Raw genomic sequence first — 141,400 nt, forward strand, 5'->3', positions numbered from 1 at the left:
GTTGTAAACATTAAAATAATAATAAAATAAATATTTTGACATTGGATTTTTGGTCTCAAAACCATTGTTCCGACTTAACCGAAAATGGGCTTTTACAACCACTAACTGGAAAGTGATCAAACCCTTCATTAACTTGTGCTTCATCTTCTTCAAATTGCAAGTCCAATTCAAGCTCACTTTGCTTGAGCATTTTTCTTCAATTGCATCTCATCTCCATGTATTACTTTCATTAAAATTCACATCTCTACTTACAATGACCTTGCTTGTAAAAGGATCAAAGACCTTATAACCTTTTCTATTGTTGTTGTATCCAAAAAAGATATCTGACTTTAATCTTCTTTCTAGTTTTCTCTTCTTCACTAATGGTACGTGAGCAAAGTAGATACAACAAAATATTTTCAAATGAAAAAAAAAAGGTTTGTGTCCAAACCAAGCTTCAAATGGAGTCTTTCCCCTCACTATCTCAGCTTCTTTCATCTTCAAATTTTTAAAATCTCTCCTAAGATTTATGAGTTGTTCCTGCCTTATCTTCCTAAGCCTTGAAACTCTTCCTTCAATCTATCCTAAGCTTGTTTGGGAGTTTCATAGGCATGATTCTGGTAAAGATTACATTTAAAACACTATTTTGGATGCATGACATTCCTTTATGTTTTTTGGAACACTCCTCATTATGCTGCCTTAATTGAGCTAATGTGTCCCGAAACCAACTAAAAATTTGACTAAGGCAAGTGCACCTATCAATTAATAATATAGGTACGGTGAGCACAAATATCAATCCCATAAAGACTAAAAGCACTAGTAATTACCATCTTTCTATAATTGAACCGATAAATTTGAGTGATTGATTAAAAATAAAATTAACTAATTTCATTAACTAATGAACATGACAAAGAACAAAACAAGCAAATAAAGAATTAACAACCAAGAAGCGAAACAATACCCAAGAAAGATTTCACCTAGATTTCATCTATCGTTATCAATCTAAATTATGCAATTTCTTTACTTAGTATCTTGATCTGTAGAAATCCCTAAATTATACTAATATCACTTTTGAGAGTAAGAGCAACTGACTCTAAGTTGATTAATTGAAATTTCTTTCTAATTAAAACCCCTATTATTGCATTAACTCGATTTATAGATTCCCTATTAGATTTGACTCTAATCTGGTAGATCTATGTTGTCCTATTTCTAAGATCGCATGCAACTCCAGTCAATTACACAAGATCTACTCTTAAACAGGGTCTATTCCTCCTCTGATTTAAGCACATCAAACATGGATCAATAATCCAGAAATATCAAACCAAGAATTAAGCATACATAATTGAGAATCAGATCTAAGTATTTATTGCATAAAATAAAATTCAAATGACAGAATCCATCATAGGGTTCATCTCCCCTAGGTATTTAGAATTTTAGTTCATGCTTGAAAATAAAAATATTTAAGACACAATATAACCGAAGGAAATAAAGAAACTTATGATAACCTCTTGAGAAATCAACTGAGAATCTTCATTCTTGACAGAAATCTGATTTAGAATCGACTTCAATGGTGTTTTCCGAGTTATTTCTTAAATATTCTATGATGACTCCCTCTTATCTTTTTATATTTGTCATATATACATCTTAGAATGCCCGAAAAACCTAAAAATGTGTTTCCCCACAATTTAAAGTGCCAATTTGCTAAATTGATATGGCTTGCCACTTAGCCGTGTGTGTAACATCCCCTAACCCTATACCATCACCGAAACAAGGTTACGAGACATTACCAGTCAGTACAGTCCAATTCCGGTCATTAATTAAAATAAATATTCACACACATCCTAGTTTTAAGATGTAGTCCCTTTAATGGGCTCTTGCGATCCAATATGAACAGTAAATTCAATTCGGAACTAATTTAGAATCATTACGAATTTTTAGTAAATTTCAAAATTCATACAATATATCGTTGCCAACCATAATTTACTTATTTCATCAATACTTTTACAACCTAAATGACTCTCATTAAACATCCTGGGTACATGCCATTATCAATACTCAACATACTTTACCTTAATGAATTCGGGATTGTCCTGGGATACTGATTCAACGTACTATCTTTACTTAACCTGCGCACGGAAACAAACCATACGCTTAGGATGGTATACTCAGTGGTATTTCTATAATCCGAACATTTAATAATATAACAAATACTTAAGATCATAATAACAATTACAATTATGCAATTATTTATTCATAGATAAATTTCAACTACTTACCATATAAATTTTATACAGTTCATATAATAAACACAATAACATAATTGTTCAATTCCTAAATAAATCCATTACTATTTACTCCGTTCTTTCACTTACTATTCGGTATAGCTTTCCTCAATTTATTCACAATTCAATATCATTAAACTATATTCAACTATACACTTATCAATCATATTCCATTTTAATTCATTTCAATAACGATCAATTTCATTTATATCATATCAACTTACTATCACGATAGCTTTCAAGTATATACATACGATTCATATATCTCAAATCACATTTCAATTCATCAAGTGGCATCATATATCATCAATTCGAACTCCAATCATTTCATGAACCTTTGGTTCATATTTTCAATTCATATCTAAATTTTCAATTCTCAATTCAATTTCTCGTTTCATTTCAATAGCTTGATCAATCAAATTTATTCGATTTATCTTTCACTTATTTACCCTATTAACAAACCCGGACTTTGACGGATACACGGATTCCAACCCAAACACACCAATACGGCACATTGTGCCTAAAAGCGGTACATAGTACTGATCGATATCGACACATAAAGTGCCTAAAACGACACACGAGGTGCCCGATACGACACACGAGGTGCCCGATACGACACACGAGGTGCCGAAATACGACACATAAAGTGCCCGATCGGTAAAGTCGACAAATCCGTACACTTCCATATCCTATGGCATGCCAACTATATCCGACTCATTAACTAGTTAATAGGGTATTTCATTCACTTTCTTAATTTAATAATTCTTTCATCAATATCTCATTCCGATAATTACACATATTTACCCATTTTACAATTCATACAATTTCATTCAATTCAACAAATATATTTCAATTATGCACATTAATTCATAATTCAATACAATTCAATTCACTTTTCAATACCAAATATTCAAATATCACAATCTCATATATTCATATCAATTTCCTCATATTTCCAATCAATATATTTTTCAATATAATATTCATTCAATATTCAAATTTCTACATAAGTCATATATATTATATAATTCAATCAATATAATTTCAATCAAAATAATTTCAATCAATATAAATTCAATAAATTCATCGCATACTAAAATCAATCTATATCAATTGTAAAACATCATAATTCAATCACTAACAATTTCCATATGTATATAAATATAATAAATAATGACTAAGATCGGATTATAGAAATACAAACCGTAATTTTTGAGCTAACTCCCGTTGACTTTGTCTTGTCCTTTCTTAGCCGAGATTTCCGGTACCACATTGACTACGAAATTAAATCAATTCATAATCATTAATACATTACTAATTCATATATTAAGTTACAGAATTCTAAATTAAGATCCGCTAATTTTTCCTGAAACTAGACTCACAAATCTTCTTACAATAAAATTTCCAGAATTTTTGGTTTAGCCATTAAGTACAGTTTATTCTTTAAATTTACCCCTATTCTGCTGTCTGACAGTTTCGTCCCTTCTTCACTAAAAATTAATTATCTCACAGTGCAGAACTTGGATAATATTCCCATTGATTTCTCTTGAAAATAGACTCATTAGGAATTCTAAATATATAAATTTAAACCTATAATTATTTTTCTTCAATTTTTGGTGATTTTCCAAAGTCAGAACAGGGAAACCCGAATTCATTCTGACCTTGTCTCACAAAATTCATTATATATCATAATTTACAATTCAATTGCTTACACCGTTTCTTCTATAAGAAACTAGACTTAATAAGCTTTAATTCCATTTTTTATTCATTCTCTAATTCAATTTCTACAATTTTTGGCTATTTTTCAAACTTAGACTACTGCTGCTGTCCAAAATAGTCTTAATACAAAATGTTGATTTACTTTAATTTCAATTTAATCTTAACTAATTTTCACTTACGTTTCTAATTCAATTCACATTCTATTTCTATTCAAATTTCATCCATACTTTCATTTAAATATTAAATTTCCAGCATACTTTCCTAATTTCAAAATTTCATCAATTTAGTCCCTACAACATAAAACTTATAACTTACTTTACAATTTGATCCTATTATCAATTCTAGCTTGAAATTTACTCAATTAAACCCTTAATTCACTATTTTATTCAACATGAACTATACTTGAAAATCTATAAACTCTCAAAATATCAACTTAATTTCATCAAAACTTTGTTCTAAAACTTCTAAAACATCAAAATTAAGTAAAAAGGGCTTGATTGACTTACCTATTAAAGCTTAAAGCTTCAAACCTTAAATTTTCTCTTTTCTCCCTTTCTTTCTTTCTTTTTCTCCTCTGCTCTCTGTTTCGTTTCATTCTGTTTCTATTTCCTTTCTTTTGTTTCTTTAGTTTATATAATATAATATAATATAATTAAAACATAAAATATCTTTATTATATAATAATATAATAATATACTAAACATAAAAAAATCTTAGATTTTCTTCACAGTAAACCGCCTCAATTTATATTTTTGTATAATTTCATTTTAGTCCTTTTATTTTCTTTTAATCTATAATTCAACTTTTACTCCTTATTCAATTTAGTCCTTTTTCTTAATTACTCTTAATTAAATTAAATTCACTTAATTAAACTCTAATTAACCACTCATTTTACTTAAAATATTTTTAATAAATATTTACGAATCGTTTTCCAGAAACGGAGACCCGAAAATACACTTTTTCAGTAACGGTAAAATTCAGGTCGTTACAGTGTGGCAGCCCATGTGGCTCCTGCAACTTGCTCTAATTTTCTAGGTTTTGCTCGTTTTTCATTCCTTTTGCTCCCAAATGATCTCCTAAGTATAAAAACATGAATTTAAAATATTCGAAGCATAAAATTCATCATTAACATCGAATAATCACCCAAAAATGAATTAAGAATAAAATTAAAGCATGTTACTTTTAACACTTATCATGGGCAATAGTTGAATTTGCACAACTTCCCACAAATCAAAAGCTTGAAGATAAGTCTTCATCTTGACTACCTAAATGTGGTAGTTCTCACCAGTAAAGAAAAGAGGTGGATGTGGTGAAAAGCTTGTTGAAGACATACAAGTAACAATAAAGTAGAAACAAGATAGCATGTATCTTTCTCAACAACAAACTCAAAAATAAAAAACAATGACCCTCAAAGATGGTAGGCTCTAGGTACTGATTATTGGTGTTTTAAGCCAAGAAGAACAAAGAACAAAGAACAAAAACAGAAAAGTGCAGCAAAAAAGAATGAAAAGTATCAGCTACTTCATTCAATTAGAAAAGTAATGCATTTTAGTGATAAAGCACTACCAAATACACAACTACTCTCACTAATAACATGAAAACAAGAAAAACTTAACTTGCACTCATGCTGATTATGTTAATCATCACCTATTTACATAAGAAAAATTAACAACCAAATTCATTTTCAACAAAATAACATAACAAGGAAACTAAACAAAAACTGAACCAAGTCAACATGCTATCGAGGAGACTTAGAATGCAACAAAAAAGTAACAGCTACATGGTTGGCCAGCTTTCGACAGAAACATTTCTTTTCTCAAAATTATCATTGTAATCGATTACACACTGTTACGAAGATTGGTAGGTGTAAGTTAATTAAACCATTGGCAGTGTTGGAAACTTAAATTTTTGCTGTGAAAAGTGATTAATGCAATTTATAACATACATAAATAGTCAAAACATATCGTTTTGAAACTCTCTCATGGAGTTGGAGTGGTTTTCATCTTCATTAACACAACAGTTACTAGAAGATAAGCATTAAACAACTCTGTACCAAAACATATGAAATCCATCAACAATTAGCCACGAAATTAAATGGGCTAGTGACTAATGACGCATTATCAAAAATTCAAGCTCCCAAGAACTTCTTAGCAATCTTGAGAAGGGAAATTCAATTTATGTCTGGAAATTGGAAAGTCTATTGACCTGATTTGTCAACTATTAATATCCCATTCCTATTGGAAGTGGATTGTGGAAATTTGTTATTTTGCAGGCCATTAACGTCATTCTTCTTCAGTTAAGGCTCTGTTTATTTTAAGGTAAAAGTTTTTACAGAAAATATTTTTAACTTTTTCCGATGTTTGTTTTATGTAAAATAGGATAGTCAACATAAAAAGCTTTCCAGTCAACGTAGAATTACTTCCTTATTCCCGTAAAATGTTTTACCAACTTTTTTTTTTCCATAAGATATTTTTCAAACTGATAAGACTCTGTTCACTATAACACCCCCATACCCAACCCAAGCATCAGGTCAAAACATTGAGATGTTACATTCTCTACTAAATTCACTTATCAAATATTTTCTTATAAACTTTCATAACTTTTCAATTTAGTCCCTTTTTGTCATAAAAGTTCAATATTTACTAATTAATCATATTAAATCAATTTTCTTTCTTGCTACACTTTAATCATATAATTTATCTCAATATTTTGTTTCACATATCAAATTTTATGTATTTCACTTCTATTATTTCATCCACGTATTTTTCAAGTTTAACAATTTAGTCCTTGTCATAATAAAAATTTATGTTTTTCCACAATTTCACTTTTACAATACTTTATGCATATTTCATCATCTCATAACACATTCATTAAACTTTTATCATAATTTTCTTATTCACATATTAAATTGTTTCACACTTAAACTTTTTACAATTTTCAATTTAGTCCCATTGCCATGTAATTTATTTTTCATCATATAAGCACTTTAATCAAATAATTCATTATAATATCTTATTTCATATAACAAATTTTCATGCATATCACTTCTCTTATTTCAATTATAAATTTCACAAAGTTTACAATTTAATCATTAACATCATGGAGACTCATTATTTACTATAATTTCACCTTAACATCACTTTGTAATCAATTCACTACTTCATTTAAACTCTTTATAATAAATCTCAAATGTATGTTTGTTTCATTGAAAACAACTTGTTTCATTGAAAACAACTTTTAAGAAATATTTTCAAGAAATCTGCCAAACAATAAAAAATATTTTACACAGATTCATCCAAACACCAAAAAATATTAGTTTTTCCAGATAAGTAAGTCATTTTTCAGAAATCATTTTCCGAAAGCCATTTTCAATAAGACAAACGGAGCTTAAGTTCATAATAAAAATTCTTCTATTAATCGGTGTGCTCTAATTGAGTTAATTTGAATTTCTATAATTTTAAATTTTTCGTTTAAGTTAGTGAACTATTCAAAAGTTTTTACTTAAGTCATTGAGTTGTTAGTTTTTTTTTTTTTAAGTTCCATCAGTGAGCTCCAAGTGATGATTTAATGATTGGTACGGTGGATCACTACCCATTGACAAGTAGAAGAACATACCTTAGATCCAAGCCGATCTGACGGTCAAAGTTGTTTCATGAAAAAAATGAATTGTAAAAGGGAAGGGGAAAAAGAGCTTTTAATTAGTGCAGACAGTGCAAACTAGAAAATTTCGTATAATATCGATTTTAACAATCCAATGACTTAAATGAAAGCTTTTGAATAGTTCAGTGACCAAATTATAACTTTTTTTTTAGTTAAGTGACTAAAATGAAAACTCACCCATAGTTTAGTGACTAATAGTGTAGTTTACCCTTTTGAAATTTATGTCTCAACCTAAATGGTAGTACTTAAATCCGTTAAAGTTAAATTGTATAATTAATCTCGTACTATGTGTAAGTTGTGAATTTAGTTCTTATTTTTTAATATGATCATTTTAGTTTATTATACTTTTCAAATTTTAAAATTTTAATTATAACTGAAATAGTAGCCGTTAAATTCACGAACTAAAATGACATGATTTTTTTCTAAATATTTTGTGAAAAAACAAGAAGACGTGATATTACAAATGTGATAATATATTTATTGTATGAAAATTTGAAAATAAAATAATTTAACTTAATGAATTTAACAATTATCTTTTGAATTAAGACTAAAATTTTAAATTTTAAAAATATAAAAATTAAAACTAACCAAATTAGAAGATAAAGATTTAATTTATAACTTATTCGTAATATAGGGGTTAATAGAAGAATTTAACTTCAAAATATAAGTTATGGGATAATATTATGTCAAACAACTATGGGATTTTTTCTTTACATGTTATTCAAGATTTAGTAAATTAATTAATCTTTCACATTTTGTAAGACTATTAAGGGGGTAGATACTAGCCACAAGCTTTAAAACTGCTCCATATTCAAGACGAGGATTGAACCCTCGATCACTAGTTAAGATAGGAGAGACCCTTATCGTTTCACCTAACTCCCATGGTTATACTAATATTTTAATGTTGAAGTGTTTTTTATTCAAAAATAAAATTTTTATTTCATGTAATTAATATGAAATTAATATTATTATACTTAATTAAAATATATTAATTATTTTGATAATTAAAATATTACAACAATAAACAAACTTCAAACTGTAATTAAATTTTGAATTGAAATAATAATGAAAATTTAAAAAAGAATTTTGTGATTTTCTAACAACAAATTAAATACATTTTTATGGTAAATTTGAGTTTGAAATATTGAGGTAGAGAAGCTCAACATTAAACAATTTAAAATCAGAATGGACGTGTAATTTAATAGTAAAAATAAAGATATGAAGTATTCATTATTGCAAACCAAGAACATAGAATGTCTTAACAAGTGTCACTTTATTACACAATTGTTATAACTACTTCATTAATATAGATAGACTTCACCACTCTTAACTTCATCAATTAACAGCTTAATAAGAGCAATATGTTACTAAAATTAAACTTTCTTATATATGTAAAAATAAAATGGAGAGAATTTTCCTTTTCATGTTCATCCAAATAAGTGACCTTTGTCATGTCAATCTCCGTCGACTAAAAATGCAAAGTGATTTAAATTTTAAAAATATTATTACTTCAGGCCATGTAGTTTAAACATTAAAAATATTACTTTAATTAATATAATAGAATATTGCTAACAAGTGCGATTAAGAAGGAGAAGGGGTGGATTGTATGGTGGTTGGTCTCTGAGTGGGGTGGAGAACCACTAGAAAGGGAGTTGATCTTTGGTGGGAAAGTTTAGGAGGAAGAAGTTTCCGATATGGAAAGGAACTTAATCTTCTTCAACTATTGTTGTGGGCTTTTATACTGGAAGACAAGGTTACATATATACTTAGAGATGGTTGGTAGTGAGATTATATCTTGTTTCCTTACAGTGACAATGAATATAATGTTTTTTTTTTTACATTAATATCAAGTGAATATTTTTGTATCGATAAATTTAATTGAAAAAAATGTAACAATAAATGAACCTAAATTTTTAAATTCAAAAAATAGAGAGAGATTAAATTTCAAATATACGAAATGTACAAAAATTTAAGCATATGGTAACAAATAATATTTTACTCTATATTTTACTAAAAAATAAATAATTAACCCAAGTTGGTGAAACCATACTCGCACAGCCTAAAAGTGGCAGGAACCACACAAAAGTCTTACAGATTTTTAAACAACTACACATTATTTGTTTCCTTCCTCCCCTATAGAACTCTAATTAAATACCTAGAATTGAACATATCTTTCTTCATGTCGACTTTTTAGCATCAAGGTCACCTCTCTCGGTTGACAATTTGGTCAAACTCACTATCATGGACCACATAGTATGACTATTGAGTAATGGAAAAGTAATTGCCATTTCACAGTGAACTTGATGAAGCAAAACCTTCGAAGTTTTTACCTGGTTTCTTGGTTCTTTTCAATCACTTGTACTCTTCCTACTTCCTGCAAAAAAAAAAAATGGCCGTTTCGGATTATAAATTAAAATAAATATAAGACATTTTGCTACTTTGACGAAGAATGTGTTTTCTGAGATCATGAATGAGTGTGGAGAAATAGAAGAGTTGTTTTACCGTTCATCATATTGAATATTAATTCCAGCTACAATAAGTTTTATAGTAGAGCAAACCAAAAATTTTTGTTTTGATATATTATAGAAGTCAGATATTCTATTGAATATTTCTCATCTCAATTCATTTTAATTCGTAGAGTGAAAAATAATTAATCATAAGAGAAGAATGAGCTTTCCTCACCGGAGCTACATTCAGCTATAAATTGAAGAGCTGCTTTTTGCACACGGAGAGCAATTCTAGTTTTCTCAATAATCTTCATCTCGGTCTTCTTCTCCTGCATCATTTTCCTCGTAAAGCGAGCACAATCGAAGTCCAACCACTTCTGGTAATCGAACAATTCTACAAGCAAGGTGGATGGTGGGTTTAAAGCTTTAAGTACCTCTTCTTTCTTTATATTCAGGGAGCAGATCCATATATCTGTTCTCTTGAGATGTATTTTATTGTGAAGCTTGGCTCTATTAGCTTCAGCCCAATTTAGTTCATCTCCTATCAACTCAACACAAAGGTTTCCACCCAGCAGGTCTAAATTTTCTAGATCTCCAATACTGAATTCATTACCATCACTTTGATCTACTCTCACCTTGATACCACTTAATCTCGTGAGAGAGGTTAAATGACGTATCCCTTTAGGGTAGTAACTCAGAAGAGGACATTCCTTAATACAAAGATACCTCAAGTTAATCAGTTTCCCCATTCCAACTGCCAGTTTCCTAAGATCCCAGCAATCTCGAAGATTCAAAGATTGTAAATTAATCAATTCACAAACTGATTCAGGTAGATTTTCTAACCCCGAGCAAGATATCAAGCTAAGGTACCTCAAGTGAATCAAATTTTTCATGCCATCAGCAACTTGTTCAGGGCGTAGATGAAGCGAATCAAACTCCAAGAACCTTAGAAGCTTGGATCGGCTGAGCAAATCTTGTAAGACATCACCGGATGTTTCATTATCGGAGACTACTACAAGGCTTCGCAATTTCTCTATGCGACAAATGGACAAAGGAGAAGAGTCCCAACTTTGAATTACCAACCTCAGATGGCGAACTCTTTTGGACGATATGTCCAATGTAGAATTTCTAGGCACCTCTTCTGTCACAAATCTATGTTCAGTCAAAAACTGAACAAATTCATGTACCATGTCATGCATCTTACAAGAAATTATGCTGCCAGAAGTATCTTTTTCAAAATCTTGGAAAAAAGAACGTGTGGCTAAGTACTTAAAGTAATCTTCCCCTATCAATTCTCTTCTTCCGTTGTCATCAGAGTTCAGATAACCTTGTGCCATCCAACATTGGACCAATTCATCTTTATAAATTGTAAAGCTATTAGGAAAGATTGCACAATATGATAAACATTGTCTTATGGGTGAGGGCAAATCATAATAACTCAATAATAGAGGTGAAAAAATTTCATGTGCAAAACTTGATTTCCATATCACATTATTTAAAACATTTTGCCACTCTTCTCTTCCTTGTTTATCTTGTAGTAAACCTCCTATAGTTTTTGCTGCAAGCGGTAAACCTTGACACTTGTTTGCAATTTCCCTTCCAATGTCTTCCAGAATTTCACGGCTCGCTTGGCTCCTTCCGGAAAATGCTTTTTGAGAAAGTATCAACCAACACATTTCCTCAGATAAAAGTTGTAGAGGAACAACATGAGGTGATTTCATTCGCCTAGCAACTGATTCCTTACGAGTAGTCACTAAAATACAACTCCCAGGCATGCCGTATTTAAAAGCCACTTTTAGTGGTTCCCAATCTTGATCACGTTCCGTCCACACATCATCAAAAACAAAGAGGAATTTCTCCGTTGTAAGCTTTTCGCTTATTTTACTTAAAGCACTTTGCAGTGTTGTTTTTTTGAGGGATATTAGTGAATCAGGGTCAAGATCACCCAGAATTGCACTTGCAATTTGGGTTTGATCAAAGGGATCCGACGCACAAACCCAGATTGTTTTGCTGAAATGAGTCTGAATTCTATGATCGTTATAAATCAATTGGGCTAGAGCGGTTTTCCCTATCCCTCCCATCCCTATTAAAGTGATAGTGGGAACATTTCTACACTTATCATCACATAGCAAAATGCTGATTATCTCTTCTTTCATTGCATCTCGACCAATTAATTCTGAAACATCCACAAAAGAAGTAGTTTCTGGACGTCTGGGTTGCTTGATTTTTCTTTTTATCAACTCAAATCTAACTTTGTCTCTAACTATCCCATCTACTTCTTCATTGATTTCCTTTATTTTGGTAGCAATATTATAACGCCTGACAACTTGAGAACCGGAAGAAAAGCATGAAACAAAGGGGCATACCTTCCACTTACGAACAGATGCAGAGCCAGAAGGATCTGTTTGCAACTGCTGAACTGCAGTTTCCCACTCATCTAATACATCTTCCATGTCATAAGAAACATCTCTGAACTTGTCTAACCAATGTTTAACCCGTTTGTCCTCGTATTCTTTCTCCTCTGCATCTTCAAGCTCCAACCGGAGTGCTTTAAAATTGGTTTCAAGCCTTTTCACCTCTTTCTCAGAACCTTGCACCAGACTCCAGGCTTCGATTGCTTTATCAATGGTGATTGCAGTCATCTGCTCCAAGATAGCCGAAACAATCTCTTCCGCCATATCTTCAAACACAGATCAATATATAGGAAGTACAAAGTAGAGAGTTGCAGTTGAAGTTCAGTGGGTAACTGAAACACTGCGTAGAATTGATTTTGAGATATGGATACTGCAAAAGCAGTGAGAATCACTGGATCCGAGTGATGGAGTGTACTGTGCGAAGTCAACCCCCCGCCCCCCTCCTCCCCCCCCTCTTTTTTTAAAAAGCACTAACTTTTTTTTTTCACTTAATTTTTCTCAAAAAAAACAATTACACCTCGATTTCACTTCTTTTACGGTACTTATACTTTTAAAATATATTAAAAATATCTTCAATTTTTTAAAAGATAATTAAACTTCTAATTTTTATTTTATACTTAATTAGATATTTAAACTGTTAAATACATCAAAAAGGCCTTTTGAGCATTAAAATTAACTATTCCTAATTTTTTAGTTAAAGCCATCCCATGTCACGATTATAACGTGACATGTGGTAAAAATATAAAATTATAAAATAATAAAAATTATAAAAATATTAAATTTTAATTAAAAAATATAAATATCGTAAAAAATGTATAAAATATTTTAATTTTATAAAAATCATAAAAAGTCATGAAAAATTATAAAATGCATCAGAATATCCTTTAACAACCCCTAATTTTTTCCAGTTAAAGATGGAATGTAATAAATGGGTAATCGAATAATCGAGAAACTGTCTCCGCCATGCCCTGGTAACCCCCCAGTCAAGCCTTTTTCAAATGTTTGTTTCTGCAAATTTACCTCTTTCTCAAGTGAACCATTTCTCAGAAAAACCCAAATCACTAAGGTCATAATCGGACAAAGCAGAACGAAAAGCTTTCATATGTTTCTCTGCTTCAATACGACCACCACTTTTTTCAAAAGAAAAAGCTATTTCGTTGAACTCACCAACTACTAACCATAGTAAACTTTGGATTTGACTCAATTGACGAAGAAGATCTCAAGTTAAACCTCTTAAACGTTCCTCTAGGTGTCCATAAAACCCGGTAAATTGCTAGCGAAACCCATCGTGCTCTTCATGTATCTCTGCATTAATATTGTGATTGGAAAATCTTCGTAAAATTATCACATCATGTTGTCTCCATCTTAAGCATAATCCCCCCTTCGAACCATAAACTCCAACTTCTATACCATTTTGAAATACACATTTTCTTCGAATACCTTCCATCTTTTTCACTGTGATTTTTGTCTCTATAAAAAACAAAATCTGGGGACGAACATCTATCAGTTTATTCCTAAAACGGTGAATTGCCCGTGGGTTCCTGTAACACCTCTAACATGTATCCGTCGCCGGACTAGGGTTGCATTACTGGACATATCGGAACATTTTATAATCAATTCACAAATAACATCCACACATCATAGCATCATAGTCAAACATCATTTCAAAGTCCCTTTCTTAAGTCAACGAGACCTAAAACATGTTTTAGGAAAGGGTTGGGACTAAACCGAACACATACAAAATTTCTTAAAAACTTAACAAATTTTCAAAGTTATAGAGGTCACACACCCATGTGATCAGCCCATGTGCCTCACACGACATTAGACACGCCCATGTGTCTAAGCAGTGTCTAAGCAGTGTCAAAACAGGGCATACATACTGACTTATCCGCACGACCGGAGACATGCCCGTGTGGCTTGGTCCTGGTCAAAACTGACTTGGGTCAAACGGCTAACCACACGTCCGTGTGCATAGCCCGTATACCCTACGAATTGGCCACACAGGCCTATGAGAAGCTGTGTGCCTCACACAGCCACCAGACACGCCCGTGTGTCAAGGCCTTGCTCGAGACTGACTTTAAATTGTAGGACTACCCCAGGGGACACACAGCCGTGTAACATGACCATGTGTCGCACACGGCTGAGACACACGCCCGTGTCTCTACCCGTGTGGACAAAAATAGGCTATTTGAAAAGCCAATTTGCCACCCTTAATGGTCATCTCTACAAGTCCAAAATCAAAGCACAATTGCACCATGGTTTCAACCAATTTCAATCACAAAACATACATCCTTCGTGTCATATAATCACCAAACAATATCATCCTTATCATCCAAATCAAAACATACCAAAATCACACACCAAACTCATTCACTCATACATGACATTATCCCAATTTTTCACATCCTTTCTTCATATCAAAATCATGCCATTTCCATAACTAATTCAAATAACTAACTTACCAAATTGACCATTTCTCACTAGGCCAATTATGCACTTCAAAACATACCATTTCTTAACACAACTTATATACCAAAAACCCAACCAAACAGCAACTTTCATTTAGCCATATCACATGGCATGACATACACTTCACCAATCCTATTTCATTTCTTCTAGCCTATACATGCCATACTTTAAAATTCACATTTTCAAAAGGTACCAAAATAGAATTCAATAGTGTAGTGATGATCCTCGAGCTTCCAGTAGCTTCGATAATCTATAAAAAAATTAAAAAAATTGAAAACACACACAAAGTAAGCTTTCAAAAGCTTAGTAAGCCATATACAAATAAACTTATCACATAACACCATTCTAAATCTATTCTTTCATATAATTCATGGCAAAATACAATCACATATTCATATGTCTCATATAACTCATTTGATCATAATTCACTACATGTAACACATCTCTTTTTCATAATAATTCATATATATATCATATGTCCACAAATGTACATATACTTACCTTTCATTCTCAAACATGATATACATTTCAAACATACCAGAATTGGATACACATTCACATAGTGATTCATTTCTTGGAATGCCCGTTGAACCGTACGGAATCAAATTGGATACGCGGATAGCTCAGAAAGCTCGTACAATGCCAACATCCCAGACGTGGTCTTACATGTAATCAAATATCGATGCCACTGTCCCAGACAGAGTCTTACACGAAATCAAATACGATGTCGATGGCCTAATCATGGTCTTACACGTAAATCTCAAATCGATGCTAACGTCCCAAATGTGGTCTTACACGAAATCACGTATCGAAATCCTATGTCATGACATATATATCCTAACTATTCATATAGTTCATATAGGACTTTTCGAACGTCGTCACATTATCAAAATTTTCTCAGATTCACATATTCAGCTTCTATAGCCATTCATCACAATTCAATATCATATAAGCATGAATAAATCAATTCAAACACATTTATTTGTATATAGACTTACCTCGTACGGGAATGAACGGAAACGAATGGCTATTCAACTACTTTCGAATTTTCCCGATCTAATTTTGTTTTCTTTGGTTCTTGATCTAAACACATTCAAATTTAACTCTTTTATTCACCAAATCATTCAATTAAATCCATATACACAAATTTAGGGTATTTTACAAATTATCCCTCATATTTTCACATTTTAACACTTTAGTCCTTAATCACAAAAATTACAAAATATACAAATTTTCTATATACTCATGCTTAGCTGAATATTCATGTAGTTCATATAAGCCCATATATTTCACTTATTTCACATTTTAGTCCCTCAAAATCTCATTTTCACAATTTAGCCCAAATTACTCAAATTCATCAAAAGTTCAAATACAAAACATATTAATCTAACACATATCTTTCATTTTTCATTAATTATCATCACAAAGCTCACAAAAGCATCAATGGCGTAATTTAAAATCATCATCAAATTCTAAAATTTAAGCATGGGCTTGATAAAACACAAAGCAACAATATCAAAAACGTAAAAATTATCAAAAATCGAACAAAAACGAACCTTGAATCAAGCTTGGACCATGGTCGAATATTCAAAGCTTAAGAACCCTATTTATTTTCTAATTTTCGGTGAGAAGATGGTGAATAATGGCTTTCATTTCTTTTGTTTTAATTAATAATAACATATTAATCAATTTCTAATTTTACCCTTAATGTTAATTCCTGAAAACTCATTAATACATGCCCATAATGGTCCACTCAAGCTTAAAATGGTCTATTCACAACATAAGGACCTCACAACTAAAAAGCCATAGCAAATAGGCACTTTTAACAAATAGCAAGTCACTTTTTCACTTTACGCGATTAGGTCCTTTTTCTAAATTAGGCACACAAATAATCAAATTTTTATACGAAACTTTCACACATTTTAATTCACATATTATAAGTACGAAAAATAATATTAAAATATTTTTTTGACACAGATTTGTGGTCCCAAAACCACTGTTCTAATTAGGGTGTAAACCTGGCTGTTACAACTCTCCCTCTTAAGGATTTTCGTCCCCAAAAATCTTACTATCAAATAGGTTCGAATATTGCTGTCTTATACCATCTTCGGGCTTCTACGTAGCCTTTTCAACACCGTGTCGATGTCACATTACTTTTTCTAACAGAATTTTCTTATTTCACAGTTCTTTAACCTCGCGAGCTAAAACACAGATCGGTTCCTTTTCATAAGTCATATCAGACTGAATTTCTATTTCGGATGGAGAAATCACATGCGAGGGATCGGATCTATATCGTCGAAGCATCAATACATGAAATACATTATGAATCTTTTCTAACTCAGGTGGTAATAACAATCTATAAGCTACCGGTCCAATACGCTCGATAATCTCATACAGTCCGATAAACCTCAGACTCAATTTGCCTTTTCTATCGAACCGAAGTACTTTCTTCCACTGAGATACTTTTAGAATCACTTTGTCGCCAATCTCAAATTCAATATATTTTCGTTTCAAATCTGCATATGATTTCTGACAATCAAAAGCTGATTTCAGACTATCTCGAGTGGTTTTTACTTTCTGTTTAGTCTCTTTAATCAAATCAACCCTATGAATCTTATTTGCACTAAGCTCAGTCCAATACAAAGGTGTACGACATTTTCTACCATATAAGACTTCGTGTGGTGCCGTTTTATTGCTCGATTGAAATCTATTATTATAAGCAAATTCAATCAATGGTAAATACTATTCCCACGTACCTTCAAACTCAAGAATACAACATCTCAACATATCCTCGAGAATCTGAATAATCCGCTTGGATTGACCATCCGTCTGCGGGTGAAAAGCAGTATTGAAGAGCAATTTCGTACCTAAAGCCTCTTACAATTTCTTTCAAAACCGCGAAGTGAATCTCGAATCTCTATCTAACACAATAGATAATGGCACCCCATGCAATCTCAAAATATTGGAAATGTATAACTCAGCTAATTTATCAAGCGAGTAGTTAGATTGTACCAGAATAAAATGAGCTGATTTTGTCAATCAGTCAACCACAACCAAAATCGCATCTTTCTTCCTCGAAGATAGGGGCAAACCCGAAACAAAATCCTTCGTTATTCTATCCCATTTCCATTCTAGAATCATAATCAATTGTAACAAACCAAATGGTACCTGATGTTCAGTTTTTAACTTGCTGACAAATCAAACATTTCGAAACAAAATCAAAAATATCTCTTTTCATTCCAGACCACCAGTAATGATGTTTCAAATCATTATACATTTTCGTACTACCCAGATGTACTGATAGATAACTATGATGCGCTTCTTTCAGAATCAGCTGTATCAACTCTGGTTTTCTCGGAACACAAATCCGCTCTTGGAATCTCAAATAATCATCATTATCTATTTGATATTTAGAATCAAAATCCAAATCACACTGAGCTCGTTTTGCTATAATCTCATTGTCAACTTTCTAAGCTTCGTAAATCTACTGAATAAATAACAGTCTCACTTTCAATTCGGCTAATACCAAATCATCATCGAACAGAACCAAATGAGTATTCATTGCACGCAATGCAAGCAATGATCTCTCACTCAAAGCATCAGCAACAACATTTGCTTTTCCCTGATGATAATCAACAACAAGCTCGTAGTCTTTTAGCAATTCTAGCCACCTCCGTTATCGCAGATTCAAATCTTTCTGAGTCATCAGATATTTCAGGCTTTTATGATCTGAAAACACGTGACATTTCTCACCAAACAGATAGTGACATCAAATCTTCAAAGCGAACACAATAGCAGCTAATTCAAAGTCGTGAGTCAGATAATTCTTTTCATGTGGCTTTGATTGTCTCGAGGCATAGGCTACAACCTTACCTTCTTGCATCAAAACACAACTAGGTCATTTAACGAAGTATCATTGTAAATCACGAATTCTTTACCCGATTCTGGTTGCACTAATACCAAAGCTTCAATCAATAAGGTTTTCAACTGATCAAAGCTTTTCTGACACTTTTCAGACCATTCAAATTTCACATCTTTCTGAAGCAATTTCGTCAACAGAACCGCAATCATAGAAAAGCCTTTTACGAACCGTCTGTAATAACCAGCAAGTCCTAGAAAACTGCGGACTTCAGAAACATTTCTCGAAGGCTTCCAATCTAAGATAGCTAAAATTCTATTCAAATCAACTTGGATACCAGATGCTGACACAACATGTCCTAGAAAACTGACTTCTCGTAATCAGAATTCACATTTTTAAACTTCACATACAGCTACTTATCACGCAAAGTCTGTAGCACTATTCTTAGATGTTTGGCATGCTCGGATTCATTACGAAAATAAATCAAAATGTCATCAATAAATATGAAAACAAATCGATCTAAATACGGTCTGAAAATTCTATTCATGAAATCTATAAAAATAGCAGGAGTATTCGTTAATCCAAAAGGCATAACTAAAAACTCATAATACCCGTACCTCATTCGGAAAGCAGTTTTCGAAATTTCTGAATCCTTTACTCTCAACTGATAATAGCCCGATCTCAGATCTATCTTTGAAAACACAGTAGCTCCTTTCAACTGATCAAACAAATCATCAATTCACTGTAGAGGATACTTATTTTTGATAGTCAATTCATTTAACTGACGATAATCAAAGCACATTTTCATCGTGCTATCTTTCTTTTTTACAAACAGAATAGGAGCACCCCAAGGTGAGAAACTCAATCTTACGAATCCTCTATCGGTCAACTCTTGCAATTAAGACTTTAAATCTTTTAACTCGGTCGGAGCCATTCTATATGGAGCTATTGAAATCGGAGTAGTTCCTGGCATTAATTCAATACCAAACTCAACTTCACGTATCGGAGGTAATCTCGGTAATTCTTCAAGAAACATATCAGAAAACTCACAAACAACAGGCAATGATTCTATTTTCTTTTCTGTCACTTTCGAATCGATCGCATAGGCAAAGTAGGCTTCATAACCCTTTTTCATATAATTCAAAGATTTCATCAAAGATATCACAGTCGGTATCCCATTCAAATCACTGGATTCAATTCAGACTATCTCATCATTCTGACTTTTCAATTCAATAGTTTTCCATTTGCAATTCACAATAGCATCATGAAAAGTTAACCAATCCATACCCAGAATTATATCAAATTTATCAAAAAGTAATAGCATCAGATCAGCCGAAAAATAATTATCTCGAATCATCAACGGACAATTATTGCATACTTTATCAACCAGTACACATCTGCCTAAGGGGTTTGATACTCTAATCACAAATTCAGTAGACTCTATAGGCAAAGTCTTACTGTATACTAAAGTTTCACAAACATATGAATGTGTTGATCCTAGATCTATCAATGCAATCACAGAAGTATCATAAAAAGTAAAAGTAGTAGCAATAACATCTAGAGACGAAGCTTCTTCGCAAGTGCGAATAACATAAGCTCTGGCAGGTACTCGAGCCTTAGATCTAAAAGCAGTGTTTTTAGTCATTCTCTGACTGCCACTCACATTACCCGTGTTTCTGGGTGGTCTCCCCCTAGCTGTATTGCCACTTAGCCTCGGATTTTGCATAATCTCTTGCTCAACAGACTCAGGACAATCACAGATAAAATTATCTAAAGATCCATATTTGAAACAAGCCCGATCGTACAGTCTACAATTTTTCAGATGTCGTTTACCAAAATGCTTGCACTTAGATTGATTAGGCCTGATATTCCCAACACTAGCTACTGAGATAGCTTTCGAACTCACAAGGGGTCTATCTCAATCACGTCTAGAATAACCCGCAGTAGCCTTTGACCAGCTAAAATCATCTTGAAATTTCTTTGATGCTGACTGATGACTTATTCGATGATCTTTTTCATACCTCTTTAACTTCTGAGTCGGCTTTTATTTTCTCTTTCCTGAGTTCTTCAGCTTTATATGCTCTTTCAACAAGTACAACGAACTCTTTTATCTCCAAAATTCCAACTAACAAATGGATGCCATCATTTAAGCCATCTTCAAACTTTTTACACATTATTACTTTAGTCGAGACACATTTTTGTGCATACTGGCTCAATCTCACGAATTCTCACTCGTATTCCGTAACAGACATACGGCCCTATTTCAGCTCAAGAAACTCTTTGCGTTTCTGATCGATGAATCTCTCACTGATGTATTTCTTTCGAAATTCAGTTTGAAAGAAATCTTAGGTGATTCGTTCTCTCGAAACCACTGATATCAAAGTTTTCCACCACTGATACGCAGTATCCCTCAAAAGTGAAAAAGCACATTTAACACATTCTTCGAGAGTACAGGATTATTCATCGAACACCCGAATTGTATTCTCGAGCCAGAACTCAGTTCTCTCAGGATCATCATCAGTAGTAGCACGAAACTCTTGGGCCCCATATTTTTTTAATTTTATCAATTAGAGGCTTATTCAACTGAATTGGATTTACAACTTGTGGCATGACAGGGACTTGTGGAGGATTAGGCGAGGGTGAAGTTTGTAGCACAGCCGGATTGGTTCTAATATACTAAGTCAACCAATCATTCATCATTTGGTAAAAAGCTTGCTTAGCCTCTCCCTCGTGGCTACTCGAAACAAGTCTAGAATCAGACGGCGCTATCCCTTGGGCGGGAGAAGGCCCATTACTTTAGACATCGTCAGCTACGGCTCGTTCAGGATCCATTACTATACAAAAAACATATTTTGTTTGTCAAGATTCATCACACTATTACAGTTTGTTTATATGGCATGTATAGTTAGACTCACATACGCTACGTTAGTCCTAGAATCGACTAAACCGTAGCTCTGATACCAATAAAATATAATATCTCTAACCTGTATCCGTCGCCGGACTAAGGTTATGAGGGATTACCGGACATATCGAAACATTTTATAATCAATTCACAAATAACATCCACACATCATAGTCAAACATCCACACAAATAACAAATTTTCAAAGTTATAGAGGTCAAACACCCATGTGATCAGGCCGTGTTCCTCACACGGCATTAGACACGTCTGTGTGTCTAAGCAGTGTCAAAACAGAGCATACATACTGACTTATCCACACAACCGGAGACATGCCCATGTGGCTTAGCCGTGGTTAAAACTGGCTTGGGTCACACGGCTAACCACACGCTCGTGTGTATAGTCCATGTACCCTTCGAAATGGCCACACAAGCCCATATGCCAAGGCTGTATGCCTCACACGGCCACCAGACACGCTCATGTGTCAAGGCCATGCTCAAAAATGACTTTAAATTGTAGGACTACCATAGGGGACACATGGCCGTGTAACATGACCGTGTGTCGCACACGACTGAGACACACGCCCGTGTCTCTGCCCGTGTGGACAAAAATAGGCCATTTGAAAAGCCAATTTGCCACCCTTAATAGTCATCTCTACAAGTCCAAAATCAAAGTACAATTGCACCATAATTTCAACCAATTTCAATCACAAAACATACATCTTTCGTGTCATATAATCACCAAACAATATCATCCTTATCCTCCAAATCAAAACATACCAAAATCACACACCAAACTCATTTACTCAGACATGACATTATCCCAATTTTTCACATCCTTTTTTCATATCAAAATCATACCATTTCCATAACTAATTCAAATAACTAACTTACCAAATTGACCATTTCTCACTAGGCCAATTATGTACTTCAAAACATATCATTTCTTAACACAACATATATACCAAAAACCCAACCAAATAGTAACTTTAATTTAGCTATATCACATGGCATGACATACACTTCACCAATCCTATTTCATTTCTTCTAGCCTATACATGCCATACTTTAAAATTCACATTTTCAAAAGGTACCAAAATAAAATTCGGTAGTGTAGTGATGATCCTCGAGTTTCCAGTAGCTTCGATAATCTATAAAACAATTGAAAACACAAATAAAGTAAGCTTTCAAAAGCTTAGTAAGCCATATACAAATAAACTTATCACATAACACAATTCTAAATCAATTCTTTCATGTAATTCATAGCAAAATACAATCACATATCCACATGTCTCATATAACTCATTTGATCATAATTCACTTACATGTAACACATCTCTTTTTCATAATAATTCATACATATATCATATGTCCACAAATGTATATATACTTACTTTTCATTCTCAAACATGATATACATTTCAAACATACCTGAATTAAATACATATTCACATAGTTATTCGTTTCTTGGAATGCTCATTGAACCGTACGGAATCAAATATAATACGCAGATAGCTCAAAGAGCTCGTACAATGCCAACGTCCCAGACATGGTCTTACATGTAATCAAATATCGATGCCATTGTCTCAAACAGGGTCTTATACGAAATCAAATACGATGTCGATGTCTCAGACATGGTCTTACACATAAATCTCAAACCGATGCCAACTTCCCAGGGGTGGTCTTACACGAAATCACATATCGAAATCCTATGTTATGACATATGTATCCTAACCATTCATATGGTTTGTACCGGACTTTTCGGACGTCGTCACATTATCGAAACTTTCTCAGATTCACATATTCAGCTTCTATAACCATTCATCACAATTCAATATCATATGAGCATGAATAAATCAATTCAAACACATTTATTTGTATATAGACTTACCTCGTACAGGAATAAACGGAAACGAACGGCTATTCAACTACTTTCGACTTTCCCCGATCTAATTTTGTTTTCTTTGGTTCTTAATCTAAACACATTCAAATTTAACTCTTTTATTCACCAAATCATTCAATTAAATCCATATACACATATTTAGGGTATTTTGCAAATTATCCCTCATATTTTCACATTTTAACACTTTAGTCCTTAATAAAAAAATCACAAAATATACAAAATTTCTATATACTCATGCTTAGCTGAATATTCATGTAGTTCATATAAGCCTATATATTTCACTTATTTCAAATTTTAGTCCCTCAAAATCTCATTTTCAAAATTTAGCCCAAATTACTCAAATTCGTCAAAAATTCAAATACAAAACATATTAATCTAACACATATCTTTCATTTTTCATTAATTATCATCACAAAGCTCACAAAATCATCAATGGAATAATTCAAAATCATCATCAAATTCTGAAATTTAAGCATGGGCTTGATAAAACACAAAGTAACGATCTCAAAAACGTAAAAATTATCAAAAATCGAACAAAAACAAACCTTGAATCAAGCTTGGATCATTGCGAATATTCAAAGCTCAAGATTTTTGGCGAGAAGATGATGAATAATGGCTTTCATTTCTTTTGTTTTAATTAATAATAATATATTAATCAATTTCCAATTTTACCCTTAATGTTAATTCATGAAAACTCATTAATACATGCCCATAATGGTCCACTCAAGCTTAAAATGGTCTATTCACAACATAAGGATATCACAATTAAAAATCCATAGAAAATAGGAACTTTTAACAAATAGCAAGTCACTTTTGCACTTTACGCGATTAGGTCCTTTTTCTAAATTAGGCATACAAACGATCAAATTTTTATACGAAACTTTTACACATTTTAATTCACATATTATAAGTACGGAAAACAATATTAAAATATTTTTCTAACTCAGATTTGTGGTCTCAAAACCATTGTTCTGACTAGGGTCTAAATCGGGCTGTTACAGTTCCCTAATCCACGAACGTTCCTGTGACAGCCTAATTTTCAGTGGTGTCGAAAATAGTGATTTGAGATCACTAAATCCGATGCGTAAGTTTGAAAATTTGATAAATTAATATTTATGAGTTAAGTGTGATTTTAGAAGAATTTTTGAATTGGTGAAATTTGTGACTTAAAAAGGAATTATTAGGTAAATTGGGCTGAAAACGAGATATCGAGACTTCAAATTCATAAATCGAGCCATAAATATTTTTAGAAATACTTATGGAGTGTTATTGAGATAGTATTAAAATTTTGTTAGAAAATTTTAGTGTTTGGATAGTTAATTAATTAAAAAGGACTAAACTGAGAAATGTGCAAATTTTGTTTAATTGTGATGAAATAGCATAAGTGTTAAATAAAGAAGGATTTAAAGTGCAATTAGCCCTAATGTGAATGGCTAAAATGGTGGAGGTAGGAAAAAAACAAAGAAATTAAGTGATTAGGGGGTAAATGGGAAATAAAAGAAAAATTAATAAGATAAAGTTTGGACTAAAAAGAAATCTAGACATTTCTTCATCTTTCTCCAGCCAAAAACAGCCATTAAAGGGTCTCTTTAAACTGGTTTTTCATAATCTTGCTACAAGTAAGTTCAATTCATGTTTATTTCTTGTAATTTTTGTAATTTTGATACTTTTACAACTAGGTCCAACTATTGAACTCATTAGTTTTTGATTCTATGGACAAAATTTAAAGTTACCATTGATAAGTGTTGGTTATTTATGATAAATTTACATGGATTTGAAACTTTAAATTTTGTTATATGATGATTTTATTAAGTAATTTCAATAGAAATTGATTTTATGACCTAATTGTGAAAAAGTTAGGAATTAGGGTTTGATGCTAAAATTCTAAACATCAAAGGTTGTGAAGTAGCTTAAAATGATGGAATACAGTTTTAATTGAGAAAAATTAGCTAAATTGATGGGTGAATTGTACAGGGATTAAATTGTAAAAATTGTAAATTTTGGGGTAAATGTGTAAATTTGAAAATTTAAGGGTATAAAGTGTGAAGTGAATTAGAATAGAAATGAATGCGAATGAATAGAAAATTTTATATTATAGATCGAGAATCCAAAGATAAACGCGGAAAAGAGAAAATTACCGACTAGTCCTTAAAATTTTACAACTTCTACAAATTGGCCCAGGTAAGTTCATATAGTTGAACTTGCGTGATTATTTGTTAATTTATAAATTTCATAATGAATTATTTCATATGTATAAATGTCATAATGAATTATTTCATATGTATGCTATGGTATTATGATTATTGCACCAATATAAAATCAATTCAAAGTTCAAATTAAGGGATACGCAGGATTGAGTACTTATGTTTAGTGACAAGTGATGAATTGACGGATAAGTCCATGGTTGGTCCATGGCAATGTGTGGAATGTAAGACCATAGCTAAGCTATGGCATTTTACTGAAAAGACCATAACTGAGTTATGGCATTGTGAAAGTGAACGTAAGTCCATGGTTAAACTATGGCATCTATATGTGTATAAGTGTAAGACCATAGCTGAGCTATGGCAAAGTGATAAGTGTGCAAAACATGGCAAGGCCATGGCAAATTGTGTGCAAAACTAAATTGATGTGTGGCATCAAACAAACAACGTACTCAAATCCGTAAAACGTTCTCTAATTTGATAAGTAATGGTAAGTGTTAATTGAATTAAAGCAAGGGAATCTAACCAATACTTGATATTGAGCTCAATCGAGTGAACTCATCTTCTGGAGTTGGAATTGGCAGGCAATGTTAGTGAAATACTAAGATTAATGATGATTTATTATTGTATGTTCGATAAGATTTACATTTTAAGTCAATAAACTTATACATTTTAAGTCAATGAACTTACTAGGCTTCTATAAGCTTATTTTTGTGTGTTTAATGTTCCTTGTAGATTTAACATGAAATCGGAAGATCGGATCAACGCATCGGCTCACACTATCCAAATTACTATGGTAGATTTTGTTATGCATTCAAGGTTTATATGGCATGTATAGGGCTGAATTGAAAAGAAGTGAACTTATAATATGGTTATGGGTGACATATGTACAAGTATGTATGTTTGTATGCTTGAATTTAGTAGTGGTTTATAGTAACCAATGAATGAAGTTTATGTAGTAAGTTTATGCAAATGAGTTGTGAGATAATATATTAGGTTTAAAACTTGATTATGGTTGATTGATTTGGATTATATTGGCATAGTTGAGAGTGGTGTGCAGGTTAATTGTGTAAAGGGTGAGAAAAGTGGTTTTAAAATGGCCTATTTTCGTCTACACGGGTAGACATACGGGCGTGTGTCTTGACCGTGTGTGACACACGGCCTGATACATAGGTATGTGGTCTAGCTGTGTGTCCCCTTCATCTTTAAATTGAGAAACAGAATGCTCAGAATTGAGCACACATGCAGAGACACGGGCGTGTGTCTCAGCCGTGTGAGTAACACAGCCTAAGACATGGCCATTTGATTTGGCAGTGCGAAAACTGCACCTATTTTAAATTAATTGCACGACCTGGCATACGGGCGTGTGACTTGGCCGTGTAAAAACTGCTTCGTCATGTTTTGCAAGTCAGAAAGTTACATGGTTAGGGACACGGCCGTGTGTCCTGTGTCACTTGGCCGTGTGAGCCACACTGCCTACCTACACGGGCGTGTGACCCCAATACCTAGGAAAAATTTTTAAATTTAGCGAAAAATTCTCTGGGTTCTCGATTTAGTCCCGAATTGATTCTATTGTCTATTTTGGGCATCGAGAGCCAACTAAGGGACGTTATTAATAATTTCGGAAAATGAATAGTATTTGTTGTGAATTATGTTTAAATGTTTGGTAAATTTTATTAACGCCTCGTAATCCTATTCCAACGACAGATAAGGGTTAAAGGTGTTACAGTTCCAACTGAAGATTTTCATAATGTCTGGTTGCCTTGCCTAGCAGAGCCAGCTGATAAATCATCATTATCACCTGACACTTCTGGTTCTTTCAAAGTCCTTTGTCATTTTTTCTATCATCTAATTGAATGGGGCTATTTTTACCATTAGATCCTAACTCCATAAGCCCATTTACAATGGCCTGAAACCCACTCAGCCCAACACCCGCTTTATAGAATCCATTAAATCATGACATAATCTCCTCATTAACAACTTGGAATCTAGGATTGATATTAGCACCCAAATTAAGCATGAGATCCCCTGAATTACGTGAACTCAATCCCCTTTTCATATCCAGAATCCGACAATTTGTACCATCTAATTGACGCAACTAGAAGCTAACTCTTGTTGGCCCTCCCCTCTTTGAGGCTCACAAAGTGATATCCAACCAAATATGATCTGAGATAGATCGACTCGAACCCTTATTGGGCAAAAACTTTCTCCATGTCCAAGCTTACCACCAATAAAGCAAAAAATGTTGAGTTTTCATTGGAACCGAGCATATAATACGTTCTATCTCCCAATTGAACCTTCTTTTTCCGTTTCAGGGCAAAGTGCGCATCCAAACGCACTTTTGTCCTCATATACCGCTACAATCGCAAAGATGGGATCCTGGTATCATACTCCAGGAACTCACCCAAAATCGATCCAAATCACCTTGCCATTGTTTCCAACATAAGTCCCGAGGGCAAGTCATGGATTTGAATCAAAACACAGCATAATTCATCGTGATGGTAAGCGGATCTTCTTTCAATTGCAATTTATGCAGTAATAACAAGTGATTATTGAAAAACCACGGCATTCCTGGATTTGAAATAATATTTTTTTTAGGTTTTTTTTAAATATCTTACAAGAATTATATCAGTGAGTGTGGTGAACATAAGTGTTAATACAAATATCTTAGACAACATGAAAATTCTAGCAACATAGGTCAGCGTCGTATAATGCAAAAGGCTTCGAAACTTGGAAAGAAAAAGCATACATTTATAGGTGTATGGAACCTTCAGCTACTGAGGTTTTTAGACCGCTCAGGTTGGATTCAAGCATTATGTTAGTTATTTAGTATGCTTGTCATGATTTTGATTAAATTAGTTGGATTGGTCCTTTATCCATACTTATAAATTTCCAAACTAAAAGCAGCTTGAGATTCCAAACCAAAAATAATGACAAAATTTAAACTTAAAATCCAAGCAACTTCTTCCCAATCTTGTAAGCAGCATAAGCATCAGTTGCTACATATTCAATCTGGTTTTTTGTCAGATTTTCTGGTTCCCTAACATTAAGGTTGCCCCAGCTTAAAAATAAAGGCCTTGGCTTGAATGGCACCTTCAGCACCTCAGTTGCCAGTCTTCTAACACCTACTCCACGAAGTGGTTGGTGAAGTACATCTGCAGCCAATTCACCAACATCCACTGCGTTACTAATTTCAACATAACTTTCGGTTCTCATCTTTTTGACATTCTCTTTCACATGAACTCCAACAAATGTTATGTCCTTGTTGCTCAACAGCTTTTTAATGCACTCTAAACGTCCATCAGACGTTATTAGTACACAACCAATCAGACTAAAGATTGCTAGTAACGCGCAACCTAAAAGGCCAGTTCTTCATTGCTTTTGAAAAGTGCTTTTGAAAAGTGTTGTAAAAAAGTACTTTTAAGAAGTACTTTTGAGAAGTGCTTTAGAAAAATTTAAGTATTTGATATTGCTGTCAAAAAGTACTTTTGAAAAGTAAAATGTCCATTTTAGACATGATATTATAAAGTAACAAATATGTATTTAAATAATGTTCAAATTAGTTAATATTATGATATTTTAGTAAAAATATAAAAAATAATTTACTATAACTTATTGTTAATATTTTAATATATAATATTAATTTTAAATATTTCTAAGTAATTAATATTAATTATTTATTAAATTTAATTAGAATATATAAACTATATTTAAATATTTAAATATAATAATTAAATATTTGTAATTAGATATTGACACAATTGTATTATTTTAAAAATATTTTTATTTTTAATTAATACTTTTAACATATTTGTAAAACTCATATTAAATAACCAAGAAAGAGAACACATTTTAAGTCAAAAAGTAAGGTTAAAAAGATAAAATAATAGCCAAAAGTGCTTTTTGGCTGAAAAAACTAAAATTTACTACTTTTTCATCTCTAAAAAAGCTCATCCAAAAAGTTAAAAAAGTTGTCCTAATGATATGCGTTCTTCATTACTTTTAAGAGAAAAGCACTTTTTTTTAGCAAAAGTTTATCCCAAAAGCAATGGAGAACAAGTATCCCAGGTTATGTCTAAACCAGCAACCATGTCATCATGCAATATCATATGTACCAAAATGCTAAGAACGCAACTCCGCATCCTTCCTTCATCTCTACAGCTAAGCACTTCAGATGGAAACGAACCTCTATCCACCATTACAAACTCATCTCCCATAAGTTGTTTTACTGAACCCATTCTTGATATGAAAGATAACGAGAGAAATTGGTTTTTCACTGGACGCATACAATGGCTGAGGCATCAATGTCCTCACCTATTTATAACAGTGGGTATTGGAAACAAATCTCCTCTTGAAACTCTCAATTTAAGTTCATTGAATCTTTGGCAGTGTTTGAAACTTGAATTTTGATGTGGAACGTGATTAATTGCTGCAGGAAACTGAAAGGATATTTAGTTTCTTCACCAATTATACAAGGAGCTAGTAACCTTTGGGATTCTTTTGAGGGATAAATCCAAGTGTCTGGAATCTGGAAAGTCCTTATTGAGATATTTAAGATGATTGGTGAAACATTATTATCCAAACTCTATTGCAAAATTTTCTATTTCGCATGTCATTAATGCAGTTTTTCTCAACTAAGTTCCTACTTAAAAATAAGGATAAGCTTTTCAATGAGTATTGGATAATATTGTGTCAGTCTACTATTATACCGACATGAAACGGGCCAAAATCCATAGTAACGCCTGTATCTAAGGCTATATATGGACATCTACTTAAAAATGAGGATAAGCTTTTCAATGAGTATTTAGGCTACTGGTTAATCAGCTCTTGTTTGGTTAATAAAGCATCTATAATTTTTTTAGGGATGTTAGCAACTCACACACTTTGTGTTCATGAGATGTATAGAAGCTTTCCCGTTTTAAGAGAGGTGATTACTCAAAGCCCTGCGTAACATTGTTCTACTTTTGGTTTAGTGTTCCATCGAATTAAATAAAATTAAATTTGATTCATAAAATTATTTGAATTAAATTAAAAATTATATATATTAAATTAAAATCTTGTTATATTATAAGACATAAATTTAAAACTATTAATATTTAAACACTGAAAGTAAAATAAAAATATATATAGATAATAATTTAAAATTAACTAATGACTTTCTTTTGTCCTGAAAATACATTTCAGAAACGAAAAAAAAACCAGAAGAGAAGCAACGATGAGGAAGAAAAATAGGGGTAAAAAAGTGTCAAGGTCTGAAGGACGAAGAAATGATTTATCTGGAGTGTGATGTTCCTAGTCATGCTTGTCGGCGATCGGAGATGGAGAGGCCAAGGGAACCGGACTGATAAGCTGTTGAGGAAAGTAACAGAGAATGGAGATGAGAGGTGCCAAAGTTTGAACTAATTTTGTCTCAGTAACTGGAACCCACTGCTCTGAATTGATGATGATGGTGGAATGGTGCCAATACATAAATGACAGATTAGGGATATTTTGTTTTGTTGGTTTGTTTAAATTGTCTCTGGATTTTTCTTTTCCACGAGCCTGGTCATTACTTCGGCCTGCTTTTTTTTTTTTTTTTTTGTTTGGTCTGTTTAAACTGTTTTAGATTTCTATTGTTATATTTTTTATATGAATAAATGAAAATCCAGTTTGAATTTAAAATATATATATATATAATATTTGTCTAGTTAATGTAATTTTTTTTTAAAATATTAAAAATATTGTTTTTTATCGTATTTTGCCGTATTCGTATCCATATCCTCATCTTCATTTTTTTAAAAATTATTGTGTCATCATGTTCATATCGTGTTGTACATGTATTGCGTGTACGTGCCTATGCTTCATAGGTGTTCTTGGATCTTTCTGATAACCAGATATCAGGAGAGATACTAATAGAGTTAGCAGAGTTAAAGGATTTGCAGTTATTCAATTTGATGACAAATTAGTTAAATGGTTCAGTTCCTGATAAACTTGAAAAATTGACCAAACTAAAAGTACTTGAGCTATGGAAAATTTCATTCACAGATTCTTTACCGTTGACTCTCAAATTATGAAGTACCGACATAGGGAAAACCCCTTGTACCAATATCGTATTGGTATCCGACACGTACACGCTGCGGACACGGCTGGATATGTACCAGACACACCTCGACACATTAGCCATTCTTGACTTGTCGAATAATTCTCTAGTTGGCTCAATACCGCTAGATCTCGATCTCGACACCTCACCAGCCTTGGGCAGAACCTATCATACAACAAGCTTGAAGATTCGGTCCTTGCTAATGGTTTGTTGATAACCATAAATCCTGAGGACCTTGTAGGCAATGCTGGTCTTTGTGGTGGCATACTCCCACCATGCTCTTCGAGTCCGATAAAAGCACCAGAGAAACCAACGAAAATGCACATTGAGCATTGGTTATATTATCTGTTGGCATAACATTTTTTGCTGGAAGATGGGCAAATCATAAATTTGATGTTGTTGCTTCTGGTATCCGAATTTTCAATAATTTTATCTTTAGATGTTTACACAATTAGTTATTGTTTAAAGTATTTTTTATTTATTAATTTTATTTTTTTATTTAAGAATACCAATTATGAAATTAAAATTAATTAATTTTTAAAAAATATAGAGAGAATACAATCATGCATCACGAATAATTCAAGTACTACTTTTAATTAATATTTATTATTTTTATTATTTTCAATCATCATGATTTAAACAATTTAATTAATATTTAATGGTTTGAAAGAAATAATTTTTTTAGATTTTTTTAAAAATATCTTACAAGAATCATAGCTAAATGGGTGAGTTTGGTGTACACAAGTGTAAATACAAATAACTTAGACAACATGAGCAGCATAGGTCAACCTCGTATAATATGAAAGGCTTCGAAACTTGGAAAGAAAAGCACATACATTAACAGGATATTAACAATCTGTGGAACCTTCAGCTGATGACGTTTTTAAGAGTATTATATTAGTTAGTTTAATGCTTGTCATGATTTTAATTAAATTAGTTGGATTGATCTTTTATCCATATTTACATAAATTTCCAGTAGTAAAGTGAAGTTATGATGCAATTATTTCTTCTAACTTAAAACAAGTTGGGATTCCAAACTGAAAATGATTGCAAAACTTAAACTTAAAATCCAAGCAACTTCTTCCCGATCTTATAAGCAGCATAAGCATCAGTTGCTACACATTCAATCTGGTTTGCTGTCAGATGTTCTGGTTCCATACTAAAAAAGATCGAGCTTAAAGCAAAAGGCCTAGACTTGAGTTGAAACACCAGCACCTCAGATGCCAATCTCCTCACGCCTACTCGACGAAGGCGTGGATTGTGAAGCAAATCCGCAGCCAATTCACCAACATCCACTGCGTTACTAATTTCCACTCTACTTAGTAATCTTCTCATCTTGCTGACATTCTCTTTCATATGAACTCCAACAACTGTTATGTCCTTGTTGCTCAACAGCTTTGTAACGTAACCTGAACCGCTATTAAGCGGTATTAGTACACAACCTATCCACGTACAGATTGCTACTAACGCGTCATCTGAAGTAAACCAGGTTATGTCTAAACCAGCAACCATGTCATCATGCTTTATCATACGTTTCAAAATGATAAAAACGCAATTGTTCATCCTTCTACAAACTCTACGGCTAAGCACTTCAGTCACCAACGCAGTACCATCCACCATTACAAACTCATCTCCCATAAGTCGTTCTACTGAACCCATTCTTGATATGAAGGATAAAGAGAGAAATTGGTTTTTCACTGGACGCATACAATGGCTGAGGCATCGATGTCCTCACCTATTTATAACAGGGGGTATTGGAAACAAATCTCCCCTTGAAACTCTCATTTTAAGTTCATTGAATCCTTGGCAGTGTTTGAAACTTGAATATTGATGTGGAACGTGATTAATATTGCTGCGGGAAACTGAAAGGATATTGAGTTTCTTCACCAATTATACAAGGAGGGAGTAGTAACCATTGGGATTCTTTCGAGGGATGAATCAACAGTCTGTTTTTGAAACTAACACCTGCATTAATTTACAACACTTGATATCAGTGTCCAAGTATCGAAGGGTCTGGAAACTGGAAGTCCTTATTGAGAAATTTAGGATGATCTGTTTTTGAAACTAACACCTGCATTAATTTACAACACTTGATATCAATATCCAAGTGTCTGGAAACTGGAAAGCTCTTATTGAGAAATTTAGGATGATTGGTGAAACATTATGATTTGCATGTCATTAATGCAGGTTTTCTCAACAAAGTTCCTACTGAAAAACGAGGATAAGCTTTTGAATATTGAGTATTGGAAAGTATGTTGAAGCTAAAACTCCAGTACCTTTTAATTGGTGTTGTATGTAAGAATGAGGCTCTAGAGAGAACTTATTGTAATTGAGTATTTATAGCGTACTTTTTAAACTACTTCTTAGCTTCTTAGATCTAAAAATCAGCTCTTGTTTAGTTAACAATTTTTATGAGTAAAAATCATAAAATATGGATTTAACTATATATATAGATACAGATATATGTACGGGATTGTTTAAAACACGTGTAATAGTTTGAAATTCCTTTTAGTAATACTAATATGTTTATTTTGTTTAGATAGATAAATTTAATAAAATAAATGAATATTTACGATATTTGTTTGATTAAATTGTGGAAAGTAAAGAAAATATTTGATTATAATATTTTTTAATTATTTCGTTTTTTATAAAATAATGTATATAAAATTTAATAGGATAAAATGTAATTTTGCATTTTAAAAAAACTTTATTTTTAAGGATAACAATAAAGCACGATAGGGTGGATATTGTCAAATCCATTATTGCTCCACAATTGGCATACTCTACCACATCATTCATTATGGATGTGTTATATTGGAAAAAACACTACCTTCTAATCCACCTCCATGAATAGTAAATGCGTCCATCTTTACTCCACACCATTATGTTTTAATTTAATTTTATTAATTATTTTAATATTTTAAAATTTTAAAAGTAAGTAAATGTTTAAATATAATTAATCATGAATTTTCAATAACACATTTTTTACGTTTTTATCTTTTTAATGGAACAAACCTTTTCCACAACCATTCTATATTCTTTGTCGAAAAGAAAATCCACCCCACTCCGACTTAAATCTTATGTTAAAAAAAAAAATATTCCACTTCAAACGGTTCAAAACCCAAAACCCATGAAGCGGTTAAGATATTTCCATCTTACTTTCCTTTCCCTTGCTTTACATTAGAATAGAGGTAAATAAAAATAATGTAATTCAATAGAATTTCAATTGATTTTACATTCCTTCAAATAAAAAGATATCCAGTACATTACTTTTCTTTAGTCTGAGTAATTAATACTTCAGATTTATAAATTCATTAAATCTAAATGTTAATCATAAATTTTAAAGTTACTTTATAGCCGAGTAATGATCTAATCCTCGATCACTGGTTAAAATAAGACACTTAACTCCCATAATTATTTTATATTGACATAATATATAGAATTACCATATTTATATTTCAATGTGCTGAGGAAACCATAAAAATATTTTAGCAACATAGCTCATCAACAAAGTGAAACTATTAGAATTACTGGATGTAAACAATGTATTGAATCCTCAATTGATTTTTGACAGTTGGATTAAGTAATAAAGCAGGTTCTAAATTCTATTTGTTTATGCAATTATATTTAACTTTAATAAAAGTTGTGATTAAAAACCGAAAAACGATGACAAACTTTTTTTCAATAAGCACGTTCAACATGACATAGAAGCAAACCATGCACCCTTAATACCATGAGCTACTCAAAAAACACAACAAAAAAAGACTTTGAACCTACAGAATTCTAACTTAAAATCCAAGCAATTTTTTCCCAAGCTTGTATGCAGCATAAGCATCAGTTGTTAGACTTTCAATCTCGTTCATTTCCAGCCATGGGAATCCCGTATAATAAAATTGGGCCATTCTTGAAGACCTTGACCTTAATGGAAACTCCAGCACCACAGTTGCTAATCTTCCCAGACCTAATCCACGAAAATGGGGTTGGTGAAGCACATCCGCAGCCAACTCACCCACATCCACTGCGTTTCTTATTTCCAGTGGCAAATTATTTCTAATAGAACGGTTGACATCCTCTTTTATATGAACACCTACAAATGATATGTTCTTGTTATTTAAGAAACGTTGAAGGGACTGAGGAAGATGGCCAAAAATAAAACCACCAAACCTTATTAGTACACAACCAATCCGAGTGCAGATTACGAGGAGCGGAATATAATCTGATGAATAATATTGGTACCATGTTACGTCTAAACCAGCAACCATGTCTTCATGCTCAATCATATCTTCCCAAATAAGATCCAGGCACGGAGCCAGCCTAGTTGTATCTAGAATCTCTTCACTCACCAACACAGTACCATCCGGCATCACAAACTCGGCTCCCACAAGTTGAGTTACTGAACCCATTCTTGAAATGAAATAAAAAGAGGGTACTTAGATTTTCACTGGACTGACTAAGAGACAGACACAGGCAATGTCACCACCTATTTATATGGAGTTTCTAGAACTTGCGTATTTGAAACATTTCTTTTCTTGAAACTATCATTTTGGGTATTTGAAACATTTCTTTTCTTGAAACTATCATTTTAATTGATTACACACAGTAGGTGTAAGTTAATTAAACCATTGGCAGTGTTGGAAACTTGGATTTTTGCTGTGAAAAGTGATCAATGCAATTTATAACAGAGACATAAATAGTCAAAACATATCGTTTTCAAACTCTCTCATGGAGTTGGAGTGCTCTTCATCTTCATGAGAGGTTAATTAACGCAGCAGTCCATCAACTATGAGCCATGAAATTAAATGGGCTAGTGACTAATGACACATTATCTGAGACTCAACTTCTTGGAAATCTTGAGAAAGAAAATTCAATTTGTGTCTGGAAACTGGAAAGTCTGTTGACCTGATTGGTCAACTATTAATATCCCATTCCTATTGGAAGTGGATTCTCAAAATTTTCTATTTTGCGGGCCATTAACGCGATTCTTGCTCAACTAAGTTCGTATTAAAAATTCTGCTATGCACGATTAGTAATTAAATTATGGATAAATTTTTATTTTGGTCACTTAATTAAAAAAATTATAATTTAGTCATTGAATTATTCGAAAGTTTTCGTTTAAGTCATTGAACTATTCAAAAGTACGCTCTTACTTAAGTCACCCGGCTATTAAGTATTTTTTTTTTAAGTTCCATCAGTGAGCTCTGAATGATGATTTGATGATCGACACGATGGATCACTATCCATCGATAAGTAAAAGAACACACCTTAAATCCAAGTCAATCTGACGGTCAAAGTTGTTTCTTAAAAAAAAATTGAACTGTAGAAAAAAATGAGAAATAGAGCTTTTGATTGATATAGAGAGTGTGAACAGAGAAAGCCATATAGCATCGATTTTAACAACCTAGTAACTTGAATGAAAACTTTTAAATAGTTCAGTGACCAATTTGTAACTTTTTTTAATTAAGTAACCAAAATGAAAACTCACCCATAGTTTAGTAATTAACGATGTAGTTTATCCTTTTTAAAATTTATGTCTCAACCTAAATGGTAGTACTTAAATCTGATGAAGTTAAATTGTATGTAAGTTGTGAATTTAGTCCTTATCTTCCAATATGTTCATGTTTAGTTTTGAGATTTTAATTATAACTGTAATAGTAGTTGTTAAATTCACGAACTAAAATGACATGACTTTTCTAAATGTTTTGTGGAAAAATTAAGAAGACATGATATTATAAATGTGATAATATATTTATTGTATGAAATTTTGAAAATAATATAATTTAACAGCTATCTTTTGTGTTAAGACGAAAATTTCAAATTTAAAAAGTATAAAGATTAAAATTGACTAAATTAGAGCATAAAGATTTAATTTACAACTTATTCATAATACAAGGGACTAATACAAGAATTTAACCTTAAAAATAAGTTTTTCTGCTGTCACGGGATAACATTATGTCAAACAACTATAGGATTTTTTTTTTTTACATGTTATTCAAGTTTAATAAATTAATTTTTTATATTTAAAATTCAAAAACAAAATAGAATACTAATGCTTATTTAGTAATTATTTTCCATATACTAGTATATTTTAATGTTAAGTGTCTTTTATTCAACAAATAAAATATTTTTATTTCATGTAATTAATATGAAATTAATATTATTAAACTTAATTAATATATTAATAATTTTGATAATTAAAATATTACAACAATAAACAAACTGTAATTAAAGTTTGGATGGAAATAATAATGAAAATTTTTAAAAATAATCTTGTGATTTCCTAACTACAAATCAAATGAAAATATCTTAATGTTGAATATTAATACGTTTTTTATGGTAAATTTGAGTTTGAAATATTGACAGTGCAACTCAACATTAAATAATAATTTATATTATAATGGACGTGTAGTTTAACATGGATATATATTTCTTTAACAAATATTGATATAAAATTTAATAGTAAAAAATAAAGATTAAGAGTTGAAAATGTGTTATACATCTATTCATTATTACAAACTAAGAACGTAGATTATCTCGACAAATGTCACTTTATAACTTCCTTTCGTTTGAGAGGAGGAGCAATTGTTACAAGTACCTTACATGTAACTTCACCACCCTTATGTCTCTGTAACACAATTTTGCCACTTTGCCAAGAGTAACACATTAGTGAGATTGAAATTTGTGAACATACATATGCATAAACGTGGAACTCTTATGATTCATCTCGTCAAAGATAGGTGTTGGGTCCTTCTTTACATCACTCACATGTGGGACCTTACCTAGTTATCTTCATCACATCGTTGGTTATCTAGAAGACTATAGTGTTCCTCAAGTGATTGATCAAGATAGAACTTACATCATACATATTTCATGACCCAAAGCTAAAAAGAGGATCACATTCACTTATAAATACTTGTCATTATCCCTAAAAAGGATTCATGTTTTTTTATTACGTCTCCACTTACAACTCTTTGTATGTCTTTTATCATGTGAGCTTTCATCTCTCTTCCTTCTCTTATTTATCTTTAATAAAAATAAATAAATAGTTGGATAATAAAATAAATATAATTATAAATAAAATCAAAATATAAAAATAAAAAAATAATCATGAATGAAATAAACAAATGAATGTAATAATTAAAAATAAAAATGTTTGAAGTTTCATTGATGACTTACATTGGGCTCTTTTTAAGCTTCATTTTCACCATTGTTATTTTTAAATTTTTTTTCTTCTCTTATTTTGATTGAAGTATTGGAAAATATGTCGAAGTTAAAACTCTAATACCTTTTAATTATCTTTGATCTAACACATTATTATCTAAACTCACCGAAAAGAGTCATCAACAATTGGTGTTACATGTAAGGATGAGGCTCTAGAGAGAACTTATTGTAATTGAGCATTTATAGTGTACTTTTTAGACTATTAGCTGCTTAGATCTAAAAATCAGGTTTTGATTAATTAATAAGACATCTACTTAGGGAGGTTATTAGCTCACACTTTGTGAATGGTTTATGAGATATAATTTAGAAAATATAGACATCATATATATAATAAGAATAATTACATGTTATTATTTACTATTATAAAATGTTAGTCCAAATTAAACGTGATTTAATTTTATTAAGGTTTATTGGATTTTAGTTATTAAATAAAGTATAGGTCAAATATGTCTAAATACCTAGTAACTAATTTCTAATTAATGATGGGCTGATTAGAAATTAGAGTTAAAATGCAAAAGTTATATATTAGGGTTATGGTCACCAAATTGCACATACGTAACTTTTCTGTTATCCCATCTTCATAAACGAGAGAGCCACCCTTCTCTAAAATACTTGTATGTTAATTTGAAAAATCAAAACCACAAGTCTTGAAGATTTCAAGATATCAATGGATTCAAGTACCTTTTCACATCTAATTTTGGTTTTGATTTATTATTAATAATTTGATATGACATATCCTAGTTTACAATTTTAAATTTATATTAGATCTTGCTTTACAATTCTAACAAGTTGTATCAAAGTCTCATCATATTAAATCATTAAGAACAAATTGATTCTCTATTAATTTTGTATTGAATCTTTTAAAGTCTTTAGATTCTTTGATTAATTATGCATTGGAGTTATAAAAAATTTATTATGGGCAGTGGCGAAACTAAGGAGGGCTGGTAGGAGTCCCGACCCTCCTAAAATGAAATATTTTTCATATGACCCCTTTAAAATTTTTAAAATTTTAAATTAGTAAAGGTAAAGTTACACTTGGCCTCTCTAAAAACATAAAATTTTGATTTAATCCTTCAAAAATTATAAAGATATAGTCCATTAAATTGGTAAATTTATATTTTTCTATTGTAAAATTATAATTTAATGTCGACCCTCTAAATTTTTTTCTAATTTCACCTCTGATTATGGGTTACTTTGAAGAACTGAAAATCTAATAATTGATACTCTTTAAAAATTATGAGTGATGTATGTGTAATATTACTTGACCGAATGATAAATTTCAGTTCAAAGATTTAGTGTCAAAGTTATGTAGATGGGTTATTTCGATTCTGTGTTTCAATTTCCATTTGCCAATTCTATACGTACTCTTGGCATTTAGTTAAAAAAAAAAAAAAGTAGCCCTAAGTGCCATCACCATCGAGTACCCTAAATATGTTGGTTCTTTCTTTGCTTGGTCTTTGTGCTGTCTCACCTTTGCTACTCTGTTTTCGCCATTGCCATCAGTTGCAAATACTTCAATGTTTTGTAAGGATAAACAAATCTGACATGAAAATTTAAAAGAAAAAGATAGAAGGGTTTGAGATGAGTTTTTTTGTTTGGGAAATAATGAATTTGTGATTCATGCAATTCTTGTTCAACTAAGTTCATATTAAAAGTTCTGCTCTGCTATGAGTTAATTTTAATTTTTATACTTCTAAAATATTGAAAAGGGTTTTACCATTACTCACCAAACTATGGTTAGGTTTTTGCTTTTATAACTGAACTATTCAAAAGTTTTCATTTAAGTTACTGAACTATTCAAAAGTTCTTAGTTAAGTCATTGAGTTGTTAAGTTTTTTTTAGGGTAAATTACACCAACAGTCACTCAACTTTAGGGTAGCTAACAAAATAGTCACTTAGGTTTCATTTCAGTCACCTAACTTTTGAAAAATAACAAAACAGTCACTAAAGTTATAAAAAAGTGACAAAACAGACACTGACTAATAGTTTCCGTTACTGTCTTAACAGAACCGCTGATTTGGCAAATTAACTAGCTGACATGGCCAGTTAACTTGCCATGTTGGATGAAAAAATTGAAAAAAAAACCCCTAAAAAAGCTCTTTAACAGAGAAGAAGAAGAAGAAGAAGAAGAAGAAGAAAAAAAAAAGTAGCAGTAGCAGTAGTTGCAGAATAAGTAAAGACTGTAAAAAAAAGTATTATTTGCCTAAGTTGGTGGGGTCTTAGTCTTTGCCATTGAAACTCCATGTCTCTATGAAAATAGATGAGCTGAGTATCTTCTTCTACTGAACGGTTACCTTCAGAACCAGTTGCTCATCTTTCTCTTCTGCTTGGGTGGTATATAGTGCTCATTCTATTCTTTACACAATTTCTGCGTTAAATGTTCTCTCTTGTGGCTTGCCACTTGTATCGCATTTTTCTTATTTGAAATAAAAAGAAAAAAGAAATTTGGATGAGACTGCTGAAACAACAATTTACCTGAAAATTTTCTAATTGCAGGTTATTTATCATGATGGGTGTGATCTTGCTTGTGAGCTCGACGAGACTGATGCGGCACCTTTCATGGCCATTGCAGAACTTAATACCAAGTGGAGCAGACTGAAATTTCAGTCTGAGGAAAGTAGGGTCTCATCGAGTCAAGGATCCTAGCCCAGCTGTTGTTATCCCTACAGCAACATTGCACCATCTGATTCCAACACCGGCTAAGGCATAAGCAGACAAATATGACGATCTCCGATCAACTTTTGAGTCTTCAGTCTAGGTACTGCTTCCATTTTAGAGGGCATGAAATTTTTTAAGATCACTCTCTCACTGAGTATTGTATATGGGCATGCAATGGATGAGCTGAGTATTGTATATGTGGATGAATCTCTACCCGTCTCTATGAAAATTCTAGGATTTCAACAAATTAGGCAAATAAGACATTTTTTTTTACAGTCTCTTCTTCTTCTATTGCTGCTGCTTCTTTTTTACAGTCTCTATGAAAATTTTAGCGCACCAACTTAGGCAAATAATACTTTTTTTTAGAGTCTTTTCTTATTTTACTGCTATTGCTGCTGCTTCATCTTCTTCTTCTCTGTTAAAGGGCTTTTTTAGGGTTTTTTTTTCAATTTTTTCATCCAACGTGGCAAGTTAACTCGCCACGTCACCTAGTTAACTTGCCACATCGCGATTCTGTTAAGAAGATGTGAAACTGTTAGTCAGTGACTGTTTTGTCATTTTTTTATAACGTTAGTGACTGTTTTGTTATTTTTCAAAAGTTAGGTGACTGAAATGAAACCTAGGTGACTATTTTGTTAGCTACCTTAAGGTTAAGCGACTGTTGGTGTAATTTACCCATTTTTTATTAATTTTAATTTAAAATAGACTTATTCATGGGTTGGGCTACCTGCTCAAGTTCGGAGGTTCACCTAAATTCTGGAAGGATTTGGGAAAAATTATTAGACCCATTTAAAATATGAGTTGGCTTAAGCTTGAACATTCAAGGTTTAAGCTTGATCCAACCCATTTTTAAGTGTCATATTTTATATTATGTAATTTATAACAAATAAAAATTAAATATATAATAGTATACAATATTACCATAACGTAAACATTAAAAAATATAACGATGATTATATTTAAAATTTTAATAAAAAATGTAAATGTTAGAATAGAAAGATACATAATTTAGGAAGTAATAGAAAATTTTAACCTTAAAAATAAGTTTTTCTACTGTCATGGGATAATATTATGTCAAACAACTATAGGATTTTTTCCTTACATGTTATTCAAGATTTAATAAATTAATTTTTGTTATTTAAAATTAAAAAATAAAACAGAATACTAATGCTTATTTAGTAAATTTTTCCCATATTTGTACTTTTACATATACTATTTTTTAACGTTACGTGTTTTATTTAACAAATAAAATATTTTTATAAAATTATAATTATAATTAACATTATTAAAATTATTAAACATAATCAAAATATACTAACTATTTTGATAATTAAAATATTACAACAATAAACAAACTTCAAACTATAATTAAAGTTTGGATATGGTAATAATAATGAAATTAAAAAAATCTTGTACAACTCAACATCGAATCATTTACATTATAATGGACGTGTAATTTAATATAGATATCAAATTTAAGAGTAAAAATAAGGATTAAAAGTTGAAAACGCATATTACAAGTGAATTTATTATTACAAACAAGAACATAAATTGTCTTCAATGTCACTTTATAATCTTCCCTTGATTGGGAGGTAATTATTATAAGTATCTCACTCATATAGGTTTCGCCATTCATTGGGCCACAATTTTGCCAACCAACACCTTACAAGGAGCAACACATTGTTGAGACTAAACTTTGTGAACATACATACACATGATATGTGAAACTCCTATAATCTATCTCGTCAAAGATAAGTGTTGTGTCTTTATATAGCTCACATGTGGACCTTACTTAGTTATCTCCATCCCATTACTGTTTATTTGCAGGACTATAGTTCTCCTCAAGTGATTGAGATAGAACTTGCGCCATACACATTTTAAGACCCAAGGCTAAAAAGAGGATCACCCTTACTCATAAATACTTACCATTATCCCTAAAAATGATTCATGTTTATCCATTGCATAACACTTTCTTCACTTACAACTCTTTGTACATCCTTAACCGCGTGAGCTTTCACATCTCCTCTTTCCCTTATTCATCTTTAATAAAAATAAATAAATAGTTGAATAATAAATAAATATAATTATGAATAAAATCAAAATATAAAAATAAATAATTATGAATGAAATAAACAAATAAATAAATGAATGCAATAATTAAAAGTAAAATGTTTTAAGTCTCATTGTTATACATGCCTACAACCAAGTCAATTTTTTAATATTCTTTATGTCCTTTTTATGTTAATGTTCGGGATTTGTGGTTACTTCTCTTAACAATATCGTCTCCAATGTTTGAACTTATGTCTCCCCTTAAGAATTCAATATATTCTACCATTACATCCAACACTTATTGATTCAAACAACTTGATCTTTCTATTTTATACTTAATATTAAATTTTATTATTTTATTTTATTAAAAAATTAGTTTATGAAGAATTCGAATATAAACAACAAAATAAACATGTAATATATATATATATATATATATATATATATATAAGACTTGCATTTCTGAGCAATCTCTATTGTTTATAAAAAATTAATTTATAAAATTAACTTGAAAAACAATTTTATTAGTAAAATTATGAAAAAATTAATTATGGATCGTAATATAATGATAAATTTGATTTTTAATCCCTAGAGAAAAAAAAGGACTATAAAATAAAATTTGATACAGGTAATGTATCTCCCTTGATGATGAAATGATTGATGAAAGTGGTGGGTTTGGCATAAATCCATGTGGAGCACATAATCTTTTGAAACCCCAAATCGGTTTATCAAAAAACTTGTCTGTAAATACATTCATAATTTTTTATATTATACAAAACCATGGTGCTACTTTCCATGCATGACAACATAAGGAATGTCCCTACAAAATAATAAGGACATAATTTGAGTGCATATTATTTTATATAAGGAAACTGCCCCTTTGCACATGGTTTCCAGCCTTCTCCACCTTCACTTATGCCTTGCATTATTACCCTTTCATCTATTATCTCTAATTATTCACACACACATATATATATATCTCATATTGGATTCTTACTATATAATAATTGCTAGAAGCCAGATAGGTACATGTGAATATATATCAAGAAATGGGCTATAATTTTTTTTAAAGAAGGAATAGTGTTTGGTGAGCAAGAAAATGGAGTTCAATATTTCATTATTATGATCCATCTAGCTTTCTCTCTTAGAAAGTTCCAAGGTGTCTATTTTTCCCCTTTTTTAAAAAAAAAAAATTGGTAAACTCTATAACATGAACATGAAGAGATGCTTTTCTTTTCTGCAAAAAGAAAAAAAAATCATGTTTTAGGAAAAAAATGATATTTATACTTATGTCTGCTCATGCACAATAGTAATTTATCATTACAGTTTGAACAATACTTGTATATCATAATTATAAATTTAATAATAGTTTACGAATAAATTTTTATGTGTGATTCGTATCATTTATGTAAATATAAATACAATAAAAATAATTACATATATCGAAATTTTAAATATATTTTTATGTTTATTGAATCCATTAAAATTAATTATCTCAAATTAAAATTTTGATTGGGGAATGGATTGGGAAATGGACAACTCAGTTTAAAATATTCTCTGTACTGTGTAAGAATAAATAATTGGTATGTCCTTTGGCTTTATTATTAAACTCTTATAATTATGGTATAATGATAGAGAATGATTGTGAGAAATGTTGCTTTGTTTAGAAGCCAAAAACTACATATTTATAAAAAAATGCAAATAAAAGAGATAAATTCAACCAGGTAAAATACATATATATATATATATATAATTGCTTTGATACTGTCAAAAACGAATATTTAATGAAAAATAAAAAGTGGGACTTAATGATAGCTTTAATTTCCACCATGAAACAGGAAAAAAACTTGAGAAAATATTTTTAACTAGTTAATCACCCACATTGGGTTGACTTATACTATGATAAATGATTGAAGAAGAAAAATATAAAGAACAAGTTCTGGGAACACATTCCATCCATGTTTTAGTGTCTTGGAGATTTGTAATAAGTCCAAAGCTTTACAGTCATTAATGGTAGATAATTATCTGGTGTCAATCCCAAGACCCCACGAACTGATATTAAATTAATCAATCTACCCTGGTCACTGAGTTTTATTAACTATTACTAAGCTAATAAATTATTCTCATATGTCCTATATATTAACTTTCTTGGTCATCCTCTAGCTCCTTTGTTCCACCATACCTAAAAATGCAAAACTTTTAGTAGGAACAAACTTAGAACACAAGATTTTTCTTTTTTTCTTTTTTTTTTTTTAAAATGGAACCCAAATCTTGCTTGCTGTTCTTCTACTGTTGCATTGGTCTCTTTCTGGTTATTGCAGAGGGTGCTAATAGCATTCCAGTGCCAAATGATGAAGAATCAACCTTACTTTTGATGAAAAGAAGTTTGATCGATCCGTTGAAGAAGCTCGAAGATTGGAAAGCGGTGAGTAATGCGGCGGAAACCAGATTGGCTCATTGTAACTGGACTGGTGTTTGGTGTAACTCCAGAGGCTTTGTTGAGAAACTTGATCTTTCTAATATGAATCTCAGTGGCATTGTATCGGATCGTATTCAAGGTCTGCGCGGTCTCTCGATTCTCAACCTTTACAACAACAGTTTCGATACGTCTTTGCCAAAGTCATTTGCGAATCTCACTTCACTGAAGAGCGTTGATGTGAGTCAAAACAACTTCATTGGCGGCTTTCCAACAGGTCTTGGGATGGCTTCAGGATTGACTTATGTGAATGCATCAATCAACAATTTCTCAGGGTTTCTCCCCGAGGATCTTGGTAATGCAACTTCACTTGAAACTTTAGATTTCAGAGGCAGTTTCTTGGAGGGCACGATTCCTACATCTTTCAAGAATTTGCAGAAACTGAAGTTTCTTGGGCTTTCAGGCAATAATCTGACCGGAAAGCTTCCGAGAGAGCTCGGACAACTTTCAGCATTGGAAACTATCATTCTCGGTTACAACGAGTTCGTAGGGGAAATACCAGAAGAATTTGGCAATCTCACCAATCTTCAGTACCTTGATTTGGCTGTTGGAACTCTCAGTAGTCAACTCCCATCATCATTGGGTAGGCTTAAACAGCTAACTACAGTTTATTTGTATAAAAATAATTTCACAGGAAGGATCCCACCAGAGCTTGGCAATGCTACTTCGTTGGTTTTCTTGGATCTTTCTGATAACCAGATATCAGGAGAGATACCAGTAGAGTTAGCAGAGTTGAAGGATTTGAAGCTATTGAATTTGATGACAAATCAGTTGAATGGTTCAGTTCCTGTTAAACTTGGAGAATTGACCAAACTAGAGGTACTTGAGCTATGGAAAAATTCATTCACAGGTTCTTTGCCGATGAATCTCGGACGAAACTCACCTTTACAGTGGTTAGATGTGTCATCAAATTCATTGTCAGGTGAGATTCCACCAGGTTTATGTGATTCAGGAAATCTGACTAAACTTATCCTCTTCAACAACTCCTTTTCTGGTCCAATCCCAGTAGGTTTATCAACATGTAAGTCACTGGTTCGTGTTCGAGTACAAAACAATCTGATTTCCGGGACTATTCCTATCGGCTTCGGAAACCTCCCTCTACTTCAACGTCTGGAATTGGCAAAAAACAATCTTACAGGCCAAATTCCAGACGATATAGCTTTGTCAACATCTCTTTCTTTCATTGATGTATCTTGGAACCACCTTGAATCAACCCTTCCTTCCAGCATCATTTCCCTCCCTAATCTCCAAACAATCATTGTCTCCCACAATTACTTGGCAGGCAAAATTCCTGATCAGTTTCAAGATTGCCCATTGTTATCTGTGCTTGATCTTTCGAGCAACCATTTCTCTGGAAAAATTCCAGAAAGTATAGCTTCTTGTGAAAAGCTGGTAACTCTAAACCTTAGAAGCAATCAGTTCAGTGGAGAAATCCCAAAAGCACTTGCAACAATGCCCACGCTAGCCATGCTTGACTTGTCGAATAATTCTCTAGTTGGCTCAATACCGTTAAATCTCGGCACCTCACCAGCCTTGGAAATGCTGAACCTGTCATACAACAAGCTTGAAGGTCCGGTCCCTGCTAATGGTTTGTTGATAACCATAAATCCTGAGGACCTTGCAGGCAATGCTGGTCTTTGTGATGGCATACTCCCACCGTGCTTTTCAAGTCCGATAAAAGCACCAGAGCAACCAAGGAAAATGCACATTAAACATGTTGCGGCCGGGTTTATCATCGGAGCATTGGTAATATTATCTGTTGGCATAACATTTTTTTCTGGAAGATGGGCATATCAAAGATGGTACTTATATAACAGTTTCCTCAGTGACTTGTTCGAAAAAAGCAACAATCAATGGCCCTGGAGATTGGTTGCATTTCAAAGGTTAAGTTTTACAAGTAGTGATATCCTAGCCTGTATAAAAGAATCAAACATCATCGGCATGGGAGGAACAGGTGTAGTTTATAAGGCTGAAGTCCATCGTCCACGAGCAGTGGTCGCAGTTAAGAAGCTGTGGAGATCACAGACCGATATTGAAAGCAGTGACGATCTATTTGGAGAAGTGAGTCTCCTCGGAAGACTTCGGCACCGTAACATTGTAAGATTATTGGGGTATGTTCACAACGAGACTAATGTATTGATAGTATATGAGTACATGCCGAATGGAAATCTTGGGACAGCTTTGCACGGTAAACAAGCAGGGAAGGTGTTGGTGGACTGGGTTTCAAGGTACAACATAGCAGTTGGTATTGCACAAGGGCTGAATTATCTCCACCATGACTGCCATCCCCCAGTCATTCACCGAGATATCAAGTCAAACAACATTCTTCTTGATGCAAATCTAGAGGCAAGAATAGCGGATTTTGGACTGGCAAGGATGATGATTCATAAGAACGAAACCGTTTCAATGGTTGCTGGATCTTATGGATATATTGCTCCTGGTACGTTTCAAATCTATGATTTTATATATCAAAGCTTGTTTTCTTTGACAAAAACCCCTCTACTAATGTTCTCATTGAAACCTTTCTTATGACAGAATATGGGTACACTCTGAAGGTTGACGAAAAGATCGACATCTATAGCTTTGGTGTAGTTCTGTTAGAGCTTCTATCTGGGAAAATGCCATTAGATCCTTCTTTCGGAGAATCAGTCGATATAGTTGAGTGGACTCGAATGAAAATCAAGAAAAACAGAGTGTTCGAAGTACTGGATCCAGCCATAGGCGGTCAATGCAAACATGTCCAAGAAGAGATGCAACTTGTCCTAAGAATTGCACTTCTTTGTACTGCAAAGCTCCCCAAGGACAGACCATCCATGAGAGACATCATTACAATGCTTGCTGAGGCAAAGCCCAGAAGGAAAAGTGTGTGTCAAAATGGAGGTCACAATTCTAGCAAAGAGGCTCCTATTTTTAGCACTTCACCTGTAACCGGGCTTATGTAACAGTTCCATTAAAATTTCTTTTTCAGGCTAATGTTTTTCATTAATTTCTTGTTTATGTAAATTTTATTGCAACGCCGGCTCTATTGTAGGCTCAGTTGCAACCATGCAGGCAAAGACATAAATGTTCATATAAAAAAGTATCTTTAATCTTTTTTAGAATACATGAGAAACTTAATACTCGATAATACTTCGATCCCACTGCCTCTATGACAGGAAAGAGATTGCATGTACAAGTAGTACTTGTTTATAAATGTGAAGTCAAATAGATCTTGCAATAAACCTTTGTACTGATGATTACAAGACATGCATAACTAAAATCTAGAGTCAGAACATTTGATACTTATCCTCTATTATGTTTTCTCCCGCAATAAGTTAACAAATCAACAGATACTACAGAAAAGAAAGGAGAAATAAAGGAAAGACCAAGGAACAGGAGGATAACCGGAATTTCAATATTTTTCCAGCCACAAACATATGCATATACAGTCATCACCTTGGCCATGAACACTGGAAAATGTTATCTTTAGCAAATTTGAAGTTCCTCCATGGATTTCCTTGGAAACAACGGATTGAGGATTTTATTTTTTTTGCTACCATATCCAGAAGATGACCCTCGAGCAGTGAAAACTGGGTACTTGTTGTGGATACAAATATAATTATGCATGTTGAGCACAAAATATTCCTTAAAACATGTTTCATTTTGATAAGAACATCAAGGAAACAATTACCTGAATCATTGCTGACCTTTAAATCCAGTAAAATAAAGATACGGTTGAGAAGGAAAAATATGACACCTCTTCTCAATCCATAGAAAGGTTACCCCTCTGTACAACTACTTTCATATCCTAAGCTCAAAAGATTGAAAACCTTTTGCACAATTCGCCTTTGAGGTATGAATGTAAGAGCTGGATGTTATTTTGGTCCTATGCCGCAACATCTAGAAAGGTGGTTCCTGATGCACTCCCTTCATCAAGAAAGCTTCTAGACAACGGCTGGAAAATAATAACAGATAAAGAGACTCAGTGCTTAAATCAAGTTAGATAACTTTAAAAAGCAAATAGTCATATTTGGCATTAATATGGATTCTAATGAGAAAGTAGAAAAATGTTTCCATCACAAATTTTTAAAACTTTATTAAACCAAAAATAATACCAAAAGAATGAAAGTCTAGAGTATACCTCCATATAATCAACGTGCAATAAAGAAAAAGGCTCCTTCTCTCTGAGACCTCCATTTTCATTTAATATTCTTTCCAAATCCTGCAAAAAGAATGAGCCAATTATGAGACTTACATTACTTGTAATTCCTGAAAAATGTACAGACACAATATGAATCAATCCAACTCTTTAAGATGTTCTACGCTTTAACTAAAGAGGTGAATAAAAGCACCAAGCATAAAATATTAGAACATGTTTCACAACGTAGATACAAGGTATTTTGTGCAACACCTTTGCAAGCCAACATAGAAGATGGGGATCGCAGACCGATTACCCCCACAAGTTTCATTATCAACTAATTGGCTATTCTAAATTTTCCAACTATAATATTACAACATAACTGGACAACAGCTTCAACAGAGCCTTAATTCAATCAGCTCAACATTCCCTTACATTTCAAAGTTCCCTATATAAGTTTATAAATGCGTAATTGTAAGCAGAGACCATATAAGAGAAAAACCAAGTTCAGAAGAGCTGCATGATATTTTAATTTAAACAATTTAAACCAACCATTTTACCTTTCCAGTCAAGATTTCAAACTCAAGCAACTCTTCCACAATCTTTTCAAGAACTTGACGATTTTTCTTAAGCATTTCCCTTGCCTTTTCATATGCTAAATCGTAAATCTGCATATATAACAAGCATCATTATAGAGATTCAGTAACCAATATCATTGCCAAAATATATGGTTCTGTCAAGAATCACACAGTTAAATGAATCTGTGTATCAAACTTGGCATATACCTTTTGAACTTTAGCTGCCATCTCAAACTCATGATTGTTTCCCATGCTTAAAGCTGTAACCTAATATCAATGAAGAAAAGTCCAACATAAACAATCTATTGAGCAGTTGCAGCATATATCAACAAAGCATATTATTGCAGAATTTAAATAAGAATCATGTACAATGTTTCAGTATTTGGATCTATAAAGAAAAGAGAGTACCGCATTAGTACTATAGTAAACTGCAGGACTATCATCAGGACCCCATCCATATTGAATCACCATCCTTGTAGCTATCTATTGCAATTTTCACAAAAGTAACCCAGACATAATAGTTAAAATGAAAATTATTTCAAGTAACAAAGTTAATATGCTCAGGCACATGAAACAGTAAGAATAGGATTATATCAACCTCCTGAGCCTGCTTTAATTCTGACGCAGAAAGAAAATTTTCTTCTCCAAAAGGTAGCAGCAGTTGGGCTGCAATATGTGATCCAAAGCAGAATACAAGCTTCTTTTCAAGGTAAGACCTTGATTCTGCATTTCCATACATAGACCCTTCATTTCTTGCCTTGGTAATCTTTGTACATCCAATTCCCTGAAAGATAGAAACAATTAATTAGTTCTATATTCATCCTGCCCTAAACACAGGCTGATTACTGGTGTCTGTTACCAGGAAAATATGCAAGAACTATAGATTCACATATTCAGAATACAAAAAACACAGCAACTGTGATGTAGACAAAAGAATTTAAATAAAAAGATGAGCTTAAAAACAATATAAACTAGGCATGCTCCCATAGAGCTTTCCTGCGGTTCACCAGTTCCTGATCCATCCTCATGCAGGCAGAATAAAGAACCACTATTTCTGGCCTAAAGAGTAGCATCATAATCATTTGATGTGCATCACCCTCTTATTTTCTGAGAAGAACCATGTTTTGTTTCTCATGGGTAATTTGGATTGGGCAGATGTCTCATAAAGCTTACAAGCATACCATTTATTTAGATTCTCCCTAGTACTATTTTTTGTCATCTAACTAAGCAAAGGATGCCCCCTACAGCAGATACAAGACTGCAATAAAATGGGGAGGGAGAATATGGACTGGTGTCAATAATCACACTTTGCAAGTTCAAAATTTATATTAGGATGTGTAGTTATTGATAGAACATGATGCTGCTACTGATATTACAAAAATGGCAGGTAAGAACATTTTTTTAATCTTCGGCTATAAAAGTTTCAACAAATAGATAACAAAGAATTAACATTTAACAGACAGAAAACAAGCAAAAACTAACATAATTGAAGTACCAGCATCATCAGTTTACTCCTCATACCTAAAGAAAGCATTAACAGCCCACTTGCAGTTTTGAATTAAGCATGAAAGCACAATAGTGGCACCATAGTCATAGACTCCTTAAAGATAAATAGCACTTATAAAACATACTTCAGAAATGTAATCTAATGATGTTAGAATTGCTAACCTCCCATGAAAAAGGTTCAAGCCATAGATTATCCACAACATCAAAATTTGGTAGAAGTAGTGCAATGAGACCACGACCAGCAGCCCAAACAGCATGTGGGAACTTAGTCTCCCTCGTCCACTACAAATAATCACACCGACATTAATAAAACTTTCATGATAGAAGCAGACTAAAAGTTTCTATCATTGTGAGTATCCGAGTACAAAAATCAATACAAAGATTTATAACCTCAAACTATCAAGCAATTCCATTCATCTAAAGACATCCACAGAACATTTATGAGCACTGTGTCATACTAATTTATCAGCTCTTAAAAAATTAACAGCATGTACAACCTTGCAATTCAAGTAATCACCACATTTCGTCCAGCAAGCACTTTATTGGCTTTCTATAAAATTTAAGATTCTTAGACTAGCCCCAGAAATTATTTTTCAGTCCAAAAAGAATCCAACAGAAAATTATTAATAGCAATTGACTTGCATATTTAAAATGACAAGCAAGTTAGTTACTGACATCAAGGGGAGGATTTAGATATTCTATTCCGTTGCTTATCTGACCATATGGCTCCATTAAATCAACCACGTTCTGCAGATCATCTTTGGTCAAATTTAGTCCAAGGTGATTCACCAGCATTTGGCTAATTTGCTTGACAATTTTGGTTTTCCGCAGCCATTTTGGGATCATGCTACTGAAAGTCTGCAAGCAATACAAATTACACTTAGATAATTTGGTTAAAATTGCTTAGTGCCTAAAACATGAATTTCCCACCAATTAAGATGGATTAGTTAAATATGAAACTCAGAGAAACAGAGGTAAACATGTAAACTGAATGAAAACACTTAAATAACTGATTCTTCGAATTTCAGGAAGAATAAAACAAGACATTAATGAGATTGTATTGACCTGGTAAGGTACTAACACCCACAACATAAGATCCTTGTAAAAGAATGAAAAAGGGCAACAGAAATATTATAGACGGTGAAGTATTAAACCATTCCAGGTACCATAAAATTGCAATATGAGTCATTTCTTACCGCAAACCAGCTACAGTAGCTCATAAGTTCATCAGTATCAAGAAACTTGCTTCTAAATGCACTGCCTTCCAAGGCCACAGGAACAAGTTTAAGTTCTATAGGCCGCAGAAGAGCAGTCTTCTCAGCAACCTAAAGAAATAGAAGGATCATGATTTAAAAGTATATTGGCAGACACAACATAAGTTTAAAATAAAAACTATTAACAACAACATAAATTCCGCAAGAAAATACATGCAGACAGTCAAAATAGAGAGAGAGTGAGAGACCAGTAAGCAATGAAGGTTGAAAGATTCATTTAACAAAATTAATTCATAAATAAGAATAGCAATTGGCGATTTGGGTGGCAAAAGTTGAAAAGAAGCATGACTATGATATGACAGCTTAAACACATGGATGAACTTGCAAATGGAACTTCAAAAGAAAGAAGTTCAGAAACTACCTTTTTCCAGTCTACCATATCTATAAGCTCCTCATCCATAGTTTCTTTTGCAGCAATCTGTAGTATCCTCTCCCTTTCAGCTTGAGTTGGCCTTTGAAGATGAAATACTCTGTCCATACGACCAGGCCGTTGTAAGGCCTCATCGATTTGCTTGATATTTCTAGTAGTAGCCATCAAAACAACCCCATCTTGTTTCTCAAACCTGCAAAGGTTCACAGTGCATTAGGAAAATAAAAAGATGCCAACCTTTCCACTTTTGTTAATAAAGGTCAATGACTTCACACGGTATTGAAATTACATGAACACAACAAACTTTAAGGACAAAAAAGAAAATATCAGCTCCAAAAGGCAAGGATACATGATCAGAAAAACAGGCAGCTTGGCAAACTATTTGAAAGCTTCCAACAGAACTTAGCAACCAGACCTTCCATAAGAGAAAGTTGTATCTCATTGCCTAATTTTTTAAAGAAAAGCTCCAAAAATTACGTTCAATGATAGATTCCCTCCAGAAGATACACAGGCAGGAATAACTTGAAGCATAAATTATCAAATTATTAAAGCACTGTCTGGCTACTAGAATCCCCAATCAATTATCATGAGCAAGCCATATATCTCAGAAGCATCTTAATTAATGCATGTAGAGAAATTTTAGTGCCGGTGAACCATATGAACAAAAGGGAAACACAGTATATTACCCATCAAGTTCCACAAGAAGTTGATTGATGAAGGCCTCATGGTCTTGCTTTTTTGTGTGAATAAATTTTCCACGAACACCAGCAAAGAGGTCAAAATCCTCCACAAATATAATTACAGGTGCCTAGAAAAAGGGGATTAGACAAGTCAGCAAAGATTGAATAAAATATCGTTATAAAGTGTATATAGTCCTCCCAAGGATAGCAAGTTTAAGAAACCATACAGACACCACAAACTAAAAGGATAGTTTTCTAAAAACTGAAAAATATTTTTCAACAACCAAATATATTTAGTTATAAAAACTACAACAGTTACAATTGTTTTATGCAAAAGAATGTTGGTTTACATCTATAAGATATAAACAGAAATGGTACAGTAATAGAAAGCTGAAAATATAATGGAAAACAAATTGGTGACAATACGCTCCAAGTCCCTATACTCTTCGTACATTTGAAATTTAGTCCCTCTACTTTTATTTTCAGGAATTTAGTCCCTCTACTTTTATTTAACAGAAGAATGTTAACAATTGAGCTTGCATTTTCAAATCTGGAAAATAGAGGGACTAAATTTTAAATGTACGAAGAGTGTAGGGATTTGGAGCATATTTTAACCAGGCAAATTCCAAAAACAAAATCATATCATGTTGGAAATATAGCTAAATCGTTTGTTCAAGTCAAACAAAGCCCAAGGATAAACAAGGAGCAAATAGATAAAAAATTGCATGACTGAAGTACTAAGAAAAAAATTACAATGTAAAAAAAGCCTGATTTCGAAATGTAAGTTGAACATGGTGAAACATTGCCATTAGCAAGACAGACCAAGTTTAGAGGAGAAACAAATGTACAAGGGAGGTTGGAAACTAATGAAAAACCAAATCATCACTAGCGTTCCACATCTATAACTTACAAGTCTATTCTAGAGAGAGAAAAGGTATAGAAGAATGTAGAGTGACATTATTGTATACTTTTGTATCTTTCACCAACATTTCAATCAGGGCAGTTAGACCTCGAATCTGAACCATGTTATACGTGCCAATAAAAATTATTTAATTTCTAGCAAATAAGCAAAATCTGAAAATCAACAATAAGGCTCATAGAGGATTACCAAATCCCTGGCTGTCTGAAAAAGCTCCCTAACATTTGATGCACTTTGGCCAACCCACAGCCCAGCTTCCAATTGCTGAGCTTCAACATTGACAACTGGCACCCTTGCCTCAGCAGCTATGGCTAGTGCAAGAGATGTTTTTCCTGTTCCTCTCTCTCCAACAATAAGAACTCCCTGAAATATAACAACACACCAAATTCAACATGGATATCTATTTTCTCAAGTGAAGGATCTTTACAATGCACAGATTAATTTACATGCTCATGCTAACAAGTTAAAATGCAACATTTTTATAGTTGAATAGTTTAAAACAGTTTCAAATCACATTAACCTCAGAAAATATATAATAGAGGACAGATATTATATTCATGACATTGATTGCATAATTTTTTTTCCAGCTGATTGCTGGTCTTCCATAAAATGGGAGAGATTGCTAAAACTATCCAAGTATAAACAGCTCTGTTAATGACTGAGATTACCACTGCAGTGGAAAGCTCCCCATAACAAATTTAGAACATGAGAACCAAAAAGGAATATTATCCAGTTTATTGGTTGTAAAAATCTGCCAAAGAAAAGAACCTGAAAAGCAGGACAACCTACAAAATCATCCTTCTCCCCTTCTCAGTGAGAGGAGATGGCAGCATGTCATTCTGTAACTAGCCCAGAGGAATTCAAGACCATCATTTCTTTTTTACATTTTTATTTTTGAGATCAAACCATAATTTAATTTTAAGCATCAACACAAGAGTTTAGAAAGGAAAAAAAAAAACAGTTAAAAGGCATTCCAACACCAAAATTATGCATAAAAAGGAAGAGGGTAATATTATTATAGCAGGATATGGGTCATTGTCAGAATAACATACCCTAGGTGCACGGGCACCCATTTCTTGGAATGCACCAGGGTTCTGTAGAAATGCAACTACTTCATTGATTTCCTCTCTCATAGACTCAATGCTAGCAAAATTCTTCAAGGGGATTGGAGGATTTTTCACTCTCTGCATGCCAAAACAAACTTAAAAATAATCTCATAGAAAGCTCCAGTTATTGAATACTTAAATTGTGTGTGTCAGAATTCAACCTTCATTCCATCAAAAGCAGTTCTTATGGGATCAATGCCAGCCTTTTTCTTACGTTTGATCCTCCTCAACCTATAATTAAAATAGCCTTTCTGCAAAGTAAGATAAAAACAATCTTAATACCAGACCACAAAAGTCCAATGTAGAGAAAACAAATGCCTAACAAAGCCACAAGAAAACCTCTACCAAAACAGCATCATAAGAATTTGCACTCATAAAAACGCTGTAGTTATAACAAAAAAAAAAATTGGAATAAAGTAAACAGGCAATATTAAAAAGGGAAGGAAATAATACCACTCTCCGCAGTTTTCTCATGTTTGGATCTTTGCGTATAGGTCCATAACCAAGAACTCCTGGAACTTTTCTTCTAAGGAAGCGGAATGCATGATACAAAATATATCCATAGATAGCACTTCGAATGAGAAACCAAACAAACCATTTAAAGTCATCTGTCTTTCTGGACTTGAAATTCATTTCTGCTTCAGACTGCCATTTCAGATACCAAGTGGAGGCCACAGTTTGACCTATTTCCTCTGGCCATGCCATCCCCAATTGCATCCTAACCTGTAACCAGGGCAAAGCAGAACTTTTTGAAAAACATAAGCAATGAAAGAAATTGGGAACTATTTCTGAAATGCACTAACAGAACTCATACCGGGTAAGGAATGATATATTCAATGAGTGGAAATACAATAACCATCATTATATCATCGTTTATATTTCTAATTTTCTGATAAACCCAATCTTTTCCATATGAGACAAATTTTGTCTTCCATAACCCAGTTAAGCATCGATGAGCCAGCCTTATTGTCAAGAGAAACTGTTGACGAAAATCCAACTCTGAGAAGGGGATATACATCAATTGAACAGCGGTTGGGATGCCGCAAGCAAGCATTTTCATGTATAACCCATCAAATCCTCCAAAATTCTCATATAGCATGTCAAATTCCTGGAATCAAAAGGAAAGGGAAAAGGAAAACATTAAGTAAGAAGAATACCAATATCGCTCATGGAGTAACTAGAAAGGTTTCTACACTCATGTAACCTTGATGTTGACAAAATATTCCTTATCATCCCCTTTCAGTGCAATATACATCACAGCCCAGTCATGCCTGACTCGAGCATGCTCTACTAACTTCTTAGACACTGCATAAGGAACAGCCATTGGATCCATTTCCCACCTGCTTCTCTCTTCATTGTACCAAGTCTTTGCAACCACTCTATCTCGATCCAAGAGAATCCGTTCCTGCGATAAACATTTTATACAACATGAACCACACCCTGAAAATAGTCTCATAATAGGTCCTTTCTTCAATATGTGGAAAATAAGGCTTATGATATCTGAAGATCAAATATACACCTTCCACATCATTGAGCTTCATGATATGAAGGAAGGATGAAATAACAGAACTTTTGTAACAGTAACATATGCATCCTCCCCGTTTTACTTTCTAAAATGAGTGTCAAATTAAAATATATATATCTCCACAAAACGAGCTTCTGTTAAGGGAAATGCTACCTGTCTTTGAGCTACATAATGTTTGCCAAAATCAACATCTTCCAACAAGTGTCTTTTCAGGTCAGCTTTAGCTTCCTCACGCCACTTCTTCCAACCATGGTGCAAATGTAGACCAATAGCTTTAGGAACAACAACTTCCTTATCTCCAAACATCCACTTCAATTCAACTTCTGGAAATCCTTTCACAACTTCATCCTCAGGTGTTTTTACAACAAAACGCTTTTCACTGCCAAATTTTTTCATCTTTCTTCTTATTCGAGATTCCAGATTCCTTTGCATCTGCCTAGAATCTTTAAGACATTGTTTTATGCGTAAAGCAAAATCCAGAGAATCTTGATTAAAGAATGGCCCAAGATCTTCAACCTCCACAACACTAGGCAAAATCATCTGTTCAAAGAGCTTTCTTTGTGCCATTTTAAGTTCATCTCGAATTTCAGACCTCGAAAGATTGGTAATAGAGCTTTTAGGCGGACTGCAAGCACAAACCCGAATACTTTAGATAAGGAGATGAAGAGTTATCTAACAAAAACATTTTCAAAGTGAAATTAGAATTCCAAAGGGAGATACTCAAGTACTCATGTAAATTATACAACAATTTAGAAAGACGATTACAGTCAATATATCAAAATCAGCATCAGGACAAAGTATGCCAAAACTGTTGGAAGCTAAACGTACAAATCATCCGCATCGTCAAAGTTAAAAATGTCAAGAGTGGTTGCAAAGAAACTCCTTTAACACATGAAAGCTAGGCGCAAAGAAACTCCTTTAACAAGCACTGCAAACTAAAAGTAAAATAAAATAACAACTGCAACGCTGTTTACTTTTTGTAAGAGGTAGAAAATAAACATTTAGGTAACCAAATAATTGCATTAGATTAGGTAATGAGATAACTTTAAGACTGCGAAGTCTATACCACAAAATAAAGAATGAAGAAGGGCAGAATAAGAGAAACAAGATAAAGTGATAAACCATGTGAGCAGATAAATATGCATTATAGGATACACCAAATATTCTATAATTTTACTCGAGCAAACTAATTCTGATTGAAATCCTATAGATGAGAAACAACATATACCAATATATAATAATCGGTAGAAAAGGTTTACCTCTGGAAAAGCTCCTTCCTCCTCATTTGGTTATTAAACCTTTGCACCAACTCCTCACACTCCCTCTCAATAAAACAAAGCTCCCTCACACCAATACTCAGTGCTGTGGTCTCTCTCCTCAGTATCTCATCCTCAATCTCCCCAATTCTCTCCCATATCCTACTATACTCCTCCTCCATTCTCTCTATCCCCTCTTCCAACTTCTCCACAGTATTCCGGCCTTGTCCTTGTCCTTTCCCCTTCCCCTTACCCTTCCCCCCTCTCCCACTCATCACCTTCTCCTTCTCACTCCCCACTTTCACTGCCTTATCCACAATCTCCTCAGCTTTTTTCTCTAACTCCTCTTTCTCCCTCTTCAACTCCCTAATTTCCCTATACAACCCTTTCATTATCTCCCCTTGCAACTCCTCTTTCTTCACTTTCACAGCTTTTAACACTTTCCCAACTTCCTTAACATCACCATTTCCATTCCTAACCTCCTCTACCCTGCTCAACAACTCCGAAACCACCTCTAACAACCTCCTTGTATAATCCGAAAACTCGTGCTCATTTTTCCTCAAAGCCCCTTCCTTTTCTTCGTCTTCTTTTCCCCTCACACTCAGTTTTTCCACTACTGCAGCCATTGCCACACATTTAAACTCCCCATTTGGACCGAAATTCGATAACCCAATTGCAAAACAAAGCAAAGTAAAAGCAAAACTCTTAACCAAACATTGAAATGAAGAATACCCACACGAGACTTTGACTTCCTTTTCACAATTTTCCTTTCTGGATAGCACCAAATTTTGATGTTTCACAGGTTTGGAACCTTTGGGATTTCCTAGGAATGCAAAAGCTTTGAAGTTGAGCTTAATGGAGAGGGTTCTGGTGGGTTTCTTGATATACCTATGGGTTCTGATAAGATGCCTTGTTCTGAAATTGGGAGGGGAGAGTTGAGAGAGGCATGGTGAAGTGAAGATGGAGTCCATTGAAAGAGATGAATATTGGCGAAGCTATGGAGAGTGTATTAATTGATAAGATGGTAGAAATTTGGTGGTCATTTTGGAATGTGGGAAAACGTTCGAGGTTAGTTTCGGAAATAGAAAAGTTGGAAGGCTGCAACAATGAAGGAGAAGAAGAAAGGTTTCAGAGACGGAGAGGTTAATGTGGGGATTAGACTTTAGAAGTGGGAGAGATACCAAAAACCGATGTTGTTTTCTAAAATTGTTTGATTGGGATTGAACCGGGTTCACAATGATCAGTTTTGTTTCTTAAGTTTACAAAAGAGGTCAAATTCTTATTTTTATTCCTCTACTATGTTCAAATTTATATTTTGACCCCTTCGTTTTAATTTGATAAAGTTTAGTCTTCTTTTTCTAAAATAAGTTTAATCTTCTACTTTATAATTTTATTAGGTAGCTTAAATTATTATGTTCACGTGGAATTTTTAAAATATAGTTTAAATTAATAATTTTAATTAGTGTGCTTTTTTCTTTTAAAATAATTTTTACTACTTTAATAATTAATTAACAGTCTACATCATTTAAATCAATTAATAATAGTATAAAAATAAATGAAAAATGATATCAAATTAAAATATAAAGATTAAATTTTAAATTTAATTATAATAAAAGATTAAAATATTAATTTAATATTTTCAAAATGCCCTTCCAAAATGACACAATCACCAAAATCCCCCCATTAGAAGCACCCTAAAATTTGTTTTAAGAAAATAAAAAGAAAATGGTTTAAGCATTCAAAAAATAATAATAATTGTTTTAAAAGCCGAAATTTTTAGTTCTTTGGTTCTAATTTTTCAATTTTTTCCGTGTCCTAAAAAACGAAGTATATTAAACGTTTCCCTCCTCTAAGAAATCTGAGTTGGATTTCCGCTTCAATCGCGAATCTTCTTTCCTTCTGGTGAGTCAACTCGTTCTCTTTGATCCCCGATTCCCAATTCACTAATCTTTTAGGCAGTGGCTTAGCAGAGTAGCTCGTGGTCGAAGTTGAATAGAGCTTGAACTTGGAATCGCGTGTTCGTTTTTTTATTATTTCTAGTCTTATTTCTTCTGTTTCTATAAATTTTATTATTTTAGGGTTTTCAAGTGATTTAGCATTATGTTAATGGCGTTGTTGTTATAGGAGTTCAAGAGAGTTTTTATATAAAAATGAGAAATTTTGCAAATGTGAGGTTTTTAGGAGGGTTTTTTTTTTTACTGTTCCTAGAAGTTGATATTGTGTTCTAATTTTGATGTTTTATTACTTCTTTTTATCAAGGAATTGCTTTGTTCAAATTGATAACCTGGTATTAGTTAGTTGCGGCCACCTGTTTTGTGTTTATGTTGTCATTAGCTTTTTGTTGTTGATTTGTTTTCTGTGCTTTTCTTTTAGTTAGGGATTTTTTATTGCTTAACTCTCTTAGTATGAAGCAAATTTGTAGTTGGAAAAATATTAGGATTTGATTCCAAAAATCCTAACATAAATGTAGAAGTTTTAGTTCCGTTTTCCTGAGTCATCCTTTTGTTCTAACAAAAGTTGGTGTTTTTTAATGTGTAATGTAACAATACAGAGACACCATTGGTGGAAGCCGCTTGCAAGTAATTTTGAGGGTAGTGTGAGAAAATTAAGGAAACCTGTTTCAAGTAATCATGAATGCTTGCCATCTCTGTTTCCTTTTTGTTGTATGCCAAGACTATGTGATTCTCTTGGTTGATTGATCGGTGCGTTTCTTAGTTTTCTGATATGTTTAGTTGCCATCCTTTTAGCTGCTGCTGCTGCTTTGGAGGGTTATTCTCTTTCTTGATGCAACTTGAATAAAGATGGAGGAAAAACATGATGAAGTTGAAGATGTTGACAGAGCCTCTAGTGGTTCTTTTATTGTTGATTCAGATGATGATGATGAACCATCAACATCTGGACAAGATGATGGGTTGCATTTTGAGGTAAGTGAATGCTGATGTTTCTTATCATTATAATACTCATCTTTTTGATGGATTTTAAGAACTTCACCTTCATAATATCTGTTGCTACTTATATTCTTCTGTGTTTCTAATGCTTGAATTATTTGTACTTAGACACACTTTTTTACATGAAATTTGCAGGAGCCATTGACTGAGAAGGAAATAGAAGAGCTGGTATCTGAGTTTTTGGAAGTTGAGAGCAAGGTACCATGTTTATTCAGACCACTTTGATGCTTTATTTTTCTTTATTATGTTGGAATGTTTTCTCACATTCATTTCAGGCTGCAGAGGCTCAAGAAACACTTGAAAAGGAATCTCTTGCTAATGTGGAGAGTGAAGTGAGAGAGGAGCTGGCACAAACTCTTAAGGGGGATGATGTTAGTAAACTCTCTTGTTTCTATCTCATCAAAATTATGCTGCTCTTTCCTATCTCTGATTCTTTTTACTTTGTTCATAGTTGGAGACAGCTGTAGCAGATGAAATGGCCACTTTTATAGAGCAATGGGAAGCTGTGCTAGATGAGCTTGAAACAGAGAGTGCACAATTGTTGGTCTGCTTCTTTCTTCTATCTTGGTTAAAATCTTTGCTTCCTGAGACATATATTTTTGTGTGAATGAGTATTATTATTCATAAAATTAATTTTATGTGGAAAATTAACATTTGAATGTCAGCTCGGATTTTATCTTTTATATTTTAAGTTGTGCTCTGTAGGCCAAACTTAACTTCTTTTCCTTGGGAGATGAAAAATTTTCTGTTCAATGATGTCTCAGCTCAGCTTTTCTTCTTTTGATGCAACCTAGAGACTAATCTTGAGTTTCTTTAATATTCCCTTTCAACCTGTTCCTTTCTTACTATATATTCTTCCAATGAATTACTGATAACTAATGTAATTAATAATTGCCTTTGGTATATCATTGTTTACTTTTTGAATCATATGATTCTTCTCCCGAAGTTTATTTTAGTGGCAAATGCAGTTTCTTATGCTCCCCCACCCCCGTCTTTTTTCTTTTTTCCTGCCTAGAAAGTATGGTTGTTCTTTACATCTGTCTTCTGAACAGGAACAACTTGATGGGGCTGGTATTGAATTACCCAGCCTTTATAAGTGGATTGAGAGTCAAGCTCCAAATGGTTGCTGCACTGAAGCTTGGAAAAGAAGAGCGCACTGGGTAGGATCTCAGGTTACTAGTGAAACTGCTGAGTCTTTAGCTGATGCTGAAAAGCATCTTCAAACCCAGAGGCCTGTAAGGAGGTATGATTCTGTCTTAGGATTCTGAATTATTGAGTAGCAATGAACCAGTTAAATTTGACCATACCGTTTGAGAGAGTGTTGCTAAATGTATTGTACCATACAAAGTAGATAAATATAACCCTTGTCTGTGTGTGACATTTTAATCCTTAGCTTTTATTTTTTATGCTTCTTGATAGTTGAATTATACAGAAAAAGAGGAGAAAATTCTGTTAGTGCTAGTTAATTAGCCACCATTTTGTGAAACATTGCTTTTGTATGTGTAGTTAATTAGCCAGCCACAGGTAACTACTGCTCAGCCTAAGGCCTTGACCTAAACCCAAGGTCCTAGTTTCAAGGTTTGATGTTATCTAGACATGTCTAATTCTAGAACTAAAACAAAGTATATGTGCTGTAAAAGTTCATCCACCACATCAAGGTTTTAGCAATAAATTTGGTCCCCTTAGTTCTGCTCTAAAAGGCTTATGTTGATTTGTAGATCAATGTTTTTGAATCAGGAAACATGGTAGACTATTGGAGGAAGGTGCTAGTGGATTTCTGCAAAAGAAGCTTTCTGATGATATTAGCCAGGAGGCACCAACAGGGAAATCGGACATAGAGTGGAGCTCTTTCATGAAAATTTGTTCTAATGGTTTACCTGAGGATGAAACTGGTTTTGGCAGCAAGGACTGGGCTTCTGTCTACTTGGCCAGCACCCCACAGCAAGCTTCATTAATGGGACTTAAATTTCCTGGAGTCAATGAGGTGACAAATTCCTTTTCTTTCATAAGCTAGGACTAAAGCCCTTTTAGAAATCTTGTTCTTTTATCATCAACATGGTGTTTCTAGCTCTTAGAATTCCTTTTTCTTTCGTTCTTTTTTTTCCCGGGGTATAGATGAGGAACTAGGGAGTATTGAAGAAGGGAATTGGACTTTGGACCACAAACCTTAGAATAATGTCTTCCCTAAAATTACCGCATGCAATTTTATCTTGTTATGTATCAGGCTGAGACAGATGCTCAAAAGCTTTTTGGATTCACCTGAGCATTTGGCTCCATGGTTAGTGAATTTGTCCCTTACTCAGAGCTGGATTTGAATCCCCTCATCGCTCCTCTACCCGTTGTACCAAAAAATAATCTAAGTGGCATGCCTTGACCCCTTACCTATTCTACCATGCCCTAGGATATTCTTCATTCCTGGTTTTGGTACCAAAGAGTTTGGCAATAAATTTATACCTAGTCATTTTTTCCATTCATGGATATGATTTCTGTCAACTCAAATGTTGTATTTCTTCTTAACAAAAAGAATTTACGATGATTACCTTTTATGTGCTTAAAATTTCTCCTTTCATAAAATCTTTTGTAGTCTGTATAGATTCAGTTGTTCTGTGGATGAAGTTTCTGGTAACCATTTTTTATAGGTGGAGGAGATTGAAGATGTTGACGGCAGTTCAGATAATCCACTGGTTGCAGATGCCATAGAAAATGAGAGAGAGCTGATTCTTTCTGAAGAGCAAAGGAAAAATTTTAGAAAGGTTAGTCAGCATCGTTTGATGTAATTATTCTTCATTCCCAGAACCTTTACTGCATGGGAATGTATATTCAGTTTCTTTTATATCAATCTATTGATATTTTTAATAGCAGCTCCCTGCATTGATCACCTTGAGCTGTATCAATTTTTCCAATAATTTTCTGTCATGTTTTGTAGTTGGTACATTGGAGTGGTCTTCTCCTTTTCAAACACTTGTTTCTAAATGTTACTTTTTGTTTGAATCTCTTTTCCTCAATTTGATTATCTGGTCTTTTTTGGAAGATGCATCCTGGATGATATTCATCTGGGTAGTGACTACTGATAGAGTTTGCTCAGGGTCATGGACATTCTATGGTGTAATCTGTAACCATATGTTATCTTCTACAGTATCCTCCTTGTCAATGTTCCAACTCCTACAGCTCATCTATCCTTGCATTAACATCTATGATGTATTGACAGGTCAAAGAGGAAGATGATGTAAATATTGACAAGAAATTTCAGCTGCATTTGAAAAAGACGAGACATCGAAGGAGATCTAAACAGGTTTTATGGTCAATTACATTTATTGTTTTTCTTCTTGTGCTGCCCTAGATTAGTTCATGTGTCTATATGGGGACACCTTGTCATTGACTTAAAGTAACAAAGCTCTCATGCACTAAGGCTGAAGATTGATGAAATTTAAGTTCCATTTGATATAGTATTTAATTAGTTTAACAGTAAATGAAATAGGTCATGATGTTTAGTAACATATGAGGTTATATTAGTGTACCCTTATATAGTACAAATCTGATAAATCATGTGGCTTTTTGGTGGGTTTGGCTCAAGAAATTTCAAGTGTTGCAGTTATAGTATAATAATAAGAAAAAGTTGCATGGATTTAAAGGTCATTTGGAGTTTGATCTAGTTATTCTTGAAGGAGTAATAGTGGTTTAATGGGACAACTGTGTACCTTGTATCAATAAAAGTTGGATTCTCAGTTTTGCTTAGAAGGTCTATTGGTAAGAGTTGGGCAAAATATTTTTTGAAGGTTCAGTTGTTCGATGGCACAAAGCAGAGGACTTGATTTCAGGGGTGCTGCTTTTGTGTTGTCAATAGTTGTGAGGAAAAATAGTCAGTTTTGTTGTCAGAAATGTACTAGATAATGGGAAGTCTGATGATGGTATTTGCAGAGACTTCTGGACTAGTCCTTATGCTTCAAAGACTGTCTCCTGCATAGGAGACTACCTAAAGGCACCGTCCCTTCTCGGGAAAAAAAGGAGCAATAAATATTCAACTTTATTCCCGTCACTTGATACTCTAGGAACTGCTTAACAATAAAACCCAATTACACAAAAGAAGAAAGCTTCTTTGCATATTCATCTATGCTAGTTGATCAAATGGAAATAATTTAGCATGTCAGAGGACCTAACATTCTTTAGGGCCTAAGATGAAACTTAAATGATATATGACTATGCATGTCAGGACTTTTAACATTCTTTCTCCTTTTATGTTACTAAAACGTTGCCCCTCAAGAGAATTTTGCTCTTTTGATCAGGTAACGGAAAGCAAATTAGATCAGTCCCAGCCTTTAGAAGACAATTCTAACTCAATTTCAAACAAGGCAAATAGAGAAGAGAGGGAATGTATGCCTAATAATGAGAATGGGTTTGCTTGTCAGATTTTGAAGGATGATGTGCTTGAAAGTTTTGAATCAAGTAAACTGACCAGGACACAGTCTAGTCCTAATGGCATGTCCGAGGTAGATATGTCTGCTTCTGGAATACCTGTTGGGTCCAAGCGTTCAAATGAAGATATGGAGGCTAATGAAAATAATAAGAAGGCACGGACTGTTATCACAGCTAGTGATGACGAAGCCAATATTACAGTGAAGGATGACTTGATTTCCTCCAAATTGGAGGATCAGCTTACTATGCCCGGAAAAAGTGATGCTGATGTGGGTGTTGAATCTATTTCTTCAGAGTGTCTAACTGACAAGTTCATTTGTACCGCTTGTCATAAACTGGCTGTTGAGGTGCACCAACATCCACTTCTTAAAGTAATTATTTGCAGGGATTGCAAATGCTTCCTGGAAGAGAAAATGCATATGAAGGTACTAATTGTGCAGACTAATTGCATTGTTGACAATATGTGGGCGATACTACTAAATAGTCCCATGAAATAACCACTGCATAATTTGTTTCATCAGGTTCTTCTGTTAAAAGTATCAGTAAATATGTAAGATATGACCTTTTTTCTATTGTGACAGGACTCTGAGTGCTCAGAGTGTTATTGTGGATGGTGCGGAAAAAGCAATGACCTATTGAGTTGCGAGTCATGCAAAACATTATTTTGTACAAAGTGTGTAAGGAAGAATATTGGTGAAAAATATTTGCTTGAGGTCCAGGCCTCAGGTTGGCAATGTTGTTGCTGCTCGCCAACTATTCTGCAAAAATTAACATCAGATTTAGAGAGAGCCATGGGATCTTCAGACACAACGGTTTCTAGTTCTGATAGTGAGTCAGAGAACTCAGATGCTGATATTAGTACTTCCGTCAGGTACCTGATATTCATTTGAGATCTGAAAATTTTAGACAATCTGCATCTCTTTTTCATTTCTTCCTTTTTTTCATCATTTATTTGATTTTAAAATATTTATATATGCTTGTCTTCTCTGAGTTTGTATTAATAGTATTCTGCAACATCTTATTGGAGTCAAGAATGCTCTTAGCAAGTGTTGTTGTAGGATGTGGAGGTTGCTTGTTGCATAATTTTTATTGGTCATACAATAGAAGCTAATGTTTTCAGTACTCATACTTAAGTATTTCTTCCCTGGAGTCATGGCAGACCCAAGATGTTATAAATTATAATTAATGCTTCAATGTACCCCTTTTTTTTAAACCATGCCTCTCATGCATGTGTCATCAATATGACACAAATATCATCATCTCTTGTTATATAACTTACTGTTCAGGCTTTTTTATATAGGTGCAGTTTGTGCAATTTATGCCCCTCCTTTTTTTGCAATTTAGCAATTTTTAGTAGTCTTCATTCAATGTCTTCTTTTTCATGGATATTCTGTGCCATTTTATTTACAATATGACAGTTAAACTATGAGGTTGATTCAGTCAGTAGGTCTAATGTAATTATGCACCATTTTTCTATATAGCCTATGTCCTATTAGCCATCGATGTGAATGTGTAGGGGTTTCATGTTGTCTGTTTTGGCATATTTAAAATTTGACCAATTAGCATTTAACAATTCCAAATATTCTAAGGCTTGTTTCTCTGATTTAATAACCGGTTGGGTGCTTCTGTACTAGTTCTAAGCGAAAGCAAAAAAAGAAAATTCGAAGGATTCTCGATGATGCTGAATTAGGAGAAGAGACAAAGAGGAAAATTGCAATAGAAAAGGTATCTTATGCTAAGTTTATTCTTTTTAAATTGAACTGGTTTCTGGTACTGAATTTTGCATTGTGTTCCAATTTTGTAGGAACGTCAAGAGCGCTTAAAATCAATGCAGTTTTCTGCCAAATATAACATGAACTCTTCAAGCTGCAGTAGGAACTTATTAGATGAAGCTAGTGTAGAGGTGCTTGGTGATGCCAATACTGGTTATATAGTGAATGTTAGGAGGGAGGATGGTGAAGAAGCTGTAAGGATTCCCCCAAGCATATCAGCGAAATTAAAAGTCCATCAGGTTTCTCTTTCATACTTGTATAAGTTATTGATATATAAGATTGCAGTTGATATTGTTGTTTACTTGGGCTATTCATCATTTGTTTTGAGCAAGCTATAATTTAATTTGCTTGATTATGTCACATCCTATTGTACTGAAAATTGTCATCTGGTTTTAGTTACTCCCTTTTTTCAATTTGCTTTCAAGTTTTAATTCTGACATAGTAAACCTGGATTTCATGAGTTCTCATGAAAATATATGCTATTGCTCTTGATTGGGTCTAGATACATCAAACCATTCTCATAGCAATATTTTTACCCATTGACTGATATTACAACGCTTTATGTTATTTTGAACATACAGAAGGGGGGTTGGGGAGGGTGCGCTAAGAAGGGGTTTTTTTTTTTTTTAATTCTTTCCACCCTTTTTGGTTCTGGCTCTTATTAGAGAATTTGGTTGAAAGTCTTTAATCGTGATGCTGCTAGTAAGTTCAATCACTGTTGAATGTCTTTTTGGTTGATTTATTGCTGCAGATAGCTGGGATTCGATTTATGTGGGAAAACATTATACAGTCAATCACAAAAGTGAAGTCTGGGGATAAGGGTCTTGGTTGCATTCTAGCTCACACAATGGGCCTTGGTAAAACGTTTCAGGTATATTTACTCCCTCTTCTTCATATTTCTCTATTCCTCTCTTTCGGCCCCTGTCCTCTTTTTGGTATGACCGTGCAGGCATGCCTGCTAGTATATGTTTTGGTGTCATAGTTCTGACCTTGTATTACTCCCACTGCTAACACTCGATTTGTGCTCCTTGTGGTCCAAGTTTTTTGGTGATTAGCTTGCCTGACATGTCTAGTTCTAATTGCAGGTTATAGCTTTCTTATACACTGCAATGAGAAGTGTTGATTTGGGATTAAAAACTGCACTTATTGTCACTCCTGTAAATGTGCTGCACAACTGGCGCCAGGAGTTCATGAAGTGGAGACCTTCAGAATTAAAGCCCCTCCGTGTCTACATGTTAGAGGATGTGCCAAGGTTCAGTTAATGTTTTTTCGAAATATTCAACTAGAAGTTTATCCTATTTTGCCATGCCTTACTATTGTTACAACCTTATATGAGTGTTTTTTATGCGCGTAAATGATGGTGTACCCAAATTTTATGCCTCTGCAGGTGTCATTGTAAAACAAAGATTTGTTTTCTTTGGCAAGAGCACATTTGATCTGTATAGTGTGGAAAATCCTGCCTTGCAGTTGCCCATGGAGAACTGAAACTTGTTAGCATAAAATAGGATGCATTTTGTAGTTCTAGAAGCCTAACATGTGTCGCTAGAGGAAGCAAACATGTGGCTAAGATTAGTTTTATCATTGTCAGGATAGGATAAGGGGGAAGTTTTGCATGTTCTTCTGGATGGATACTAAGATAAAACTATGGGAAGAATAGGAGCTATAATTGGAATCATAAGTGTTAATAAATTTGCATTATCTTAGAAATGATTGTGAACTTGCATAATCAGGTCTTTTAGTGAAAAAAGAAAAAAAGAAATGTTTGGGCTGCCCTACAAATATGCCAGTTTGCACTTTTATGAGGCAGTTACCTGTTCTCTCTTCCATTCTGTGGAAAATTGCTACTGATTTAGGTGGGGATAAAAAGGAAAATATCAACTGTCTAACATGCTTGCTGCTATCATTATTTTCTTTCAGGGAGAGACGGGCAGAATTGCTTGCCAAGTGGAGAAGGAAAGGTGGAATTTTTTTAATAGGCTATACTGCTTTTCGAAACTTGTCTCTTGGAAAACATGTGAAAGATCGCAACATGGCTAGAGATATTTGTTATGCTTTGCAGGTGATTGTTATTAACTTCAACAACTTGCCAGGAAATTTTTATTGATTATTCAAATGGTATATTTGACTTGTAGGAATAGTGAAATGTACGGTCAACATAGATTATTATCTGAGTAGTTTAAATATTGCTGCTTTATTAGCAAAACAGATTTAGATTGCATTGTATTGAAACCATTTGCCATGAGCGTTCTTGGTTATAAACTAGTATAGCTTTTTTATGCACTGTGCTGCAATGCTAGGCCTGTGTGGTTATTGAAGCATTGCTTCGTTTTCAAATTGAAAATGGATGTGGATATTGTATGATTTGGGGTGATTTGACTATGGTATAGGTCAGTGACTGATAATTTGCTACATATATATGTATATCATATTTTGCATCATTTCTGGGCAAATCGTCTCTGTTACATCCATTTATAAGGATTTTCTGTCTCTGACTCAAGCTTTGTTTCTACTCCCAGGATGGTCCTGATATACTAGTTTGTGATGAAGCCCATACTATTAAGAACACCAGGGCTGATACAACCCAGGCGTTGAAACAAGTGAAGTGTCAGAGGAGGATTGCCTTAACTGGATCACCACTTCAGAACAATCTCATGGAGTACTACTGTGTGAGCTATTATTTTTTAGCTAGAAATCTCCTTTTCCCATGTTCCAAACACTGTTCTTATTGGGTTTCCTTGGAACAGATGGTTGATTTTGTAAGAGAAGGTTTTCTTGGAAGCAGCCACGAGTTTAGGAACCGGCAAGGCGCTAACCTCTGTATCATCCTCATTCTTCTATGTCTCCTTTTTTTGTCAATTTGATGTGATCTTGGTTTTCTGTGTATGCAGCTTCCAAAATCCAATAGAAAATGGTCAGCACACAAATTCAACGCATGAAGATGTAAAAATTATGAATCAAAGGTCCCACATCCTTTATGAACAGTTAAAAGGATTCGTTCAGAGGATGGATATGAGTGTGGTGAAAAAAGACTTGCCTCCTAAAACTGTCTTTGTTATTGCTGTAAAGCTTTCTCCACTACAGCGTAAGCTCTACAAGAGATTCCTTGATGTACATGGTTTTGCAAATGACAGACCTTCTAATGAGAAAATTAGGAAGAGCTTTTTTGCTGGGTACCAGGCCTTGGCTCAGGTACAATCTATACGGCTTGTTCTTTAAGTTTATAAAGCTGCTTTATCACATGATACATGCATGCATGGCAAAACAATCCCTGTATGTGTTAAAATTATGGTGGAAATGAGGATGTCCTGAATTTTTGTATTGCCATGTTTGTCTATTAATGAACCAATCACAAAGAAGAAGATGAAAAAAAGAGGTAGAATCAGTTAACCAAATCAAATTTGTTCAGATGCATGGAAAACTTAAAACTTGAGCTCAAAACCAGTGAGGTTCCAGATTATCCTGCTAGTCTCACCAATTGTTGTCCAAAACCTCTTTGTATGCAACATCCTTAAGTGTTAATGAATGCAAATACAAGCCACAACCCCCATTTCTTCAGAGGATCTTCAAGCCTAATGCCCTTCCGGAATTACTGTGTTATATAAAAGTTGATTGTTAAAAAAAAAAAAATTATGAAATGACATGATAAGTTACAATAGGTTTACACCTGAGATTTACAGGATTACCAAAGTAGATCCATGATATCTTATAGAACTGGACAAACCTTTCTTAATCTAAAAGCAGGTGCACTTCAACCTTTTTAGAAAATAATATGGTCTTCACTTTTTTTCAGTATTTTATAGGCAGCCTTGTTTGAGTGATGCATATATCTTTGTTCTTAAAATATTTTGATGCCTTATTTTTGAAATGATAGAACATGTCATCTATCTCATTAACTTTGGAGCACTATTTGAGTAATTCAAGAAAAGAGGCTCATTGATTGGTTTTAGTAAATTGCCAACTAATAGATATTTACAGTGAGAGATGAAAATTATGAACAAACCTAGATATTTTCCTAAGTTCTAGGTTCCATGATGCTTTTAGGATTCTTTTTACTTGCAATTAAATGTTTGACTTTTCTAGAATCTATGGGTTGAAAATGATATAGTAGAAGGGTTCATATCAATTTTTTTCTTGTTTTTCTCTCTCTACTTTTTCCCTTAAAAGAAATATTTTTGAATGCATGTTGTTTTGACTTAACTATTTCTTTTAATTAGTAGATATGGAACCATCCTGGGATACTGCAATTGAACAAAGAAGATAGAAACTATATTAGTCGTGAAGATGCTGCTGAAAACTTCCTTGCAGATGAGAGCTCTAGTGATGAAAATGTAGATTATAATTTGGGTGTAGGAGGTATTCACTCTTTCTCTTCATATTTTCTGTACCTAGCTTTATTTACAAGTGGACATCAATTTGCTTGCTAAATATGTTAGTTTTGAATTTATGGCTCGACTAGATAAGGTTGATATTTTTTTTTTCCCTGAATGCAGTGAACTAATGTTGCGTGTTTAGATTCATATCTTGTTTGTTCTTATGATCTGTGGAATTTGTAGGGTATTATTTTTTTTTATTGAACTGCTAATAATAACAATATATATGCTCATTATTAGTAAGTTGGATAAATATAGAGTAACTCTCAACTTATTAGCATGTATGAAAAAATAATAATAAATAAAAGACAGTGGGGCTGCGGAATCAGAAACATACTGTCTTTTTAGGGTGTGAAATTGCAGAGTTAGTGTGACACATAGTGGGTGATAGCTTTGATTTTCCAATTATTTTGATATAACAAATCGTCACGATTAAAATTATATTTTATACCCCTTAACAGTTTTAATTGAATAGACCTCAAATGTCTTCTAGTGTCAAATAAGCTCCAACACTGTCTCTATATGTGTTTTATACTTGATCAAATGTTTTTGAGTTGCTCCTCAAGTATTTTCAAGTGTTCTAAATGTTTTCAAGGCAATAAGGGATGAGAATTGATACCAGAGGTCCAGGTATTAGTACATGGCAAGTCAGTAGTCAAATTTGCAAAACAGGGGAGCAATGTGTCTGTACATGGATGGGATGTATCAGTACAAGTCTAGTCAGTAGCCAAATTTGCAAAACAGGGGAGCAAGGTATCGGTACCTGCCTGAAGGTGTCGGAACTTGCTTATGAGGTATTAGTACATGTCTTGAAGTACTGATACCCAGGCTTTTCCAACAGCTATATTTTTAGCAAAGTCTCGAGACTTGACCCTGTAGACTGCATATAATGCACGAAATAAATACTTGCGACAGCTCTAATTCATCTCCAACAACTCCAAACTGCTAGATTTCACTTCTTTGATATAAATGCAAGCCAAGAACATTTCAGGACACGAGAGATATTCAAGCATCAAACACAAGAGAATTAGCTTCAAATATTCATTTTCTTCATTTCTCTTGTACATATTCTTTTGAGAGCTTATTGTAATATCTTTAATCACTCTCATTTCATTTCTTTGGGATCTTAACTTGTGTAGACATATTCCTTATAGAGGATTTCTTTGTTTACTTACATTCATTCATCAATTGTAAACTGGGAGTATTCTAGTTGAGCCACAAAAGGTATCAATTTTAAGTAGTGAAACGATAGTGTTGCAAAGGTTATACCTTATCCTCAAAAGGTATCTATTTTTAAGTCGTAAATTGTGAAATACTTGGTTGAGGTATACCAAGGTAATGGAGGTAAGCAATTGAGGCTGAACCACTATAAATTGAATTTGTAAGCTTTTCTCCTTTCTCTTTTAATTTTTAAAAAAGTTTGTAGATATTTTAGAATATCAATTCACCCCCTCTTGGTATTTCCGGGCCTAACAGGGGGCAATCTGGTAGGTTTCCAGGTCTGGTCTGCTTACTGCTTTCCCTACCCAGGCAATTAATGTTACTGATTATATCAGTAAATGAAATTGAAAAACAAACTTTGAGTAATTTGTAGTCAATGAGTATTGATTTTTGCAGCCTCTTCCATTTCAAGTCATTGAGCCATGTTTATAGTTTATAAAATCATTGAATAGCTTTCTCTGTTCAATAGGTTTTCATATAATTAACCTTGGTGTCTAAATGGTCTGGCTTCTTGTATTTCAGATAAAACGAGGAGTATGAATGATTCTCTGCATGAAAAAAATGATTACGGGTTTATTCAAAAGGTATGTGAATGTTTTTTGGGTTTTGTTTTTTTAATGTGCCGTTGTGAAGCTTCATTAGACAATAGCTTATGTATATATTAATTTTCTTATCACGCTGATGCTTGAATGTTTCTCCTTAATAGGGTTGGTGGAGAGATCTTCTTCACCAAAATAATTATAAGGAACTTGACTACAGTGGCAAAATGGTTTTGTTGCTTGACATCATAACCATGTGTTCAAATGTGGGTGACAAGGCACTGATTTTTAGTCAGAGCATTCCAACTTTAGATCTGATAGAACTATATCTTTCAAGATTACCTAGACGCGGAAAAAAAGGGAAGTTCTGGAAAAAGGGGAAAGACTGGTATAGGTGTGTATATCACTGGAAACTGTTTGGAAGTTGTTAAATTTTTTTAATATCATCCTCTTTTGACACCGTATCTTTCTGTTAATTTACTTTTTTTATGGTGAAAGTGTGTTTGCATATATAGGATTTTTCTACGAATGGTTCTTGCTGCATAAGCATTTTTTTTTATTATGCTGTAAGCTTCTCCAAAAATGTACCTGATTTTGCTGGGAAGCTGGTTTATTTTTAATATATAGCATATTGTGATCCTTTCAAGACTGCTGTTCGTAAATATGATTGTTGTAAGAAATTCTGAAAACAAAGATGTCTCATGCACTCTTTTCTTTGCCATGCACCACTCAGGTTGGATGGAAGAACAGAAAGTTCTGAAAGGCAAAAGTTGGTTGAGAAGTTTAATGAGCCAATGAATAAAAGAGTCAAGTGTACTTTGATCTCTACCAGAGCTGGATCTCTTGGGATTAATCTATATGCTGCAAATCGTGTAATTATTGTTGACGGTTCTTGGAACCCTACATATGATCTTCAAGCTATATATCGGGCCTGGAGGTGGGTTTAAGTCAATTATTTCTGTTAAATTTGACTCACATGTTTTGACTGCATAATATGCTTGTTATTATAGGTATGGCCAGACAAAGCCGGTGTTTGCTTATCGATTGATGGCACATGGGACTATGGAAGAAAAAATTTATAAGCGTCAGGTAAGAGAAATTTTGTCCTCCTTTGGTTTTTGTTTCTTGAATAGCCTTTTGACTAGAAAATGGTGCAAATAGGTGACGAAAGAAGGTCTTGCTGCAAGGGTGGTAGATAGACAACAAGTACATAGGACTATCTCCAAGGAGGAGATGTTACATCTGTTTGAATTTGGTGAGGAAGAGAACTTTGATACTTTGATGGAACTTAGTGAAGAGAACGGAAACCAGAATATGGCTAGTGAAGTTGGAAAGTCACTGAACCCGAAGATTCCTCTCTCCCATGGAAGCTGTTCCTCTGACAAAGTAATGGAAAGTTTACTTAGTAAACATCATCCAAGGTACGGTCAATCTGTTTTTGTCTATTGGTCTTAGCTTTTATTAGCAAGGAATAGGTATTCTCCATTTTCTGTTGCAGTTATGTTCATTTTCGTTTAATAAAAAAAAAAACAAAATTAGAAGCTTCTTTATCTGATTCTGCTGTTTGAGTGCCATGTTATACAACATTTGTTCTGTAATAATTAGAGTAACTTACCTACTATTGATGTTTTTAGGTGGATTGCCAATTTCCATGAACATGAGACCCTTTTGCAAGAGAATGAAGACGAAAAGCTCTCAAAAGAAGAGCAAGATATGGCTTGGGAAGTCTTTCGGAAAACCTTAGAATGGGAGGAGGTACAGCGAGTATCCCTTGATGAATCTGCAGCAGAGCGCAGGCCTGTTGTTCCTGATGTGGCCCCTCCTCCTAAACCAGAGCCTGCGATGAATCACTTAACAAAACCCCAGGGTATTTTCAGGAGTCGGATTGTGCAACGAAAATGTACTAATCTTGCCCACTTGCTCACTCTCAGAAGCCAGGGGACAAAATTTGGTTGTAGTACTGTATGTGGGGAATGTGCCCAGGAGATAAGCTGGGAGGACTTAAATAGGGACAGCAAAATAGCAAGGTAACAAAGATAATGATCATTATTTTTTCCTTCATAGTATGGTCATTCCAGTGTAATTTGTTGTGATTGTACATGACAACTTATATGATGTCAGTTCAATCCCCTTTTGAACACAATACATTCTTTCTGGGGCCCCTTCATTTACAGTCATTTTTGTGTATGTTTCTTTGGGGGCATGCTGAGGCCTGGGGTGTTGGATTCATGTTCTGATTTGATGAAGATCATGAAGGAAACCTTTTTTGAAAATTTTGAAAGGGCACACAGGTAGGAGGCATTGAGAATTTGGACTGGCTGGAATTTGCCCTCTGTTAATCTGAGTTCTAATATATATTTTATTGAAATGAGTTCATTAAAGTTTTATCTGCTTCTCTGCCATATTATAAAAGCTTTTGCTATTATTTTTATGCTAAAGAGGTGAAGTCTGAAATAGGCGAAAATTACAGAATTTTGGACTATGCTGCTCCAAATTGCAACTCTTTTTGGATATCAAGTTTTAATACATCCTTAAGGCTTTAATGGTACTTTGTATCAGTATGTTTATGGAGTTATTATAGCTCATAACCAGTTAAGATTTAATTTGAAGGCAGGGGCACATATCCATCTAGAGTGTCAAGCCATGGTCTATGATGTACAGGGCCGCCATTTATTATTACATACGTTAAGATAAGCCTGATTGCACTAAATGTCTTTTAACGTGTTAAAAACTAAATTGGTTGTATAATTTCTGAAGTTTCTAGTTGAGTTTTAATATTATTACTACTCTTTTATTCATGTCTTTCATTAGTTTTTTTTTCTTTAGACTCTTTCTTTGCGAAAGATGTGCATTTAATTTTATATTTTTCTTTGATCAATTTTAATTCATATAGTTTTTAAATTTTGAATTTTCAAATTTTTGTCTTGATTCAAATTGCAGCGCTTAAATTCATTTGGTTAAATTCAACTATTAATCTTGTACTAATTATATAGTTGTTTGGCGATTAGACTTTACAAATATCAGAATTTAATGAATTTAATAATTATTATTTGGTGAGTATTGAAATTTATAAAATTTGAGAAGTACAGATATTTTGAAATTTTATAAAATTTGAAAAGTATGGAGATTAAATCTACTTTATTTTATTAGATGATGTTTCATTATCTGGTTGCAGCATGTCTCATTATTTTCTTTTAGTTCTCTTTTCCTTGTTCACACTTTTCTTTTTATCTTTTCATTTTCATAAACAAATACAAATTAAAATAAAAATAATGTCATGATTAAACTAATTTTTAAATTTATAATGAATTATAAAATTATTTAATTGTATCACTTTTATGAAAAAATAATAATTTTCTTTTATATGAATATACTATAATTTAAATTAAATGTTTTAATGAAATATTTTATGAATTAGTATTTGAACTAGTTCATAATTTATAATTTAATAGTAATGCTTATTGCTTCTCATTCTTTTTTCATTTTTTTCTTCTTTAAACTACAAGGAAAAACAAATAATATTATTTCTTCACATTTCTTGTTTTCGTTTTCTGTATTTATTTTCAATTTTCCCTCGTTAGAATACAAACGGAAACAAATAAAAATTCTATCTTCCTATTTTCTCTTCTTTCTTTTTTTTTTCTTTAAAATACAAGCAAAAATAAAATAAAATTTATCAGCTCATAAAAATACTTAAGATATTTTTCTCATATATTTTATAATCTTTTCTTTTATCTATTTATAAATAAATATGAAAAAACAAGGAATAGTTCATATCATAAGTATATTAGTTGCACTAATTTAATTGAAGCAAATAAAATAAATAAAGTAAAATATATGTATAGTATTAATTAAAGAATGTAAATAAAATTTTTGTACTTCATAAATAATGTGTTTTTACATAATTATTTTACTCAAGAAAAATAGGGGTGGGGGTGGGGGTGGGGGTGGGGGTGGGGGGAGTACTTTAATAATAGTCAATTATTATTATTTTTGTCCATTTATGAAAAGGAACCTAATAAATGCACCATCCACGCCACCAACTGAAATGTGTTGGAGGTCGAACAAAAATAGAAATCTATTAGAAAAGTTAAATGAAATGGGCGTTGGAAGAACCAAATTAGAATGATAATGACAATTTGAGGACTCAATTTTGAAGTTTAAATTTTAAATCGTAATTCAGGGACCCAAGGTGCAAATGCAATTAACCCAATAAGACAGAAAAATTGGAGGGAGAATGACAATTGACAAACAGGTTTCACATATACTTTTGGTTTCAGATTTTACAGATCAAACTCAAGGACTAGCACACAACCTTTAACCATAACACTATATATTTACGGATCAATGCCAAACAACACATTTTTATACAACTTCCCCCATTTCAACCTACTCTCTATCCACCTTAAAAGAATTTGTATATAGCCACACGGATGCATACTACCTCTGCACTCTGCATTATGCATTCTGTATTTGATTCATCAATTTGTGGTTTCTCTCTATGCCGGGAGCATGGGCACATCCTTTGTTCTCGACAAGTTCCCCATGCTGACTTTAAACAGTGGAAGGTCTATGGACTATGAATACCATGCCAGTATGAATGTACACAAAGCAAGATAAGGTATCAACTTCTTTCATCTCCTACCCAATTATCCTTTTCCTTTGGTCCAGTCGGACCTTCCTCGCCGTAAAGCTCTGTTGGAAACAGGTCAAAGATGTTCTCCACCGAAAACCGAACAAACAATGGGAGGAGGCTAATTATCTTATCCAGTTCAGACCTTGAATCATATACTATGGTTGGACCCCATTCTCTCATGTACTGCAACCAACACGGTTCTGTAACTACTACTCCAAGATACTCAGCTGCAACAATCTGATACCTAGTGCTTGAATCTACAAAATATTTGCTTCGAGCAGTATCGTTTCTAATTCCAATTCCGAGTTTATCTGACCCCTGAAGGTAAATCCCGGGATGTGGAAAACTAGCATGCCCGTGTTTGGATGAGTAAACGATTGGCTTATTACCTTCAATAAATTCCAAGTTGAAAGCATCAACCCACTCACCACCACTATGCTGTGAGAAGTATACTTGCCATAGTTCGCCAGTGAAGTTGCTTATCCGAAGAGTGAAGTGTTCCCAGTCACCTACATGTTGCCCGATTTTGTTCATTTGTATATTCATTAACCCGATCTTAAGATTAGCCGGTCCGTTGAAGGGACAAAATATCCACATGACAATATCAGTAAATGTTCCACCCAATGCTGGTTTTACATGAACATAGAGCTCTGCACTTTCCAAGTTCCCATTTCTAACATTTTTTCTTGCATTATCATCTCTTGGTAAATCTATCCAAAATGCACCATCATTTGTCCCTCCACTCGGCAAGTTAGAACCCAAATAATCAATAGGTTCACCATTAACCTTGCCATCTTTGTACAAAAGTGCCCCGTTTTTGAAAAACCATTGCACAGATGATGGCATACAATCTTCATTGGGATGAAAGAAAACCGTTGCACCGTAGTGCTTGATGAGAGCGTGAATTTGGTCCAAATTTGGCATTGCGTGTAATGAAGGATCAAGATTCTTCAAGCATGCAATCTCCAACTCTTGATTTTCAGAAACAAAGTAGGTGCAACAAAAGAAAGTCCCAACCGAAACGCCTTTGCAGAACATTCCCCTTCTGCAAGGTCTAGTGTTCCAAACCTGAAATGTGTTGGCATCAGTAGCAAGTATGGTGTCCATAATTTCACAAGACTCGGTAAGATCTTCCCTGACACATCTAACTTCTTCCACATCAGGCTCATCCGGGGTGTCAGTAACCAAAATTCCCATCGCTTTGTATCCCAAGGGAGGGTTCGGCAGCCAGAAGAAACCACAACCACTACCACAATCTGTACTCCAAATCAATGAGTAGTTAACAGGCTTTCTCAGTGCAGGAAAATCTGTATCGGAGTCATAGTCACAATAAACTTCTGTACTCGAAGCTACCCTCTCCCGAGCCACAAGAACATACCCTCTCAACAGCTGGTCATTTGGTTGACAATAATAACCGAGACAGAAGAATCCATCCGGAATCCCCACAGGCTTATAAAACGTGACACCTTCCGCTTTACCTCGCAGCAAACTGCAGCTCCATACCCTCTCAAACTCAGTAATTTTAACCACTTCTAATTCCCCTAGGTTAATTTTTCCAGTACCAAATCCTTGACCTGAGAAATATATGGAAGTACATCATTATCAAAGTGAATAATAAAGCTCAACTACCATATAATGATTGAATAATAAATTAGGCAAGCTTATCAGTGGTTGAAACAAGAAATTTGCAGGGAATGTTAGTTAGCTTGTTTCTTGGTTATCAAGTCATCAAGAAAACAACCATCAAATTGCTACCCTCTTTGAAGTAAAGGGTAAAGGGGATAGATACCCCACACCTCCAACAGCAACCTAGAATGTTTGTAAAAAATAGAAATATTGACTAACTTCTTGTTCAAGTTGCTTAAGCTATTGAAATTCTTCTTGAAACAAGAAATAACCATTTTTTTACAAAAGGAAAAAAAGAAATAAAATAATGCAACTAAAGGTATTGGAAATGAAAATATACATTAAAAAAAAACAAAACAGACAAACAATATCCTTATGACTTTTTCTTTCTGACTATGATGTGGGAGTCCCAAAGAAAAAGGATGACTTTATTAATGAAAAATGTTGGTAAATATCTAACATCATTGGTAAAACCATATTTATAGAAAGAAAAACATGCTATTTTATTTTTTAAGAATTGGTAATTAAATAAAAATATTTTATTTATGAATATTAATTAAAATTTAATTTTTGGGATCCTAATGGAAAGAAAACAGCGATGTATATGTAAGGTAGAAGTTAATTTGATGTCAAAAGAGTGGAGAGAAATTCTTTCAAAAGGGGGAAGAAAAATAAGAAAACATGGTTACATTGATAAAGGCAACAGAGAGTAAAGAAAGTCTTAGATTTTTGGAGGCAAGCAAGTTTCTCCAGAGTTCCAATGCATCAAAGAGCCATTAATTTACAAAATCCAAAGCAAATATTGGGCCACCACCACATCCATAAATGCTTTTTAATTTTTATGTAAGGCAAGAGAAAGGAAGAAAAAGCCTCTAGAGCCATACAAGCATATTCCTTCTGCTACTTAATTTTGTTTATATTCATAAATTTATATTTAATAATAACAACCATATTTTTTTGCATTAACTATTATTTAAATATTATTATCCAAATAATTAGCTAAAATCTTTATAATCATCATACTACATGGTAAATTTTATTCAATAAGTAAAAGAAAACAATTGTTGCAGAAGAAAATAGTGGGAAAAAGGAGAAAAAAAAAACCCATATCTCAAGTAATCATGACTATATTTAGGAAGGGAAAATAAACACATAATTTGAATCAGAAATTCCTGAAAATTAAAAAGAAATCAAAGGAAATAATGGGTCGTGAATAGAAAAAGAGAAAGGCATACCTAGAGGCCATTCTGGAATTGGAGAAGGCAAGAAAAAAGGCTGAGGCTGAGGCAAAGGGTATTGATGATCGGTATGTTTGTGCCAACAAAAACATTCACACCCAAACATCTTATCTCCCAACAACTCAAACATAAATCCCACCCACAAAATTATCTTCAACAGTATCACCCCCCAAACCCTCTTTCCACTTCAATTCCTTTTCATACTTCAATACAAAGAGACTCCAGGAGAAAGAGAAGATGGAGGGAAAGGAGAGAGAAAGCCTCCCTTCTCTCTGTGAAAAGAACAAACAAAGATGACTAAACAGAAAGTCTCTTAACTTTTTGGTTTTATAAAAGAGGAGAAAGTCTGGGTTTTGAGGGAAAGTTTTGACGGGTGGTGATGACGGGAATTATGTTAAAACTTGTACTCTAATACAACACAAATACATATATATATATAATATATATAATAGCTTTCATATGTATGTATGTATGTATGGTGTTTTTAATTGTTTGGTTTGGGTTTGGAGTTTACTTTGCTTCAAATATTCATTATAGGAGGAAACCTACCATTATTTTCTTTTTAATATTTCACACCAAATATTCCTACTCTCTCTTTAAACAAATTGGACTTCACTCTCTCCTCTTCTTATTTTCTTCCGACAAATTTCAAAGTTTGATAAAAAAAAATTTAAGCTAAATTAGTTTCAAATCCCTGTATTTTTCTGTATTCTTCGTATATCTGAAACTTAATTTTATTTTTATTTTTAAAATTTTACTTTTTATTTTTTTATATTTCAAAATTCAAATCCTCTTTTCTTTTCTTTTCAAATGCTTTTATTATTTTAATAGATTTCATCATTAATAAATTTTTATCATTGCAATAGTGATTTTTAATTTAATGTATTTACTTTAAATATAATTGAATTAACTATAAGTTCGAAATATTTAAAATTTGTTTGAATTAAATATAATTTAATTTATCGATAGAGTATTAATTAAATTGACACGAGTATGATAAAGCGCATTATCCTCCTATTTATGAATTAAAGAGAGGTTATGGGTAATCTTAGATATTATGTCAAAAGAACAAAATCACAACCTATAATAAAATTGTTTAAAATATATAAATTAATTTTACAGAAATTCAAGATAATTTTAAACCATTTAAATTTTCATTATTTAGTAATTAAAAATTAAAAAGAATGGAAATAAAATAAAAACATGATGAATTAAAAGAGTATAATTCATTTTTATTTAAAATTAAAATAATAGCCAAACTTTATAAAATAATAGTGAGATAAATTCCAAAAAAATAAGGAGATAAATGCATTTTTCAAGAAACGTGAACTTTAGGCTGCTTTTAATATGTCTTCCATCATGTGGCCCACATTTTGGCTCTTCCTTTTGTTTTCGTCTTTTTCAATCTTTTATTTTCACTCGCATTTCCAACTTTAATAATTATTTTATCCATAATTCTTCTTTCTAAACATGTTTTAAGTAATGAGTCTACCAACTTTATTTTACTAATATGAATTTTATTTTAGTTTATTTGAATAAATATTTAATTAATTTAATATTTTAATTTCATTTTGGCATTTATAAACTCTATTTTGTCTCTTATGGTGAGTTTCGTTCGAATCAAGTGAAAAATTTTCGAGTTAATCGGATTGATAAGGTCTATTTTATCATCTTAACTCAATTTGAATTTTTTTTCAAATCAAGTCAAGTAAAATGAAATTTAAATCGAATCGAATCTAGTGAAATTGTTCGAGTTAAATTAAAAATTAAACATGTCAAATTAAATCCTTGTTACAATATAGCACATAAATTTGAAATCTTTTAAAGTAAAATAATAATAATAAATAACAAGATACTTTAGTATGATAAACTTGAAACATTAATTAACTTATTTAGGTTCCAAAATTATTATTTTAGAAAATTTTAAATTTTAGCTTTCTTTATATATTCTTTAGAATTTTTAAAACTATTATAATTTTTAAATATATATATAAATTTTGAAACTTATATATATTTTTCATTTCTGAAAATTATTTTGAATTTTTTTTATAATTTTTGTTGAGAAAGAGATCAACTTGCTCATTTTCAAAATTGACAGAGACTAAAGTGGTGTTGTAATGCCCTCAACTCGACCCGATTTGCCAGGTTTGGGTCTCGGGTGTTACTACACAGAATACTTAAATGAATTATCGAAACAATTGACAAATACTCCTTACTGCAAATATTTTTCTTATTATTTTAATTGAAATGCTGAATATCTAAGAACAAAGGAAAGTATTTAAAATAAAATAAAATATTACAACAGGCTTGTTACAACTCATTACAGAATCAAAGTTTGTTAAAGACAGACTCTTAGGGGTAACCCTAAGTTACGCCATTATCCCACTGTATGCATAATAACTCATTTCGCCGCTAACTTGGTGTGTTCCTGGCCTAACCCTCCTAATGCATTCAAACAACTATCACACTTGAAAACAATAGCAAATCTTGTAAGTTCAAGAGAAATTGGTGAGGTTTATCACAAAAATACTCTGGCGAATAGTTAATCAAATTAGAAGAACATCAATGTGCCAGCTACTTTTTTGAACCACTTACTTCCATTCCGGGCAGATACTATCATAGTTTTGGCCTACACTTACACGCTAACTATCATACTTTTAACATATCAATTCTTTCTTAATTGTCTAACTGAAAATCCTTCTAAACATTTCATAAATCATAGGTGCTTCGTAAGATAATATACCTTCATAGCCCCATTTCATATAGGCCATCTCTTAAAACACACACTTACTCCAGAACAGTTGTTCACATATATTAATCAGTAGCGGATACATACACATTTGGCAAATACTTATGCAGATTTGAATATCATTAAATTCATAATGATAATATACTACATAGTTCATTCAGATGAATTCCACAACCACTTTATCATAAGATCCCAAATACTTAGGATAAAAATAACACAGATCTCATTCAATTTCGAAAGAAGATATAATATAACTCAGATATGGAAAATTCAAAACAACTCAAATTTATCGATTACATAACTTAGACAAACTCACATTAACAATTTATTATGTCTATCATAACTACGAATACAGCCAATTTCAACACTAATAGAATATCATGGTGGATACCCTTTTTTTAACACATAGATACATACTTCTTTCAGAACTTCCTTTATCTAATTCAACCAAATTATCCTTATACGTTTCATAACCTTATCATAGCAGTATCTATCACAAAACAATCAGAATTTATCCAGAACATACCATAAGGGCAGATAACTACGTCTTACCAAATAGACTTAGCTGAGCATGCCACAAAGGCCAACCAGAATACACCATAAGGCTTCATACAGAATCGCGTGCTCACTATCTCAATGAACTATCACAGAAGGTGTCATGGGTTTCTTCCTCATGGATTATACACAATTTCATGTACCATGACCTACCATTTCGATTCATACATTATCAAAGGCTACACCATGAACATACATACAAACATATCTTGCCATAGGTCTTAGCCATATGGACTTACACGCACATTCATGTATCTAACCTGCCATTCCTGACTTTGTCTTATTAGAGGCTACACCGTGAGTGGTTCCAAATCATATTAAGATGTCATGGGTCTCAACCTCATGGTCTTACTATTGTTTTCATATTGTGATCTACCTATTTGGTTAGCAATGTAACGCCCCGTACCATAGACCATTTCCGGAGTCGAACAAGAGGTGTTAACGGACTTAATTCATTACTTAAACAGCTCATACAATTCATTTTAAAATTTCCAGACAAGCTGGCTAACTGTATTATAGTTGCTTTAAAAATCATATCCCGAGTTCCGAAACTCGAAAGCCAATTCCGTAAAATTTTCCTGAAACTAGACTCATATATCTATCTAGTAATTTTTTTCTAGAATTTTTGGTCGGGCCAATTAGTACAATTTATTAGTTAAAGTCTCCCCTATTTCAGGGTTCGACTACTCTGACCTCTATGTATTACAAATCAGATATCTCAATGTACAGAGCTTCAATGACTATGCCGTTTGTCTCTAATAAAACTAAACTCAATAATGAATCTGTACATATAAAGCATGACTTCTAATTATCTTTGTAAAATTTATGGTGAATTTCCAAAGTCAGAACAGGGGATCTAGAAATCGCTCTGGCCCTGTTTCACAAAATTTTAAACATCTCATAAAATATAGCTCATATACCTGTTTCGCTTCTTCCATTTGAAAATAGACTCATCAAGATTCGATTCTATAACTTATTCATTATTTAATTCCATTTCTACTATTTTTAGTGATTTTTCAAATTCACGTTACTACTGCTGTCTGAATCTATTTTATGGTAAATTTTACCTATTTCATGGTTTTCCATGGATTAGCTAGTAATTTGACATACATAACACCAAATATGATCATGATTAGTCATTCCAATGGCTAATCATTACCAAGCATTTCCATACCACTCAATAACCATATCATAAAACCATATATACAAAATGATTATAATGCTATACATGCCATACTCAAAATATACAAGCCATTATGCCAAGATGGTATACGGATAGTGTGAGCGAGCCTCCGACCGTTCCCGATTTCCGAACTGGCTTGTCAAAACTATAAGGAATGAAAAGGAGGGAGTAAGCATAAATGCTTAATAAGTTCACATGCAAATAGCAAGTAACATAACCATAGAAGCAAACATAAAACATCATTTGCATAATCATCACCAAGACATTCATATCACATTTTCATTTATCATCTTACCATATTGTTGTTATATCGGTTTTTCAACCCGAGGGTTAAGTACATACCTGTTCAAAGTACCCATTTCACAAAACTTACCAATACGTCCCTTTCATCTAGAGTATTCCTCCATTTCAGTAGAACTTTACCCGTTGAACACATCGGAATATAATTCGGATACATGGAAAGTTTGCACATAAGTGCCACATATGTAGCCAAGCTACCATGTAACCCGCCCATAAGCGAACTCGGACTCAACTCAACGAGCTCGGGCGTTCGCATCCATAAGTGAACTCGGACTCAACTCAACGAGCTCGGATGCCTAGTTACATCTCTCGAACTCGGACTCAACTCAACGAGTTCGAACATTCGCATCCATAAGTGAACTCGGACTCAACTCAACGAGTTCGGATGCCAAAATATCCCGGTGATATGTCACTTGTATCCTAATACATTCCTAAGGTTCAACGGGACCTTTTTCTGAATCATGTGTCTCAACCATCTTCTACGGAATGCTGATTCTGATACTCTAGGTAGTATTTCACATTTTCCAAGTATATCACATAATTTGACATATTAACAAACAATTATCACAAGATAATATTTCATAATAATTATCATATCATTTAAATAACATTAAAACATTTAAAATAATAACCATGTCACCAACATTTACATATGAACTTACCTCGTATGCAAAAATGGCTACTTTTACCATTTCGTCCACAACTTGGTATTTTCCCCATTTTAGCTCAAATTTCAGTTTTCCTTGCTCTATCATTTAAAACATAGTCTAATTAGGACTCACATTATTCAAATTGACCCAAAATCATATTTTGAAAAAATTACAATTTTGCCCCTAAACTTTTGCATATTTACACTTTTGCCCCAAAGCTCGTAAATTAAACTTCAGCCTATTTTCTTATGTTTTATGACATGCTGATCATTTTTCCCTTCTATGGCAACATCAAATTCTCACTCTAACTTGTACTTATGACTATTAGGTATTTTTACCGATTAAGCCCTTTTGCTCGTTTTTGCTTAAAACCGAGTAGTACAAGTTGTCTAACATAATTTAAAACCTCATATTCTATCATAAAACACCAAAATACACAAATTTCAACTATGGGTATTTTTCCAAATATGAACTCTAAGTTGAATTATTGCTAGCATAAGCTAAATCGAGCTACAGGGACTCCAAAAACGTAAAAATCATTAAAAACGAGGCTAGAACGGACTTACAATCAAGCTTGGAAGCTTGAAAAACCCTAGCCATGGTTTCTCCTTGCTACATTCGGCCATGGGGTTGAAGATGAGCAAAATTGGCTTTTAATTTTGTATTTTAATTCATTTTACACCTAAATGACGAAAATGGCCTTACTACTAAACTTTCCAAAAATTCCATCCATGTCCAATTTTTGTCCATAGACTTAGAAATTGGTAAAATTGCTATTTAAGACCTCCTAATTAATATTTCAAAACAATTTCATACTAGAAACTTCTAGAATACAAGTTTTGCAAATTATTCGATTTAGTCCCTAATTTCAATTTAAGCACTTTATGCATAAAATTCCTTCACGAAATTTTCACACAATCATGCAATCATATCATAGACCTTAAAATAATCATAAAATAATTATTTCTATCTCGGATTTTGTGGTCACGAAACCACTATTCCGACTAGGCCCAAAATCAGGATATTACAAGCAATATAATTACCCTACCAAAGGCATCACAGAGAAACATTTGCTTAATAATCACTTACCTAGATGATCACCTTTTTCTAATTCATACAACTCGTCTATTAGACCTTACTTACATGTTTACCAACCATTATTCTTTTAACAGAACCTTCTACATATCATCATGGCACATTTCTCATCTTTACTATACTCATACTCTTACCAATTACTGTAGACATCATCATCCCTTATATTTGTATTTCTTATTTGAATAGTTCATATGAAAAACTCAGGATGGAAACTCATCTGACACTCACCTACTGTAGTTCAAAGCTCCAAGCTCAACCATCCTTATCGAACCAACAGCAACAACTGTTTACATAATATAAGGTCACCATTAAAACTCATTTAAATACAAATTATTATCATCTTAATCACTAATAACCCCCATGCAAAATCTTATACTTAAAACTTACTGTTCAAATATCATATACAAACTTACTTATTCAGAACTCAACATATAGAGCTGTAATACTTACCCGGAGATGGAATAACCACTCATTAACTAAGAATAATAGCTTCCAACTTAGCAAAGAAGAGATACCGTTAGACTTAAGAAAAAGAATCAGAGAGTACTTTTGAAGGAAGAAAATGAACCTTTCTCAGAACCCCTTTCACACATATAAATATGACCCATCCTATTTTGCGGAACTTAACAAGTGTCACACATTTCATAAATTGCATTCTTAGTGGTCTACATTTTTCGAGAGAAATATAAATGAGTACCTTACAGTTACAAATATCATACTAATCTATCCAGTTGATTCCTAATCAGGTTACTTTCCAACCTAATTAGCACAGTACTTCAGACAAACAAGGCGTACTATGCCTTTGACCATAACCCCTATCATACTTACTTATATGGTTGTTACTATACGCTCACATGTATATGCCAAAGTAAGCAATTTGGCGGATTATACTTCGCCAAATAAATTATTTTACTAGAATACGCCTAAATCTTAAACCTACCAGACTTGGGATGTGACAGGTATTTACACCAATCTGTTATTCGAATTATTCAAGTTGTTTGAATTGTAAAATTCAACTCGATTCAAATTTGAAACTCAAATTACTTATTTAAGTTGACTCGAATAACTCAAAATTTGAACTTTTTTTCGATTTTTTGAATCGATTCAAATTTTACTCACCCTTACATAACATATTAGAAATTTGAAAAAACTTGAAAATATTTGTATCTAGATCATAATAAAGTTGGATAGGATGAGACCGGAGCCCTAAATAATTTAGAAAAACACACATGACATTTATATATGATAAGACTCGAACCTTATATAGGGATGAAGCTAAAGGGGCAAGCAAGGGCTGTACCCTCTCCACCACCCCTCTCCCCCCCCTAAAAAAAAAAAATTGAAAATTTAGTCCCTTAAGCATTTGTAAAATTTTAAGATCATTTAATGGTAAAATTAAATTTTAACCCCTCTCAAAATTTAAAATTCATTATGCTCTCTCTAAAAATAAAAAATTATAATTTAATCCCTTAAAATTTTATAAAATTTTACTTTAATAAAATAATAAAATTACAATTTTAACTCTCCTAAAATTTATAATTTAAATTCAACCATTTTCTTAACGTTATCCATTAAGATCCAAAACCTTAACGTTTCCAACATAACATCATCAGCAACAATAACTTTTTTATACCTACGAAGTGTCAGACTACTTTATGAACACTTATAAATGATTTTAAAATATAGGATCAATATTTGCATGTTGTGAATACATAAATCAGAATTATTACTTTTAAATACCTGTAAGTTTTTAAAATTTTGTGATTTTCATGTACAGTTCTAAATATTCAAATAATATTATGACGGGGTTTCAGATATAAGAAGCACATCTAAAAGTGATGAAATTTTGTTGGATAATTTATAGTGGCTAAATATAATGGGAGCCAAAAGGGTTTTGCCTCCAAAATTTCGGAAAATTTTCATTAACTTTTTGAAAATTTTAAATAGACCCTCAAATTATTTTAGAAGTTGTTATTAAATCTTTCAAAAGTTTTGGAAATTTTATTTACTTTTTCAAAACTTTTAAAATGTTCATTAATCCTTTTAAAATTTTAATTTAAAGCTTCAATTTCTTAAAATAAAATTCTCATTAATATTTCCATTTTCTTTTAAGATTTTAAGTAAACATCACAAAATTTATTAAAAAATTTAAATTAAATAGGGTCTTCCAAAATCTGTTGTTCTGGCGCTGCCGATTTATATACACACGACAAGACTGCTGCCCCACCGGCCATTTTGGATAGTGAGGTCATCTTATAATAAATGCTCTGAATTCGGCTGTGTTTCTATTTTTATTTTTTAATTTACAAATAAATTTAAAATTTTATCAATTCTCTTAGTTATATAAATATATTCAGCAAATTATTGATTATAATAAATTTAGAAAAGAGATTATATGAAGAGGTAGTTATAAACTTGAATACATTGTAAAACAAATATAAATAATATAAAAAATTAATTATAAGAAGTTACTAAATAAAGAATTTATGCCAAGTGAATCTTAACCCGATTAGCATTTGTGTTCTTACTAATTTGAGAAGACAATAATTTGAACACATTTGAATAAGTCTAATTTTTTATTTAAGGGTTAGGATGGAAATTATAAATACTTTAAGAAGAAATTATTTTATATACACTTCCAACCATAGCATTTATGATTCCTTTTCAATTATTTAATGATGTTTCAAGAATTTTTTCTATAAAATTTTGATATTTTATTATCCGAATCTTAAACATTGAATCTCAAACTCTAAATCTCAAATCCAAAATTCATAACCCTAAACCTTAAATCCTGAACCTTGATTCAAGATTCTAGATTTAAGCTCGAGTTCGAACTTTAGAGTTCGGGTTTAGAATAAAAAGAATACCAAAAATTATATATTAATTATATGAAAAATAATAAAAAATTATTAAATAATTAAAAGAATCATAAATAATATAGTAGGAAGAATCTGTAAAATAATTTATGTTATTTTTTGCGTTGTAATTAAATTTTTTTCTTAAAATACAAGTGTTTATCTTAATAATCAAAATAAACAAAACATGAAACACGTGGAGTTTTGGAATTGAAACAGCAACTTTCGGTAAACAATGTAAAAACGTGTTCGTTTGTACTTACTTCTTCGACAGAGGTAGTTACGGCTACGCGTCCTAAAATTAAAAAAAGAAATATTTAGGTTTTTAAAATTTTAAATTAATAAAATGAAATTATATTTTAATCCTTAAAAATAATAAAATTTAATTTAATTATTTAAAATTATAAAAATATAGACTATTAAAATGATAAAATTATATTTTTACTATCATATAAAATAAAATTTAATTTCGACTCACGATAAATTTTTTAACTTCACTTTGTTCTTAAATATAGAAAGTTTCATTAGTAAACAAAAGAATAAAACAAACATTTAAAAAAAGAGAATAATTTATTATTTTAAAAATTAAAAGTATAAAATATTATAAAATATTGTAAACTGTTATTTTAAGTTTATTAAAAAAGGCATTTACAATTAAGTTTGACATATTTGTGTTTAAATTCGTTTGAATTTAGAAAATCGTTTATTGTTAGAATTAAGTGACCCAAATTCTTATTTAAATAAAATACGATGGAAAATAAAATAAAAGTAAAATCCATATAGAACTAGACTTCTTTTATTTTATTTTAGAATAAGGTTTTAAACCTTATTAAACTCCATCTATTTTATATTGATTAGGATAAGGTGTTTCAATCCTACTAGAATATGGCTTTGCAAGCCTATAAATAGACATAGTCTATTCCTCTTGTATTAGAGTAAAAATTTTTCGACATAGTGAATTTTCTTCTCCTCTTGCCGTGGTTTTTTTCCGAAAGGGTTTCACGTAAAATTTATGTGTTCTTTATTTTTATTTATTTTATTCTATTTTATTTTTCACAAATTGGTATCGAGCTTAGGGTTATTCATCTCGATCACGGTAATGGCGTCTTTGAAGTATGAAATTCATTGTTGGATCGCAACACCGATTTGCGTTGTGGCAAATTAAGATGCAAGCGCTTGCAGATGGATCTAAAGGATGCCTGCTAGGATAGATAAGATGCCTTCGACATTAACAGATGAAGAGAAGAAGCGTAAGGATCGAAAGGCATTAACACAATTACATCTACATTTGTCCAACGAAATTTTGCAGGATGTGATGAAAGAGAAAACTGCCGCTGCATTATGGAAGAGGCTAGAACAAATATGTATGTCGAAAACTCTAACAAGCAAGTTGCATATGAAGCAGCGTCTTTATGCTCATCGTTTGGAGGAAGGTGCGTCTGTACACGAACACTTAACAGTGTTTAAAGAAATTCTCTCAAACTTGGAGGCCATGGAGGTTCAGTATGATAAGGAAGATCTAGGGTTGATTCTACTTTGTTCGTTGCCCCCGTCTTATTCAACCTTTAGAGACACGATTTTATATAGCCGCGAGTCTCTCACAGTTGATGAGGTTTATGATTCTTTAACCTCGTATGATAAGATGAAGCATCTTGTGGTTAAACCCAACTCTCAGGGAGAGGGTCTCATTGTTCGTGGGAGACAAGACTGGAATGTTGATGATGATCGTGGTAGAACACAGGAACGGAATCCTCGTGGTAAATCTAAGGGTAGATCGAAATCTTCAAACAGAGGTAAAACTTGCAACTTCTGCAAGAAGAAAGGGCACATTAAATCTGAGTGCTATAAGCTACAAAATAAGATTAAAAGGGAGGCTGCGAATCAAAAGGAAAACAAATGGAAAATTTGGTGAAGGCGATGTTGTAGAAGACTACGATGGTGAACTTCTAGTTGCTTCATCAATGATTCTAAAGTAAGCGAGAGTGGATACTTGATTCAGGCTGCACCTTCCACATGAGTCCCAATCGGGATTGGTTTACAACTTATGAAACAGTATCTGAAGGTGTTGGAACAATTAAAGTTAAGATGTTTGATGGAGTTGTCGAACACTTAGTGACGTGCGGCATGTTCCGAATTGAAAAGAAATTTAATTTCGTTGAGTACTCTTGATTCAAAAGTGCAGAGATACACGGTGAAAGTGGGGTTTTAAAGATTTCAAAGGGTCCTTGTTGTGATGAAAGGGCAAAGAAAGATTGCCAAGTTATATGTTTCTGAGGTTCTCTCATTCTTGGTGATGCAATTGTCGCTTCCTCTTCCTTGTCGATGATGATATTACTAAACTTTGGCATATCGCCTAGGGCATATGAGTGAGAATGGCATGGCGAATTAAGCAAAGAGGACTTCTTAATGGGCAAGGAATTTGCAAACCGAATTTCTGTGAGCACTTGTGTTTTGGGAAGCAAAGAGAGTTCGATTCACTAGAGGAATCCATAACACGAAGGAAACGTTGGAGTATATCCATTCGATCTGTGGGGCCGTCGAGTGCCTTCGAGAGGTGGAGCTAATTATATGCTAACCTTTATTGATGATTTTTCCGAAAAGTTTGGGCGTTCTTCCCAAGCGAAAAGCGATGTGTTTTCCACATTTAAGTCTTGGAAAATTATGATTGAAAAACAGATGGGAAAAGCAGATAAAATACCTCCGCATGCACAATGGCTTAGAGTTACGTTACGATGAGTTTAATAGATTGTGCAAGTCGGAAGGATCATGAGACACTTGACGATTCGTCATACTCCACAAAAAACGGTGTTGCGAGCGAATGAACGAACGATCATGGAGAAAGTTCGATGTATGTTGTCAAATGCCAACTTACCGAAGTCATTTTGGGCGAAGCGACCTCTCTGCATGTTTTTGATCAACCGATCTCCATCCGTTGCCATTGAGAAAAGACTCCACAAGAGGTATGGTCCGTAATCCTGCTAATTATTCGATTTAAAGATTTTTGGGTGTCCTGCGTATGCTCATGTTGATAATGAAAAATTGGAACCGAGATCCATTAAATGCGTTTTCTTGGTTATAAAGTGGTGTAAAAGGCTATAAGTTATGGTGTCCTGAAAATAGAAAAGTTGTGATTAGCGAGATGTTGTTTTTGATGAAACCGCTATGCTACCTAACTTATCTCTTAAAGACTCTTCCAATAAAGAAAACCAAAAGCGGTGGAGCATCGATTAATCTGAAATCAACTCCTCAAGCCAAGATAAAAATTGAGAATAGAGTTGCTTCTTCACCGCAATACTCTATCGCCAAAAACAGGACAAGAAGAGAAATTAAACCTCCAAAGAAGTATGCCGAGGTTGATCTAGTTGCTTATGCTTTAAATGTGGTGAAGATATAGATGCGAATCAAGAGCCATTTAATTATTCGAGGCGATTAGGCTGTGAAGACTCGAGAAAAGTGGATGTTTGCTATGCAAGAGGAGATGGAATCACTTCACAAAAAGCAGAACATGGGATCTTGTAAAACTTCCTAAAGGTAAAAAGGCATTCGTTGTAAATGGGTGTTTAAAAGAAAGAAGGGACTCCAGGAGTTGAAGAACCCGATATAAAGCAAGGCTTGTTGCAAAGGGTTCTGATCAAATTCGAGTGGACTTCACAGATGTGTTCTCTCCGGTTGTTAAGCATAGTTCGATTCGAGCTTTGCTTGGTATTGTGGCCATGCATGATTTGGAGCTTGAGCGAGTTAGATGTAAAACGCATTTTGCATGGAGAACTTGAGGAAGATATTTACATGCAACAACCAGAGGGTTTTATAGTCTCGAAAAAGAGGACTATGTTTGCTTGTTGAAAAAGTCCCTTTACGGTTTGAAACAGATCACCAAGACAAGGGTACAAGAGGTTTGATTCTTTTATGACTTCTCATGATTTCAAAAGAAGTAGTTTTGACAGTTGTGTCTACTTTAAGAAAAATGTGATGGTTCTTTTGTGTATCTACTTCTTTATGTTGATGACATGTTGATAGCGACAAAAGATAAAGAGAGATAAGAAAGGTTAAAGCCCAACTAAGTGAAGAATTTGAGATGAAAGATTTAGGACCAGCAAAGAAGATACTTGGTATGGAGATTCTCGAGATAGAAAAGCAAGTAAATTGTACCTAAGTCGGAAGGGTACATTGAGAAAGTTCTTTGCGAGTTCAATATGCAGAGTGCTAAGCTCGTTAGTACTCCTTTAGCACCATTTCGGACTTTCATCGGCCTTATCTCCTCAATCGATAATGAGATTGAGTACATGTCACATGTTCCATACTCTAGTGCGATAGGATCTCTCATGTATGCTATGGTTTGTTCACGTCCGATTTATCATATGCGATCGGTCTGCATTAGCGATACATGGCGAATCTGGTAAAGAACATTGGAAAGCGATTCGATGGATTTTAAGATACTTACGAGGCACTACTAATGTTTGCTTACAGTTTGGAAGAACTAAAGATGGAGTTATAGGGTATGTTGATGCTGATTTTCTTGGAGACCTTGATAGAAGAAGATCTCTCACGAGTTACGTCTTTACAATCGGAGGTTGTGCAATTAGTTGGAAAGCCACTTTGCAAACTACGATCGCTTTGTCTACCAACGTTGAGTACATGGCGATTCTTGAGGCTTGTAAAGAAGCTATTTGGTTGAAGGACTATTTAGTGAACTCAATGAAGACCTTCAAATCAAGCACAATATTTTGTGACGGTCAGTGCCATCTTTCTTACAAAAGATCAAATGTTTCATGAGAGAACAAAACACATTGATATTCGGTATCATTTTGTTCGTGATATTATTGCTCGTGGTGATATTGTTGTGAGCAAAATTAGCACTCATGAAAATCCTGCAGATATGATGACTAAGTCACTTCCTATAACCAAGTTTGAGCATTGCTTAGACTTGGTTGGTGTTCATTGTTGAAGTTAAACCCTTAAGGGTTTTTGGAAGAGGTGAAGAACTTGTTTATTGAAAGTTCGCGATGAAGAACTTGTTCATTGAGAATTTGTGTCAAGGTGGAGATTGTTAGAATTAAGTGACCCAAATTCTTATTTAAATAAAATACGATGGAAAATAAAATAAAAGTAAAATCCATATAGAACTAGACTTCTTTTATTTTATTTTAGAATAAGGTTTTAAACCTTATTAAACTCCATCTATTTTATATTGATTAGGATAAGGTGTTTCAATCCTACTAGAATATGGCTTTGCAAGCCTATAAATAGACATAGTCTATTCCTCTTGTATTAGAGTAAAAATTTTTCGACATAGTGAATTTTCTTCTCCTCTTGCCCGTGGTTTTTTTCCGAAAGGGTTTCCACGTAAAATTTATGTGTTCTTTATTTTTATTTATTTTATTCTATTTTATTTTCACATTTATACATAACGAAACTTTTTAATAATTTTATATTTTATAATCTCAAAGAAAACAAATTCTAATTTTAATGGGATGAACTTGAGATGCATTTTAATATTTTTATATTTTTATAATAAATAATGTGAAAGTATCTCATACTTCTATTTTTCTTATAAATTTATATAATTTATTTTTATAATTTTGTATGAATTCTAATATTTATCTATTTAAATTATTTATAAGTTTTATAAATTTTAAAATTTTTTAAAAATCTAATTAATGATTTTGTCATCTCGGTTTTAAAACAACTACTATTTGACCGACTTCAAATTCAAAAACTAATATAAAAAAAATTCAGTTACTTATTTGAAAAAGAAAAATTAAGCTTCCATTTGTTTCAACATAAAAGTTTTTATAGAAAATATTCTCGTTTTTCTTATATTTGTTTAGTGTAAAATAGGATGATCAACATAAAAGATTTTCCTGTTAACGTAAAATTATCCCTTTATTCTTGTAAAATATCTTATCAATTTTTTTCTGTAAGACATTTTTTAAACTGATAAGACTCTATCCACTATAACACCCTCATACCCAACCCGAACATCAGGTTAAAGCTCCGAGATGTTACATTCTCTACTACATTCTTCACTTATCAAATATTTTCTTATAAACTTTCATAACTTTTTAATTTAGTTCTTTTTGTCATAATAGTTCAATATTAAGTAATTAATCATATTAAAACAATTTTCTTTCTTATTATAACATGTTTCACATATCAAATTTATATGTATTTCATTTCTATTATTTCATTCACATATTTTCTCAAGTTCAACAATTTAGTCCTTGTCATTATAAAAATTCCATATTTTTCCACAAGTCACTTTTACAATACTTTATGTATATTTCATAATCTCATAACACATTCATTAAACTTTTATTATAATTTTCTTATTCACGTATTAAACCGTTTCACACTAAAACTTTTTACAATTTTCAATTTAATCTCTATTACCATGTAACTTATTTTTCACCATCTAAGCACTTCAATGAAATAATTCATTATAATGTTTTATTTCACATAACAAATTTTATGTATATACAAAATTTAAAATTTAATCCTTAATATGATGAAAATTCATTATTTACTAAAATTTTATATTAACATCACTTTATAATCAATTCACTACTTCATTTAAACTCTTTATCATAAATCTCAAATATATATTTATTTCATTGAAAAGTAAATTTTATAAAATCAAACACAAAAAATATTTTACACAGATTTATTTAAACACAAAAAATATTAATTTTTTTAAAAAATAAATCATTCTCCAAAGACAGCCTAAAAAGCTTCATTGCAAAACAAAAACTTAGAAAATGCAAAATAGCAGCATTTAATTAAATGTACAAATCACGCGCCTCAAGACACGTGAGGTTTTGTTTAATTTTTCCAAGCATTTAAAGTGCCGTTAGCTAAAACTCTCTCTAAACAAGTGTGTTTTCAACTAGCTACACTTCTGGGCAGTAGCACTAGATTTTTTAGAAAAAGTAACTATTATTGGTTGGGTAAGTTTTTAAGGTAAATCATAAATGTATTCACCCAACTATTCACATATTTTTCGGATCTAATTTTTCACTTTAATTTTAATATTATCAAAATTTAATATTTTGATCGTTTTTCCATTAAATCATTAAATATTTTCTATTAGTATAATAACAAATTTTGTCCTCTATTTTTATAAAATTTTGTCATAAATATAAAAAGTTTAACAAGTTATCCCTCAACTTTATACATTCTATTAATTTAATATTGATTCTTAAAAATAAAAATTTAATAAAAATAAAAATTATTTAAATTCATTTTAAATAAAATACATAAAAATTATAAATAACATTTATGAATAAATGAATATATATTATTTTCTAACACAAAATTTATTTATTAAAATAATAATTTTATAAGTAAAACAATTTAAAGGGAAAAATCATGAATAAGACTTATGCAGATTCAACTTTTTCTCTTTTCAATATTAATGATCACCATGTTTATGTTGGATCAAAAACTACAATCTAAGGTTGAAACGAGTAAGACTATATGTTTTTAAGTTGTTGCCCAAAACGATTTTATTGCGTTTGAGGATAAGAATGATCGAGAGATATTTTGGTGAATAAGAGGTCTTAAAGATCCAAAAGGTAAAAGGTCATGTTGACAATTCCATAACCAATTTCTAGTTCATTGAAGTGATGATGGAGGACGTGGAAATCGAGGTGTTTGAAATAAGAGTTATTTGTATCAATGGTTGTGTATAAAGGCAATGCCCAATGCTTGACAAATTTGATTAGAGCTAAGGAGTAGGGCTAAACGTATAATAAAATTTATTATTTAAAATAATCTAAAAAAGTTTAAATTATTGTTTATGAATTTTTTAAATATATGTTTTATTTACAAAATTAATATTTTAATAAATAAATTTCATGTAAAAAAAAGAAAAAATGGTATTCATTTATTTTAGATTTGCATGTATTATTATAAAATTTTATGTATTTTTATCGAAAATTGAACTTTTAAATCATTTTATTTTAAAAAATTAGAAAAAATTAACTTTGGATTTTAAGAAGTGAAATGAAATTAACAAAATCCATAAAGTTGAGTGCTAAATTTGCTAATAGAAAAGGTCATTGTTTGTAATTTAATGAACAAGTGATCAAAATATTAAATTTTGATTATTAATTAAAATAAAAAATTTAAACTTGGGTGACCAAAAATAAAAGAAACTAATAATTGAGTGAATATTATATAGTTATCCAATTTTTATTAAAAATAATGTTTTTTACAATAAAAATATTACTTTTTGTTAACTACAAAACCAGACCAATTTGTTTTTGTTTCTTTATTTTCCCCCTAGCTCCTTATTTGTAAGATAAATAATTAAATAATTGGAGTAAAATAATTTTTCTTCTAAATTTATTCATGATTTATATGTTTATTTGATGGTGAAATATTTATATAGTGTGTTTGTCACTCACTCACTAAAATATTATTATTTTTATAACCTAAATTAATATTGAAAAATAAATAATTCATGACTTAAGTTTTAAAATATGATTATTATTATTATTAATCCAAGGTTAGTATGATTAATGAATTATAAAAATGATGATGATGGAAGGAGCTACATAGCAAAGCATATCCACCATTTGCTCATTAAACAATATTTAAAAGGCTGTTGTAGCCAGCACAAAAAGATAACAATAAAGTCAAATAAAATATACCCAATTAATAAATGCTTAGGTATCCCTCTTTTCAGGTTATAAATTATATTTAGAATTTGAGCTTATCAATCTCCTATTCAAGCCGGCTTTGGTTTAATAATAAACTTCACATTTTAGGTTGGGTCCAAATCCTAACTTATGAAATTATGTATGGCTTTTCAATTAAAATTTAGTTTGGTTTTATATTTTATCTTTTGTAGTTTTAGTTTAGGTTTGAATATATTTCGATTATTAGTATTTTTTTGAAATGATTAATTCTAGTTGTAGTTATACGAATGTATTAATTGTTACTGTAATATCGCTTGTACATTGTATCGATTGATTTTTAGTTAGCTTATCGACTATCCTTTGCATGATTCAAGGGAAGAAGGGCCCTTTGTATTGTCGAGATTCTCAATTAACTCATGGGCGCTCTTTGTTTTTTTCACAACACCATTGTCAACATGAGAAACCTCTCATTGCCTTATGTGAAAAGTTGTCATAGGATTCCTACATGTATCTTTAATAAGCATATAAAGCAAATTTCTAGCAAGAAAAGAACAAACAACATTAGTAGAGGATCACCAATATAAAGAATGATAAAACTTGAACACACACCGAAATTCTCTAAAGCTAAAGATTCTTGAATATCCTTTCTTGCAATAGAAACAATTATTCCCTCTTCTTGAAGAGAGGGAGTAGAAAGATGAACCCTCCACTTCTTTAGAATTAAAAAGCAATAAATTTTTTTATCATTAGAAGTCACTAAAATAGTAAAAGGAATAATACTTTTTGTTATCATGTTATTAGAACTCATACCTACATCTGCAACTTCGCCAATGGTTATAGCAATAGCCTTAGTATCATTTTCAATTTCGTATCCAAATTGTCATCTACTTTAGTATTTTGAGCAATAGGCTCAACCACTACCACTAACAATAAGCTTGTAATGCATTTTTCTCTTAACTTTGATGGGTGGGAACAAATACAATCCTTACCAAAGTTAAACTTTGGTAGCTCACTAGTTTTTGTCCAAGCCAACTCATCCTTAGCCCCAAGGGCCATTTATCATGTTGCATAGGCTAATTTGAAATGTCTAATGTTCCCTTGAAATGGTTTGTATCAAAAAGTCCCGTGCCATTTGGGTTTTTCTCCTCCATCCAATAAACTCAAATCTTATTCAACTTTAAAAGGTTCCTAATGTAGAAACAAGAGCCACAAGCATAACAAGTAACTTAATATATGTCGATGTTATCCTCTAAGACAAGCATTTACATCGTCAAAACACAAGCATTTTCTAATATGTGGGAAAAGGAAAATCATTCATATCCTCATTGTCACTGAAATTTTAATCAATACTTGGCCATAATGGATTAGAGACCCTAAGTTATTTTATATGTTTCAATTTGATCCTACAACATCCTATTTGTACCAATTGTAAATTTTGGAGGCTAAATTGGGCATTAGTTAGATTGTAAGTTTTTTGAGAGACATGTTAGGAAAAATAGCTCGTTCTAATATTTTATATTAAAATTGGATTAGTGCTTGCATGGAAAATGTTAAACAACTAGTATAATAGTAGCTATATAAGGGAACATGGAAAACAATTAACATATATGATTTTTCCTTTTTCCATTTTATTCTCAATTAACATTTTCTCTTTGAATATTTTAGGACCATAGATAGAGGAATGAAGGGATCGAGCTGCATGAGGGTGAAAAATGGCAATTTAGTTTAATCAAATGCGAAACTTGTGAACTGGTAACATTTCTATACTCTTATGTATCTTTTTTATTTTGAAGGAAAGAAATAGACTCTGGATATCCTGCTAAATGTTGGTTGCAAGGAAAAAGAAGAATGTTAAGTAGAGAATTTACTATGCATGTTGTCAGAGCTCAATTATCATACTCGTAAATGTCTCACTATAACACTCTATACCCAATCCGATCACCTAACTAGAGCTATAAGGTATTGCAATTGTAAAACATTACTATCATACAGAGATTCAACATAAATAATCAACAAATCTATTAAACATAATTAATACAAGTGTGATGTGATTTATAATCAAAATCAGGTATTAATTAAGTATACAAAACCTTTAAACCAACTCAAAATCAACTTAAGACTAAACTGAAACTTTTACGAAAATTCAGGTAAAAAATATAATAGGGGTCACATGGCTGTGTGGCCAAGCCATGTGACAAGGCTGAGATCGTGTGGTCCTAAGACATGGTCGTGTTGCCTAACTGTATGACAAACTGATGCCGTGTAATCCAGGGTCACATGGCCGTGTAACAAATTAATTTCGTGTGAACAAACTTGCACCAAAATCAAACTGACCATATGGTTGTGTTATGCAACCGTGTGTGGCACATGGCTATGTGCACCTAAGATGCCTTTTAAACCAAGCAATCTCACCTAAGTTCACTTGTGTTACAAGCCATGCAATACACCAACCATTTAACCTATTCAAATGCATCAAAAACCTGTCAAAATATACCAAATGACATCCATCCTGAGTGTCTAACCAATATACCACAATTAACACCATAATTCAAGCATATTGCCATTAGCATTCAATACCATTCAATCACATTATATCTTTGATTCCATGGCTATCATAATACCAACCAAAGTTCACTAGGTTACCTAAAACATAAATACCAATTCAACAATCTAAAATGTATTTAGGTACTAAAATATGTCTATGTCATCACAAACCACAACCAACCAAAATAACCATTAAAGATTTACATCTAAATATATATTTACATCTCAAATGGCACAAAACATAACCAAAACGCTTATAAACATACATAGCTAAGATCCTATTTACATGTCACTTATAACCAGGCTAAAATAAGTGAATAGCTACCAAAAGTATTTACGGATAGTGTGATCTCTAACGACGATCCAATCGACAACTCGAATCTGACAATCTACAAGGAAATCAAACGAAACAAGGTAATCTTACTTAAATCTTAGTAAGTTTGTAAAAATTAAATATCACATACTTGTCATTTAAAACATATAATCTAATTTAACATATAGCAATAATCCTTGCCATAATTCACATTACCTACCATACCAAAAGATTAGTAATATTCATAACATTGGCAAGATTCACAAGATATGTGTTCTACATACCATTTCACTTCTATATAAGTAAGCAACCATTCATGCCACAAGTTCCATTTTTGTATATTCCACTAATTGTTTTGCATGGAGAACTTTAGTAACTAACTTTGGATACACAGGGAAATAATTGCTCACACGAGCTGATCATTGAGACATTAACCAATACACAATGTTGCTTACACAAGCTAACTAGAATCGAACATTAAAAATATTAAAATTTATAAAATGATTAGTAATTTATAATTTTTAATGAGAAGTAAATTTCTATTCTTGTAATTTCTAAATTTTTATAAAATTTTAATAAAATTTAAAAACTTTTTTAATAAAAAATTACAACTCTTTTTTATTTTCCTTCGCACACTACCTTACGTCATACCTTAGTTCATCCTTATCGAGTTCCCTCACTTCACATCTCTTCAACCAAAACATTACTTATTGCTTACCTTAAGCCACTAAACATTAAATTCATTGTCACTCAAACCTTTCACTCGACACCCAATACAAGTGTTGGGAAATGTGTCCATATTGTAGTAAACATGTAATTATTTTCTATGTATTTGAACGATTAATAAGTAAACTTCACATTTCATTGTTATGTCTTTTGTATTTCTGTCTTTTATATTTTGCATGCATAGCGAAATTTTGACAAGAAAATATTAGCTCATTGATTGTCCAAGTTCAAACTAATAATAAGTGGCATTTTAAGAACATTTACGTTACGAGAAAGACAACTTACTTTAGTAGATAATCTAAACGAGTCCATAATCTCATAAAAGAATCAAAGTGAGCATTTGATTCAAATACTGATAAGGATTATTATGTCGTCTACAATTCTAATTGAGGAGATGGCTAGTCTTGGCTATTGGAGCAGTTGACTCCATGGGTAGAGATATAGATGATTCATTAGGAGAATGATAAATTGGACTGAACCCAAGATGAATTAATTCTGAATTTTTTTGTGAATTAATTCACTTGTGACATTCATGGTGTGATTTAACTAAATCCTGAGTTAGTCATTGACCATGCGTATGTAACTCATGTGCTTTGATATAAGTGGATGTTTATGCCCTAAAAATGATCGAGTCAATAGTCGGTATGTTGGGTACATGACTTGTGTATGGCATGACTTTACTAGCAACAGTGAAATTCATAACTCAATTAAAGAGTTAACTATATCCTCTCATTGGTATTGTATAGATTGATAAATATGGAATGTGGTCACGCGTTGCTTGTTCTTGAACGAGCAATTTATCACAGTCATTTTTTAACAGTGATCATATTAATCATTAAGAAGACACAATGGTAACAATGAGATAAAATAGGATTATATTGAGTGAACAAATTTAACTCAAATGAATCAAAGATATCATATGAGGGTAACAAACACATGATGAGGTCATTAGACAAGGTAGTTGGATGAATTACTTTCGTAAAAAGTATACAATAAGGCGTTTTCAATCATAATACTTCTTGTGGACTGACTCCATGATTAAGTAATTGCAAATTATCGGAACGATACTTCTAGACATAATTACAATTACTAAAGCCTAATTGTATATGTTCGATTGGTCTCTCCACTAGCTCAACAAAAGCTCGATCAAACTGCATTTGAATTAGAAGTAAATTCTACGACTTTGAAAATAATTTAATTGAATCAATTTATTCGATTTGGAATTAAATTGGGCGATCGTAAGAATTGTTCAACTAGAGAATTTGATTAAAGAATTTTCTTGAAAAATTAATTTGAAAATTTTAAGTGATTTTTGGGAAAATTAATTTTGATAAAGTAAAATTAAAATGATAAAATTAATTAAAATTAATATAATATTTTTAGAAATTAATTTTTAAGTTAGAAAATTTGCCCAATAGGTAACTGAACTTGAAAATTAAATATGAGATCGTAAATTGGGCACGGAAGCCCAAAACCGAGATCAAGACCCAAAAATTGATCGAATCGAGCCAGGTATGTGAAATTGGATCAACCATCCAATCAGTGGCTAGATTGGAACGGTCGGGCGGTCATTGGCTTTGACTAAACCGACAGAAATCGAACCGCTAAGGGTGCCGGCGATTGTGACGACGACATTTTGGTGGTTGGCAAATGGTCGGCGGTGGTGGGTTTTCGGCGGTTGAGTAATGAAAGAACTACACTCCTTCTAAGACTTTAATACAACATTTGATTTCAAATTAAATATTAAAAAAATAATATTAGTTTAATAGATTTAATATTAAATTAAATTTAATGTTTATTTTGTAAATAACTATTTTATAAATATAACATTTAATATTAAAGTGATTAAGTTTAATTATAGTTGAACTCTCTAAACTATTCATTCATAAAGAAAGCTTTGGGTCATCATTATTCACACACTTGAATTCAAGAGAAAGTTGTAGAGGGAAAATTATCTGAAGAAATTATTTAATAAAATTTCTAAAAATATTTTTTTAATTTACTCGACCCAAAAGTTTGGAAAAATTATGAAATTACCCTATTGGTTGTTTTTGTGAAAAATTTTCTAATTCAAGCGAGTCTACACTTGGTAAATATGAACTTGAGGATAACAGAGAAGACTACTCGATCAAAACTTTAATCCTAGACGAATAAAAAAGGTACAATTTTGATTAAATGTTTATTACTTTAGATATCACAATCAAATTCTTAATTTGAATTTTTTTTTTAAAACTATGGTTTTTTCTAAATTTATTTTCTGTTGCGTTTTCCAAACCTGATTTTCCGACAACAAGTTCGATCACCATCTCACTTTAAGTTCTCATTTCCTTATTATTGAATCCAAAGACTCCAACCTTCAAAATAACGAACATTTTCTATATATATTTTTATTTTTTCATAACTATTTAATATATTTTTAAATTTTTTATCATTTAAATATTTTTATATAACTTTCTATAAGTCCTATTGTATTTTTTCATTATTTTAATAACTTTTAGGGTAAACTACCATGTTAGTCACCCTAAAATAAAGATCGTTTCTATTTTAATCACTTTAATTTTTTATCAATTTAGTCATTACAATTAGAAAAAATTGTTCAAAATGGTTATTCAATTATTTTCTCATTAACGGACCACGTCAACATTTTTTTTCACTATATTCTATTGAAAAAAATTACAAAAAAATTACAAAAAATGTTCAATTAGTCCCTTTAAAAATTACAAGTTTTAAGTTAATTCTTTAAATCCCTGTCAAAAACTCAAAAATGCTAGAACCAACTTTCAATATGCTTCTGTTGCCATCTTCCCCCTCTATTTTCTCTGATCTCGACACCAAGTGAGTATTAATTTTTCAACCATTACTTTCTGAGCTCCGTCACATTACAACCATCGATGTCTTTGTTGAAAAATAGTTATGAGTGATGAATGATAATTGTATCTCTTGGTTTAATAGTGCATTTTTCCATACAGTTGTATCTTTTGAAAAAATGTATCTCTTGGTTTAATATTGAGTTTTTCCATTCATTGTCTCTATTCACTCATGTCTATTAATTTTTCAACAAATCTCTCCATTCATTTTCTCTCCTCTATATAAAGCCAAGTTAGAAGATTTCAAAAACATATCATCAAAACTATCAATATAAAAAATCGCTTCTAAATTCATTTCTCTTGGTAATAGAGAAATGTAAGATTGTGTTCAATTGATCATTGTTGTTGTGCTACTACTGTGATTGTTTGTTGTTGTACAACGTTACTCAAAGCACCGAGGAGAGGACGAATCTGTCTTAAGGAAACTGTTTATATAGGCCTCGATAAAATTTTTCTTTTAATTTTTAACTTTGTCCTATTACAAGTATTCTATTGTGTTACTGCTACTACATTGTATTGCTATATCATTGTTATTGACATATTAATGCTGCATACAATATAAGATTTTCTTACATTCTTAAGACAGATTAATTGTTGTAGTTTTAATCCAAGGCATACAAATTACCATCATAACTTATTTAAAGATTGATTTATACTTCTATTTCGGATTTTAATTTATATACAGATTCTAGTTCTTTATTCTGATTACAGAAATGTCTCATATGTTAAACAACTCATCCAATTCCAAGGCTGAGGTGATTGTTGCTGCTCAGGCTCAGACTGCAAGCCAAACATTACCTGTGACTATGAGTCACAATGAAAAGCCTGTGAAATTCACTGGAGAGAATTTTAAAACATTGCAACCGAAAATGTTGTTCTATTTGACCATGTTGAATATGAAAAAATTTCTGAAGGATGATCCTCCTATTTTTAGAGAGGATGAGGAAGATGCTATTACCACCTTCAACATTGTCGAAGCATGGAACAACTCTAATTTTCTATGTCGTAACTACATTTTGTACAGTTTATCTGATGAACTTTATGAAGTATACAGTATCAAGAAAACGGATAAGGAATTATGGGAATCACTGGACCATAAATAAAAAACTGAAGATGCTGGTGCTAAGAAATTCTTAGTTGCCAAGTTCTCAAAATTTGTAATGGTTGATTGTAAAGCTGTTGCAACTCAGGTGCAGGAATTCCAACTGATCATTCATGGTATTCTTGTAGAAGGGATGGAGATAAATGAATCCTTTTAGGTGGCAGCAATTATTGAATAACTTCCCCTTGCTTGGAATGACTTTAAGAACTATCTTAAGCATAAGAGAAAAGAAATGACCATGGAAGATCTAATTGTCAAACTTCGAATTAAAGAAAACAATTGAGGTTGAGCTAAAAGGCTAAACAAAGCAACCAAACCTAACTTTGCCATAGTGGAAGTCAAGAAGGATTCCAAGAAAAGAAAACATTCTCAGACTGGGTCTAAACTAGGACCAAAAGGCGGTGTTTTCAAGCAGCCAAAATTCCAAGGAAAATACTTTAATTGTAATAAGATGTGACACAAGTCATCCAATTGTAGGCTTCCAAAGAGGGTCAGAACAAATGAGGCTAACGCTGTGGAAAATATGTTTAAGGAAGTATTTAATCTTGACCTCTGCATTGTGATTTCTAAAGTCAACTTGGTTGATTCAAATCTAAGAGAATGGTGGCTTGATACTGGTGCCACACGTCATATTTGATGTAACAAGGACTCCTTTGTTGAGTTGGTTCCTTGTGAGAAAGGGGAGAAACTCTATATGGGCAACGCTCCAACTTCCAAGATTAAGGGGAAAGGCACTGTGATTTTGAAGTTGACTTCTAGCAAAGAGCTGAAACTTCAAAATGTGTTGTATGTGCTTGACATACGCAAGAATCTTGTCTCTAGGACCTTCCTAAGTATGCATGGCTTTATGATGGTATTTGAATCCCAAAAGTTAGTTTTGTTAAAAGGGGAACATTTGCGTGATGGGGATATATATTAAATTATATGTGAAAACTCAATGCTATCTATGTAAAAGCTAATACTATGAATAAGAATAATGCTTCTTCTTTTGTTTATATGCTTGAGTCATTTAATTTATGGAATGGTCGACTTGGACATGTTAATTCTAATACTTTATGTAGATTAATTAACTTAGAGCACATTCATTCATTTCACATTAATTATAATCATAAATGTGAAATGTGTGTTGAGGCAAAACTAACAAGGTTTTCATTTTAATCTGTTGGAAGAAATATTGAATCACATCATCTAATACATAGTGATATTTGTATCTTAAAGTTTATTCAAACTAGAGGAGGGAAAAAATATTTTATTACCTTCATTGATGATAGCACAAAATATTACTATGTATATTTGCTTAAAAGCAACGATGAAGCTATAGAGAAATTTGTTCTCTATAAGCAGGAAGTTGAAACCCAACTCAATAAAAGAATTAAGAGGATGAGAAGTGGCTGTGGTGGTGAATATGTTGAATAAATTGGTAAATTTTGTGCACAACATGGTATTATTCATGAAGTGACACCACCATACTCTCCTCAATCCAATGGAGTAGCAGAGCGTAAAAATTGAACCCTAAAGGAAATGATGAATGCAATGCTAGGAAGTTATGGGTTATCACAAAACATGTGGGGAAAGCTGCTTTATAAGGGAATTACCTTTTAAATAATGTGCCTCGTAAAAAAAAGAACAAAACACCATACGAGTTATGGAAGGGCAGAAAACCTTCCTACAACTACTTGAAAGTGTGGGGGTGTCTTGCAAAGGTAATGGTTCATTTGCCGAAGCAAATGAAAATAGGTCCTAAAACGGTAGATTGTATTTTCATTGGTTATGCACGCCACAGTAATGTATATCGGCTTCTTGTACATGAATCAAAGAATCCTGAAATTTACAAGAATACAATATTAGAATCTAAAAATGCCTCATTCTTTGAAAACATATTCCCTTGTAAAACTAGGGAAGATGGGTCAAGTTCAACAAAACAAACTTTAGAAACTATTGATAGTACCAAGAAGAAGTAAAAGTGCAAGGGTGGAAAAGTCATTTGGATTAGATTTTCTAACCTATATGCTAGAAACTGAACCTCAAACTTATAGTGGAGCTATATACTTATCTGAAAGCATTTTTAGAAAGATTCTATCAAGAATGAAATTGATTCCATCATGAAAAACAATACGTGGGAATTAGTGATCTATTTCAGGGAATTAAATCACAAAATTATAAATGGATTTTCAAATAAAAAATGAAAGAAAATAGAACAATTGATAAGTACAAGGCCAGATTGGTTATAAAAGGTTATAGAACAAAGGAAGGTATTGATTACTTTGATAAATTTTCTCCTGTATCAAAAAAAACTTCTATAAGGATGATACTTGCTATTACAACTTTGCAGAATCTAGAAGTTCATCAAATGAATGTTAAGACAGCTTTTCTAAATGAAGATCTTGATGAGAAGATTTACAAGAAACAACTTGAGGGTCATATAGCTCTAGGGCAAGAAAGAAAAGCCTGTAGATTGGTAAAATCTTCATATGGACTTACGCAAGCACTAAAGCAATGGCATGAAAAGTTTGGCAGTGTCATGATATCAAATGAATTTAAAATTAATGAGTGTGACAAATGTGTGTATGTCAAAACCACTGTTGATGGATATGTAATTCTACGTTTATATGTTGATAACATACTCATTGTTGGAAGTAACAATGAAATGGTAAAATGTACCAAAAACTTGTTAAATTCAAGATTTAATATGAAAGATATGGGACTTGCAGACGATATATTGGGTATCTAAATCAAAAATTCATCTGAAGGTCTCTTATTGACTCAATCACACTACATAGACAAGATTCTTGAGAAATTTGGCAAAAATGATTTTGGTATAGCCAGAACTCTGATAGATATAAATCAACATCTGTCCAAAAACAAAGGTAAAAGTATTGACTAAGTGGAATATGCAAAAGTCATAGGCAGTTTAATGTACCTTATGAGTTGCACTAGACCTGATATTGTTTTCACTGTAACCAGTTTAAGCAGATTCATAAGCAATCTAGGGGAGAACCACTGGAAATCGATTGTGAGGGTACTGAGATATCTCAGATATACTCAGAACAACGGATTATATTATTCCAGAAATCTTGTTGTATTAAAAAGATTCTCTAATACCAGTTGGATATCTGATATTCAATATATAAAAGGTACAAGTAATTATACTTTCATATTGGAATGAGGAGCTATGTCATGGAAAAACTCAAGGCAAACGGCTATAACCAGATCCACAATGGAATCAGAGTTTGTACCTCTAAACAAATCTAGAGAAGAGGCAGAATGACTATGAAACTTTTTAGAGTATATTCCTAAATGGCCAAAGCTTGTTCCCACAATATGCATATATTGTGATAACCAAGCAACAATTGGTAGAGCACAGAACATAATGTATAATGGTAAGTCGAGACAAATGTGTTTTCAACACAATACCGTTAGACAATTGATCTCAACTGGAGTTATCTCTATTGATTTTGTAAGATCAAAAGATAACATTGCGGATCTGCTAACCAAAGGGTTAAACCAAGATCAAGTTGATAAAACATAGAAAGAATGGGACTAAATCCCATGAATATTTAAGGCGCTATGTGAAGAAAAACCTAACCTAGTTGTCTAGAGATCCCAAGATCTAGGTTCAATGGGACAACCTACCTACGTGGACCTTGTGAGGTTACTGTGGGGGTTCTTATCCCCAATCCATTCCTATGATGAAAACAATAATTCAAATGTGGAAAAAGTTAAGCAATGTTTTTAATGATCATTGTTTGTTTCGGTGAAACATACAACATAAGTCACCTATGTAAGAGTGAAATGAGGCCGCTTTAAGGAGACAATTGGGGAATAATTCTCTACACTCTTGTAGAACCATGAAGATGTTCATGGCCATATGAACATACCTATGAGAACCAAAAATCTTGCTAGTGAGGTATTTACATGAGGAATATCATCTTTACACAAATGGCAGAACAGTTCAATGACACCGCTTCTATTGGTCAGCTAGTAAAGTATATATACTTTCACAATGGGAGGTTCAATGGTTGATGCCTGCCTATTCCATGCAAATATCAAACATAGAATCTATCACCTCTTTGAGTCTTTGAGTCTCGTTGATCCATCAATTTTATTCATGTGGGGGATTGTTGGCAAATAGTTATGAGTGATGAATGATAATTATATCTCTTGGTTTAATAGTGCATTTTCTCAAATAGTTGTATCTTTTGAAAAAAAATGTATCATCTTTTGAAAAAAAATGTATCTCTTGGTTTAATATTGAATTTTTTCATTCATTATCTTTATTCACTCATGTCTATTAATTTTTCAACAAATCTCTTCATTCATTTCCTCTCCTCTATTTAAAGCCAAGTTAGAAGATTTCAAAAACATATCATCAAAACTATCAATATAAAAAATTCATTCTAATTTCATTTCTCTTGGTAATAGAGAAAGACAGGATTGTGTTCGATTGATCACTGTTGTTGTGTTACTATTGTGATTGTTTGTTGTTGTATCCTGGGAGACAGACGTCCAATGTTACTCAAAGCACTGAGGAGAGGACGAATCTGTCTTAAGGAAACTGTTTATATAGGCCTTGACAAAATTTTTCTTCTAATTTTTAACTTTTCCCAGTTACAGGTATTCTATTGTGTTATTGCTACTGCATTGTATTTCATTATCATTGTTACTAACATATTAATACTACATATGATATCAAATTCTTTTACATTCTTCCCCCAAAGTAATGGTAAGGGAAGATTCAATCTAACATCGAATAAATTTGGGGGAATAGTAATTTTATTTGACAGGCAATACTATTTTCCCTACGAACTCAAGCAAAACAAAAGGCTTTCAAATTTGTTCTACCATTTCTATACATGTATCTTGCAATTTTGATCGTTGATTGTAGCCAAGAACCTCGCACTGTTTTTCCACTAAATGCCTTCTAGTGTTTTATCTCCAATTCCATGTGAAGCAAGTGATGTTGATAATGGAAAACGCAACATCTTCATCCTTCCTAAACATCATAATTATATATATTTTTAGAAGTGCTCTTCTAGTTGTTGACTTATGAGTTCTCCTTGCATTAGGTGAATATCTTAAACCAATAGAATTCAACCAAGAAATTACTAAATTCGTAGTTTCTTAAAGGGTATAACTTGCTCGAGATGTAATGCCTATTGCTTGACAAACTAATTTTATCCATTCAGTAGTGGCCCTTTGAGGGAAGATGGTGGTGGTTGTGCTGTGACGGAGCTCAGAAAGTAACGGTTAGAAAACTTGCATGCACTTAGTGTCAAGATCAGAAGAGGAAATGGATGAGATAGTGGGAGAAGGCGATGGTGGAAGCATATTAGAGGCTGGATCTAGCATTTTTGGGTTTTTGATGGGGATTTAAGGGATTAACTTAAAATTTTGTAATTTTTAAAGAGACTAAAAAAAGAAATTTTCATTTTGTAATTTTTCAAGAAAATATGGTGAAAAAAAATGCTGAAATGGCAAGTTCAGTCAGCAATCTATTAATGAGGTAACAACTAAGTGACCATTTTGAATATTTTTTAATTGCGATTGTGGCAAATAAAATTAGAGTGATCATATTTTAGGGTGACTAATGGGGTAATTTACCCTAAATTTTTTAATTTCTAAAATTTTATAATTCTCTCATTTTTTATAATATATTAACAATATTTTATAATATTTAATACTTTTTTTATAATTCTAAGATTTCTTTATAATTTTTATAATTTCTAAAATTTTATAATGTTTTTCGTAATATTTAATAATTTTAGTGTTCAATTAATTGTAGTTTTTAATTAAAACTTGAATACCTTCTAAAGAAGTAAACGACTAGTCATAAAATGTGACACATTATCATAAACAAAGATTGAACCTTCAACCATATGATAGATGAGGTTAGCAACCATACCCTACCCCATTTTAGAAGTTAATTATATTTTGATGTACAAAAATATGAGCAATAGTAAATTTTTGTAATCGCAATTTGGACAATATTATTTCTGCATTTGATCAATAAACTCCTAATTTGGTAGAATGGAGTCACTTGTTTTGGTATCTTACTTTATCTCAACCAAATACCAATACTTAACTAATTATAACAACTCTAATCCCTTGTTTTGCAAAACTAAAATGGAGATCCTCATCTTCAACCTTCCTGCTCTTCTTTTACTCTTTGGAAATCCTGTACCGATGCATTCTTAATTTCTTTTTAAAATTTTAGAATTATAACTAAATTGATAAATTTTAATGGTTAAATTTATTGATATTACTCACGTGACATATCACATGTCAACATTTTATTACTTTTATTAGTCACATAAACATTCATTACCTATCAATGATAATTTTTTATCTAATTAAGTTTTTATCACTAAAACTTAATTGAGTACTAAATTATTTATTGAAATTTTAGTTAAATTTAATTAAGATAAAATGGATCCAATATCGGTGATAAACATATATTTCCTCTTTCTATATTTTTTTGAATAATTTTATTACGAGTTCAGGTCATTTTTTTTTATACAATATTTAAAACTTCTCTTAATTAAAAAATACTCATAATCTATTTCCAACTTATAAATAAAAAATAATACGCTTGAATTTTTATATATCACTAGAGGTGATCAGAATTGAGTGCCATTATTTATCCATTTCTTCTAAAATGTAAAATTTATAGATAGAGTTAAAAAAAAAAAAACCCAACCAAGATGCTTGGGATCTTTTTGTTATATACTCATATCCTTCCAATTAATTTATTGAAATAATGTTTCCCCAAATTTCATTATCAAAATCATAAAGCTTTTGGTTGTGGATGTGGGGTTGGTTCAGAAATTAATTAATTCAGCCGCCCATTTAGAATTCAATTTTCTATTGTTATATACACCATAAAGCTGGACACCAAATTTATTTGGAGGATTATGAATGTAAAGCTTTTCTTCGTTTATATCAAGGAAAATTCCATAATTTATTGTGTTAGTCACTCTAAAATTATTTTATTCCTATTTTGCTCTTCTTTTTTTTTTTAATATAGCTTTATGATTAATGAAGGTAAACTATAAAAATAGTCATTTTGTTTATTTTAGATTATATTTTAATCACTTATGTTTGAAATGTTACATTTTAGTCACTAACGCTGTCATTTTATTATTAAGTGGTCATTCTACCATTAATCTCCATTACTTCCCTAACAAGAGTCTTATGTGGCAGTCCAAATAGGTTTTAAATGTCAACTTGGATACGTGACGGTCAAAATTAAAATTATTTAATTAAAAACATATTTTCATCCCAACAACTAGGTATCCAAGTTGGCATTTAAAATCCATTTAAACTATCATGTAAAATTGCCGTTAAGGAGGTAACAGAGTTTAACAATAGAGTGACCACTTTATAACAAAATGATAACGTAAGTAACTAAAATATAATATTTCAGAAATAAGTGATTAAAATGTAATCTGAAACATATATAAATGACTATTTTTATAGTTTATCCCATTAATAACTATTCCTGTTTTCATCACTGTTCTGTTAAAACTCAAATGGAAAACTGACTAGGCTGGCGTATGTATATATAATTTTACACGTATAAAAATAACAGTCCAAAAAATAAAATTAAAGTAATCAAAACAAAATGAAATGAATTTAAAGTGATTATATGAGTAATTTTTATTATTTTCAAAAGAGAAGATTTTTTTATCAAACATATGCATATCTAATCACAAGATCTTATAAAAAAAAACAAGAGATCTTTCTTGATCAATCCCTTTACCTCTTATTCTTCGAGAATCAAAAGATTCTTTTTAAGTTTGAATTTTTCATTTTAAATCTAGGTCCTTCGACTTCATTTTTATTTATTTATTTATTTATTATTTTATTATTTTTCTCTTCTTTTTATTTTATTTTATTCCTTCTATCATTCCTTAAGTCCCATAAGTTTGATCTTATAGAATTTAACCCATTTTCTCATTGAGTGAGGGATAAGATTAATTTTTCAATCAAAAGCACTATATTATTACATTTGAATCAATAGAAAACCTTTTTCTCCTATATTATTACATTCCAATTCCTTACTGTTAATTATGCATATCAATTATCAAGGGGCAATTTTTATTTTTTCTACATATTTATTGAGTTGTTCCTAGTTATGTTATTCGGATTTCTTTTCTTTGGATTCCATCGGTTTCTAAACATTGCACTTTAGGCAGTTATGAGAGAGGTTATATAATCAAAATGCATTCATTTTTCTATTTTTTTAAACAAAATTTAATTTTTTTTTTTACTTAATCATGAGGTATGGTATAATAGTTGCTTTTTATTTTCCAATCAAACGGTCATAAAGGTGGCAAATAGGTAGGTTCGGGCAAGCTAAGATTGGGCTATCTTCAGATTTGGATTAGCTCGAACTCTGATATTTTTGGACTCGAACTTTTTTTGAGTTCGAAAATTTTCAAACTTAGATTTTTCCATATTCTATCGGGTCTGGTTGGGCATGCTTAAACAAATTCAAATGATTTTTATATTTTATAAATTATATTTTGAATGTAATAATTAATTATACTTTTAAAATATAATAATAAAATATAAATTTGCATAAAGCAAAAACTTTATATAAATGTTTTATTTTAATAGAAATGTTGTGTATAACAACTAAAAATGCTTATTTATATGTAATGTTTATGATTATATAATATATAAGAATTTTATAAACACAATTATTATTATATAATATGTACATGAATTTGTATGTCATATCTTTTGTATGTAATATTTATGATTCTATAATATGTATACAAAATTTATTTATTTAAATTATTATCTAATATATATAGAACACGAGTTTGGAAAAACTTTTAAATTTATAAAAAATTTATTATTTATTATAGCACTAAATTGATTTTTATTTCATTATTAAATTTTGAATATTGAAAAAATTCATTATATCTAGGCTCAAGGGTAATAAAAGTCTTTAGTAAAAATTTAAAAAAATAAGTCCTTAAGAAAACAATCAATTCAACTCTCAAAGACCAAAAAAAAAAATTAACTGTAAATAAGTGAAAAATTAGTACATAACATGCCATCTGGAGAGATATACTGACGTGACATGCAATGTACCATATATTAAAAAGATTTAAAATTTTAAAATTTATTAAAATACACTAAAATGTACATCTAGAAGACCTAAACAAATGAGTGTTCAAGTTTATTTGAATTTGAACACTAATTTATTTAACTCATTCTAATTGTAGTTCTGAATATTACAAAAATTATAAAAAAATTTACGATGTAAAATATTATAAAATTATAATAATTAACTATAAATAATAAAATTTTCTAATAAACTACAAAAATTATAAAATGTTAAAATATAAATAAAATATTATAAAAAATCAAAAAAAAAATCTAGATTTTGTCCATGTCATGTGGTCCTATATACCCCTTACAGAACTTTTGAAACCTACTGGAAATGGACACAAAAGTCATGTTATTTGATCAGTTTGGTTATTCATAAAAAAGTCTCAAATTAACAAAAAAATTATTTCAAGAGGTTTCCATGTTCATTTTTCATATGAATTATAGGCACAATATTTTATATAATCATTATATTTAAATTTTGTAAATTTGAATAATTAATAACTTTGAATATTTATTATAGATATATAATAATTACATTAAAAGTTATTTTATATTCTTTAATAATGTTTTCAAAATTTATTTTAATTTATAATTTAACATAGATATAATTTGTTATTTATAAATTTTAATATAATTATATAATATTTAAAGTATATTTTCATAACTTCAAACTTTTTCGGGTTTTAAATCCGAGTTATCTCAGGCTTAAGCTTAGATCGATCTCAAGTTTGAGTTCAATCTCAGATTATTTCAGGTTTGGGCTTTCTCAAGGTTGGATTTTTCTCGAACTTGGACTCTTTTGTGCTCGAATTTTTTTGGTTTCAAATCGTTATGAGTTCAAATTGAATCGGCGAGCTTTTAAGCTCGGGCCTGTTTTGCTAGCTCTATATGGTCGGGGATTTAATCTTTATCTATGAGAACGGAACACATTTCATAATTAATTGTTTATCTCTTTAAATAACATTTGCGACGAAGGAATTAAACATTACTACCAACTATGGATACTCTAGTTACGACTAATTATATTTTATATAAATTTTGTGTTTGATTTTTGAATTTGATAGGTATTTTAAATATGATGTAAATGTATAAAAGGGTTCAAAGAATTGAGTTGTATCAAACACTTTGACTTTGTATTTGACAATTCATTTCTTCTAGTTGATTATAGAGATATCATTTTAGCGTGTTTAATATTTAATTAATATTTAAATTATTTTACTTTTAATTGTAATAATTATAGTAAAATATTATTTATTATTTATTATAGTAAAAAATTTCAAATAATAATTAAAATATTTTAAAGTAATAATTAACACAAGTAACTCTATTATTAATTATTAATAATTAATATACTTAGGATTCTATTCAAATAATAACTCTATCAAGATAATTTTGTTTACATCAAAATTTTTAATTAATAATAGTAAATAATAATTATAATTAATTTTATACCAACTCAAATATTGTATAAGAATTCATTGTGAATCCAACAACAATTTGTCCATGAGCCCTAACTTTTTTACATAAATCTCAATCAAACCTTTTTATGTAATCTCAAATTAAGAGAAGAACAAAAATGGAGAAAGTGGTCATTTGAGGTGTGTTTAGTACTTTTTTTAAGAAGCACTCTTAGGATAAAAAGTATTCCTAAACAAATTATTTTTTAAAAGAAAAAATACTTTTCTCAAATAAAAAATTAACTCAAAAGTACTTTTTTCAAAGACCGAAAATTTTAACTTATCTTCAAAAGTGATTTTTTTCTAAAAATACTTTTGAGAAAGCATTTCTAAATTAGGCATTAATTCACAATGGAATAGTACGAGTTTGTATTGGGTAAAGTACTAGGGTTGAGTATTTGATCGAGTTGAATCGAATCAAGTTAAAAAATTTCGAGTCCGTTGAGTTGACGAATCTTATTTTAGCAACCGAATTTAATTTAATTTTTTTTGAATCAAGTCGAATCGAGTAAAAATATTTCGAGTCGAGTCGAGTCAAATTAACGAATCTTATTATTTATACTCAATGTTCTGTTTACATGGACCGGTTATTTTACAAGTAGACTAAGTATAAGCTTTTAGATTAATTTTGAGTAAAGGAAAAAAAAGGAGAGTGGGGCGATTCGGGAAGGAAAGTAAGACTAATTGGTAAACAGTTATCAAAACAACTTAATTTTTCCTTTTAACTTGATAGTTTTGACTTTTAACTTTAGAAAAGGTAAACATTTATCAAAACAACGTAGTTTCGTCTTTTCTTATTTGGATTTTTGGATAACTCAAATTAGGGGTGAGTGTTTGATTGAATCGAGTGAAACTATTTGAGTTAAATTAGAAAAATAATAATGTTAAATTAAAATCTTGTACAATATAACTATTTCCATGTTAGAACACAAAAATTTGAAACAATTAGGGGTGAGCGTTCGATCGAATCGAATTGAATGAAAAAATTTCGAGTTAATCGAGTTCACGAATCATATTTTATCATCCTAATTTGATTTGAAATTTTCTCGAATCGAGTCGAGTGAGATGTAATTCGAATCGAATCAAATCGAATATATTTGTTCGAGTTAAATTTAAAAAAAATTTGAGTCCTTATAACCATTGTCACTCGTCGTAATAAAATTTGTCCACCTTAATCAAAATTTTTATTAAGTTTCATCACCTTATAATTTATTTATTAATCTTTTATATATAGGTTAGCTTCTTTGCTTACTTAGATGTTTCAATTATCTTGATTCTTGTTACTATGTATTTTGGAATTAGAAAATATATTAAATGTAAAAATATGATTTTTAATAAAATTATTTTAAAGATAAAATGTGAAATAGATACCAATATAAAATTTTAACATGAATATTTAATGGCATAATTAATAATTCAATTTTAATATAAATATTCAATATGACTAAACAATTCAATAATATAAATAACATAAAATGTGAAATTTAATTTAATAATATAAATAGTAGATATAAATAAAATTATTACTATTTATGTTTAGTGATTTTTGGATAATTTTGATTTTTTATTTGAGAGTAAATGGTGAGAAGTAAAAGTTTATGGGAAAAATAAAAAGTTTTGGGGAATAAAAGTTTAAGGGAAAATAAATAGGGGGAAGTAAAATTTTGGAGGGAAAATATTAAAAAAAAATTGGGGGGAGGGGGATGAGTTTGGGGTAGATGAGAGGTGGGATGGGAAGGAAGTAAATATTTTAGGGGGAAAGTGGGAGGGAGTAAAATTTTTGGGGGAAAATAAAAAGTTTTGAGGGTTTTTTGGAGTAAAATTTTGAGAAAAAGTAAATGGGAGAGTAAAATTTTTGTGGGAAATGGATTTTGGATAGATTGGGGGTTGGAATGGAAGGGGAGTAAAAGTTTTGGGGGGAAAGTGGGAAGAAGTAAAAGTTTTGAAGGAAAAGTAAAAATGTTTGGAAATTTGGGGTAAAAATATAAAATATTATAGTTTGATATTCGAATTATTCGAGTTATTCGAATTCGAAAACTCAACTCTATTCGAACTCGAAATTTGAAAAAAAATTCGAGTTGACTCGAATAACTTAATTAACTCGAATAACTCGATTCGGTTTAACTCAAAATTCGAATTTTTTTCGAATTTTTCGAGTCGAATCGAGTTTTGCTCACCCCTAGAAACAATATATATTTGAAAACTTTTTAAGCAAAATAATAAAAAATAAGATATTTTAGTATGATAAACTTGAATCATTAATCACTTATTTAGATTCCAAAATTAATTATTTTATTAATTATTTTATATATTTTTAGTTTTTTTAAATTTATAATTTTTAAAAATATATAAATATTAGAATTTCTATAAATATTTTGAATTTTAAAACTTATTTTCAAATTTTGAAAATTATTTTGATTTTTTTGTAATTTTTGTTAAGAGAGAGACCAATTTACTTGTTTTCAAAATTGACAGGGACCAAAACAATATTTATACTAATCTGTTATTCGAATTATTCGAGTTATTCAAATTGTAAAAATTCAACTCGACTCAAACTTGAAATTCGAAATTTCTTATTCGAGTTGACTCGAATAATTCGAATAAATTGAATAACTCAATTCGATTAATTTAAAATTTAAATTTTTTAAAATTTTTTTCGAATCGAATTGAATTTTACTCACCTGTAAGGTAAACTATGGATAAAGCCCATATCTAGCAAGATGAGAAGAAATATAGATTGAGGAGGGAAGAAGAGATGAAGACAACGTGAGACGTGTTGCATCAGCAAGTCAAGCTCCGACACACTCTCTTGCAAAATTTTGCATTCAAGTCCCTCTTCTTCTTCTTTTTCTTTTTTGGATTTCTTTTAATTTAGACTTTATGAATTTGTGATTGAAGACTTTGATGAACTAGATAATCCCATGATACTTCATGGGCAATTTATTATTTCCTCCTTTATAAATTACCATTTTTATCTATTTTGAAATTAATGGAAATTTTGATACCGTGGAACATACGTTCCTAATTGCTAAAGTTTTAGTGGTATTTGAAATGGAACATCTGTTCCTAATCAAGGAATGGTCGGGATATAATTGAATAAAACTGACGTACCCATTAACCTATAGTTATTATAAAATTATTTAGAATTCTATATTTAAATAAACACAAAAAAAAACTATATAAATTAAAAAATAAATTATAGAGAAGATTAGCCCTAACGAATTAGGTTCCATAAAAACTACTGAGCGGATCTGTATTCCAAGTAATTGTTGAATTTCCTAAAGGTTTTGGGATCATTATGCTCTATAACCAAAAGCATGGCCTCTTTTTCAAAAAAAGGCATAGGCATGGATCACATATTATTAGGCCTTGCAAGGCCCAAGTATATTGGGGGCTTAGAACAGGCTTTATTCACCTCTTTTTACAGAATAATATGCATATGCAATGTATCAGGTAATTAGGAGTGAGCAAGACTCGAGTTAATAGAATCAAATAAGTAATTCAAGTTTAGATTTCGAGTCCGAGTGAAGTTAAAATTTACCATTCGAATAATAAATTAGTGTAAATACTTCTTTGGTCCCTGTCAATTTTGAAAATAAAACAAATTAACCTTTCTCTCAACAAAAATTTTATAAAAAATCAAAATATTTATTAAAATCTACAATTTATATATTTTTAAAAATGATAATTTTTTTTAAATCTAAAGAATATATAAAGAAAGTTACAATTTTCAAAATGTTATAAAATAATAAATTTGGAGACTTAAATAAATTAATTAACGAGTCAAGTTTATCATATTAAAGTATCTTTTTTTTTTCTTATTTTGCTTTGAAAAATTTTCAAATATTTATGATTTCAAATTTATTTACTCTAATATAAAATTAATTATATTATAATAATATTTTAATTTTACATGTTACAAGAAGTGAAAGTAGTGGTTAATGAAGGAAGTAAATCCAAACAACCTTATCACCTACCTACTTCTTTGCATATTCACCTACTCTGGGGACTCCATGCATGTACAACATTTCCGTTTAAAATATGGCACCTCTAAAATGGGAGATAAAAAATTTTATAATCTAATTTGAAAGTTACAAATCTTATCAAGAGTAATTATATTTGATATTTAACTTTTCAAAACAAGTGTTGGATCGATGAGATTTACTTTTAAGGGTTTCCAAAATTGATATTGAAGAATGAGTTCGATCTCTTTTGTGATGTAGAAATAAAATTGAAAAGATTTTTGATTCAAGGGTCTTCAAGATTTGATCTTAGATGATTGAATTCATTTCAAACATTGTTGAGACTCAAACTTAAAGAACAAATTTGATCCTTTTTTATGTTGGCTGAACAAGATGAAAGAATAACTGTTGAAAGTTATTCAAAATTGGTATAGATTTTTTCAGAATTTCTTCAACTTCTTCAATTACTTTAAAGACTTCTTTAGATTTTAGAGAGTTTCATTCATCAAAATATTCTCCTTAAACTTCTTAATTTTGCACTTGTGAACTTGTATTGAGAGGCTTGGAATTCACTTCTTTATAATGCCAATGATAGAGTTCTTTTAATATATAGTTTCTCACAAATCATTTATCTCATGATTAATTAGAGATAAGATAATATTTATTATTTATCTTTTATTAATTTAAATTAATTAGAGATGATGCGATACTCTAAGATTGTAACCATATCATCACCGAAAATATAAAAATTAAAAATATATAAAAATTTTAAAGTTTCTAAATATCACACTTTTACAAAATCCAAGTTGAGGTATCAAAGTGGATCGTTGCTAAGTTCATACTAAAGTAAAACAAAAAAAAAAAAAACATGTACCAAAATTGACCTACTTGTCAAGTTTAAGAGCTAAAAATTGTATTAACCCTTATATCAATTAGATCATTCTGTTAATCTATTGTTAATTTAGGTGTTAAATGTTAGTTAAAATCTAAAGTGGAGCATACTTAATATTGAGGATATCAAATTATAATTAGGTTTATCCCTACTGCATAGGCAATTTGGATTTGATGTGTAAAAAAAGACATTAATAAAACTTAGAATTTAGAAGGGTTGTTTCATTTTTTTAACACATCATATCTACATATTTTAAATATACTTCACATCATATTTGAGTTGACATTTAACATTCAGTTTAAAGGTTAGGTTGATTAAAAGATTTGATTCATATCATATTAATACTTTTAATGACCCAATTAAAACATTTTGGAATTTAGTATTGTTATACTTATACCTAGCGAGCCCACCTCGTGTGCCTATAGCCTCGTAGGTTAGTGCCTTTGACTATGGGGGATCGCCTTCTCAACCTAAGATCTCACTGGTATAAGCCATTGAGATCACATGCTTAACATGGATGGGATGCCTATCCTTCACATGCCACATATTTATTCTCCAGACATGCCAACAGAGACATTAAAATCTACCCAATACAACCAACGATCACAAGGCATCAACAGAACAGTTAACTTACAGCGAATTTGAGACAAATATAGGGGCGACATGTAGCACCTCCGGAATTATTAGAGAGAATCCCCTTAAAGGCTTTTGGGCACCAGGTAAAAAAGGTTGATACTTTCTCCTCTAACTAAACTCTCAATTCTTTCCTCTCCTCTCTAATCCTCTTCCAACATCCATATTCTGGTCATCTTAACCCACCTAGGACTCTCCAACCTTCAATGGGTAGAGGTGTTTAAACAATCGGTTTGATTATTAATTGAATCGAACCACCATTAACCAAAGTTTTAAAACTCTTAGTCATTAATTGAATTATTTTTTTTTCAAAAATAAATTAATTTGTAACATGCTTTTTTCTTTTGGTTCAAACAACTTTAAAACATGATAAATTTACAATGGTAGTATTTTTTTCCTTGTTTTAGTTCAAATAAGTTTAAGATATGAAAAAAAAAAACACAATGGCAAGAATTGCATTCATCTCCTACTGATGTCATGGGATCAAGTCACAAGAATTGTTTGCCAGTGATTTGTTTGCTTGTTGTAGTGATTTGCTCCTACTAGCTATCTATGAGTTGTACCCAAAAATTTAACACAATAATAACACTAAATTAAAATTATTGCCCTAAATACATAATTCTTAATTGTTTCTTTTAATTTTAATTAAATTCATAATATTTTTTTCTTTGGCCCATTATATCACATTCAATTGGGCCTATTAGGTTAAAAATATACTAGGCTTATATAATTTCAGTTAAGGCTAATTAATCATTTTCGAAATAAATTAATTGATAATAAACTTTCAAAAAAACCTTTAATTTATCTTAATCGAACTAATTTTGATGGTTGACTGATTAACTTAATTAATTTGATTTAGTTGATTGGTAGAGTCAAGAGATATGAAATGATTGAGATGTGTACGAGGAAATACTCAATTTCTTCAAATATACAAAAGAGTGTGATGAGCTTAGCTTCATTTATTGTAAGTGTTTGAAGATATTAAATATTTTTTAGCAAGATTCTGCAAATGTAAAGAAACTTAACTACAAAAACAAAACCGTAACCTGTTGTGTCTATTTTTTGATAATAGTTGGAAAAATACCAATTTCTGTTACTTATTATTTAGCAACTTGCTTTGAAGTCAACAATTGATATTAAGCATGCACAACCCTACTTCTGGATGAACCGTCTCAATTTAAAACTAAGCATCATTCAATTAACCCTTGCGGTATATATAGAATGCTCAAACATTACAAACAAAATACAATATGAGAACGAAGACTATAGTAATAAGCAAACAACCACACACTATGAGAAAAAACTAAATTAAAGTTAAAATAAAAAGAGCTTAACAATGGCTCCTTTTGCATTTTACATCGATTCATCATTTTTAGGTTTCTTCATTATCCCATCCAACTCTTCATTCTCCACTGCTTCTTGCTCATTGTTCAATTGAGGAGATCGTGGCTGAAAACGATATAAATTGGCTCCTTCGTTGTCAATGAACGTTATGCTAACCTGCTTCGTCACTTCTTTACGATGAAAATTCCGATGACAACCACACGCTTCACAATCAAAATCCACGACATGTCCCGTTTCCGACGACGGTGACATTCCTTTGGGAGCGAACTCTCCACAACCATCCACAACATTGATACCAAGTTGAGGTGCATGGTTACGCTTGCATTCTTTGTATTTAACGTCGAGTGTTTTTGTTCTCCTGGCTATGATCTCAAAAGGTGGCTTGAAGGGCTTTTGTTCGAAGAAATTGCTGGCCATGACCAAAGAAAAAACAGAAAAACAATGGGGGTTTGGGTTTGTGTTGAGGCAAAGGGGGGTTTGATTGATTTATAGTTGGAAGCTGGTACCTGCTTCATTGTCTCTATTGGTTGCATGGCTGACACACAAGACAACTGTGATGATTAAGCGTTAAGGATGGTGAGCTTGTAAGCGTTAGAAATTGCATATGTCTCAATATCTATAAGATTCTTTTCCCTTTTCATAAACACATTCATTTTGTTTTTCAAATTTTTCTGAGTTTATTTATTTTTGGTTTAATATATTCTTTCCTATTTGAATTTAACATTTTTCTCTAATATGACACCTCAGTTATTTTTAGTCTAGTACTTATATTTGATAAAAGTTATATATTTTAATACTTAAAAATAACAGTGTTAACTTTTCAATAGTTAATTTAAGTTTTAGGATTGATTTGACGAAAATTAATTTCTAAAATGATAAAATTTAAATTTTTCTTAATTTTAATAGAATAAAATTATTATTATTATTATTTTTTGCTCAATCAAGATTTTACAATTTTTAACATTTGGAAAAAATGCAAACATACTACCAAATGCAATTATACCCCCAACTAAAATGACCTACACCAAGGTACAAAAATCAAACTCAAACTGATAACGTTAAACAATCACCCACTAGAACCCCAAAATTCCTTCTGTTAAACAGCCGTCTAAGCAACACGAAAAACCCATAAAACCCCATAACAACATACTAACACACCTGTATGAATAAAATTAGTTTTGATTGTAAATTTGTTTAATTTTGTTTTTAATTTGTCAAATGAGCGCAGTCAGATGGATATGATTTAATTTAGATTAATGATCGATTTGATAAAATTAATAGTTAATATTATTAATTAATTTTGAATTGTCATCAAATCGACTCTATAACCCAAATTAAAAACTAAAACTTTAGGTACTAAAATGTATAATTTTGTTAAATACATGTATCACACCGCACCAAAAATAACTCAAGTACCACATTAAAAAAAGTATAAGTCTCAAATTATATATTAAAATTTTTTGAATGACGATAATTTCAATGTGTTCATTATTTCAAAAGAAGAAATGAAAATGAAAAAGAGTATGATAATTAAAACCAAGAAGTATTTTACGATTTTTGTGGATTATAAAAGGATGAGTTATTTGTATAAGATATTCTTAAATTATGACATTCATTTTAAATTAGTCTTTAAATTTTAAAACATTTTAATTACATTTCTAATTTTAATTATATTTTTAAACTATCGATGTTATATCAATTACATTCTTTCATTATTAAATTCGTTAATTTAACTATTAAATGACAAGTCAAATTTTATACAATTAAATTTAAAATGAAAAATTGAATGTTGCTACAAACCTTTCACTACAACAAAACAACCCTAAGATGACACTTTTGGGCCGACACTTACGCTTTGGTCAACTTTATGTATAAAGGTTGGGATATGCATGCATGAGGTAACGCTTAAATAAGAGTAGGCTTTGTCCAACACTATGCCAACTTTTGTTATATTTTTCTCAACTATATAAAAGAGTCGCTATATGAAAAGCCTAAGATGATTCTTTTTTGACTATGCCAACCCTTTTTTGTGTTATTTAAATTTGTACCTTTAAGCAACTTTTTTAGGTGTTGGCAAAATCTAATGATCATATCCTTACTTTTTAGGAAGAGTTGGGAAAATGTTAACCTATCCCAACTTTTATTTTTTGTTCGCAAATATTTTAAATCGATTTTTTCCTTCTTTGAATCGATTGTTTTAGAATCGATTAATATTTGTAACAAATTGATTAATATTCATTATTTTCATTTTAAATCGATTCTTTACTTTTTTAAATCAAAGAATCGATTGTTTGTTGTTTTATTTATTAAATCAATTATTTAATCGATTCTTTGCTTCTTTAATAAATTAATTAACAATATTCATCATTTAAATTAATTAATAATATTATAAAAAAATCATATCCAATTAAAATTCAAATATTAAAATTTAAATTTAATCATAATAAAAGATTAAAATCTTAATCTAATATTTTCAAAAATGCTCTTCCAAAATGACACAATCACCAAAATCCTCCTATTAGAAGCACCCTAAATTTTGTGTTAATTTTTAATTTAGAAGGGTCAAATGATGTTAATTTAGTGCTTCCCCTCTTGAAATTCAAAACCTCTCAAAATTTCCATTTTGGATCCCCGCCTTTTTGAATCTCAATTTTCCCTCTTTCCCTCAAATTTACCTCTCTTTATAATCGTCTAAAAACTCCCATCCCAAAATCCAATGGCTTTTATCCTATGGATCCAAACTTCTTCTTGTTGTTGTTATTTGTTAATGGTGCACTGTAACGCCCCAAAACTTGAGTTTTTGATTTTTTAAAATTTACCAAGCAGTTTTTTTTTTTGTTCTAGTGGTTAAGTGTGGTGTTTATGTGTGAAAGGTTCTGGGTTTGAATCACTCTCTTTAAATTTTTTTCTATTTTTGTCCCTATTTTTATCTCTGAACATCTGACTCAAATTTAATTTCTGCATAAATATTGACAGAATGAGTTTGTTGGTTTAGTGGTAAGGCTTTAACTTATCCTTTGGTCATGTATTTGAATCCTTACGTGAGCAAAATAAAATTATTTTTGCTAATATCCTTGTGTGTCACCCATCTAGTGGTATTTGGGTTAAATCCGAACCCTAGAAAATCCCTTTAAATAAGGATCAATGTAACACCCCTACCCCGTATCCGTCGTCGAAATAGGGTTATAGAGCATTATCAGAGTTTACATCAAAATTACATATAATTCATGTTATTTACTATTCATATCCTAAACTAATCATATTGTCCCTTGAATGAACCCTCGAGGCCCAATTTAAGTATTACAAACAAGTCGGGACTAAAGAGGGATTTCAGAAATTTTTTCGCGAAATTTCAAAATTTTTCTTATGTACAGAGGTCACACACCCGTGTGAGTAGGTCGTGTGAGCCACACAGCCAAGTGACATACCCATGTCTCAGGCGTGTGGGTATTCGATGGGAGGCACACTACCGTGTCCCACCTGTCCTTACACTGTAACTCTCGACTTAGGTCACATGACCGATGCTGCGCCTGTGTGTTTGGCCGTGTGGTTAATTTTAATTTTCAAAATTTAGGTGCAGGTTTCACATGGCCAAGATACACGCCCGTGTTCTAGGCTACATGTTACACACGGATAAGACACACGCCCATGCCTTTGCTTGTGTGCCCAATTCTGAGCATTCTGTTTCTTAATTTTAAGATGCAGGGGATACACGGCCAAGCCACATGGCCATGTGCCAGGCTGTGTGTCAGACACGGTTAAGACACACGCCTGCGTGTCTATCCGTGTGGAAAAAATAAAGACATTTCCTAGCCTTATTTCTCACCCAAAATTTGCCAACAACCTATACAAATACTTGCAATCATATACTAACCAATTCAAGCATTATAACCAATCGCATGCATTCATGTTTATGATCTTACCTTTTATAACATACATGTTTAACATAACTCAATTAAACATACTAAACACATAAGTATTTATCATGATTTAACCTTATAAATATACCAAAACCAACTATCACTAGCCATTCCAATGGCTAGACTACAAACAACCATTTACAAGCCAACAATTGGCCAAGTTAACCTATACATGCCATTATACTAAAATAAATTTACTATTTCTACAAAAACTAACTGGTGGATAGTGTGATGATGCTCCGACCAATCTCTAACCTTTACGAGCTTTCGAGCACTATAAACAGAGGAAATAAAATCTAGTAAGCATTTAGTGCTTAGTAAGTTCTTGTAACAGGAATTAAACTTACCAATCAGTTTCAATTAAATAAGCATAACAATAACATGCTTCCCAATAAATTGGCAATTTGCTTAATCACATACACTCAATTAAGCAAGTTAGTCACATAATTCCCATGTACATCAAATAAATATGGATGAACTCATCATGTTTCACACTTTCAGGTAGTTTAGAAGCATTAAAGACATAATTCTTTTAATCTCATAATTTCTGATATAAGGAGTATTATCCGTTGAATTATTGGATTAACGATGGATACTCAGGTAATACATACAAGGTGTATAAAATTGTAAACTATCAACTCATAATCAAGGGTACCCCTTAGGGCACATAATCAGGGAGTACACTCTCGAGCCACATATCAGGATACTTAGATGAGCCATTTAACATGACATTTATCTGGGCTAAACAGGAAACTCATAAGAGTTTTAATCAGGGAGCTCATAGAGCTTAATAGGTAACTTCGAAGAGTTATTATTAGGGAGTACCGGATAAGGTAACAGAGAGTTCAAACGAGTTATGTCAGGAAGCTTATAAGAGCCTATATTAGGATGCTCACATGGAGCTGCGTTTGTGTCCATATAATATGCTGGATCACGACCGATCTAATTATGTAACAGGACGTTCACAAAGAGCTGCGGTAGTGTGCAACACATGCAAAATCACTACTGATTAGAATGCTAGTAGGAACTATATAACAGGATGCTCGAGAAGGCTTTTAACAAGATGCTGTCCAAGCTATAATGCCCGCAACATATGCTGGACTATAATCAGTACGGGGAAAATATTGTATCCATCGCATTTCATTATTCAAACGAAACTCATTATTTATCAAATAATTTCGAGCATGTGATTATTTTCATACATTAATCATTTATACAATTCTCACATATACAACATTCAATTCAAACATATAAATATACATGATTAAGTTACATGAACTTATCTCGTTACTTGTTCGTATACAGAAATCTACTAATCCAACACTTTTTCTTTTTCTCGATCTAACTTTGTATTTGAGTTTTCTAGATCTATATAAATGAGTTTAATATCAATTTAATCCATTTCATACTCAATTGAACTTAATTCACTTCTTATACAAAATTACTATTTTGCCCTATACTTTTTATTAATTTCAATTTCGTCCCTATGCTCGGAAAATGAAATTCATGCAATTTAATCCTTATTTCAAGCCTAACAGAATTTTACATGTTACAATAACAGCCCATGAATTTCAAAAAAATCAAAATTTTTCCATGGATTTTACCACTTTTCAATTTAGTCCCTAAGTCGCAATTCCATAAAAATTTATTTTGTAAAAGTTGTTTATCTATCAACAATCTTTCATTTTATACCATAAATTTCAAAATTTCAGCATATTCATCCATGACAAAACTTTTATACTTTGATAACTTTACAAATTAATCCCCAAAATAGATAGATTAAGCTATTCTGATTTCAAAAATGTAAAAATTACTAAAAACGGGACAATGATACTTACCCAATTAAGCCAAAAAAGCTTGCTTTCTCTTTCTTAGGGCTTCCATAGAATTTTGGGGATGAAGATGATAATAATAATATGATATTTCTTTTTAATTATTTATCATCTTTTAATTATTTTCATTTCCAATTTAGTCCTTAATCTTTTCCAATTTTTCCATGGATGATTCATCAAAATATCTGCTAACTTTTATTTAATTATCTAATTACCATATAAGGACCTCTTATTTTGAATTTCATAGCTATTTGATCCTTCTAGCTACTAGAATTCAACTTTTGCATTTTATGCAATTTGGTCCTTTCGTAATTAAACACATAATCAGTAAATTTCTCTTATCAGAATTTTCATATAGCATTCCTATTATAATGCAAACTATGCAATAATATTAAAATAAATTTTCTTTCTGGCTCAAATTTGTGGTCCCGAAACCACTATTCCGATTTCACTGAAAACGGGCTGTTACAATCAGATTATTGGTTAGTTTTCCTTTTACCATTTCTTTTTCCTACTCTCCCCAATTTTCAAATTATTTTTTTTGTTTGCCTCAACTTGTTTTATTCTTCTTGCTACTTTTCTGTTATTCAATCACAGACCTTCACCACTTTGGGTTCTTTTTCCTTTTGTGGCCATCTCCTTGCCATTGTTTTCTTTGCCATTCACTCCTTACTTTTTGTGTTGGCTACTCTGGGTAGAAAGTTTCGGTGTGGTAAGCAAGTCTTTCTTTGGTATCATTCATTTATTGCGTAAGTACATTGTTTTGAGTTTGTGTGAAATTTTGAATGATGATTTGGTTGTTCAATTGGGAATAGGTTTAATTATCTTTAGAATTATTATTTTAGGTTAGAATCTTGAGATGAACCCTTCTCCAGCAATTTAGTACTGTTGAAAGTTATGAGTTCTTTGATTGAGGGTTAATTACTCTTTGAGAGCAAATTGTTTGGCATTCATGGTTGAATTTTTGATTAGGTTGCACGTGGTGTTGCTAAATAACTTGTTTAATTATCGATTTAGGTACTAGAAATCTGACTTTTGGGTTCGTATCAACATACATCCAGGTCTATGACTCGATCTCGTAAAAATAACGAACGATGTAAAACCAAAAACCCCACTGTTTGTGTCATACGGTCGTGTGCCAGACCATGTGAGGCACATGATCTGAGTTGTTTAGGCCATGTGTAGACCGTGTGGGCCACACGGGCTGGGCTAGTTGGGCCATGTAGGCCACATAAGTGTGTGGGCCTATTTTTTTAAAATTGTCACCTAGATTCATTTTGATCTGTGATTCGTATTTAGACTCTTCGTAGGGTCCATACTTCTTAAATAAGACTTGGAAACATGATATCTATTAATACTCCTCTATTTGTGATATGATTAAGGTATGGGAATTATACATGTATGATTTGTGTTCAGATAATTCTGAAAGCATGACTACATTTGAAAATCATGCATGACATCTGTATATTAAATTTCTATTAATATGTACATGTGCATTGGGTTGGGATATGATATGACGCAGGAAGTGTTGGTGGTCTAGTTATCTGTATTATCTTATGGTTTAAAACCACATATATCTGTTCTGGTGGCTCAGCCACATATTTATGTTTCCGGTAGGTTACCACATATTATTATCTAGCAGCTTGCCTGCATTACTTCTGAAAAGTGATATATGCATACTTATTGCTGTGTGGCGGTGGATGACTACTTGGTACCCTATTTGATGTGCAGGGATGGATATAGATGGTGTGTAGCAGATGAGGATAGGATATGTTTATGCATCTGTATCTGAATCTGTTTATGAAATGCATCTGATTCCGTAGTTGAGCATATATCTAAAATACCATCTGTTAAATCATTTGTATCTAATTTATTGATTGAGATAAGTTACACATTGAGCTCGTAATCTTACTTTTTATTTGTTTTCCTCCCAGGTAATTGACAATAGATTGGTGTGGCAGGAGCTCAATTTTAAATTTGTTGTTTCATACTTTTTGATTAAGTTTAAGCATTAATTCAATTGGACTATTTTTGGACTTTGGAGAGTGTTTTATGTTTTGGATTTTATTTCTTGTTTTGAACTTGTAATAACTCGTTTTTCAGTAATGTTAGAAAATAATAGTTTCGAGACCTCAAATTCGATGAGCGAGTCCGTAAATATTATTATTTAATATTTAGGAGTAAATATATTATTATAATAAATTTTGATTTGATAATTTTTGTTATTTGAATGAATAGTTAAGTTCAAGTGGTTTGTCGCTAAAGTCAAGTGATTTTGAAAAATGAGGTTTCGGGACCTTATTTTTGTAAATTGAGCTTGTAAATTAAAAATATTTATGGAGTCATTATTTTGGTACATTGAAGTTTGGTTCAGAAATTTTGATATTTGGTTAGTTAATTAAGTAAAAAGGACTAAATCGTAAAAATTACAAAAGTTAATCGTTATTAATTTATTTGTGCTAAATGGTTATAAAAGCATAATTGAATGGATTTATATGGTAATTTAACCATATTTAAAGTTTTGGATGGTAGATATATAGGAACCAATGTCATTTTGGTAAATAATAAAACAAACTTCATCTTCTTCATTTTGGCTTTGAAAACCGATTCCTCCATGCTTAAAGAACATAAGCTTCAACTTTGACAAATTTCTATTGCAGGGTGAGTATTTCTTGTTCGTTTTTAATAATTTTTATGTTTTTGAGTTCGTTTTAGCTTAATTTAGTTAACTTAGAGAGTAATTTGTGAAGCTGTCAAATGTTTTGAGTTATGCTTTGGATGAATTTGTGATGTTTTTGAAGTTTAATGATAGATTTATAAGCTTGGTTGTTAAATATGACAATTTTGTAAAGTAATATTGGTTAATTTTAAAGTTTAAGGAATAAGTTGTTAAAATTGTAAAGTTACATACAATCTTTGTAAAAATATGATAAATATAGGCTGTAAGGGAATTATATAAAATTTAACTAGCCTTGTTTGTACTATTGAAAGTTTCGGGTTTAGGACTAAATTGAATAAAAGGTAAAATTTTAAGGTAAAATTGTAAAATATTGATAAAAGTCAAATATGTGAATTTTACTATTTAAAAGTATTTGAATTGGATAATTGAATTAAATTATTATATTTAGATCAAGAAATGAGACAATCAGACATTAATTGTGGGAAAAGAAAGTTAGCGGAGTAATCGTCAGTGTTGCGTTCGTAACCGTTTTTGATTAGGTAAGTTCGTATGTTGATTAAACTAGTTAAATGTTGTTTTTGATAATCTATTAAAAATTATATATATTTAATGAATTTAATGAATTTAATTATAGATATGGCAACTAATGAATTGAAATAAATTGCAGAGTTAGCTAAGTTGATGATTATGTCTAAAAATGGAAACTATATGGATGAGTTCTTGTAATGGTATAATATGAATAAAGTTAAACGATTTGGATATGTAATGTGACCTGTATGAACCTTGTGAAGGCTTAGGATACAAATGACATGTCATTAGGGTTATTACAGTTCGGGTGTTGGTCTTGGATGTCTTACGATGGCTGAGGTTCTACATTTGTTACAGATTCTCTACAACTTGTGTGAGCATCATTGTGTAGCCTAACATCCCAACCCACAGCTCGTGTGAGCATACCCATTTCTGACTTATGTGAGCATTTACGATTTGATTCTGATCACACTTTGTGTGAGTATTTACGATTCTGATTCTGATTCTGATTCTGATTCTGATTCTGATTCTGATTCTGATCACACTTTGTGTGAGCATTATTCCCATGTATCCAACGCTATTTCATTATGATTTATCAGGTGGAAAATGAGTAAACAGAAATGGTAATATGAAATGGACATACAAATTATTTATATGGATATAGATATGTGAAAAGGGAGAATTGAAATGAATATTTGAAATGAAAATGTGAAATGTTAAACGAATATATGATGGTTGGTTTATGTACCAAATGTGTTTTTCATGTATATGTTTGATAACATTATAAAGTTATATGTTTCTTATATGAACTAACTAACCTTGTGAGACTTGTGATGTGTATAGGTAATTAATGAACTCATGACCATGATATTGAAATATCTTGTAAAATGTTTAAATTGCATCTTTTACAGTAAGTTAAAGTTTAAGCTTATTATGAACTTACTAAGCTTTATGCAAGCTTACCTCGTATTGGTTTTTCTTCCTTGTAGATCATCGAATTCAATCTGTCGATTAGATTGCTTTTGGATATCACACTATCCATAAACAATTTTGGTAGTTATGTGTTTAATTTGACCATGTTATAATGGCATGTAGATAAGATTTTTGGTATTACTATATGTGATAAGTATTTGTTTATGTTTTGAGCCTTTTGGCATAATGGTTGATTATGGCATATGTTATTTGGAACTTATTTGATGATTGAATAACGTTGACATGTTGAGTTTATTTTGCTTTGGATAGTTGTTGTTTTATAGTTGATTATGAAATGTTGTAGTTGTATTTTCTTGGCACATTTGGTATATCTTGACCATATGTATATATGAAAAATTTGAACTAAGTTTGGTAGGTTTGATTGTGGATGGAATTGATGAAATGGTATAGTTGATAGGCTTATGAATTATGAACTTGTTATGGATGAATGTGAATTTATTTGAAGTTGGATATGTGGTGCCATTGAAGGCATATTGGTTAGGCATTCAAGTTGATTGCTATTTAGTGTATTATGGTATGTTCTGATGCAATTTAAATAGGTCAAAATGGTTAGAAATGGTTTGGCTTGGAACCTAACCAATGGAAGATGTAATGACTTGATTTTGAAGTTGTTTTGGATGCACATGGCTTGGGACATGAGCTGTCATATAACATCCCAATTTTGGGCCTAGTCGGAATAGTGATTTCAGGACCACAAATTCGAGGTCATAAAATTTATTTTAATATTCTTTTGAGGTCTACAGTATGATAATATGATTGTGTAAAAATTTTGTTAAGAAATTTTATCGTTTGAGTACTTAATTTGTGAAAAAGGACTAAATCGCATAAAGTGCTAAAGTTATGTTCTATTAGCTAAATGTGATAAAAAGCTATAGAAATTAAAAGTTGAAGTCTTTATTGAGTAGTTAGACCACTATATGAGTGAGTGGATGGACATGAAGTGTAATAAATGAAAAGTCAAAGTTGATAGGGTTTGGTATTTTGATGACTTAAGATAGATTAAATAAAATAAAAATAAAATGGTCATCTTTTTCACTCTCTCATATAGCGAAAATTAAAGCAAGAATAGCCATTTGGGAGCTTGAAATTTTGACAAAGAGAAACCCTCTACATGTAAGTCATTTTGGTATTAGTTTCTAATGTTTTCGATGTTTTTGAGATCCTTGAAGCATGATATAACTATTTTTACCATTATTTTGAGCTAGGGTTTATGTTTAGAATTTTACCCATGTGTGTCATGCATGTATTTTGATGAATAATGGAGGAATATGGGAGTTTGGTGATAGATGAACATCCTTTTCTAAGTGATTTTTTTCATGAAAACACCAAAAAGGACTTGTTTGTAAAACATGTAAAAATAGGTGTTAAAAATGTGATTTGATGGAAAATGTGGGTTGTTATAAGAGGGTATATGAATTGGATAGGGTTGGGTAACAAAAAAATTGGTCGCATTTCATTTTACGAGCATAGGGGCTAAATTGTAATTATGTGAAAGTTTAGGGGAAAAACTATAATTTTGTCAAAATATGATTTATGAGATGTTTTGAATAACGTGGTAATTAAATACGTGAAATTTGCTATCATGGATCAAGAAAAATGGAGTCCGGACCTAGATCGAGGAAAGAGCAAGATCTTGGACTAAATCGAATAAATTGACCATATTTTTTGTATCGAGGTAAGTTTGTGTGTTATTGATACAAAATTTTATTATGCATTTAGCATTTAATGTTGCATGAATTGTATATTTGTCTTTGTGAATATTATCGATATTGTCCGACAAAAAATTGAGGTGATGAAAGTCGGTTGAACCCTAGGAATACTTAAGGTACCAATATCACGACATTTGGGTTGATGAGATCCTATATAAGACTATATCTGAGATATGGCATCAGCATCATTTTTTGTTACCATGTAAGACCATATCTGGGATATGGCGTTGATATGAGATTTCGTCTAAGATCACGTCTAGGACATGTCATCGAATAAAATTTTCGTATAAGACCATATCTGGGATATGGCATCGATGTGAGATCCCATGTAAGACCACGTCTGGGACATGGCATTGGCATCTTAATGTGTGTATGATAATTCTGAGTATCCTTAGTATTCCAATGGTTCAACGGGTAGTCCAAGGATTTGTCAAAGAAATGACATGGTATGATCATGTTGAAAGGGTACAGGTATGTACGCCAAGCTCGTAGTTATTGAGATTATGAAATTTTAAGACTCTGGTAAGAAGAAAATGAAAGAATTATGATCTTAAGTTCTATTGAACATTATATAAATTGAATGAGATATGATATGGCTACAATGATTATTGAGAATGAGATAATTTAAGTTATGTTGTGTATGTGTATGAAAGTGCATGCTCTTATTGCTTATTAATTTCATGCAAGCTTACTAAGCTTTATGCTTACTCCCCCTCTTTTCCATTTTCTTATAGTATCGCCAAGCTAGCTCGGGGATCAAAGTACGTCGGAGGCACGTTCACATTATCGATTGGAATATTTGGGTATAGTTAGTCTCAACATTTTGAGTATGGCATGTATAGGGACTTGGTCTTTTTGTTATATGTCATATTGGTCTAGCCAGATGTGTTGGCTTATAATGATAGTTGATTCATTTTGTGTATGGCCATGAGATATGGCTCATAATGATTATTAGGTTGTAAACCTATTCATCTATGTATGTATATGCCAATTCCATTATGATATGGCCTATGGTTATTGATGATTAAATGTTGATGAATGTCATGTGTGTGTATAAAATGGTATGAAAATGCATGCATGCAAGTCTAAGAAATATTGCTTATTTGTATATGTGCGTTGGTAAGATTTGATTTGTCATAATAGGGAGTCTTAAACAAATATCATGTGAGGAGAAGTTGTCATGCATAAGCTATGTTTATGAGTGCTTAAGCATTATTGAAACCATATATGTGTTTGAACAAATAAGGGTGGCAATTGGCTTGGAAAATAGCCTTAAAGTTTCCTACACGGGTAGACACACGGACGTGTGTCTAGACCGTGTGTGACACAAGATCTGCCCTAAGGGCGTGTGGTCTGGCCGTATGTCCCCTGCATCCTAATTAATGCAAAACAGAATGTCTAATAGTAAACACACGGGCAGAGACAGGACCGTGTGTCTCAACCGTGTGAAGGACACGACCTTAGGACATGGGCGTGTGCCTAGGCCGTGTAAAGTCTGCACTTGATTTTTTGGAGTTTAATTTGCTACACGGCCTAGCACACTGGTATGTGACTTGGCCGTGTGACCCTATTTTGCTGATGATATCATAGTCAGAGAGTTACATGGGCTGAGAAAAAGGACGTGTCCCAGGCCACATGGACGTATGAGACGATACGGCCTACCCACACAAGCGTGTGACTCTCCAAAACAAAAAAAATTATCTAAGTCTCCCAAATATCCTCAAAGTTCTCGATTTAGTCCCGAACTACTCCCAATGTATGTTTTAGGCCTCGTGACCCCATATAAGAGATGATATGCATATTAATGAATGGTTTTAATTTGGATGGAAATTTATGTCTCATTTTGTATGATTACATGAGTTTAAGTCTGGTAATGCCTCGTACCCAGTTTCGGTGTTGGATACGGGTAAGGGGTGTTACGTGTCACACGGCCGTGTGTCTTATTGATTTTAAATGGAAGTTTTTTCACACAGTTTATGAATGTTACACGACTTGACAACGTGGTCGTGTGACCCTGAATTACACGTTTAGGCTTTGTCACAAGGTTGGCCACACGACCATGTCTTTGAACCACACGGTTTGAGCTCTGTCACACGGCTGTATGACCTCTGTTTTTAGTTTTTATCATATTTTTTTATTTTGTTTCAGATTAGTTCCTATTTGTTTCCATACTAATTTTAAGGTTTCTTAAGCTCAATTTAAGGCTCGTATTCGTATATATGCTATGAATAAAGATTGGTTTTGAATATTTGGTATTTAAATTAATATTTGAAGGGTTTTATGTTGTCATTGGTTTCGTAAACTATAGTAATATTTTGTAACCCTAATCTAGAGACGAAGACGGGTTAGGAGTGTTATAGAACTGCTTTAACATTTTTAAATTATTTTTATTTGAACTGCAACATGTTTTATTTCAAAACCAAATTACGATTTTTCAAAACTCTGTTTAACTTAAGATTTCTATTGTAAAATTAAGTAATCTTATAAGTGTTTTTTTTGAAATTTAAATGAATTAACTGAATAAAGAATTTTTCCTTAAAATTGGAAATATCAAGTATCGATTTACAAAATGTTTTCAAATTGTAAGTTGCTGGTTTCCAAACTAATATATGTAATTCCTCAGAATTCAGTTGTAACGTCTTGGCCAGATATGGGGTGTTACACGCGCCATATGGTATAGCTTCCTTGCGATAGCGATGGCACGTGTATGCGTTGTAAGGTTACTCCACCGACAGAAGAAACCCTCACTTGTAGCATGTGCGCCACTCCTTGGCACGTGGACTGCTTAGCTTTTCTGCCCTAAAACTTAGCTTCTACTTTACAATAGCACTATTCTGACTACTTCAGCGATCCTCTTCCTTCATTTTTGGTCCCCGTAGATGGAAGCTCCAATGAGATTTTAGTGGTGATAAAGGCAATAGAGGTGGATGAGTCGTTGACAGAGAAGGAGAAAGCGGAGAAGAGACACGAGTTGTTAAGTGGGAAGTTGAAGAAGATGGAGATAAAGTGAAAGAGAAAGGTAAGGATAAGGAGAATGGGAGCTCTATTTTGGATGTTCTTGATGTAAGCAACTCGTTCTTTTTTATCCCTGGTTCCTAATTCTAGGGTTTTTTTTCTATTGTTCCTAGAAGTAGATATTGTGTTATAATTTTGATATTTTATTACTTCTTTTTATTTAGGAATTGTTTAGTTCAAATTGATAAGTTGGTATTTGTTAGTTGTAGCCACCTGTTTTGTGTTTATGTTGTCATTAGCTTTTTGTTGTTGATTTGTTTTCTGTGCTTTTCTTTTAGTTAGGGATTTGAATCATATTGTCTTAATAGGAAATGATAACTTTAGACTTAATAAACAATATTATGGTTTAAGTTACCTGTAACTTTAAGGAAGTTACTCAGAGTTTTTTGCATTTATCATTCTTAGTTTGTTTGGTGAACTGGCTCCTAAACTAAGAAATCCAAGGATTATTAGGAAGAAAACCACTACTAGTTTGGAGAATCCAACTAAGATATGAGCTTGCTCATGAAATTACAAATTTCTTGGATGACTCGAACCACTTTCTAAATTATTTTCTGTAGTTTTTGGTTAGGTATATCTGCTTTATCTTTGAGAAGCTTTTTGTACTACATTGTGATTGAATAGAGTGATGGTTAATATATGATTTGCTCAGGCCATCAATTTTGTTCTCTAACATATCAAAAATTTTCAGCAATAGATGTTTTTGAACTAGTTATTTAATCAAGTTCATTTCTAGACTTTTTTATGGTTTTCATATTGTTAGTCTAACCATGAACAAAATCTAACATATCAAATGAAGTAAGCATAACATGAGCTTGCACACCTTTTGCTAGACAAAAATTATTTCTTATATTCCTTCAAGTTATTCTATTGTTTGGATAACTATTAAATACATGTTTGCTTTTAGTGTGAAGCAATTAGAAGAGTCGTTGTTATTCAGATTCCATCATTCTTATGTTGTCAGGTTAACCTGATATTTATTATTAACAACATTCCATGTTCATGAAAAAAGAAGTTATGATTGACCTTGGTCTATGGTTGACAATATTTTGTCATTGTTTGTTTGACAGACGGATCTCTAGTTGAGGCAGCCAAGACTGGAACAATTATCAATATTAAAAAAAGGCCAATTCTGTGCTCCTTCTGTAAGTGTTCTGCTTTTTATGCTAAAACAAATTTCAAAACTCGTATTTGGAGTACAAACTCTCAAGTTTAAGTAAACTCTACTTTTCTGTTATTATACAAGGTTGTTCATTGTAATTATGCATATCTGTAGGAAGCAGAATCTTGATTCCGTACGGAGGTCACAAGGCGAGAAGCTTTTTTGATA

General features: G+C 31.9%; 7 protein-coding genes and 2 long non-coding RNA genes across 11 annotated transcripts in view; 2 read left to right on the plus strand and 7 right to left on the minus strand.

Annotated features, from left to right (window-relative positions):
• The window catches only part of LOC128283564 (uncharacterized), a 7,903-nt gene extending 3,313 nt beyond the window's left edge, over positions 1 to 4,590 (minus strand). The window contains exons 1-3 of one of the 2 annotated variants that reach the window (XR_008273937.1): positions 4,487 to 4,590; positions 3,466 to 3,537; positions 2,049 to 2,105 (exon numbers count right to left, since the gene is read on the minus strand). This is a non-coding gene — a long non-coding RNA (uncharacterized LOC128283564). Of the gene's footprint in view, positions 1 to 1,890; positions 2,106 to 3,465; positions 3,538 to 4,486 lie in introns of those variants that run through there. The other variant, XR_008273936.1, reaches the window with a different exon arrangement.
• A 4,960-nt stretch (positions 4,591 to 9,550) lies between these two features.
• Positions 9,551 to 13,022, minus strand: LOC108471140 (putative disease resistance protein RGA3). The gene is made up of 2 exons (XM_017772731.2): positions 10,323 to 13,022; positions 9,551 to 10,014 (listed from the first exon to the last, which is right to left on the minus strand). The coding sequence occupies exons 1-2, from the start codon at positions 12,763 to 12,765 to the stop codon at positions 9,989 to 9,991; spliced, it is 2,469 nt and encodes an 822-aa protein (XP_017628220.1). The 5' UTR covers positions 12,766 to 13,022; the 3' UTR covers positions 9,551 to 9,988.
• Positions 13,023 to 28,776: 15,754 nt separating this feature from the next.
• LOC108472220 (uncharacterized) lies at positions 28,777 to 30,068 on the minus strand. The gene is made up of 2 exons (XM_017773728.1): positions 29,912 to 30,068; positions 28,777 to 29,120 (listed from the first exon to the last, which is right to left on the minus strand). The coding sequence occupies exons 1-2, from the start codon at positions 30,066 to 30,068 to the stop codon at positions 28,777 to 28,779; spliced, it is 501 nt and encodes a 166-aa protein (XP_017629217.1).
• A 5,629-nt stretch (positions 30,069 to 35,697) lies between these two features.
• LOC108472221 (protein RISC-INTERACTING CLEARING 3'-5' EXORIBONUCLEASE 2) lies at positions 35,698 to 36,312 on the minus strand. Its single transcript, XM_017773729.1, has one exon. It carries the CDS (start codon positions 36,310 to 36,312, stop codon positions 35,698 to 35,700), a length of 615 nt encoding a protein of 204 aa, XP_017629218.1.
• Positions 36,313 to 45,624: 9,312 nt separating this feature from the next.
• Positions 45,625 to 49,422, plus strand: LOC108473395 (leucine-rich repeat receptor-like protein kinase PXL1). Its single transcript, XM_017774923.2, has 2 exons — positions 45,625 to 48,750; positions 48,846 to 49,422. The coding sequence occupies exons 1-2, from the start codon at positions 46,092 to 46,094 to the stop codon at positions 49,250 to 49,252; spliced, it is 3,066 nt and encodes a 1,021-aa protein (XP_017630412.1). The 5' UTR covers positions 45,625 to 46,091; the 3' UTR covers positions 49,253 to 49,422.
• A 509-nt stretch (positions 49,423 to 49,931) lies between these two features.
• On the minus strand, positions 49,932 to 60,864 carry LOC108473394 (probable inactive ATP-dependent zinc metalloprotease FTSHI 5, chloroplastic). The gene is made up of 19 exons (XM_017774922.2): positions 59,645 to 60,864; positions 58,539 to 59,010; positions 58,065 to 58,265; positions 57,675 to 57,968; positions 57,314 to 57,583; positions 57,022 to 57,111; positions 56,807 to 56,938; positions 55,944 to 56,117; positions 54,842 to 54,963; positions 54,147 to 54,348; positions 53,708 to 53,836; positions 53,187 to 53,369; positions 52,674 to 52,793; positions 51,604 to 51,789; positions 51,414 to 51,488; positions 51,213 to 51,272; positions 50,988 to 51,095; positions 50,431 to 50,511; positions 49,932 to 50,244 (listed from the first exon to the last, which is right to left on the minus strand). Exons 1-19 carry the CDS (start codon positions 60,610 to 60,612, stop codon positions 50,176 to 50,178), a joined length of 3,936 nt encoding a protein of 1,311 aa, XP_017630411.1. The 5' UTR covers positions 60,613 to 60,864; the 3' UTR covers positions 49,932 to 50,175.
• A 464-nt stretch (positions 60,865 to 61,328) lies between these two features.
• Positions 61,329 to 77,285, plus strand: LOC108473537 (protein CHROMATIN REMODELING 20). Of its 2 annotated transcripts, XM_017775165.2 has the most exons (27): positions 61,329 to 61,543; positions 62,193 to 62,265; positions 62,389 to 62,565; positions 62,725 to 62,787; positions 62,865 to 62,960; positions 63,041 to 63,133; positions 63,642 to 63,832; positions 64,327 to 64,573; positions 65,229 to 65,342; positions 65,798 to 65,881; positions 66,873 to 67,427; positions 67,584 to 67,873; positions 68,637 to 68,727; positions 68,807 to 69,013; positions 69,526 to 69,645; positions 69,860 to 70,026; positions 70,692 to 70,833; positions 71,291 to 71,440; positions 71,519 to 71,574; positions 71,663 to 71,963; positions 72,992 to 73,127; positions 74,888 to 74,949; positions 75,072 to 75,298; positions 75,638 to 75,841; positions 75,915 to 75,993; positions 76,066 to 76,325; positions 76,539 to 77,285. In XM_017775165.2, exons 3-27 carry the CDS (start codon positions 62,443 to 62,445, stop codon positions 76,933 to 76,935), a joined length of 4,455 nt encoding a protein of 1,484 aa, XP_017630654.1. In that variant the 5' UTR covers positions 61,329 to 61,543; positions 62,193 to 62,265; positions 62,389 to 62,442; the 3' UTR covers positions 76,936 to 77,285. The 2 variants fall into 2 exon arrangements, with proteins under 2 accessions (XP_017630654.1, XP_017630655.1); XM_017775166.2 differs by lacking the exon at positions 62,193 to 62,265 and having other exon boundaries at positions 61,334 to 61,543.
• A 1,863-nt stretch (positions 77,286 to 79,148) lies between these two features.
• LOC108474007 (hypothetical protein At1g04090) lies at positions 79,149 to 82,846 on the minus strand. The gene is made up of 2 exons (XM_017775866.2): positions 82,402 to 82,846; positions 79,149 to 81,114 (listed from the first exon to the last, which is right to left on the minus strand). Exons 1-2 carry the CDS (start codon positions 82,532 to 82,534, stop codon positions 79,529 to 79,531), a joined length of 1,719 nt encoding a protein of 572 aa, XP_017631355.1. The 5' UTR covers positions 82,535 to 82,846; the 3' UTR covers positions 79,149 to 79,528.
• Positions 82,847 to 86,797: 3,951 nt separating this feature from the next.
• Positions 86,798 to 88,482, minus strand: LOC128283801 (uncharacterized). Its single transcript, XR_008274211.1, has 3 exons — positions 88,408 to 88,482; positions 87,854 to 87,939; positions 86,798 to 87,036 (listed from the first exon to the last, which is right to left on the minus strand). It is a non-coding gene; the product is annotated as an uncharacterized LOC128283801 (long non-coding RNA).
• Between the last annotated feature and the right edge of the window lie 52,918 nt (positions 88,483 to 141,400).

This window comes from Gossypium arboreum, chromosome 11 (genome assembly GCF_025698485.1).
Source record: "Gossypium arboreum isolate Shixiya-1 chromosome 11, ASM2569848v2, whole genome shotgun sequence".
Taxonomy (NCBI): domain Eukaryota; kingdom Viridiplantae; phylum Streptophyta; class Magnoliopsida; order Malvales; family Malvaceae; genus Gossypium; species Gossypium arboreum.

Coding starts and splice junctions, on each gene's coding strand:
- LOC108471140 (XM_017772731.2), bottom strand. CDS start 12,765: ATGGCGGAAGAGATTGTTTCGGCTATCTTGGAGCAGATGACTGCAATC. Junction 10,015..10,322: donor TATAGCTGAATGTAGCTCCG/GTGAGGAAAGCT, acceptor TTTTTTTTGCAG/GAAGTAGGAAGAGTACAAGT.
- LOC108472220 (XM_017773728.1), bottom strand. CDS start 30,068: ATGGGTTCAGTAAAACAACTTATGGGAGATGAGTTTGTAATGGTGGAT. Junction 29,121..29,911: donor GCATGATGACATGGTTGCTG/GTTTAGACATAA, acceptor ATGGACGTTTAG/AGTGCATTAAAAAGCTGTTG.
- LOC108472221 (XM_017773729.1), bottom strand. CDS start 36,312: ATGGGTTCAGTAACTCAACTTGTGGGAGCCGAGTTTGTGATGCCGGAT.
- LOC108473395 (XM_017774923.2), top strand. CDS start 46,092: ATGGAACCCAAATCTTGCTTGCTGTTCTTCTACTGTTGCATTGGTCTC. Junction 48,751..48,845: donor TTATGGATATATTGCTCCTG/GTACGTTTCAAA, acceptor TTCTTATGACAG/AATATGGGTACACTCTGAAG.
- LOC108473394 (XM_017774922.2), bottom strand. CDS start 60,612: ATGGACTCCATCTTCACTTCACCATGCCTCTCTCAACTCTCCCCTCCC. Junction 57,584..57,674: donor AATATATCATTCCTTACCCG/GTATGAGTTCTG, acceptor CCCTGGTTACAG/GTTAGGATGCAATTGGGGAT. Junction 56,118..56,806: donor TGGGTGCCCGTGCACCTAGG/GTATGTTATTCT, acceptor GTTATATTTCAG/GGAGTTCTTATTGTTGGAGA.
- LOC108473537 (XM_017775165.2), top strand. CDS start 62,443: ATGGAGGAAAAACATGATGAAGTTGAAGATGTTGACAGAGCCTCTAGT. Junction 64,574..65,228: donor AATTTCCTGGAGTCAATGAG/GTGACAAATTCC, acceptor CATTTTTTATAG/GTGGAGGAGATTGAAGATGT. Junction 73,128..74,887: donor TTATAATTTGGGTGTAGGAG/GTATTCACTCTT, acceptor CTTGTATTTCAG/ATAAAACGAGGAGTATGAAT.
- LOC108474007 (XM_017775866.2), bottom strand. CDS start 82,534: ATGTTTGAGTTGTTGGGAGATAAGATGTTTGGGTGTGAATGTTTTTGT. Junction 81,115..82,401: donor AATTCCAGAATGGCCTCTAG/GTATGCCTTTCT, acceptor TATATTTCTCAG/GTCAAGGATTTGGTACTGGA.